A 126,792-nucleotide genomic window follows, 5' to 3' on the forward strand; every position below is an offset into this window, starting at 1 on the left:
CTAATGTAAGATTTAAATAGAGGCCCAAAGTTCATCTGCTTCCTTATTGTATTTACTTATCTATCTTTATACCTATATATAATTTTTAAATTTTTCTGTTCTTTCCCCTTTCCTCCTGCTCCACTATCATGTTTGCCCATTGTTCACCTTTCAGTAATTCCTCTCAGATACATTTCAATTTATCAGAAACCTCCAGGAACACTACACCCTACTTACCGGCAATTTTCAATCCCTTGATATTCACTGCCCCTGTCATTATTGGCTCATCACTCCCCTCCCCCTGCCTCCTCCTCTCCTATACTTCCCCATAACGGTCTGTCTTGCTGCTCTCTCCTTGGGATTGCTTATCCTGACTATCTTATATAGATAGACACCAAAAGAAAAAGAAGAGAAAAGAGAGAGAGAGAGAGACCATACAAACAATTCCAAGTCTAATTGTCCTGACCCAGAGTAGATGAGTATCCCTCTGTTACATAGCAAGCAGGTCCTGTTATCATTCATTGGTACAACCCCCTTTTCTTTCATGGATCCATATCCCAGGACCCACTTATGTAATGCACTTATTCCCATTTAGTCATCACCGTTCATGTCCTAGGGCTGTGCTTCTACAAGACTCCATTGCTCTTCCTGCAGTCAAGGATGGAGCGGTCTAGTTTCCCACCCTCCACCCTGTTATACCTTTAGACCTTCAGTGTGGCGCCCTTGTGGATAACCCTCAACCAGTTCAAATGAGGTGCAAAGCGCTGCCTCGTGAGTCAGTAGTCTACAATTGAGATTCCTCAGGGACTTCATGGCTTCCACTCCTGGTCTGCTGCACTCCCCTCTTGGATTGCCCCCATGTGGGCAGGGTAGATTGGCTACACTCCCAGAACTGTGTCTTTGGTGCTGTCCTCTGTAGTGCTGTCATCTAAGGAGGCGAATTCATGTCTTCAGCTGAGGCCGGGCCCGCAGTCCTCTCTGTGAATGAGCTGCTCTGAGCAGGAACGTCACCATCAAGGCTTGGTGCACTGGAATGAGGTCTACTGACTCTCCTTTTCCTGTGGAGACATAAACAATAGCCTCCCCTTGAGTGGACTAGTTCCCCGGTCCCCCATTGCCATCTTTTCTCTTCCCCTACCTCTCTGTGACCTATAAAGGCAGGAGGATGTCTTTCTGAAGGGCTTTCCTCTTTTTAATGACCTAACACCAACAGCCAGGAGGAAGAGAGTTGTAGCTTCCCCAGGAAGGTCCAAGCAGAAAGGGTTCAGGCACGTGGGGAGATTAAATATGGCCTCCAGGGTTAGATCAAGTTATATAGTTGGAAAGTTTTTGCTGTTAGGTGCTATCAAATCAGTTCCAATTCATAGCAGCCCTATGACTAACAAACAAAACAAAACACTGCCCAGTCCTGCACCATCCTGATAATTGTTGAATCAGAGCCCACTGTAGCCACTGTGCCAACCCATCTAATCAAATTTCTCTCTCTTGTTCACTGCCTTTCTACCTTACTAAGCTTGATGTCCTTTTCCAGGAACTGGTCTCTCCTGATAATATGTCCAAAGTACATGAGACAAAGTCTTGCCATTCATGCTTCTAAGAAGCATTTTGACTCTTCTTCTCCCAAGACATATCCATTTGTTCTTTAGCAGTCCCCAATACTTTTGATAGTCTTCATCAGCACCCCAAGTTCAACTGTATCAATTCTTCTTTCATCTTCCTCATTCAATGTCCAACTTTCACATGTGAGACAATTGAAAGTACCATGGTCTGAGGCAGGCATACCTTAAGCCTCCATATATGGAGGAGATACACCCCCCCTCCCAAAACCGGAATTTTTTTCAAAGCTATATATTTAAAATTTTAAACAAAGCAACCTTATCACATTCAAAGTACTCTCCATTACACTTAATATATTTGTCAATCTGCAATTCCATTCTTGGAAACATTTTTCAAACTCATTTCTTTGGATTGCTGACAGCACCTCCTTTGTGTTTTTCTTCACTTCTTATATGTCAAATCACTGTCCTTTCGTGTCCCTCTTCATTCACAGAAACAAAAAGAAGTCACACGGAGCAAGGTCAGGTGAGTAAGGTGCATGGGGTAAGAGAGGCATGCTGTTTTTTGCCCAAAACTGGTGCACCAAGATGGCTGCGTGAGCAGATGCATTGTTGTGGTGGCAAAACCAGTCCCCATCTGCCACAAATCAGGCCTTTATTGTCTTAAACTGTTACACTACCTCTTCAGAACTTCTAAATAGAAAGCTTGATTAACAGTCTGACCTGGTGGAATGAACTCCAAATACTCTACAAGTCAACATTTTTGTCTGTGTGGGACGTTGAAGGACATCCAGAACGAGGTTTGCATCAATCGACATTTCACCTTTTGCGAAATGAGAAAACCATTCATACACTTGAGTTTTTCCCACAGCGCTGTCCTTGTGAGCTGTGTTCAACATCACAACCATTTCTGTGGCATTTTTCCTGAGCAAGAAACAAAATCACACAGTCACACGCTATTCTCTTAAATTGGCCTTCACAAAAAACGAGGTTTGCGCGAAACTGCTTTTACAAACAAATTCACTGTGATCAGAAAGAACTTTCCTAGCCGACGCCACTGGGTGCACTAACTCAGCAAGTTGCTCGATGCTCGCCTAATGGGAAAAATTTGTACCATTAAAGTTCCACCCAACAGAGCCTTTTCTGGTTTTGAAGGGCACCTCAGATATAATTGGAATAGAAGAGGGGGAAATGTGTCTTTAGTTTTTGCCCCTACAAAGGATCCAATTATGTATTTCACTAAAGTGTGAAGACGGGGGCTATAACTACCAAGCATCACATCACTCTCGCATGCCAGCCCTGCCCCTTCCAGTCCCAATAGGTGGGGTAGGTTCTAGGTTCTGGGACACGACATTTACACCTAATGGCCATATGTGCACAGGCAGAGGGGAAACATGCATCCTTCATAAGCCCACAAGCCCTACACAACTCCCAGGTCAGTTAGTAGGAGCCTGACCTTGGGGAGCAGCTGACAGTACCACCTACACAATAGCAATGTAATCTCTCAACAGACCTAGAATGGAATTTGGTATATGAAAGCTAATTGGGGTGGGGTAGTCAATGTAGAGTGCACTGCTGTGTAGGTTGGATATTACCAAATGCTCGCATTACAGAAGAATATCATTCATATCACATGCATGTGAAAGTTTGCTGAGGATCATCCAATCATGGCTGCAGCAGTACACTGACAGCGAGTTGCCAGGGGTTCAGGCTGGATTCAGAAAAGGTTATGGAACAAGAGATACAATTGCTGATACCAGATGGATCTTGAAGAGAAAGCCAGGAAGATATTTACTTGTGCTTTATTGACTTTGCTCAAGAATGTGACTGTGTGGACCATGACAAACTATGGATCACTTTGAGAAGAAGAGGACGCCCAGAACACTACATGGTGCTATGTGAAACCTCTACATGGATCAAGGGGCAGATGTGCAAACAGAAAAAGGGCATGCGGCGTGGTCTAAAATCAGGAGAGGTTGCCTCCTCTCACCATGCTTACTCAACCGGTGTGCCATGCAAATCATCGAAGAGCTAGACAATCTGAAGGGGACTGCGGTATCGGGATCGGAGGAGGGCTTATTAACCCCCTGCAACATGCAGATATCACCGCCCTGCTTGCTGAAAGGGAGGAGGACTTGACGCACTTGTTACTGAAGATCAAAGATTGCACCTTCAGTATGGATACAGCTCCATGTAAATATGACCAACATTCTCACAACTGGACCAACAGGTAACCTCATGGCAAACAGAGAAAAGATCGAAGTTGTCAGGGGTTTCCTCTTGGATCCTCAATCAATGGTCATGGAAGCAGCAGTCATGAGAATAGGGAATTGCACTGGGCAAGTGTGCTGCCCAAGACCTCTTGAAAGTGTGGAAAGCAAGGATGGTACCTGGAGCATTAAAGTCAACCTGACCCAAGCCATGGCATTTTCAATGGCCTTATATGCACGTGAAAGTTGGGCATTGAATAAGGAAAACCAAAAACCGAGGAAGAATAGATACATTTGAATTATGGTGCTAGCAAATAATATTTAAAGTCGTTTGGACTAGCAAAGAACAAACAAATCTGTCTCAGAAGGACAGCCAGAATGCTGCTTAGAGCAGCGGTTCTCAACTTTCCTAATGCCTCCACCCTTTCAGACAGTCCCTCGTGTTGCGGTGACCCCCCCAACCATAAAATTATTTTTGTTGCTACTTCATCACTGTCATTTTGCTACTGGTATGAATTGGGTGACCCCTGTGAAAGGGTTGTTGCATCCCCAAAGGGGTCTTGACCCACAGGTTGAGAACCGCTGGCTTAGAGGCAAAGCTGCCCAGACTTTGTCTCACATATTTTGGGCATGTTCTCAGGAGAGACCAGTCCCTGGAGAAGTAAAGGGCAGCAAAACAAGAGAAAGACTTTGGACAAGAAGGATGGACGCAGTGGCTGCATCTACGCGGCTCAAACATAAGAGCCACTGTGAGGCTGGCCCAGCTCCGGGCAGGATTCCTGTCTGTTGTACACAGACAGGGTCGCTTTGAGTCAGAACCGACGTGAACACAACCCAACAGCACAGCCAAAATACTCCTGTGTTTGAGAGTTAAGGACTGCTGGGTAAACTAATGAAATTGGCAAGTGAGGTTAAGTATGTAAGACAGGAAAGCCACACTCTCAGTCCGGACCTGGGGAATGAGTTTGTTTTAAGGGTCATGCTTAAAAACCTCACCTCCTTTGCAAGTCCTTTAAGAAGTTACCAGTCATGTTTCCCCCGTCTTGCTCTATTCTTCAGCTTGCCATATCTAGATCAGATAGTTAATTTACTCCACTGCAGAGCGTCTAACAGCATAGACTAACAAGGGCGGACTCTGGAACCATCTCGCCTGAATAAACATACTTGTGTTAGCTATTGCTTCTTTTATTAGATTGACAGTTTACCCCTTCCTCTGAACTTCTGGGGGAAAAAAAAATCACCTATTCCTTGAAAGTTCATGTATTCTCCCCTCTCTCACTTCCTTTATTGACTTTATTTTTGAAAGTTCACTTCCTGAATGCTTCCCTGCACCAAGGAGAGGCAGTGAACTTGCCTTCCTTGTCAAAGCAGGCAGCCTCCCATCCCCCTGCGCCCCACCCCCCACCCAAACACAGCATCCTGAAAACACTGGGTACACGAGGGACAGTGAAGACTTGGATGCAGATTTCGTTTTCTTTTTCATGTGAACACAATGTTTGTTTTCTTTAATTATTTTTTGTGGCCTCCAACACTTATCACAATCCATCCATTGTATCAAGCACATTTTTACATTTGTTGCCATCATCATTCTCAAAACACTTTCTTTCTACTTGAGCCCTTGATGCCAGCTCCTCATTTTCCCCCTTCCAATGGTTTTGTGTGTACGTGTGTTTAATTTTCCAGTTTATTTTTAAAAATCATTTCATTGAGAGCTCTTACAATGCTTATTACAACCCATACATCAATTAAATTAGGCATATTTGTACATGTTGCCATCATTCTTTTCCAGACAATTACTTTCTATTGAGTCCTTGGTATCAGCTCATCTTCCTTCCCCCCCCACTCCTACTCCTCCACCCTCATGACCCCTTGATAGATGATAAATTATGATTTTCATGTTTCACACCGACCACTGTCTTCCCTCCCCCATGGTTTCCATTGGTCTTTCCCCTGGAGGGGTATGTGGTTGGAACACAATGTTTTAAAATACAGCTTAGATTTCACAATTTAATTAGAAGAACCTTTGAAGTTTTTCCATGTGTCTGAGAAGCAGGAAAGGGACAAGATGCCCTTGGTTCCCCATTCCCTATGCCCGTCTTCCTCTGCCTTCCCCTCTTCCCGTCTCCCACTTCCATTGGCCAACAGTGACCTAAAGCAGGATATACAGTGAGAAAAAGACCCCTTTGACAGAATGTCTTTTTTCCAAGAGCCATTTCTACTAAAGGCTGGGACTTCCTGAACCACCCACCACCTCCAAATGCAGACATTTCACGAATTCCTTTTTTGAATAGATTATTTCAACAAATATCCTATCAAGCCACTCGAGACTGTGGTTGTGGGTTTAAGCTTTATATTTGGTTCTCCTGTAAACAAAAATAACCACTGGAATTGGATATCTCTGTTCACCTACTTAGTAAGGATGGATGCCTTCGTGTATTTTTGGTAGGTGTTTTTTAATTTTTATTTGCTTTTTCCAAAGGTCGAGAAAAAGAGGGCCGGGGAAGCCAAGGTTTAGGATCCAGGCAAGTCTTCAAATTCTAGCTATGATACCACTGTGGACAACAAGGTTATTTCTGAGTTTTTCTACAGCGAAGAGAGGTGGGGATTGGCTGAGAAAAGGTCTCTAAAATGCTTTTCTCACAAGGTGAGTTGCTTTCATGATTACTGTCTTCGATTACAAGTCCTTTGGGAGCAGATTATAAATCTATTAATCTGAATTGCGGTGGTATTAGTAATCGATAGAGAGAGTAAACACGTGGAGCTGGCAAAGCCAGCAAAGGTGTCACCTGGACCCATTCAAGTGAAGCCCTTGATGGGTAGTTCACGTGCAGGGGGTGTGGTTTCAAGGGCAACTCTTCTTCATTGGCTGCTGAGCAGAGCTGGGGAAATTCTTCAGGGGAAATTCAGAAATAAGCATCTCTGGGGCACTTTTTGTCCCCCACCCCCACCTCGCCCCCCCATGGGGATTTTCTTCTTTCACATCTTGCCTGAACAATATGTTATAGTACTATATTTACATATTCATGTTCTTTTGTGAGGTGGACTTGTAGAAAACCAGGACCATGTGGCAGAGTTGGGTTCTGTGGGACCAGGAAGCAGGTGCCACGACTTCTCTGAGTCTTGGCATCCTGGCGTGTAAAATGGGCATGATCGCTGGCACTAGGTTGAGCACGAATGAAATGCGGCAAGGATGTATGTAAGAATGTAGTGCAATAAGTAAGTATGAAACGCAGTAAGAAAACACCTGGCCCATACATGACAGGAGTTATTTTCTTCTCTCCAAGGTGCACCTGACTGGCGACGGGCCAATCGTCACCATAAGCAACACCTGTTGAGCCAGACGAGCACGTTCTAGGAGCTGCACACTGTTGGGGGCCAGTAAAGGCCCTCTGGGTGGGAAAGGCCCCTTCCAAGACCTTGAACCTAAATGTGTAGCTCCCCAACCACCCCGCCGACCCCCGTTTAAGTTTTAGGCCTCACAAACTCTGGATTCCCCCGGAGTGGGAACTTGGATCTCCCTCTCCTGACAGAGCCACGAAAGTGAAGCAGCCGTCGCGGAGCGCGGTGGGCAGCCCAGTCGCTGGGCCCCGCGTCCGGGGTCCCGGCAGGTGACGGCCGGCCGGCGTCTGGCTCGGGGCGAGAACAAAGCGCGCCCGCCCGCCCGCCGGGGAGGGTGCGCTCGGCGCAGAAATCCCCGGCGCGGCGAACGTGCGCAGGCTGGGGTCGGAGCCGCTCTCGCGCCCGGGCTCCCCGCCCCTTCCTCCCTTCTGCTTTTCCGCGCCGCCGCCTCGGAGCCGCGCAGCACGCCGGCGGCGGCCCACACGGGCTCGCTTCCTCCGAGCCGCGGGCGCCGGGCCGGGGCTCGGCAACTTTGCAAGTGGGACAAACTTGGCGGCGAGGCGCGCAGACGGACGGTGAGGCGCCGGGGGGAGCCGGGCTGCTGCGGGCGGCGGGGATGCGCGGGCCCGGCGCTCAGGTGCAGCCGGCGGCCCGACCTCCGGCCCGTCTCCCCGCGCTGGGCGCCGGCGGGGCTGCAGGTGCGCCGGGCCGGGGCGCGGCCGCCGGAGCCCGGGGGCGCGGGTCAGGGGGCGCGCGCGGGCGCGGGCGCGCGTGGCGTGGCGTGGGGGGCGGCGGGCGGCGCGCGGGACCCGGCGCCGCCTTTGTGCACCGGGGCGCGCCTCCCTCCCTGAGCAGCGCCCGCGGCACGTCGGTGCGCCGCGCGCGGGCGGGGGCGGTAGGAAGCGGTTTCGCGGGCGGGGGGCGCGCTCGCCTTCTCCCAAGTTCGCCGCCCTGGGGGCCGGGCCGGGGCGGGGGATGGCCGCGCCGACCGCAGCCGACTGATTTCTGAACTGCCCCAAACGTGAGAAGATCAAGTTGCAGCGCAGCCCGGGCCGTGAGAAACGGAGTGGATGGGAAGAGGACGACCTGGTGGCGGCGGGGGGAAGTCCCAGCAGACTTCTGGGGAAAAGGCGGGAGGCGGCCGGGCGGGGGGTCCTCCCAGCGACGCTCGCGGACGCGTTAGGGAGAGGGGGTGCCCTCGTTCAGGGTCGCGGGGCGCGCGGGGGGGGACCGGGGGGGGGCCTTTGCGGGTGTCCCGCCGACTTGTTTTTCCGCCGCGGCGGCGCCCGGGCTGCAGGGGAGGAGCGCGGGCGCCGCCTCGGGAAAGCGATCCCCTGGGTGCTAGTTTCGTTTACTGGGTGTGAAGAGGGCTGGCTTGGCCGGCGCCCGCGCGCCCCATGGAGAAACCCAAGTGCAGTGACAAGTCGGGCCGTTGGCCCCCCGCGGTGGTGTTGAGCGCCTGCCTGGCCACACTGGGTCAGAGAAGGTAGAAACTAGGACGCGTAAGAGGGCATCAATAATGGACGATCGTTCGCGTGGCCTCGTGCCGAGCCGCCTAAACAGAGACAGCTCCTAGAAGCGCCTGCAGCGGTTTCCCCAGGACACGTGTTGGGCCCACCACCTGGCATCCTCCGTGGGGGCGTGTGTGTGTGTGTGTGTGTGTGTGTGTGTGTGTGTGTGTGTGTGTGTGTGTGTGTGTGTGAAGTCCGGTGACTGGGACTTGAGAAAAGCGTTCCCACGGGAGTGGACGGTCGCACGTGATTGGCAAAGAGACGGAAGCACTGGCCGCATGCAAAACTGAACGGATTGCAAGCCCAGGGCGTCCTCGTGTGTAAGGCGGCCCCCGAGAATGTAGAGGCAAGACAGTGTCGACGGGCTGGGAGACAGGCCTCACGACACCCAATTGTGAGGCAGTGACCAGAGAAGGACACGCTACCCCCGCACCCCGCAAGTGATGTCCGGACCCAGTGAGAAGGGGTGAAAGGAGAACCCTTCCGGAGAAGGAAGGAGAGTTGGTTTTCAGGTGGTTAGATTACTGACAGTGTCGGTGTAACGTTCACGCGACAAAACAAGTATAGTCGGGATGGAAAAAGGAAACAAGCGCTCTCCTTCCTTTTCTAGGGGAGATGCTAGGGACAGACAGACAGACAAAAAGGCACCAAGGTAGATTTCCTTTTCTGGAGCACCAGATGCTACAGGTGATTTTCATTTAAGCAAATCTGGAGCCAGCAATCACCAAGGTGCCCAGTGTCACCTTCCCGGCGACCACCTGCCCATATGACAGCTGCATGTTTTACTGCGAAATGGAAATGTTGGCGCCATCGTTCAAAAAATACGCGTTGAGGATCTTTAGGTACCAGACAACCGTGAAGTACAGGATGAATGAAATGCTGCGTGTTTTTGTTGGTTTGCCTATTGCCCCAGTGGCCTGTCTCTTGGAGGGGGTGGGCGGGGCCGAGGTACAAACTGGCCACAATGTAACCTGGCGGTATGTGTGGTCCAAGGAGAAGCAGGTGGCATGGCGGGGAGATGAGAAGGGCTCCCCATAGCAGGTGACACGGGTTGAATAAATAGCTCCCGAGTGTAAAAGGTCGAGGGATAAAAAGGAGGCTTTCTACTCCCACCGAGAGTTACAATATGGGGCACATGGGCAGTTCTGCCTGCCTTACAGTCGCTGAGAATCAGCATCGACTCTGGCAGAGCACTGGCTAGAAACAGCTTTGAGAATTCTACTTGTAGGCATCTGTGCTCAGTTTTTAAAAGCCTGGTAGCATTGTAGTGATCGTATGGAAATGATTTCTTGTTTCATGATAACTTTATAAAATAAGCTTTCTGTCATTTTGTCTTTGTCAGAGTCTTCTTTCTGTTAGAAACAGAACAGAAAATTTCACAGTGTGTCCTGCCTTCTTAATGACTTAGTTGCCTGGGAAGATAATCTTCCAGGTAGATAACAATTTACTGATTTTCACTCTCAAAAGTCGTGCTTTTATTTATTAATCGTTATCTTAATGATGAAAGTGTAAAATAGCAGCTCTTGGAAGCAGTTGGTCAACCGAACTTGGCTTCTTCCTTGTAGATTTGTGGTCTTTGCGTTTGCATCAAACATGTGTACATTGTTGCCACCTCACTGCCACTGCTTGGATCCCCACTCCTGGCAACTCTAGGACAGAGCAGAACTGTCCCTGAGACTGTAACTCTTTACAGGAGTAGAAAGCCTCATCTCATCAGAGGGGCTGGTAGGTTTGAACTTCTGACCTTGTGGTTCCCAATCTAACTTGTAATCACTTCATCACCAGGGCTCTAAGGCTATTATTTTTATGGGAGAATACTGACAGGTCTTTTTACTTGAGGAGCTAATGGTGGCTTTGAACTGCTAACTTTTTTTATTCGCATTCAAGTACGTAACCTTTGTGCCATTGGGGCGCTTAAACTTTTGTATAGATGACCGATCTGTGGTGAGCAGCCCAATACTAAGGTGACCAGACGTCCCGCTTTTGAACAATTTTTCCCGCGTCCCGCGGCATTTTAAAAAAAGGTCCTGGTTTTTTTAAAGAATGCAGGACAAGCTAGGGTATAAGGTTTTTGGCTTCCATGTGGCTATTTAGCCAGGATATGAGTTTTATCAATGGTGTCCTGCTAGTGTCCCGCTTTGCCAATGTTAAAATCTGGTCACCTTACCCAATACGTATTCCACAGTGCCACCGGAACTTGTATACAAACAAACAAACAAAAGGCCTACTGCTGTTGAGTCATCTCTGACTCATGGTGAACCTATAGGATGCCCTGTGGATTTCCAAGACTAGAAATCTTTGCTGGAGCAGAAAAAGTCACATCTTTCGCCTTCGGAGCAGCTGGTAGGTTTGAACTTGTCACCTTGTGTGTTAGCAGCCTGATACTTAATTAACCACTACACACATTACCAGTGTTCTAAGCGTTAGAACATTAGAATCCCTTAGACTCCCTAAGGGGTTGTGTACATGTCGATTTGAACTATTCCTAAGTGTTGAGGAGGGCAGTATCATGTGGCTGGCGAAGCTTGGCTTCACTAGCCAAGTCTGCTCGCTTGCACAATGGGCTGAGTAACACCATCCCCACAAGACTTGGGAGCGTTCACAGCTGTGGTGCTTCAGAGGCACCTGACTTTGTAAAGGCTCAATCAAGAGGGACCGTTGCAGCTTCGATCACCTTATCTGATCCCCAGGGAGCACTGGTAGGCCGGGCAGGTAGACCTGTCCTCCACCTCCACTTGAGGAAACCCGAGTATGGAGAGGCTGGCTTGCTCAAGTCATATGCTAATGCGTGTGAGAACCAGGCTGAGACACTGTGGTGCTCGGAGTTCAGCCCTGTGGACTGCCGCCCCTGCTCCTGCTCTGGCTGTTCTGGACGCACTCTCTGGAGTTTGAAGAAGGCAAGGCTGGGGCCATGGTGTCGGTACTATTCACTCAGACTATCTCCTAGTCACTCCCATTGATTTTTGAAAATTAATGTTTTCTTTTCCGAGCCTTCTGTGTACAGGACAGTTCTGGTTTGGAGGGAGGGAAGTGGAAAAGGCATAAGGAAGTTAACATAGTCACTCATCACTTAATGTCCTTGATAACCCATGGCCTTCAAGTCGACTTTGACTCCTAGGACCCTGCATAGGCGACATCGTTACCGGAGGAGACCGCCGCCTGGCCTCTTGAGCGGCTGGTGGGTGTGAGGTGCTGGCCATGCGGGTAGCAGTCTGATGCTTACACGGCAGCACCACCAGGGCAGCGCCCGAGTAATGCTCATGATACCTTTTGTGAACTAGGATGTTATTTGATTTGGGTGTTGTGCAAGCACCTTGTGATCATAACCTGGTTCCGCCTTTGACTTTCCTTCATGCATTCTATTGACATATCATTCACATCCCACAATTCGGAGATTCAAATGTAGCAGAGTTGTGCAGTCGCCCCACGGTCAGTTTTGGCGCATTTTCTTGATTCTTGCGTTCGTTGCCATCCTCATCTCCTGTCCCTTTAACCTCCCCTGCAATCAGCCCAAGAAACTAAGTGGTGACAGAGCTTCATGCCTTAGCAGTGATCATGAATGTGCCAAGAGGGGATTTGTTTTGGGGTTTGGTTCTCAAACCACCTCATTTGCAATTTCTATATACCTGGCCGTGAAGCTTTTTGTTTGCTTTCAGTTTTGACATATCTGATATAGATCCCGCTATGATTTTCCTTTGCCTCATAGCTTTCAATGGATCTCCTGTAACAGCTTGGGAAAATTATTTTTCAATCACTAAGCAATAGCATTCATTGATCCCCACCCCATTTTGTGTTGTTTAATAACTGTTTGTTTCACTTCCAAATCGGAACTTCTCCTTTGCCTTTTTCTTCTGCTCTCACTTGCTCTCCTGTGTGTGGGAGATCTGATGCACTTCCGGGTCAGATTTGTAAAGAAATTTAAAGAGGACACTTCAACCCTCAAGAGGTGAGCCCTATATGCGAGTGGGGGCATACACTGCCCCACGACAGACTTTTAGTGTGAAAGTCCAGTCTACACATGGGCTAGGAACATTGGCATTTGTTGTCACTGGTCCAGACATGAATTTTGTCAGCTACATACATACTGTACTGTTATGTTTGGCTATATCAACGCTTTGCATATAAGCCTCATGAGTTACACCTGTTGCATGCAGGAAGCTACTGTGTTCACTCTGATCTGTATTTCTAAACTTTTCATAACCTGGGGTTCCCTCCTCCTTGGATGCACACTCAGTTCTCATGGGGAGAGCAGTCAAGAGATCAAAGTACACATTGCCTTGGGTAGATGCACAGGACCTCTTGAAAGTGTTACAGTGTGACTTTGAGGACTAAGGTGCATCTGCCCCAAGTCATAGTATTTTTAGTTGCCTCCGATGCATGTGAAAGTTGGACATTGAATAAGGAAGACCAAAGAAGAATTGGTGTATTTGAATTATGGTGTTGGCAAAGAGTATTGGAAGTACCGTGAACTGCCAAAAGAAGGAACAGATAGGCACATCCAGAATACTACTTAGAGGCAAGGATGGTGAAACTTCTATCTCATGTGCTTTGGACAAGTCAGCCTGAGAGACAAAGAAAGCAACCAAATTCACTGCCATCGAATTTATGCCAACGGATAACAACCCTGTAAGACAGGGTAGAACTGTCTTTGTGAGTTTTTGAGACTGTAACTCTTTACGAGGGTAGATAGCTCCATCTTTCTCTCATGGAGTGACTGGTGGTGTGTTAGTCTGGGTCGACTAGAGAAACAAAGTCATAGACACCTGTATGTTTATAAGAAAGATTTTTATATACAAGAGCAATTGAATATTGAGAAAACATTCCAGCCAAGTCCAGATCAAGTCCTTAAGTCCGATACCAATCTATAAATTCCTCTTCAGATTCACACAATACTTGCAATGATGCCGAATGCAGGAAAATCACAGGCCAGTGGGTGGGAAGTCTTGTGGATTCAGGGGCAGTATCAGCATCTCCGCGCTGACAGGGGTCGCATGACTTCTCCAGCTCAGGACACTAGCATAGCTCCATGTGTCTTGTCAGCTGTATTGTCTCCAAGGGGGTGAGTGTGTATCCCTCCTCCAGTGAGCTATTTATCTCCTTAGCACCTCCAAATGAGGTCATCAAGCTGCGACCAGACCGACAGGCTAAACTCCACCCCTTTAAGTCTCAAATTGATAAAAGTTTATGTTTTCAAAAATGCTGACCTGGCAGTTAACGACCCAATGAGTAACCACAGTGCCATCAGGAGAGATTAGTCCCCGGAAAAGGACATCATGTTTGGTGAAGTAGAGGGGCTACGTTAAAGAGGAAGACCCTCGCCGAGATGGATTGACCAAGTGGCTGCGTGACAGTTGTGAGGATGGCGCAGGCCTGGGTGGGGTTGTGTTCAGTTGTACATCAGGTTGCTTTGAGTTGGAGCTGACTCAAGGGCAGCCCAAAACACGTCATAGCTTTGAGCAGCCCTGGTGGTATAATGGGCTAAGCACTGGGCTGCTAACCTGAAGATTAGCGGTTCAAAGTCAGCAACCTCTCCACCGGAGCAAGGTGAGGCTGTGAAGACTTGCTGCCTTGGCAACCTGCAGAGCCGCTTGCCCCCTGTCCTACAGGGAAGCTGGGAGTCAAAATAAACCCCGCTGCAGCGAGCTTGGTTTGGGTTTGTCATAACCTTATGGGACTGTGTCTGTGGCCAAACATTGCCCCAACAGAGACACATAGCACATGACTGTATATGGAAGTGTTTTAAAAAAGGGGGAACCCCTCTCCAACTTCCAGTAAAGTGTTGTAATAGTGCTAAAAAAAATGGTGACTTTATTGCTTTCATCTGCAGCTGGTGAGACGTGTGAGCAATCTTACTTCCTTGCCCCTCCCCTTTCTTGTAGGCCTGATCCTCAGGAAGGTGGGGGAAGGGGGCCGGGATCTATACAGAGAGCTCATAGATGTGGGTCAGTTTTTAATTAGAATGTTAATTGGCAATTTGGAGTGGAAATACATGACCAGGAATCTCTTCACTGTTAAACAAGGGCACAGGAAACTGGGGAGGAAGAATGGTTTGAAAGCAGCCCTGAGTGTTAGATTGGGTTTCCTGGTGAAGGTGCATCCTTACTTTTTACACATGTCCTTTGAGTTTTGTAGATGCCGGGGGCTTCCCACTTCAGATCTTTCAGGTCAGCACTTTGAACATCTTACACAATCAGAAAACACGCTGCACACACATCTTGCACACAGGATGGTATTGGGCCCATCAGGAGATATGCAGACAGACAGACAACCAACACTTACCCAAGGGCCCGATGAAGGCTCAGACTGGGTGAGATAAGTGCGATCGCTGCCTGGCGTTCTCCAGAAAGACAGAGGCCAAAGGGCACTCATAGGATTTCAGAAGGCCTTAGTGGTTACAAGATGGACTGCTAACTGCAAGGTGAGCAGTTTGAAACCTCCTCAGGAGAAAGACCAGGCTTTCCACTTCCATACAGAGTTAGTCTTGAAAACCTACGGCAGCTCCTCCCTGCCCTATAGGGTCACTTTGAAATGGAATCAACTCAGTGGCAGTGAGTTTGGTTGTGGAAGTGGGGGGACAGGACACACTACTGGTTGAAAATGGCCTTGCAAACCCCAGATCACCTGGGGATAAGGCAGCAGCAGGTGGCATTAGAGAGAGGGGCACGAAAGAGTCAAGGCACTGAACAGGGGCCCTCGGCCAGACTCCCGGAACTACCTCAACCCTGCATACCCCCGAGGGCTAAAGCATCTGTACTTGCTGCCAGCTGCTGGGATGGGAGACTGCTAGAAGCAACGCTTTGCAGAGGCAACTGATAGCCAGTTGATCCGCCGTCACCGTGACGACCGCGGGTGTCCGAGCAGACGGGGCTCCAGAGGGATTCTCCACAGCTACTCTTTCAGAAGTAGATCCGTGGGCCTTTCCTTTGAGGTCCTCTGGCCGAAACCGAGGGTCTGAGCTGTTTTCCCCACACAAGGGCTCCCAGCAAAGCTTTCTCTGCCAGCACGGGTTCTTTCAGATTCACAAGCCCACTGATTCCTTGCCATCCAGTTGATTCCCAGTCTCAGAGACTATAGGACACAGGAGAAGTGGCCCATAGAGTTCCCAAGGCTGTAACCCCCCCCCCCTTAAATGGATATGATTTTTATTATTCCCCTTAAATGGATATGATTTTTATTATTCCTAACTTTTAATATCATTTTATTAGGGGTCCTTAACAACTCTTACCACAGTACATACATATATACATTGTGTCAAGCACATTTATACATATGTTGCCATCATCATTTTCAAAACATTTTCTTTCTACTTGAGTTCTCATTTTCCCCATCATTAGCTCATTTCCCCCTCTCCTGTACCCTGCCTCCCTCATGAACCCTTGATAAAATTATAAATTGGTGTTTTTCATGTGTTACACCAACTGCTGTCTCCCTTCACCCACTTTTCTGTTGTCCATCCCCCTGGGAAGGATTTATATATAGATCATTGTGATTGTTTACCCCTTTCTCCCCTCACCTTACCCTTACCCTCCTGGTATCTCTGTTTTCATTGGCCCTGAGGAGTTTTTTAAATTTAATTTAATTAATTTATTTTTAAAACATTTTATTAGGGGCTCATACAACTCTTATCACAATCCATACATATACATACATTAATTGTATAAAGCACATCTGTACATTCTTTGCCCTAATCTTTTTTTCTCCTCTTTTCTTTTTTCACATTTTATTAGGAGCTCATACAACTCTTATCACAATCCATACATATACATACATCAATTGTATAAAGTACATCTGCACATTCCCTGCCCCAATCATTCTCAAAGCATTTGCTCTCCACTTAAGCCCTCTGCATCAGGTCCTCTTTTTTTTCCCCCTCCCTCCCCGTTCCCCCCTCCCTCATGTGCCCTTGGTAATTTATACATTGTTATTTTGTCATAGATCTTGCCCTATCCGGAGTCTCCCTTCTCCCCCCTTCTCTGCTGTCCATCTCCCAGGGAGGAGGTCACATGTGGATCCTTGTAATCAGTTCCCCCTTTCCAACCCACTCACCCTCCACTCTCCCAGCATCGCCCCTCACACCCTTGGTCCTGAAGGTATCATCCACCCTGGATTCCCAGGGCCCTGAGGAGTTTTATCTGACCTGGATTCCCTCTTATCTGTACCTGTGTACAAACTCTGGTTTAGCTGGATTTGTAAGGTAGAATTGAGGTCATGGTAGTGGGTGGGGACTAGGAAGCAATAAAGAACTAGAGGAAAGTTGTGTGTCTCATGGGTGAGATACTACACCCTGACTGGCTGGTCTCTTCTGTGTGACCCTTCTGTAAGGGGATGTCCAATTGTCTACAGATGGGCTTTTGGTCTCCACTCCATGCTTCCCCTCATTCACATTGTTATGATTTTTTTTTGTTCTGGGTCTTTGATGCCTGATACCTGATCCATCAACACCTCATGATCACATAGGCTGGTGTGCCTCTTCCATGTGGGCTTTGGGGCTGCTTGTTTATTTTCAAGCCTTTAAGACCACAGACACTATATCTTTTGATAGCCGGGCACCATCAGCTTTCTTCAACACATTTGCTTATGCACGTGCTTTGTCTTCAGTGATCGCATTGGGAAGGTGAACATCACAGAATGCCGCATTATTAGAACAAAGTATTGTTGCATTGAGGGAGTACTTGAGTAGAGGCTCAATGTCTCTTCTACCTTAATACTTAACATATAAATATATGTACATCTTGTTCCCTACCATGATATATAACCATATTTACATATGTACATGCCTGTAGTTAGACCTCTATAAGTGCCCTTTGCCTCCTAGTTCTTTCTACTTTTTTTTCCTTTCTCCTTGTCCCACTATCATGTTCAGTCTTCATTTGGGTTTCTGTAATTCCTGTAAGCTACATTGCCCTTGATTAAACTGACCAAGCATCCTACGCCCTCCTCACCATTGATTTTAGATCACTTGTTCCCCTATCCCTGGGTTGGTTGATACCCCCTGTTCTTTCCCCTGTCTTCCCCTCTTCTGGATTCCCCTGGAACCGTTGGTCCCGTTGTTTTCTCCTCTGGATTGTTTATCCTCCCTGTGTTAGTCCAGGTAGACTAGAGAAACAAATCTATAGACATTCATATGGGTATAAGAAAGAGCTTTATATACAAGAACAATTGAATAGTGAGAAAATGTCCCAGCCTAGTCCAGATCAAGTCCTTAAGTCCAATATTAGCCTATATGTCCAATATCAATCTATAAAGTCCTCTTCAGACTCATGAAACACATGCAATGATGCAGAATGCAGGAAGATCACAGGCCAGTGGTTTGGAAGTCTTGTGGATCCAGTGGCAATATAAGCATCTCCCGTCTGGCAGAGGTCTTGACATGGCTTCTCCAGCTCAGGGGACTAGCATAGTTCCTTGTGTCTTGTCAGTTGCAGTGTCTCTCAAGGAGTGAGCAGAGAGAGAGTGTCTCTCCCCCTTCCAAAGAGGAAATACAGGATTTCCCATAATCCTCAGGAGAAGGCCATGCCCACACAGAGGCATGGAGAGGTGCTTCCAAAGGCCGCACTTTGCACACTTGGGATGCCATGAGTAGGAATCTGTTTCAAGGCGGTCAACCGCAAACACCATGCAGCAATTCTGGCAACTATGAGAATTTTAGCTTCTACTAAGAAAAAGAAACACCCTCCAAAGCTCACTGCCATTAAAGTCATTTCTGACTGAGCAACTGGAGAGGACAAGGTAGAACTGCCCTTGTGGGTTTCCAGAACTGTAACTCTTTACAGGTATAGAAAGCCTCATCTTCCTCCCATGGAGTATCTGGTAGTTCCAAACTACATACGTTTCAGTTAGCAACCCAACTAGTAACCACAAACTCACCAGTCTCTCTGCTCAGAGAGCATCTGTGTTAACTTAGGTAGGCCTACGGTAACAACGATAGGCTCCTTTGGCCATTCATTTGCATGACTCTGAAGCCTTTGGGCTACTGGAAGAGAGAGGCAACTTCCGGAGAAAAGAAATGGAAGGAGTGGGAGGGAGGGCTGGGGTGGGATGATTTTGGTACTTCCATTTTGCCCTTCTGCCCCAACTCAGTCATCTAGTCTGGGCCAGTCTGCTTTTTGTGCATTTGTGAGGGGACTAGAAAGGCTTCTAGAGTCTTCCAACACCTAGAAGGTCTGTAACCCTTGGAGGAGGGTGTGCACTGGGAGATAGAGCACAGGTAGGAAAGGGGCCAGTCCCTGAAGGACCATAGCAGTGTACCTCAGTGCAGCTACTGCCTGTGTTCTTCCTGCCCCGGATGTAGGGATCTAGGTGGCATGTCTCCTAGAACAGAAAGAAAACATTTTAAGATGCATGTTATTTAATACAGTGCAAGATGCTTATAATAACTTGTCAGTGTTTGGGAAGAAATAGGATCGTGAACATTTTACCACTCAAAAGATTAGGGAATCCTCTTTGTTGGGAATTTACAATGTGTACAATGTCATTCACTCGGTCTGGATCTGATTTCATAAAGTCGAATGTGTCAAATGTCTGAAGGAGTGGTTTTCCAGCTGGTTCTCTGGAGACCCACGCCTTGTCTGAGGAACATGGTGGTGGGTGTGGGGAGGTGGCTGCATTAGTTGCTGGTGAATTTGTTCCCTAGCCCTGGGGTCCTCATACTCCGTGGAACAGAGTGCGGCCAGGCCTCTGCTCTCCCCAAAGTGGTTCTGGATTGGGCTGTTGTTGTCATGGGCTTTCATTGATGTTCAAAAGTAGATTTGTTGGTGGGCTTTCAGAAGCAGATTGCCAGGCTTGGTTGTAGTGTAAAAGCTCCTCTGAAACCTGGTGAGCACCACCAAAGCTAAACTCACTGCCATGAGTCGATGCTGACCATTAGTGGCCCCATAAGACAAGGTAGAACGGCCCCTGTGAGCTTCAGAGACTGTAACTCTTTACGGGAGTAGAATGTCTGGTCTTTCTCCCATGGAGGGGCTGATGGTTTCGAACTGCTGACCTTAATAGTTAGCAGCCCAATGTGTAACCACTCTGCCAACAGGGATCTCTTGAGTCTGAAGGGCAGGGATTAGCAGAAAGGAGATGGACGGGCCTGGGGAACCTTGCCTGTGGAAGGGCAAGCCAGAGTGCTCAGGATATTTAGGGTCACCTCCGGCAATTTAGCATGGATCAAAACTGAGTTTCAAACCAGAGAAAGGAAGCTTTTAGCGGTGTGACAACAGTCCAAATGCTGCAGAACGCCAGAAGGGCACGTGGTTTTGCCGAGCCGGCACAGAGAGACCCAGGTTATGGTGCTGGGGCGCTGTTCTTGGCTTTCTGACCTTTGAGTCTACTTCCTTATATGTAAAATGAAAGTGTTAGGCTATGTTCGTTGAGCTGTCTTCTTTTTTGAACACTCTGCTTCAGGGCGTGTTTTCCAAGAACATCTATTGGCTGCGTGGCTCGGGGTGTTCATTCACTGTTTCTGTTTCGATAGAGCTGGGACCACTGCTACATGGAAGGGATGGTTTTCAATGCAAAGTTCGGTTTGTTTACCCTTCCCAGAGAGCTGGGGCGCTGCATTTTCCTCCTGTTTCAGCCCTGAGCTGTACTAGTATAACGTTGGTATCAAATTTCTTCTTTGTCATCCAGTTATTAAATACTGCATTTAATTAGAAAAATAGCCTAGAAATGATTTCACTAAAACAAAGACAACTAGTAGAGCTCACACATGAACACCTATACACACACGTACTGATTTCTTCTTCCCTCCCTGGTAGAAGGACGTTGGGAAGGGCATGCGCCCCACTTTCAACAATGGCTACCTCTGAGGAGTGGATAATTAAAAGAGCTGATAAACTTCCATTTTTTTCATGAGTATTCTTGTATTGATTTTTACAATCAGGATATATTATAATTTTATGTTCTTAATTTGCAACAGCATGGGCCTTCATAATTACCTTTGTTTGATTTATAGATGCAATTACCACAGCTGCTACTAAATGGTATCAGTGTGTTAGATTACACCGAACAAGGAATGCCCCTACTTTAATGGGTTTGGGAATTGTGAGGTATTCTTTTTGGTGTGTGCTGGGTAGGAGTCCTGCCATGCTTAACATAAGCCAAGACCGCTCCAACTACCTTTAAAGCTTTGGACCCAAAGATGACAAATACGTTTCTTAATATTAGCCATTCAATTTGGGATGCGTAGAGAAGGATTCTGAGGTCATTTCTATACTCAATAGACAACAGTGCCAGGATTAGGACCTTTCCTGACATGTGCTAGATGTCTGGCCATTCAGCGGACATACACCATCCCTGAAACCAAGGATTCTACCTAACAGATTGTTTTTTTAAAGGTCAGTATTCCTCTTTTTATCTACCTTAAGGACTTATTTTCTGTACTGTTTACTGTCAGTACCTGGGTAACTAAGATGGTCTGGATGTAGCAAAATGTAAGGAAATGCTATTTTATACAGTTATCAAACCGTTTCATGGTCAATCCTGGTAAGATTACAAGATCTAGCATCTTTTGTGTCCCTTTTAGAAACTTGCATGACACTACACCTGAAAGTCTTACTCAATAAATGATTAATTAAATTTAAAACTGAGTTATTTATTTTTGGTCATGTGCAGTGTGGATGATTCAGTGTGATTGAGCATCAATAAAAATAAATCATTTCAACCTGATTCCCCAAAGGACTTAGCAGTATTGTTATTTTGCTAGGCTGAAGAACTAGGTATTATGATTTGTAATTTTCTCCTGTGACCCCCTTCAAGTCTCAGTTCATGATAGTGAAAAAAAAAAGTTAAATGGATTAAATACATGAAAAAGAGCAAAATTGTTACATTATTTTTGTCTAAGGGGACATCTGTACAGTGGGTGTGGAGTATCCTGGTGTGGTACTCCCTACTACAAGGACTGCTGTTGTTACCCGCTGTAGAGACATCTCTGCCTACAGCATAATGGAGCGAAACACGGCCCGATCCTGCACTCCTCCGTCACTGCATCATTGTGATCCATGTTGTTTTCATTGACTGACTTTCAGAAGAAGATCACTAGGCCTTAAGGACAAGCTGTTAGAAAAGAAGAAAAATGAAAAACAGAACAAAAGTCCTTCCCCCACAACCTATTTTTGGTGTTGGAGTTGGTGAAAGGGGAAGCATTTCGTCAGACACAGCGCAGGGTCTCCAGTTATTTCAGACTGAATCAAAAAGTAAAACCGTGTAGTTGTGTGCATCATACCTGGATCCATTTGAGCAGCGCACACGTTCATCTCATTCAACCATATTTATGAACATTTACTGCATGCTACATGCCGAGGTGAGTTCTAAACTCAAGGCCAAGAGTAGTGGACAAGAGACAGGGTCCCTGCCCCATGCTATTCTTTGTAGGTGAGAAAATCAATTTTCTACAAAGTGACTTGCCAAAAGTGATAGAAATGGGACTGGACTGAAGCATCCAGATTCCACATTCATTCCCTATCCGCTCTGTCTCACAGAATGTAGGAGAACTCTGCTGTACGTCAGCCAGTACTGTTCTCCGCCTTTGCTTTCCCTGATCTTGGTGGCAGTTCATTCTTTTCCACACTGCAGTCAATGGTGTGGGTGTGCATACAGCAGGGATACAGAGACGCTTCATAACCTTGGAAAAACAGATTGAAAAGGTATCGAAATTTTATGTAAGTTTTGAACCTACCTATAACTTTTCCTTGATTTTTCTCAGTGGCTTTATTGATATGAAAGTCATATATCATACACTTCCACAGTTAAGCCACTTTTTAAAAGAGTTGTGTATGCATCATCAAAATTAGGTGCATTGCATCCTCCCTCCCATACTCATTATTTGCTCCCCAATTCACCTTAAGCCACCCCATCCCCCGTTTCCCCTCACTTCTCCATAAGCTATTACACCAGTTACTGTCACTATATGTCCACCACTTCTGTGCTTCATGGGTGTGTTAGTCTGGGTAGACAAGTGAAACAAATTCATAGATACTTAAATGTGTATAAGAGTTTTCACTTTCTCATCCGCCATCTGCGGTTGGGCCACCGCCAGGATGCAGATCTTCGGGAAGACCCTTACGGGGAAGGTCATCCCTCTCGAGGTCGAACCCTTGGATGCAATAGAGAATGTGAAGGCCAAGGTCCAGGACAAGGACAGAATTCCTCCCGATCAGCAGCGGCTTATCTTTGCTGGCAAGCAGCTGGAAGATGGACGCACCTTGTCTGATGACAACATTCAGAAGGAGTCCACTCTTCATCTTGTGCTGAGAAGTCTTACACCACTCCCAAGAAGAACAAGCATATGAGAAAGAAGGTTAAGCTGGCCGTCTTAAAATACTATAAGGTGGATGAAAATCAGGCCAAATCAGCCGCCTTCGGCGTGAGTGCCCTTCAGACCGAGTGTGGTGCTGGGGTTTTCATGGCCAGCCAAACTGCGGCCAGTGCTGTCTGACCCACTGCCTCCGTGAACCAGAAGACAAGTAACTCCTGGCTAATGAAGGACATGAACATTAAAAAAAACCAAAAACACAACTCTTTTTCTTTTTTAAGAAAGAGCCTTATATACTGCAGCAATTGAATATTGAGAAAACATCCCAGCTCAGATCAAGTCCACAAGTCCAATATTAGCCCAAATGTCTAATACCAATCTATAAAGTCCTCTTCAGACTTACAAAACACATGCAATGGTGCCGAATGCAGGACAGGAACAGGCCAAAGGTTGGAAAGTCTTGTGGATCCATTGGCTGTATAAGCATCTCAGCTCTGGCAGGTGTCTCCACGTGGCTTCTCCAGCTCCAAGGCTCTGGCTGCTATCAGCCTGTCTCCATGTGGCTTGTCAACAAGAATGTCTCCCAGGGACTGAGCCTGTGTTCTGCCTCCAGGGAGCTATTTATCTCCTTTGTGCCTCTAAATGAGGTCCTCAAGCTGGGACCTGATTGACAGGCTAAACTCCACCCCTTCACTCTGAATCCTCAAACTGACACCAGATTGTGTAACTACCGCACCGGGAAACAATAAGAAACAAAGACAAAGTGAACAGGGTATAAAAGGGGAGTAAAGAATAGATCACCAGCAATATTAAAATATGCCAGAGAGAAACCTTTGGTTAAGGAACAAGCGAGAAATATGTGAGGCTAGAGCAAATTCAGAATGGGTCAAGAGGGAGGTCAACTGATCAGAGATGATATTACACTGTTGTTCCATCAACCGTAATCAAGTTTACAATATTCTCTGTGATAGTAAGGCTGTTTGAGTCCCTTGACTGTGACCAGAGGGGACCTGCCAGAGGCTTAATCCAAATAGGCATTCTGCAGATGGATTCTGGGCTCCCCCTGTCCTGTATAGACTTCTACAATTTGAGTGTTCACAATTTAAACTCAGACAGAACCCCCTTGGGTTTTGTCCATGGGGATCATTTGTACCTTTTTCTGGTCCTTGGATCAATATATTCCATTTCTGATTATCAACCTAGGATCATGCCATTAAAAATAATGTGTGAATAAAGTAAAATATTTGGTATAACATTTTTCAAACACTGGAATTTTTCGACCCAGTAGTGGATTGTGGCATTCATTTGGTAGAATAAGACCAGTGTTTTAAAAATAACAACAAAAATACTTTGAAGTGATCATGCCTGGGAAGCTAGGTACCCTTATGTAAAGCGTGTGTTTGATAAGTACAGTGATTATGTGTTGCGTTGCGATCCGCAAGGTCAGGCGTTTGGAACCAGCGGCTGCTCCATGGGAGGAGTGTGAGACCTTCTGCTCCGATCTAGAGTTGCCGTCTTAGAAACCCACAGGGGCAGTTCGCCCCTGTCCAGCAGGGGTGCCAAGAGTCAGGGTCGATTTTGTGGCAGTGAGTTTGGTTCTGGTTTGAGGTCCTTACTAAGTTATAAAATGAAAAATCTCCCTGTTGTTTTTGGTCAAAAACATTTGGAACAGTTGACTCAAAGGGCGTCAGGAAATATTTTTTTTTTTTTGCAAAAGAAAGAGAGGCATGGTTATCACTAGCTTTCGAGTGGTTGAGTGAGTGAGCGAGCAAGCATGTGTGCATGCATGCGGGGCTTGCCTAAGGGGTTCATTGCAATAAAGGCGAGCTTGTATGGTGAAAGTGTTAAGAGAAGTTATTTGGCATCTGAATATGTCCCTGAATTTTTTTTTTTTCACAAAACACACACATTTTGCAGTTACTGGTTTCCCTGTGTCCCTTACTCTTGCTTATTGTGGTTTCCTGTGTTGAGTGGTTTCGTTACTTTTTGAAATTTATTTATTTTGTAATTTAATTGCGTTTGGGGAAATAAAGTACCCAATTGAGGCAATTTCCTACACATATCTGATTATGGCAAAGTCTGTTAGAATTTAAGGTAGATATACATTACAGACTCATTTCCTTGGATTCTTGACAAGGATGCCACTTTGAGGACTAAAGTGCGTCTGACCCAAGACATGGGATTTTCAATAGCTTCCTATGCATGCATTGGTGCTTCAAATCGCAAGGTCAGCAGTTCATATCCACCCGCTGCTCCTCAGGAGAAAGATGAAACTTTCTATTCCTGTAAATAATCACTTGTCTCAGAAACCCACAGGGTCAGTTCTACTCTGTCCTACAGGATTGCCAGAAGAGCAAACACCTGTCTCATAAAAAAATGCAGCCCAAATGCTCTGCAGAAGCAAGGGTGGTGCCAAGCTTTGTCTCGTGTGCTTTGGACACATTACCAGGAGAGAGCAGTCTTCGGGAAAGGACATCATGCTTGGTAAAGTAGGAGGTCAGTTAAGGAAGAAGACTGAGTGAGATGGAGTGACCCAGTGACTGCCACAGTGGGCTCGAGGATAACCATTGTGGGGATGGCAGAGGGGCAGGCTGTGTTTTGCTCTGTTGTACGTAGGATTGCCGTGAGTCAGGTCTCATTTAATGCCACCTACCAGTAATGACAAGACAACTACTTTAAAATGGATAAAGGTTTTATTTTTTCACTTAAGCTTTATTTTTATTTATTAAAAAAGACATGTATAGAGATATAAACATAGGCATGTACCTAGGTAAATATATTAATATATAATGCTAGGGATATAAGTCTTTGTGCATATATTTCTAGGCTAAGCATTAAGATAACAGATGGACATTGGGTCTCTACTCGAGTCCTCCCTCAGTGCAAGAACACTTTGTTCTTATAACCTGGAATTCTGTGATGCTCACCTTTCTGACACGATTGCTGAATGCACAATGGGTGCATAAGCTAATGTGGTGAAGAAAGCTGATGGTGCCCAGCTATTACAAGGTACAGCATCTGGGGTCTCAACGGCTTGAAGTTAAATAACTGGCTGTCTAGCTGGGAAGCCACAAGCCCACACGGAAGAAGCATAGCAACCCGTGTGATCACAAGGTGTCGATGGGATCAGCTATTAGGCATCAGAAGACTTAAAACATACAACCATTTCCAGGCAAATGAGGGGGTTCAGAATGGAGACCAAAGCCCATCTGTAGACAACTGGACATCCCCTCACAGAAGGGTAACAAGGAAGGGAGAAGCCAGCCAGGGTGCAGTATAGCACCGACGAAACATGGCTTCCTCCCATCACTGTCATGACCCCGGTTCTGTCTTACAAATCTGGCTAGACTAGAGCATGTACACTGGCATTGATAAGAGCTCTCAACACACAGAATCCAGGACAGACAAACCCCTCAGGACCAATTAATAATGAGAGTAGTGTTGCCATGAGGGCAGGGGGAAAGTGGGAAGAGGAGGGGGAGAACGGGGAACCGATCACAATGATCGACATAGTCCATGCCCCTCTCCACCCCCGGGGGACGAACAACAGAAACATGGGTGATGGGGGGACGAACAACAGAAACGTGGGTGGTGGGAGATGGCGGATGGTGTAAAATATTAAAATAAAAATAATTTATAAATTATTGAGGGTCAGAGGGTGGGGGAGGGAGGGGGAAAAGGAGGAACTGATACCAAGGACTCAAGTAGAAAGAAAAAGTTTTGGAAATGATGATGGCAACATATGTACCAATGTGCTTGATACAATTGATATATGGATTGTTATAAGAGATGTAAGATCCCCAATAAAATAAGTTATAAAAATAAACAAAAAATAAATTGCCATATATACTCGAGTATAAGCCGACCTGAATATCAGTAGAGGCTTATGATAAAAACTGCATTAAAAATGTGCTGGAAAAACTTGGATTATACATGAGTATATATGGTAAAAAAATTAAAATGTTTATTATTGGGTTTTCTTTGGGGATATCCTTTGCAATAAAATAACCAAATCAAACTAAAAATCAGTGCTATCGAGTCAATTCAGACTCAGGGCAACACTATAAGCCTGGGTAGAACTGCCCTTGTGAGTTTCCAAGACAGTAAGTCTTATGGGAATAGAAAGCCTCATCTTTCTCCTGAAGGACTGCTAGTAGTTTCAAACTGCTGACTTTGTGGTTAGCAGCCCAACTTGTAACCCATTATGCCACTAGGGCTCTTTACTGTAGAAACCAATTATAAACCTTCTACTTCAAGAGATTTTCCTGTTACAGATATTTCATATTAATGGGTTTGTACTTTATGTGGTTCTTTGTGGCTGCTGTTTCCACATAGAACAATATTTTTAAGGTTCTTCCATGTTATAACAAGTAACAGTACTTCATTTCTTTTTGTGGCAAGATGATGTTCCATTGTATGAACATATAGATTACGATTCATTTATCAGTTGATAGATATTTGAGTTATTTCTCCGTTTGGCTATGTGTTGTGGTTGTGCATCATTTGCATAGGTATATGTGCCCTCGTTCTTAAGGTACATGGAGTGAGGGACATCATTACTGTTGTCAGATGGATTTTAGCAGAAAGCAGTGACTTCCAGAAAGATCTTGTGTTTAATTGACTATCCAAAGTCATTTGCCAATGTGGATCATAACAAATCATGGATTACAGTGCAAAGAATGGGAATTGCAGAATACTTCATTGTGTTTATGCAGAACCTATGCATGGACCAAGAGGCAGTTGTTTGAACCCAAGAAGGGGATACTGGGTGTTTTAAAATCATAAAGGTATATGCATTGGTGTTGTAATCTTCCCCCATACTTGTTCAGTCTGGATGCTGAGCACATAATCTGAGAAGCCAGATTATGTGAAGAATTCAGCATCAGGAATGGAAGAAGGCTGATGAACAATCTTTGTTATACAAGGGGGTAGCTACACCATCAAATCGCTGTCCTTTCATGTTGTTCTTCATTCGTGAAAACAAAAAGCCGCACAGAGCGAGGTTGGGTGAGTAAGGTGCATGGGGCAAGAGGCGTGCTGTTTTTGTCCAAAACTGGCATGCTGAGATGGCGGCGCGAGCAGGTGCATTGTCGTGGTGGCAAAACTAGTCCCTGTCTGCCACAAAGAAGGCCTTTTTTGTCAAACACTTACCCAATCTTTTCAGAACCTCTCAAAGAAAGCTGACCTGGTAGAATGAACTCCATATGCACTATCCCCCTCACATCAAAAAAACAAAAACAAATGAGCATTGTCTTGATTTTTTATTTCGCCTGAGTTGTTTTTGGGCGAGGCGATGTAGGGTCTTCCTCTGATTTGATTGATGTTTGCTTCTGGGGTTGTAAGAATTGCACCACATCTCGTCTGGGTCTCTACGGAGCTGTTCCTTCCGAGCCTGGCATGTGTCCAGTCGATGCTATGTTTCCTGGTCAGTCAGAACCCGGGGCCCAGATTTCACAGCACCCCGTCTCATTCCTGAATCTTTCTATTAAAATTCGCTGAGCCGAGCTCCAGGATCGTGTAGATAACTTCCCCAGCTCGTCAGTGGTCCATCACCGGTCTTCGAGCACAAGTGCATGATTTTGTCAACAGTATCGTCCATTTGGGAAGTTGATGGACATCCTGAACAAGGTTTGTCATCGATCAACATGTCACTGTTTTGAAACGAGAAAACCACTTAGACACTTGAGTTTTTCCCACAGTGTTGTTCTTGTAAGTTGTGTTCACCCTCACAACAGCTTTTTGAAGAATTTTCTTGAGCAGGAAACAATATCCCACAAAAAATGAGGTCTGAGTGAAAGTGCTTTTACTCCAAAATTTACTGTGACCAGAGAGAACTTCCCCAGGCGACGCCACTGGGTGCACTAAGAGCGAGTTGCTTGATATTCTTCTAGCAGGAAAAAGACATACTGTGAAAGCTCTACCAGGCGGAGCTTTTTTCTGTTTTTTGTTACCCCCTCGTATATAAGACATTACCCTGACCACTGAAAACAAAGGAGGACTTGAAGCATTTTGGTGAAGTGAAATTCATTACCTCTGGCTCTTCTATCCATTCCCCTATGGTTATTAGATGCCATCAGGTCATGTCTGATTCACGGTGACCCTATGCACAACGAAGGAAATGGTACTCGCGCCTGCGCAGTCCTCACCACTGATATTACCGCTGTGCCAATCTGTCTCATTGAGAATCTTCTTTTTCACTGACCACCTACGTTACCAAGTGTGATGTCCTTTCCCACAGACTGGTCTTCTCTGATCATATTTCTCTATAACCCCCACCACGTGAGTGAGTGGAACCAGACAAATAAGGTATAGAGGATTCGACCTTGAGGATCGCTAGGTTTTGGCATTTCCTTGGCTAGAACAATAAGACAGCTCAGAGGCAGGAAGAGAGAATTCGCAGGACCATCAAGGAAAAAGGGCCGCTAGTGGAGCACTTACAGAATTTTGGCTTAAAGTGGTGGAGGCAGCAGAGGCCAGGCCACATCAAGACCAGAGGTTGAGGCCGGGAGACCATGAGACAGACCACTGAGCAGAAGAACGTCGTAAGACTGATGAGGCTGCGAGGGAGAGCAGTGGGGGCCCTTCCTGGCCCATGGAGAGGAGACAGAGCCACCTGGATGAAAGCCGTGGGACCGGATAGCCAGGCTCGGCTGCTGGGTGAGGAGAGATATTGCTGGGGATCACTCTTCAGGTTTTCTGACCGTGTCTTGGGCCACTCGTAGATTTCCCTAATAAGCATCCATAATTGTGTTCTCTGTGAGCTCTCTGTAGGCATTGCAATGAATTTTCCAACCCAACAGAGAAGTAGAGTGTCGTGGGAGTAGTGCTTGGTGTCAAGAAAGCTAGAGAGTGGCGGCGTGTGTCTGACCTTTCTGGTGTGGAGAGGGATCCGCCTCCTCTCGTGTGTGTGACCAGAGGACGTGGCAGATGGCCGCCGTACCGTTTTCTTAGCACCTACTGATGATCAATGAGTCCAGCCTTCAGAATGGGGTATCCCTCAATATTCAAACCAAACCAAACCCTCACGATTGGACCAATAGACAGTATCATGATGAATAGAAAACAGATGGAAGCTGTTAAGGATTTCATTTTGCTTGGATCCACAGTCAGTGCTCATGGGCGAGGAATAAAAAAATCCGCTGACGCATTGGGAAAATCCGCTGCGCAAGATGTCTTTACAATGTTAAAAGAGCAAACGTGTTTTGAGGACTAAGGTGCACCTGACTCAAACCACGGTGCTTTCAGTTGCCCCGTGTGCCTGTGAGAGCTGTACGGGGAATAAGGAAGACGGGGGGGGGGGGGGGGGGGGAAGGAAAGATGCGTTTGAATTACGGCGTTGCTGAGGAAATGGAAAGTACCGTGGACTTCCAGAAGAATGGAGACATCTGTCTTGGAAAAACACAGTACAAGCTTTGAACATGCTTTTCGGGGGACTGCTCCCTGGAGAAGCACGTCAGGGTCGGTAAAGTGGAAAGTCAGTTAAAAAGAGGAAGGCACTCCAGTGGCTGGATTGGCACAGTGGCTGCAGCAATGAGCTCAAACGGCCCAGCAGTTGTGAGGAGAATGCAGGGCCAGATGGCGCTCACTCTCGTGCATTGGGTCACTCTGTGTTGGAATACACTCGGCAACACCGAGCAGCAGCAAGAACAACAGAACTGTTCAGCCATTTCAGGAACACCAGGCTGTTTTTCCAAAGTCACCGTATCTTTCATGTGCTCACCGCCAATGTCCGAGGGTCCCGATTCCTCCACATTATCACCTGCACTCGCTACTGCTTTTTAAAGCATTCTGGCCGGGCTGCTGTGTGTAAAGTGGTATCTCATTGTGGTTTTGACTAACATCTCCCTATGCGTCAGGATAAGTGTCCAGGTGGCACAGATGTTAGGCACTGGGCTGCCAACCAAAGGGTTGGTGATGGCGTGAACCCACAGGAGAAGAGGTGCCGTCTGCTTCAGGAAAGGGGAGAGCCTTGGAAACTACTGGGAGTCTTTCTTCTGTGACTCAGGACCCATTTGGTGACAACCGGTATGAGTCAGAGTCGACTCGGTGACAACAGGTATGGCTAATGTCGATTATTTTTACATGTGCTTATTGACCATTTGTACATCTTACTTGGATATATGTATACTCCGATCCCTTGCCTGTTTTAACGGAGGTGTTTGTCTTCTTAGCCCTTTGTTGTGGTTTTTTAAGTAATCTAGATGAAAGCCCCCTTAGCAGATACTATGTATATTCTTGAAGTTTTTTCTCTCATTCTAGATATTGTCTTTACAATTTCTTAATGGGATCCTCTGCAGCACAGACGTTAATATTAGGTTCCCCTTCCCCATTTCATGTTGCTGCATAAACAGCCTAGCTCAAATCCAGTCCCAGGACCTGTTTGTCTTCTCACAGCCCTGCAGCCACAGACGTTCGCTGGCCCTTCAGTAGCTCTTTAGCTTCATCTCATTTCTCGAGGACCAGGTTCTTGGGGCTCCTGATAGTCATTGTGTCATTCGCTTACCTGTGTGCTGCTTATGTTCTTTGTTCTTTCGGGGGTGTGGGCTTCAGTTTTATTGGGGCGACAGAAAATCAATCGGATATGTGGTTTATTATGGGTTGACAGTGTATGGCTTGGTGTACTAGGCTGAATGGTGCCCCCTCCCCACAAGACCTGTTTAGTTATTGTCTTGGGAACCTGTGAATGTGACCTCATTTGAAAATTGATCTTTGTCGATGTAGTTAAGGATCTTGAGATGAGCAGAGCATCCTCGATTATCTGGGCAGGCCCTAATTCCAATGACAAAAATCCAATGTTGTAAGAGACACACCAAAAAAACCTTTCAAACTCACTGCCGTGGAGTGTCAATTCTGATTGCTATTGACCCTATAGGACAAAACAGAGCTTCCCCCTGTGGGTTTCCAAGACTGTAATTCTTTGCAGGGATAGAGAGCCTCATCTTTTTTTCCAGAGTAGCTGGTGGTTCTGAACTGCTCACCTTGCAGTTAGCAGCCCACAGTATAACCCACTGTGCCACAAGAGGAGAGAAGCCGAGTGAGGAGGAGGAAGCAGTATGCCCGGGTAGCAGAGATTGGATTGATACAACCACAAGCCCAGGAATTCAAACAGCCTCACGAGCCAGAGAGGCCAGACGAGAAGCTCACTTGAGGGAGCCTCTCCAGCTCCGGAGGATATAGAGGGTACGCCAATTGACGAGCACCTTGACTTTGGACTTCTAGCCTCCAGAAGTGTGGGAGAATATGCGTCCTTTGTATTAAGCTGCCTGCTATGGTTCGGAAGCCTTTGAGTCAGTATTGATGCATCATCACCCAATGTGCCAGCGTAGAATTGCTCCATAAAGTTGTTGTTATTGTTGTTTTTTGGCTGCGATCTTCATGGAAGTGAATCTTCAGGTTTGCCTTTGGCAGAGTCATTGAGTGGGTTTGAACAGCCAACCTTTTGGTTAGCAGATGAGTGATTTTTAAATCACTTATTGAGCAACCAGGACTCTCTTCAAACCACCTGATGTTGCTGGATGCAGTGGAATCAGCTCTGACCCACAGCAAGCCCCTGTTCAACTGAATGAAACACTGCCTGGTCTCGTGCCATGCGTTGGAGCTCCTAGGTGCAGGCACTGGATGCATCTGGTTTGGTTTGGTTTTTTTAAATTTCTCTCTTTTTGTATTGACCTTTTACTTTACCAAAGAACTGCTGCCTCCTGATAAGGCATATCCAGGGGCTGGACCCTCCTGAAAACATGTCCAACCGCCCTCTCTTCTTAGGCTCCTTGTGAGTGGATTTCTTCTAAGGTGGTTTATTCTTCGGAGTCCATGGTTCGATATTCCTCACCAGCACCATAACGCAGAGGCGCCAGTTCTGGTCCAGTCTTCTGTACTCAGCGCCCAGCGTTTGTCTGCAAGGCAGTGGAAAGTGCCAGGGTTTGGGTCAGGTCCCCCTTAGTTCTGAAAGTGACATCTGCACCTTTAAAGAGGTCTCTGACAGCAGCTTTTCCCAATACCATATGTCATTTGATTTCTTCTTTTGTGATGAATTTTTTATTACTAATTTGGTGTGGGGGTTACATTCCAGACGATCAGTTCTGTATTCAACAGTTCAAACCTCTCATCTGCACCATCCTATCAAGAGCTGCCCCCCTGATTTCTCCATCTTAGGGACCTCCCCCCTCCTTCCCTTTTACTGGGACCCCCCGGTGCCTTGCTTTATCTTCCCATCTTTGCCATCCCTCCCTTGGGAGTTCCCAAAGCCTATTCTGTTTGATACAAGTCTTGGTTTTTATCCTTATAGTAGTGGTTTCATATGATACTTGTCTTTTTGTGATTCACTAACTTAGCTCACAATAAGATTCTCCAGGTCTCTCCATGTGTCTTCGTCTGGGTTGACTAGAGAAACAAATTCATAGACACTCACATGTGTATAAGAAAGAGCTTTATATACAAGAGCAATTGAATATTGAGAAGACATCCCAGCCCAGTCCAGATCAAGTCCATAAGTCTGACATTAGTCTATATGTCTGATACCAATCTATAAAGTCTTCTTCAGACTCACAAAACACATGCAGTGACACCGAATGCAGAAAGCTCACAGGCCAGTGTGTGGAAAGTCTTGTGGATCCAGTGAGGGTGTAAGCATCTTAGGGCTGGCGTGGGTCTCCACATGGCTCCTCCAGTTCAGGCCTCTAGCGTAGCTCCACGTGTCTTGTCATCAGGAAGACCAAGCAGAAAGTCCGTATCTGGCCTCCAGTGAGCTATTTATCTCCATCACACCCCCAAATGAGGTCATCAAGCTGTGACCTGATTGACAGGCTAGTCTCCATCCCTTCACAGGTTGACACCAGAGTATGTTGGATCACATGGAATTTCTAGTCTCAGGTGTTTGAGGTAGTGCCATATCCCTGACCACCAGGGTTGTGTGTCTTCTTCTTTATTTCACTGGTGGATTTTCTTCGCTTTTACAGATGTGAATTATAATCTTTTCTTGAAGCTTGGGTTTTACAGTTGAATTGAGCAAAGTGTTCCACCCTGTTTTCATAATGGAACATTTCCTTCACCTTCACTTACCATATTGTATTAGAATGACCTATTATATGAAGACGCCTCTGATAGCGTGCCCACCCACCTGACCCCCAACCTCTGAACTCTGCATGTGTCGTGATGGTCTGGCCTGTAGTAACAACAGCTAAAAATGAGCTACATAGAAGAAATTATGACTGTTGTAGAGTTGATTGGGGTGATGATTGTGCAGCTCTTCTTGATCTGATTGAATTATTAAATTTTGTGACATGTGGATGAAGTGCCAATAAAACTATTATTTCAAAAAAAACAAGAAATTATGACGTTTGACCACATAGCTGTTAAGATATGCAAGTCAAAATACCACTTTTTTTTCTAACCAAGTTATCAGTTAGCAGACCCCATACCACTTACAATGACTGTTAAAGATATATCCAACCAGAAGTACAATGTGATGTAAACTCTTCTGGAATGTCTTCCCATGCATCTCGAACCCACTTTGCTATAAACTCTATGTCAGGTTTCATGAGATTTCCTCCTTTTGTTAGTCGTGCTTGACCAGATGACATCCATTCATGCCACCTCCTTCACACATGGTCTTTAAAAGGCTTATCAAAGATACACATCATAGGACTCTGACAAACATTCAAAGCCCTGCAGTGCCAGCGGGGCTTTGAATGAACAGCAGAGAAACAGCAATAACCCGCGAGATAACGGGCGCCCAGTGAAATGTTACACCTCGCTGGGATACCACTGACCCGTGTATAAGCCGAGTATATACAGTAATTCTTTTTGTTACAGTGTATTCCTTTCCATCTTTTAAAGAAATTTATTTATTTTTAACAGTTTCCCCAACATAAAACTCACATCACTTTCATAAGAGCTGTGCAAAGACGTCATTTTGAGGACCAAGCCATGTATTTCCGATCTCCCCGCGTGCGTGTATTGCATATGGGGTGGCGGAAAAGGAGGAGAATCCGCAGGGAGATGGGTTGGCACGGTGGCTGCCAGTGGGCTCAGATGGCAACCACTGAGAAGCTGGGGCAGGAATGGCAGTGGTGTTGTTGTGCATAGGGCCCCTGTCAGCTGGGGCTCACACTTTGAGCATCTTGTGCTTATGGACCATTTAGAGATCCTGTTTGGTGAACTGTGTCTTGCAGGCCTTTCTTTTTCAGTAGTACTAGTTGATTGTGTTTCTCCATACTCTAGTGGAACGCCCGGTGCTTTCTTTTTGTATTACTGCGTATGGATTGGTACTTGATTTGCATCTCCCCAATGGCTAATGTTTTTGCATCTTTTCATGTTTATTGGACATTTGAATATCCTCTTCAGTGAAATGTCTGTTCCCGTGCTTTGCTGCCCTCTTATCTTCTGATTGAGTTGAGGCTGTTTTTGCTACGTTGTAAAAGTATTTTGTGTAAAGTTTTGATACTGGTATTAGACCCACACCAGACATACGACCGCTCTGCCTCCCCCGTCTTTCTCTCTCCTCTTTAGCTCAGTTCTGGGATTCATTGCAGTGGCCGCACAGAGCTCGGAAACAAGGCCAGCGATGACGGGGTTATTGCAGACGTCAGCACGTTGCAGTTCAGGTGGAGATGCTTAAGCTAGACTGGCTCAGTCTGAGCATGTAACAAAGTTCGTGTCAGGCTCCTAATAAGTGCCCAAAGGGCGTGCCAGTCTGCTATAAGCCTCCTCCTGAAGGCACGAAGCTCCAGGTCTGTGGGCCAGTGCCCCACTCCAGAAGCCAGCCTCCTGCCCCAAAGAACTCGGCTGTACTTGCGCTGCGGGCTGGGAAGTGCGGGCTCCTGGTTGTGCTGCTCCTCTGCCGGGATCAAGGAGGCTCCCTGAGCAGGGACCTGGGGCTCAGGGGACACGCTCCACTCCTGACTCTGGCTCACTGTGAGAACCCCCTCACGCGTCCTGACTTGGGATTGATTCCTAGTAGGAAGACAGGCACGAAGAATCCTGTGAACAAGCGCCCACCGCTGACCCCTCGCAGTGTCTCCCCACGCCTTCTCTCCCCAGACCCAGCAGGAAAAGCTCCTTTGGTAGAAAAGAGGTTCAGAGGTTGACCAGAAGAGCCCTGCAATGGCGCCTCTGAGTTTTACGACAATCTATAGGCTTTCCTACTATTTCTTACTGTGTTTCGGTGCACAGAGCATTTAGTTGTTGAGATGATGTTGCTCCGTTCTGCATCTTGCTGACTGTATCTGTGTGGTCGCACCCTGGAGCTCACCTTAGCCAGCTAGGCCCCACGGCTTCTGTTGCGTTTTCAGACCCTGCTTGTGGTGTGTTTTCTTATCCAGAAAATTTAATAATTTTTATATGGTTTATCAGTGCTTTCTTCTATGGTTCTTGGAAATTGCAGCTAACTTAGGACAACTCTCTTAGGAAAATAATTTTAAAATGGGTTACAGGATTTATATGTAACCAATTTTATTGCATTCTGTATACATTAAAGGGAAAAATGAGAAAAGACCGATAATACTTGTAGAATAGTTACCTTTGGCACGATCTAGTTAGAGAATGGGTTATTATGCAACCTGTGTGAATGGTATTTGGGGCCTTGGGGGCGCAGGGTTAAAGTGCTCAGCTGGTTGGTTGGAATCCACCAGTTCCTCTGTAGTAAGGAGCAGGGTGTTGCAGCTTCCATGAAGACTTACGTCCTGGAAACACTAGAGGGCGCGCCTGCCCTGTCTATGAAGTCACTGCGCGTCACCATCGACTCTCAGGCTTGGTTGTCTGGTAGAAATAGTGTTTGGAGAAAAAGCCTTATAGCCTATAGTAATACATATTTTTAAATGTGTGCGTGGGAAGATGTGTGTGGCTGGTTGAGACCAGAATAACAGATGTACCTGTTCAGGTTCATTTCAATTCTATTGAAAAAAAAGGGTTGGGGGGGGGCGGGGATGAAAGGCTTATTAATTGTTGTAAGCGGTTGGTAAGATTATTTATTAGTAAAAGTGTCTTCCTGTTCTCTGTGCACTTAAACATGGCTTTTTCCTACGGAACTAGAAGGAAAACAAGAGGGGTGGAATGGAAGTCCCAGCAGGGGGTGTGTGGTATGTGCTATGCAGGAACCATTGTCTGTGCATAGTTGACGTTCTCCACATCTGAGCAGCCCAGAGGTGGGGCAAAGAAAACCCGTGCTTGTTTGCCCAGAATTAAGCGAGTTTATCCTGATTTTCTTCTTTTCTTCTTCTGTAGGCCGGACCTCGGGCCCTGTTCTCCTCTGTGCATTTCCCTAGTAGAGATGGTGTCAAATTACAGTGGCACACTAAGTCTTCGTGTGTTAGTGAATTTTTCTTTCTTTTAAATCCTGCTTCCAGTGCTTTTGATCTCTTTAAAAATTATGCTTCAGTTTCTTTTCTGGGTTCCAGTTGCGGTGGTTTCTGGTTTTGTTTTTAGATTGATCTTATCAGGATGTAGTTTACAAAGGAAATGCGTTCTCTTTGTGTATTCGGTTTCCGTGTATACTTTGAGTTGTAACAAATGTGTACAGTCTTGAAACTGTCGCTTTTGAGGTAGGACATTTCCACCAGGAGACCACCGAGAAGCCCTTACTTTTCGTTTGGAAAAAACAAACCCCCCAAAAAGCATGCGTTTTCTGATAGCTTACTTGGAACCCTTATAACAGTTTATTTACAATAGAGCATTCAAAAGCATGTGTTTGAAAGTTAATGACTTATTCAGTAACTGCACAAGTAAGGAAGGAATTTCACAAAGAAATTACTTTGATTATAGAACAGTGTCAGAATGAAAAGTGGGAAGGAACCAGATGAACCATTCGCTGAATCCTTTGACAGTTGAGACGTCTAGCACGTGGTCCTTATATGTTTGTGGACTTTTTGATTTCCTTACATTTCCTGGTCCTCCTTCTGCCACCTCCCGCCATTCCTCCCCCCCCCCGACATTCCCCAATGCCGAAGGACACGTTTGTTTTCTTATCAAAACGTATGATACTCAGAGACAACTGGGGGATGTCCTTGTATATCAGCAAATGGTTTGTTTATTCCGTGGGAGTCGGAACACCTGCTTGCAAGGCTGGCGAAGTTGAGAAATCCGAATGTCCTTGGCATGTCAGCCACACGGGCAAGGCTTCCCCCCAGAGCAGCTTCAGACTGTTTAGTGTCTGACCTCGTTTCCCAAGAGCACTTTCATCACTGGAGGCAAGAGGTTATGTTCAAGTCACGCCACTGGCCCGGCTTGCAGTGGGCCGATTCGGTGCGGAGTGGAGCGCTTGCGGTCTCCGGGAGGCCCCTGGGCTGCGTTCTGTTCGCTCACATTGTGGGAACGAGGGCCCTGCTTGACTGGTGGTGTGAGCTCCAGGTTCCCCATCCTTCCTTCTCATCCTCCCCAATCTCTTACTCTGGAATTTGAGGGGAAAGGGGGAAGATGATGCTCAAACGAATTTCCCTTGCCTTCTTCTTTGTTTTTTAAGCATTCCTCCCTACTGTTGTTGTTCCCTCACAGACCCCGGTGCTTGGTTGACAATTGAGCCGCAGGGGCGAGTTCCTTTCCAGTAGGGTGACAGCCTCGGACCATCGCCTCAGGGTTCCACTCATTGCGCCCGACCCAGCCAGCCTGGTGTTTTATGCCCGGGAGTCTCCTGTGGTTCCTGCCAGAGTGGTTGTCTGTCTGTCGTGATTGTCTGTGAGGGTTTGCACCCAGCTGCATGTTCACTTCTAGCGATTTTGTACTTCAGAAGCCAAGTGAGTCCTGAGCCACCTCAGTGCGCTGAATTTGCACGTGATAGACCTAAGTGACTTTAGCTGAAGTGGAAAGCCTACGGTTGTGACAGGTTACCTGCGTCTCTGTGGAGGAAGGAAGGAAGCCCACGTGCTGTGGAAGAAGTCATGCAGTGTGCAGTCTAACTCTGTCTCCTTTCACCCCAAAAGTAAATAAAACAAAAAAACCTACCCCCCACTGCCACTGAGTAGATTTCAATACATAGCTACCCTATAGGATAGAGACCTAGCGTGTTAGTCTGGGTAGACTAGAGAAACAAATTCATTGACACTCATGTATATGAGAAAGAGGTTTATATAGAAGAGCAGTTGAATATTGAGAAAACAGCCCAGCCCAGTCCAGATCAAGTCTATAAGTCCAATATTAGCCCCTATAGCTGATGCCAATCTAGAAAGTCCTCTTCAGACTCGTGAATCACATGTAGTGCTGCTGAGTACAGGATGATCCCAGGCCAGTGGGGAGGAAGTCTTTGGCTCCAGTGGTGGTGGCAGCCTCTCAGCACTGGCAGCGGTCTCCATGAGGCTCCTCCAGCTCCCGGGGCGCGAAGTCTATCAGTGTAGCACCTGTGTCTTGTCAGTAGAGAGTCGCTCAGGGGAGTCTCCAAGAGAGTGAGCTGAGAGAGAGTGTGTCTTCTACTTCCAAGGAGGAAAAAACACGAGTTCCTAGAATTCTCAGGAGAAGGCCATGCCCAATCAGGCCTCGTTGGTTCTATCTTGATTGATAGGCCAGACTGCATCAATTGACACCAGATGATGGAACTTCCCTACTGACCCCAGCAGGTTTCCAAGGGTAAGATCCTTTTTAGGGAGAGGCTCACGGTGGCCTCGTTCCCTGCTTCTTTCACCGCGCTAGCAATATGCCCTGCTGGGGCAGTGCTAACCCGGGGGCTGCTGGACAGCAGTGAGTTTGGGGGTTTTGGTGGCACTGGGGGTTCTATGTCAGGCTGCTAACCTCCAAGTTAGCTACAGTTCAACTCCATCATCCCCTCCAAGGGAGCAATATGAGGCCTTCCACCCGGTGAACAGTTAAGAGCTTTGGAAACTCACAAGGGCAGTTCTACCCTGCCCTATAGAGGGAAAATGTCAAAGACAATTGAATTTGGTGGTTGTTCAGTGGTGTTGCTCTTTCACCCCTAGGTGGCGCAAATGGATCACGTTTGACGGTTCATGTGGCCTGTGGCGCACAGCTTGGTGGTCCGCTTGCACAAGGATGGCCACCATGAAAGCCCTGTGAGCGGCTGTGGAATTGCCCTGAGATTAAACTGGTACAGCGGCAATGAGTTTGTTTGCTTGGTTGGTTTCTTCTGCTGCATGGATTAATAGCTCATTCTTACTGATTGCTGGAAAACAGCCCCAAGTAAGGATGCATGCCAGTTCCTTTCTCCATTCACCTCCTGATGGACAGCTGATTTACGTCGGGTCTGTGGGAAATACGTGTAAGATGCTCTGTGTATGTGCGGATTTTTGTGTAGATGCCGGTTTCACATCAGGTGGGCGACAGCAGTGACCCGGAATGGGCTGTTGGGCAGTCTGGTGAGTCTGTTTCATGTCGAAGGAAGCTGTGACACCCTCTTCCATTGTCCCTAGGCCATTTCACACAGCCACTAACAAATGACAAGTCCTGCCCCATCCTTGTCAGCATTTGGTGTTGTACGCTGTTTGGAGGTTAGCCGGTCCCACAGTTCTGTGGTGCTCTCTTGTTGTAATGTGCATCTCACCGATGACAAATAGTGTTCGGCATCTTTTCATATGTCTATTTCCATCTGCCTGTCTTTTTCCAGAGAGTCGTCTGTTCAGATCTTTTTACCCATCCAACATCTCTGTGCATGTGTGTGTGGTTTGGTTTTAAGACCGTTCTGCATATGTCAATGGAAGCCCTTTGTCAGATAAGGGATATGCTAACATTTTCTCCTCGCCTCTGGCTTGTCTTTGGTTTTTCCAGAAAGTCTTCTGGATGGTTCTCAACCTCGGATCAAGAACCAGCGCCTGACTAAGGAGAATCAGGTGGCCTCCTCTGTGACTACCTTCTCTCCCCTTCTTCCACTTTTCACCCGTCAGTCTTCCTGGGCCTTGGTTGCCTCTTCTGTGAAACCGGAGTATGAAGTTGCCTGCAAACCATTGGGTGTCTTTTATTTTTAGCTTTAAGTCTCCTGAAAGGCTACTAGCACACAGTCAGAACTTACCTTTCTGTGTGACCCACACATTGAGCCTGCCACCCCTTTTTGGGGTTTTATTGCTCATGCTTCCTCAAAGAGCAGCTGCGCCGATGCCATGCCAGAGGGAAACGGACCTGCACATCTACTGCCTTCAAAGTGGTTCTGATCCAGTGACCTCGGAATAGAATGGCGCCTTAGGGTTTCTGAGGCTGGGAATCTTGACGAGAGCAAACAACTTCATCTTTCTTCCTGGGAGAGGCTGGGGTGGGGCGTGGGGAGGGCGGAACCACTGACCTTGCAGCTGACAGCACTTACCCACCGACACCCTTGGCTTCTGGAGGGAAATAAGCCCACCAGTGATGTTCAGGTTACAACTGGACTCCCAACTGGAGAGCTCCGGCTCAGAAGGAACGGCAGCCATGCTTACCACGTGTTCAGTGGGCTGTCCATTTATGGGACGCTCAGAAAACCATGAGGCAGTTTGGCATTCCTCTGTGCCTTTCTTCTCTATCCCATCATAGAGAAGCAAAATCTTTTTCCCAATACAAGTTGTTATCCCTCCCACCTGCAAAAATGTCCTGGAAGGACACAGCAGGAAAACTGCCGCAGGGAACTAGAAAGGGTCCCAAGGAGCTAGGATCCAGGCCCCTGAAGTGTATCTACAGATGAATAAGTTTAGAAATCAATAAACCCTTGGTGTAACAACACAGAGATGTACAGTGCCAACATTGCCTCGCTAACACTGAATTTGTGTCGACCCTAGCCTCACCCAGTGGGGTGTGAACTGAAATCAGACAAGAAGGCCTATGTCCCCGCTCCCCAACTTCAATGAGTGTAAAGCATTCTAGACCCACTCAGTCCGTCCAGTCAGATGTCCTGTTACCCACTCTGAGTCTGGGCCTCTTTCTCCCACCCTGCTCTTCTTGTTTGCTCTAGGATTTTCTAGGAGTCAACCAGCACTGACTCCCGAATCAGAGGTCCGCTTTTCTCCATCACTCTCGGAGAAATTCTCAGCAACATCCTTAAACACCACCCTCCTCCCTGCCTGCCTCCACCATAAAGTTTTGTAGAAGATGGATAATAGTTTCTGCTTCGGGTTGCTGTTAGTATTGCAGAAACGAACCAGCCACAAAGGTGCGCCGCACAGTGCAGTGCGGAGCGTCCCCTTGCTCCCTTTCCTCCTGCTGGTTTGCACTCTGCCGGCTGCCTGGGTGCTGTGTTTCAAGTGAGAGGGACACAGGGCTCAGAACATTTCAGGGGCCTGTGAAAGTGGGTGGTTGAAATCCTGGGAGCTCAGCACCCCCAGCGGAGGTGCTCACCTTTGCCCAGGAGGCTCGGAGAGGCTGGTCAGAAGCGGCGAGAGGGAAGCTGGGAGAGAAAGGTGTCCTGGAAACCGAGGAGGGGAGCCCTTCCAAGATGGGGAAGAGCACCAGCTGCTGCCCAGATCCGTGAAGACCTTTGAAGTACAAAGGAGATCCGTGGAATGGGTCCTGAGGACAGCCTGGGAATTGGGGGCCCAGAACTGAGGCGTGAATGGATGCCGAAGTTTGAGGAGAGACAAGGTGTTGATTGATGGAACATGTTTTCTGAAGAGGGTGGGAGTGAGGAGGACTCAAAGGAATTAGCTCTGGACAAAAGGGGGGTAGGATGGGTGATAGAGATAAGGGTGTGGGGAGTGGGAAAGGGAAGAAATTCAGAGTTTGGGGAGGTGTTTTTTTTTTTTCCTTCCAAGAAGCTGGAACGTGGTGAGAACATTTTAAATAGTTTGGGAAGAGGATTGAGGGCTTAGGAGGGTTACCCGGAACAGAGAGGGCAGCTGACTAGGCGATGGTGGGATTCCTGCAGCTTTAAGCACGGCTCAGTGGAAAGCCCTGCATGTTTATGTTTCTGGGACTTTTCCCAGCAATTCCCCAAAGCCCAAATACATAGGAACATTCTAATCAGATGGTTAAATCCCAGCTGCCATTTTTTCCCTTAACTCTATTTTTGTAGTTCTGAACTTTCTCAAAATAAAAAGTTGGGAGAGTACGAGCAGGAGCTAGCTCCCTAGTGCCTTGCACTTGCGTTCACCACTGTGGACATTTTCCACACTTGTTATCAGAATGCCTATTTATTTTGCTGACACACTTGAGAATATGCTAAGTGATCATTTAGCACTAGATAGTCTGGTGTTCCATCGCCGGGAACAGTGACCTTCTCCACGATCTGGGTGTAAACTGTCATACTCTGTCATCCGAAGAGTAGAGGCCACATTTGAGTTCCTCCAGTTGTCTCAATGTCTCTTACAATTAAAAAAAAAAAAGATTAGGTAGGAGTCATTTCAGGACCAGGCCTTCTTTTCTGTTAGTCTTCTGAATCTCATTGAATCTGGAACCATTTCTCAGCCCTTTCTGCTCTTTCCTGGTGGTGAAAATACACATAACAAAACAGATCTACCATCTCAACAGCTTCTGCCTGTTCATTCTTTCTCCAGCTTTTGTAACGCCCTGTTTTTGAAGTGTACAGGGTAGTGATTCTTTAAAGAAGTTCCCTTAATTTTCTTTCATCTAATTGTGTCTTCATTTTACAGCTTGTTTTGAGCGGGAGTGCACACAGGTGGTGCGTCCTTATCAGTGTGTCACACCAGAAGACACGGCCAGTCTGTCTCATCCTTCGTGATGCTGACTTCAAAGCAAGACTTTGTCATTGTGAAAAATATATAAAAACATTTCACCCATTTTTATATGTACAACACCGTCGCCTTGACTGTGTTCCCCAGAATGTGAGAGCATGGACATTGCCCATTTTTAAGGTGTTTTTTTTAGTCCCATTACAGAAACTCCACTGCGAAAGTCATAGCCCCATATTTTCCTCTCCCACTGGCCCCAACGCTGTCGAAACTCAACCCTCCCTAACTCACTGCCCTCCCACTGATTCCAACGCATGGTGAGCCTACATAAGGCTGATGTGTTCTTCCATGTAGGCTTTGTTGCTTCTCAGCTAGATGGCCGCTTGTTTACCTTCAAGCCTTTAAGACCCCAGACGCTATATCTTTTGATAACTGGGCACCAACAACTTTCTTCACCACATTTGCTTATGCACCCGCTTTGTCTTCAGTGATTATGTTGGGAGGGTGAGCATCATGGAAGCCAGGTTAATAGAATAAAATGTTCTTGCATTGAGGGAGTACTGCAGTGGAGGCCCAATGTCCATCTGCTACCTTAATACTAAACCTACAAATATATGCACATAGATCTATTTCCCCATCGTCATATAAATATATTTACATATGCACATGCCTGTATTTAGACCTCTATAAATGCCCTTTGCCTCCTAGTTCTTTCCTCTATTTCCTTTCACTCTCCTCTTGTCCCACTCTCAAGCTTAGTCTTCATTTGGGGTTCAGTAATTCACTACCACCCCCATTGTGAATACGTGGTTGGTATTCCAAAATTCTGAAAACTCTCCACCACCTCTCCTTATTTATCCTCTTGCTGTTGAATTTGTGATGAAATTTTAATTGTAAGGGGTCAAAATTAATAGAAGAAATATCACTAGTTGGCATTTGTAATTCCAACCCAAAAGCCAACATCAGGCCAATTCTTTTTAACTTGCTTTTTAATTTTTCATGGCATGGGAATCGAAATCGATGCCCTTGCTTGTATTTTACATCACTTCTTACTGGTTCCGGTTGCTTATGAGTGAAAGGTGAAAGTTGCATTTGCCTCTGGGTTCTGTCTCATCCAACATTCTCCCCCGTCCACTTAGGTCCTAATGTTCATTGCCACGGCCCCACAGAACTCACAGACAAGGTCCATGATGCAGAAATGCTCAGGATACAGGACATGTTTCAGACGTCTGCCAGGGCTGCTAAAAAAATGCCCAGAGAGCATGCCACTCCGCTGCATGTGTCGGCTCGGGGGCATTCAGCTCAAACTAGGTGGGTCATGGACCCAGCTACCTGAGTTAGGTTCCCACGGGCATCCCGCTCCAGTGAGCCTCAACCTGAAGGCACTCAGCTCTCCTCACCGGGTCACAAGCCTCCTGCTCCAATCTCCTGAGCTTCCCTCAGTAGAGACACCATGCTGTCTCTTACTGCTGCTCCTGCTTCCACCGCTGCTCCAATGTCACAGCTGTCTTCCAGATCGAGGAGGGTCACCGCACAGGGACCTTGGGGTCCAGAGAACACACTCCCCTCCTGGCTCTTGCTAGCAGTGAGATCCACTCTCCTGCTTCTCAGCAAGATGGCAACCTCCAGGAAGTGTGTTAACAATTACAAGCAAACCCATCAATGCTTCCTCTTGTCTTCTTACCCAGATCCATGCAGCAAGAGGTCCTTTTTGAGTCGTCGGCTAGAAGCACCGTATTAAATAAGACCCTCTCCCTGCAGCTTGCTTTTCATTTTGGTGTGCTACCTAGTTACAAACTAGACACTGGATTCTCCCTTTTTGCCCCAGATATTGGACTTTCATAATCTGCACCTTGAATCGTTATTGAAGGAAGTTGTCCAAGCAGGAATTACCCAGCCACTCATTTCAACCTGCCACCTTCACGATGGCTTACGTGGAACCACCTTGGGCTGGTCCTCTGTCTCACGGCCCTCCTGATCCTTGGTATGGTTAAGGGCACAGGATCATCTCATTATCCTACCTCCCACCATTCATGACACATGGAACCACTGCATATACACACTCAGCAGAGGAACTTCATGGACCACACAGCTGCTTGGGAGCCAGCTGGGTTCCCTACATGTCATTACTTTGAAGATAAGGCTGGGTGCGTGCACATTAGCCAGTTTTCCTTGGGGGAAAAATGAACTGTCAGGGGAGGTCTGTTTGAGGAAGTGAAGTCCAGATGGAGAAGTTATCACATATGAGGGGGGACACCCCCCAAAAAAAACCAATCTGGAATTTTCCCCCCAAAGCTATGTGTTTAATTTTATTTTTTAAAAAACAAACCTTATCACCTTCAAAGTACTCTCCGTTATACTTCCTCCATTTGTAGGTCTCTGATTCCATTCTTGGAAACGTTTTTCAAGCTCATCTGTTTGGATGGCTGACAGCACCTCCCTCATTTTCTTTCTTCACCTCTTCTACGTAGTTGTTAAACTGCTGCCCTTCCAGGTCCCTCTTCATTTGCAGAATCAAAAAGAAGTCACACGGAGTGGGGTCAGTTACACAGGGCAAGAGAGCTATGCTGTTTGTTTGTTTTGGGGGATTTTTTTTTCTTTTTGCCAAAAACTGACACACTTAGATGGCTGCGAGAACAGGTGCATTGTCGTGGCGGCAAAACCAGTGCCCTGTCTGCCCCAAATCAGGCCTTTTTTGTCACGTACTGTTACACAGTCTTTTCAGAACCTCTAAATAGAAAGCTTGATTTAGTATGACATCGTGGAACAAACTCCAAATGCGCTGTGAGTTGACGTCTTCATCCAGTCGGGAAGTTGACAGAAAGAATGAGGTTCGAAGCCAAATGACCTTTCACCTTTTGTGAAATGAGAAGTCTACTCATACACTTGAGTTTTTCCCAAACGCTGCCCTTGGAAGCTGTGTTCAACATCACAACAGTTTCTGTAGCATTTTTCCAAAGCAGGAAACAAAATTTCATAGCCACACACCATTCTCTTAAAGTGGCCAGCTGATAGCAAGGGCTCAAATAGAAAATGTTTAGAAAATGATGATGGCAACATATGTACGAATGTGCTTGACACGATGGATGGGTGGATTGTTATAAGAGAGATGAGAGCCCCCAATAAAATGATTTTTTTTAATTGGCCCTCACAAAAAATGAGGTCCCAGCGAAGCTGCTTTTACGACAAAATTCACTGTGACCAGAAAGAACCTTCCCAGGTGACGCTACTGGGTGCACTAACTCAGAGTGGGTTGCTTGATGCTTCCTACTGGGAAATATGCGTACCATGAAAGCCCCACTCAGCCCAGCACAATTCCAGTTTTTTGGGAGTACTTCCTTGTATAGTGATTCAAAACTGCATATAAAATTATATGTAGTAGTACAGAATTACATGTAATACTATGGAGTACTATATCTAGTAGTAGCACAAAGATACATCTAATACTATAGATACTAGAACAAAAGTACATATAGCAGTAAAACAATTACATGTCCTCGCTGCCATCGAGTCAATGCTGATGCATAATGACCCCTGTTGATTTCCAAGACTTTAACTGTTTATAAGAATAGAAAACCCTCTCTTTTTCCCATGGAGCTGCGGGTGGTTTTCAACTGCCAACCATATGGATGGCCGCCCAACACATACCCACTACATTATCAGGGCTCCCTTTTACGTTACATACAGTGTACAGAATTGCATAGAGTAGTACAAAATCACATATCAAATTTCATGTCGTATTAGACATATAGTTGCAGATAAAACTGCACACCGTACATATTAAAGTCCATGCAGTAGTACAGGCATACATATAAAGTTACATGTAGTAACGATATAGCCCATATAGTACAAAGGTCTGTATTGTAGCACAGACATAAAGAAGGAAGCCGAGGACTCCCGAGAGCCAAGAACTACAGTCTCTGCAAAAGGAGAAGGGATGTGGAGTTGAACAAGGCCAGCATCAAGGCCAGTGAGAGAGAGCTTGGCTGGAAGCCATGAGCATCAAAGAACTATATATTTATGTAGGCTTTCTTTTTGATGAAAATATACACAGGAGATAACACCCAGGCTCAACGGTATGCACAGATGCAAGTCAAGGACAGTGGATAACATTACAAGCCATCATTCTGGAGACCTGCCCCCAGGTCACTTCATGAGAGTTGGCTTCAACTCACTGCCTCGTGAGCTCCTGCCACATCTGTGCTCTGATGGAGATAGAGCTGTGGAAAAGCGTCCAGGGCTCAACGTGTGCATCCTTGACTGATTTAACCCAACTTTTGCTTAGCTGGAAGATGACTTCAGGGGATTTATGCAGGGCCTTAAGTGCCAGATGTATTTTTCTTGTTAGAGAACATCCGCCTGAGCATGCACAGAATATTTGTTGAGTGGAATTCACTAAAAGGTTTTGCAAGTTATGGCTCAAATCTGATTAGCACGATGTAAACAGTGTAAAATGACTGCTCCTTACGAGGGTGTGAACGAACCCTGGATGAGCAGTCATGGAAAAAAATGTGGGTTTGCGTTTTATCTCTGACATGTTAAAACCCTCCCAGGTAAGGAAATGAGAGAGCGTGTGAGGGAAGAATTAGGCCTGGAGAAGCAGAAGGCGAATTCTTCATTCAGACTGCGGAGGGATGCAGATGAAAACCCAAATCTTCCATATTTTCTTTGTCCTTGTTTCTTCAAATAAGACCAGATGGGTTTTGATTCACTTTAGGAAGGTTTCATTTGCATACAGTTAAAGACACATACTTTAAGTGTAGATTTGGTGAAGGTAAACAGATCGATGTCATCCTGACAGTCGAGACAGAACATTTCCATCACCCAACAGTTCTCAAATCCTGCCTCGTCATCCACCCCCGAAAGCCTCTGATGTGCTTTTAATCACTATAGATTAGATTGGTCTTCGTAGGATTTCATGGGAATGCCATCAGATAGTATGTTCTCTTGTATGCCTGACTCTTTTTACTCAGCATGTTTAGATTCATCTGTGGTGTTGGGAATATCAGCAGTTTGCTCATTTTTATGTATTTCCACTTTAGAAGCTCACAGGAATATTTCGTCTATATATGGACATGTTAGTATGTTTCTTGGACTGGAATTGCTGGGTTGGTTGGAGACACAATGAGTTGACACCTTAATGGCCCCCGACAGCAACAACAAGTGATGAGTGTATGCTCAACGTTGTGAGGAAGGGGCGCACTGTTCTCTAAAGCACCAGTTTCTGTCCTTTCAGCTATGGGGGAGCCCTAGTTCCTTCTCGTTGCCCGCGCTGGGTATTGTCAGTCTTGTAAAACTTTTGGTCAGTCTCATGGTTACTGAGGGTGTCCTGGCAGGAGCAATCATTGACTGTTCAGTTCAAACCCATCCAGGGGCTGCGTGGGACAAAGACCTGGGATCTGCGCTGGTAAAGATTGTACCCTACAAAACCCCACGAGGGGCAGTTCTCTTCTCTCGGGGTTGCTCTGGGTCAAAGACCCACACATAGCAACAAGTTTGTCGTGGTGGTTTGAATTTATGAGTCGAGCTGTGTACTTGTTTAGAGGGCAGAGCCGTCTTTCAGCTCATTGGCAGTGTTGGCAGGATTCACTGCCATGCACGCACACTGGCATCCAGTCGTTGCGACTTAGAGCGACAGCCCCGTGGGTTTCCGAGGCTACTGCTGTGTACGGTAGTCGAACACCCAGTCTTTCAAAACACCCAGAATCTAGGGAGAAAACTAACAGCGCTAAGGGAAATTGCAGCCCGAACGATGTAGAATGGCACCCAGAGCTGCTAACCCCAAGGTCAGTGGTCTGAACCCACCAGCCTCTCTGCCAGAGCAAGATGAGGCTGGCTGTTCTTAAAAGGATTTCAAGTTTTGGAAGCCCAAAGGGGCAGTTTCGACCCTGCCCTACAGGATCGCTGTGAGTCAGAATCAACAAGATGGTAAAGGCAATTAAGGGAAAGCTAAAATAAATGGTGAGATCTAGAACACAGTCGTGGTCCCAAAGACCTGTACGGGTGGCTAGTCTTCTCAAAACGGATGTACAATTTTAGTACAACCTCCTTAGAAATTCTAGTCAGAGTTGTTTTTGAAATTGATGAGTTGGTTTTTTTCATTAACATGGAAATTAAAAGGGCCCTGTTGACTTCAGAGGCCGTCGAGTTGATTGAGACGCATCCTGTCGTGTTGGAGAGGCCACTGTGGCAGCCACGGTGTCAGCCCGCCCTGAGGAGACTTTCCCAAGCATGACGGCCTTTCTCAGACACTGGGCTCTCCTGATACGTGTCCGGAGTGTGTGAGTCGTCTCCCATCCTCGCCTCTACTTCGCCCCTCCGACCGCTGACAGCTCTGTCTGTGCTCATCACAGCGCCCTCGTTCAGCGGCATCAGTTCTGCTCTGGTCTTCCCTCGTCATTGTCCAACTGTCACACGCGCACGAGCCCACTGAAAATACCGTGGCTTGCCAACGGTGAACTCACTTGCCTTATTTTGCCGATCAGTTACTCTGAAATTTAAGTGTGTACCGCCGTCATGAATATTAAAATGACTATTAAGGACACAGGAAACAAAAGAAAAGACGGTGGCTTGGATGTGGCGCACTTGAGTTCTCTACATGACGTCCTTGCTCTCGATACTTCAAAGAGATCTTGTGCAGCAGATTTGCCCAGTGCAGTATGTCATAGGATTTTTGCCCGCTGCTTCCATGAGCATTGCTTGTGGATCCAAGTGAGACGAAACCCTGGACAACTTCAATCTCCTCTCCCTGTATTAGGATTGTTCCAGTTGTGAGGATTTTGTGTGTCATTTACATGAAGTTGTAATCCAGACTGATGGTTGCAACTCTTCATGAACATGTGCTTCAAGTCCTCCGCACGCTCAGCAAGCTAGGTTGTGCCATCTGCCTACTCCCGACTGTTAGTAAAACTCCCTCAGCTCCTGGTGCTGAGCCGTTCTTCATGTAGCCCCACTTCTCCGGTGAGTTTTGCTCCGCATACAGGTTGAATAAATATGATGTGCGGAAGCACCCCTGACGCACACCTCTCCTGACTAAACCACGCAGCAGGCCCGTGTTCTGTTCGCACAGCTGCCTCTTGCTCCACGTGAACATAATTAAGTGTCTTGGAATCCTCATTCTTCTCAATGCTATCCATAGTTATGGTCGGCAGACTTTTCCTAGTGGGGGAAACAAGTAAATATTTTCCTGGTGTTATCTGTATTCAGCTAAGATCCACCTGATACCAGCAATGATCTTCCCTTGTTCCATGCTCTCTTCTGCATGTGACCTTCATTTCTGACAGCTCCCTGTTGATACAGTGCTGCAACCATTTTTTGAAATATCTTCAGTAGAATTTTACTTGCCTGTGATATTAATGATATTTTTCATTAAGTTCTGCATTTCTTTGGAATGAGTACAAATATGGATCTCTTCCGATCCATTAGCCAGGTAGCTGACTTCCAGGTTTTTTGGTGCAGACGAGTGAATGCTTCCAGTGCTTCATGAGATCAACTTGTTGAAACATTTCAATCGATATTCCATCCATTCCTGGAGCTTGATTTTGGCTAACGCATCCAGTGCCGCTTGAACTTTTCCCTTCAACATCACTGGTTCTTGAGCATCTGCTATTTATTGAAATCATGGACTGTCGACTCGTTTTTGGTACTGTGACTGTATTCTTTCCATCTTTTGATGCTTCCTGCAGAGTTTAGTATTTTCCCCATCAATATTGGGACTCAAGGCGCGACATTTCTCTTGAGTTCTTCCAGTGTAAGATGTACTGAGAGTGTTGTTCCGTTTAGCTTGTCTAGCTCCAGGTCTTTGTACATTTCATCATAATACTTTGTCTCCTCAAGCTGCCCTTTGCAATTCTCTGGTCAGCACATTCACTTCATCCTTTCTTCCATTTGCTCCAGCTAGTCTACGATCAAGGACAACTTTCAGAGTCTCTTCTGACATCACTTTTATCTTTCTTTTTAATGTCCTTTGCTTTCTTCATGTACGATGTTCTCAATGCCTTCCCACAGTTCTGCAGGTCCACTCGTGTTCACGGAGGGCAACTCTGTTCCTCAGCTGCTTTTTAAACTCAGGTGGGATATATTTAAGGTTGTACTTTAGCTCTTAGAACTTGGTTTAATTTTCTTCAACTTCAACATACATCTATTTCACGGTTAGCCCCTAGACTTGTTTGGACTAATGATTCTCCGTCATCTCTTTCCACAGATGTTGTCAATTTGATTTCTTTGTATTCCATCTGGAGAAGTCATTTATATTGTTGGGAAAAGGTACTTGCTATGAAGAAGTTATGCAAAGTTCTATCACGCGATCTCCAGCCTCATTTTCCTCTAAGACTGGATTTTCTTTTTCTAGGAATAAATCACTTTATTGGGGGCCCTTAAAGCTCTTAAAACAATCCATACATCAATTGTGTCAGACACATTTGTACATATGCTGCCATCATCATTTTCAAAACATTTTCTTTCTACTTGAGCCCTTGGTATCAGCTCCTCTTTTTTCCCCTCCTGCCCCCACCCTTCCACCCTCATAGCCCCCTTTTAAATGATAAACTATTATTATTCTCTTATCTCACACCATCTGCTGTCTCCTTTAACCCACGTTTCTATTGTTCATCCCCGTGGGGGGTGGGGAGTTATACATCGATTATTGTAATTGGTTCCCCATCTCTCCCCCTTTCCCCTCCGCCTTTCAACTACCCTCATGATATCACTACTCCCATTTCTGTTCCCGAGGGGTTTATCTGTCCTGGATTCCATGTGTCGAGAGCTAAGACCATATTTTCCAACTGCTATTCTTTCCTCTTGGTTTCCAACTTTCAAATATTTTCTCCACTAATTATCAATGCATCTTGTTTGCATGTGTAGTCAGTTTCTCTCTTTTTAAAAAAATCATTTTATTGGGGGCTCGTACAACTCATTACAATCCATCCATCCATCCATTGTGTCAAGCACATTTGTACATTTGTTGCCCTCATCATTCTCAAAACATTTGCTTTCTACTTGAACCCTTGATATCAGCTCATTTTTCTCCCTCCCTCCACGCTCCCCCTTCCCTCATTAACCCTTGATAATTTATAAATTATTTTTATTTTGTCATATCTTACGCTGTCCAACGTCTCCCTTCACCCACTTTTCTGTTGTCCATCCCCCAGTGAGGAGGTTATATGTTGATCCTTGTAATCGGTTCTCCCTTTCTACCCCACCCTCCAGGTATCACCACCCTTATCACTGGTCCTGAAGGGATCATCTGTCCTGGATTCCCTGTGTTTCCAGTTCCTATCTGTACCCGTGTACATCCTCTGGTCTAGCCAGATTTGTAAAGTAGAATTGGGATCATGATGTGGGGGAGAGGAAGTATTTAAGAACTAGAGGAAAGTTGTATGTTTCATTGGTGTAATTAGTTTCAAACTGAAAAAGTTGTAGAATTCTTCAGTTTCTTCATCAGATAGCTTATATGGTTTGTGCATACATTTGAATAATAAATACATTAACTGGACTCCTCTTATATGCATATAGCTAGTCTATCACAGAAAGCATTGTACTTCAAGATAGCTCTTGAAATGCCCTTTTTGATGAGGAACGCAGCGCCATGCCTCTTGAATTTGTCATCCCCAGCATAGCAAACCACATGATTGTCTGCTTCAGAATGACCAATACCAGTCCATTTTAGTTCACCAATGCCCAGGGTATGAATCTTCATGCAAAAATAATCTTTGAAAAGGTAAAATAAGATTGGAGGGCTTACACGAACTGATTTTAAGACTAATTATAAAACTGTAATAATCAGTAAGGTACTAGCAGAAGGCTGTTGATCAGTGGAACAATATATTGAGTCCAGAAATAGACTCTATTGATCTATTGATTTTTTAAACAACATAGTCCAAGAGTATAGGTTGGTATTTTTTCAATAAATGGTATGAAAACTGGTTATCTATGTGGGGGTGGGGGTGGAGGGAAAGCTTCAGCCTGTACTTCATGCCATGTGCACAAAGGGGATAAAATTGAACCACACACCTACATATGAAGGCTTATGAAAATTTTAGATCTGCCCTGTGCAATTTAGTAATGTTATTAGCCATGTAGGGCTGTTAAGAACTTGAAATGTGGTTCGTCTACACTGAAATATGCTGTATGTGTGAAAGATACCCTAGCTTTCTAAGACAGGATAAAAAAATAACATCCTGATAATTGTTGTATCGCTTGTGTATTTTATATTGATTAAAATGTCAGACATATGAAGCTCATCCATTGCAATGCCTTGTTTATTTTTGTAATGTGGCCATTACAAAACTTAAGGTTTCCATTTGCAGGTCACATGCCCTTTCTCGTTGGCATGGAAGAAAGCCCGGGGATAGGTGAAGAGTTCTTCCAGCAGGACACAAAGAGCAGTGGCCATACAAGAAAATGTCGATGGGCAAACATTACTGGAAACAAAACCTCTACTCTTCAAAGGAAACCATTAAGGAATAGCTAAGCCAGAGGCTGGCAGAAAATAACTTGTAGCACATATATATGTATGACCTATAACTGGTATCAGAGTACTGTATTGAAATAACTCATACAACTCAGTCGCCCAGTAATGACCAGACCAAACCAAACTCACTGCCATCGAGATAATACTGACTCATAACAGAAGACTCTCAAAGAGATTTCCCCAGTGAAGATATTGAAATGGTCGATAAATATACAAGTCATGTACCTCTGACCTAATAGACCTGGGAAGAAGTGGGTGGTGGGTTAAAAAAAAAGATTGTTGCAGTATTTGTCTTAATTTGGTAAAAATGCCTATGACACTGTATTGAGCGCTTCAACAGTTTCACACGTACAACTCATGACCCTGATTACATTTATGCGGTTGGTGACTATCACAGTGCACACGGTCTTCAATCCCTAAGCACGAGGTTGCTTGTTCTGCAGGGATAACAGTGCTAAGACACCACTGCTTGCTAGTCTATAGAAATAGCCATCAGTTTTACAACCTGCTACCCAACTGAATTCATCTATTACTTTTAGTAGGTTTGGGGGACTTTCTGTTTGGTTTGTTAGATAACATAAGGTTTTCTTCTTAATAATGTTATATGTTTTAAAATGCAGTTTTACTTTTTTCCCCATTTCTATGCTTTTGATTTTATTATTGTATTAGTTAGGGACCTCTGGTGGCGCTGTGTGATAAGCGTTGGATTTCTAACTAAAAGTTTGATGGTTCAAAACCACCAGCTGCTCCAAAGGGGAAAAGCTGAGGCTCTCTGCTGCTGTAAAAGTTTATAGTCTTGGATATCTTTTATATGGTCTCTATGAGTCAGAGTCAATTGATGGCAGGAGGGTTTTTAATTTTCACTAGTTATAAATGGCCATCTTCACTCTGGATCACTGGGTAAAGTAAGCTTCCATTGTTCACTGTCAAGTGGATCTTAATTGTTGGTTTTTCACATATGCATATTGGAATAGAATGAATGGTGTGCCCCCCCCACCCCCACCACCAGTACACAACTATTTCATATGTATGGAAAGAGGTCTTTGATTAAAGGCAATCATCTTCGATGAGCTGGTGGGCCCGCCATCCAATGATGAGTATCCTTGTAAGATAGACACACAGAGGAGACGCTGATGTAAATAAAGATGGAGGCAGAGGTTGCAGTGGTGTGACCAGGAGCCAAGGAATACGCTCAGCACCAGAACCGGTGGAGAGTAAGGACGGTGTATTCATGTCTAGGGCTGCTGTCACACTGCCGCACACGCTGCCCAGTATGTCACATCCATTCCCTCCCGGTTCCAGAGGCAGGAACCGGCCAGGCCATGTAAGTGCTCCAAAGGCTTAGGGAGAATTTGTTCCATAGTTCTCTTCAAGCTTCTACTAGTGCTCAGCAGTCTTTAGCAATTCTTGGCTTTGCCATGCTTGATAGCTGCGTCCCTCTGATCTCTGTCTTCACATGGTGGTCTCTCTTTTTATAAAGACCCGAGTTACATGAGGTTAGGAGGAACACTGATGGTGCGCTGCGTAGCCGCTCAACTGCTAACAGAGCTCCATGGTTAAGACCGCCAGGCAAACCCACCAGCCCCTCTGCGGGAGGACGAGGGGGCAACCTGCTTCCATAGGATTTACAACCTTGGAAGTGTCAAGGAGCGGCGCTGCTCCGTCCTGTGGGACGGCTGTGAGTTGGAATTGACGTGACAGCACACAGCAACATATTGGTTAGGGCCCCCACCCCAGTATGACTTCATCTGAAGTCTATTTGTAAAGACCCTGTTTCCAAATAAGGTCACACGCTGAGGATCCAGGGAGAATATGACAGTTGGGAGGATACTTTTCAGCGCCGGACAGCAGGATCTGCCCCTTAAGGCTCCAAAGGGATTGTGGGCTTGCTGACAGCATGATTTCAGACTTCTGGCCTCCAGGACTGTGAGAGAATACACTTCTGTTCTTTCAGGCCACGCAGTTTGAGTTCATTTGGGGCAGAAGCCACAGGGGCCAAATACACTCCTTGTCCGCCTTCAGGAGTTCCGCCTCTTCCCGCGTCTTTTCAGATTGGGTGTTCGATTTTGTCAAATGCCTCTTCTGCATCACTTGAAATGACAACTTATAACCCTCTTCCCATCATTTTGTTAAGGGGTCATCCTCTAGAAGGGTTGTTCACTCGTGTGGTATCACAGCCATTCCACCCCTGCCCCCCACCCCCAAGTAACCTGGCCCTGAAAGCCTTGGAGTCCTTACATTTCCTATCAAATTATAAATATGTCAGAATAAACCTCCTTGCTATTATAGTAGCTAGAAGGTTACCCCATTTCTGAAGAATCTGTGGAAGATAGTGCTGTATCTCAGAACACTTTGAAGATAAGCAAGCGATTATAGACTTTGTACTGAGTCCATCTGTGCGGAACAGGGATTTTGGAACTAGTAAGCCTGGGCTTCAGTTTGGCCTTGAGAGAGATTTCTTTTGTACTCTTCCTCCCAAACCAGGCCCCTTCCAGTAAGGAGATCTCAACTCATAGCGGCCCCGATAGGCCCTCAAGGTTTCGGAGATTGTAAAGGTTTACGAGCGCAGATAACCTCCTGTTCCTCCCCAGAGCAGCTGCTCCCTTGAAGCTGCTGATCTTGCAGTTAGCAGCCCCGCGTTTAACCCACTGGTCGACCAGAGCGCTCTTTGCAGGCCATCTTGTGTTCCGAATGAGAAAAAACTGAGTGCACCAAAAACCTTGGGTATCGGGTCTCCTCTTGAAAACTCAGTCGATTTGGTGAGATGGCCCTGAACCCAGCCTCCATGAGCATGAGCTCTGCAGCCCACTCCTCGCTCTTTGTTCTACGTCGTCGACGCTAGTGTAGAGATTCGAGTTTGCAGCCTTTGCTCAGGGCCTCTTCGTGCCAAGGCCGGTGCCATCAGGAAAGACTTTGCAGGGAGGAGGGTGTCACCGCCACCAGGCCAACATATTCATGTTCAAAGAGAGCTTTGTGGAAAAAAAAAAAAAAAAGACAGAAAAACAAAAGTGGCTTTCCTATAAATAATCATCTCAGAAGAAAAGAGAGACAGAAAGAGCACTTCTGGGTATGGATGAGGCAAGGAAACAGGGAAAACAAAATGCCACACCATCCAAAAGAAAGGACGGACAGAGAAAAAAGCACAACCTTAGGACACCGCATGTGAGATGAGAGGCACTTGAAAATAACCTACGGGTCTGTGGACTGGTATGTCTCCAAAATAGGCCTGTGCTATGCCAACCCTCCACAGACTCGCCCGTGAAATGTTCTGGGGGAGGAGGGGGCAGGTGGTCAAATAAAATCTTGAGACATCTCACAAGTGTCCAGCAATTTGGAACGACGTGCGTGTCCCCCATGTGAGAAGTCAAGGAATCCATTACACTACCGCTGTTGGTTCTTGTCAGAGGCAGGCAAACGTTCACACAGCTCCGGCCCAGGGTGTTGTGTTTAGTTGGACAAAGGAACTGCACTTCATGGGCACGGGATTTGCTCTCTCAACTTGAAGGTAGGCTAGCGTAACTCAGAAAGGGATCTCAGAAGTTAAGTCCCCTGGCAAGCTCGGTCCTCAGTCTACAAGCTGATTCCCCCATCCTCTGTGTCCAAGCCCCTAGGCCCACAGAAAAGAAGTAACCCTGAACCCTAAAACTAAAGCTACCCAAAGAGAAATTAGGTCCCAGGAAAAGGGCAAAGTGCCAAGAATTCATCCTTGGGATGTTAGTTCGAATAAGAAGTTCGCTCTTCCATTGTATGGGTAAGCAAGATGAAACTATACGGCGTGGTTGTTGGGCAAACGCTCTGATAAGAGGCAGAAGTGGGGAGAACGGAAAATCACATGCAGAAGCGAGATAAAACACTGAGCCTGGAAGAAAACAAGCCAGAGCTGAAAATGCCTCCTGGGCTTTAGTGTCTAGAAGGAAAAATCCCGAGGAATTGCGTAAAACAGTTCCTGGACTATATCATCAGAATGCAAAGGAAAGGGGAGTTGCCCAGTTAAACTTAAAGATCGAGACACCATCTTAAAAATTGAATAACCAAAAAAAATTTTTGAATAACCTAGAAAGCTTTTGATTGGATTCAAAATGAGATGAATGTGGAAGATGGATCCAGTGTGAAAATGACCGGTGACTCTGAAGCAGAAATGCCCGCAAATGAACAACAAACCTATCATGGAATCTATGCACCGAGAGATCTTATAAAGCACAACTAACCGCCCGCAGCCATGTAATCAATTCCAACTCGGAGTGACCCTTGGGGACGGAGCAGAATCGCCCCTTTGGGTTTCTCAGGCTGTAAATCTTTACAGAAGCAAAAAGCCATCTCTTACGGCTGTGGAGTGGCTGTTGAGTTCGAACTGCTGACGTGGAAGTTGGTTAACAGGTCAACCCAAATCCCAGGGCTCCTTAGATGCTATTTACTGGTGGGGGCGGAGGAAGGGCCTAATGCAGAATAACTGACACTGGAAACAGCTCAGATAAGGACATTCAGGAGAACATTAATGATCAAGCATTTGACAGGAAAGCTAGCAGAAAAAGAAAAATAAACCCTTCCATGAGAAAAATCACACAGAATTTAGCTAATGCCACGGAAATCTTTGGTGTCTAGAGTCAGTGACTCAGTTGCCCTCTTGTCCTACTAAGTTATGAAAGAAGATGCTGACCCAAAATGTTCACTGAGCTCATTTTTATTTATGTATAAAAATAAAATTTTTTCTCAAAGGCAAGGTATCTGTAGGTCCTTCCTTAAAGACCCCACCCAGCCACCCCGCTGGCATTTGAAAAGTAAAGAGGTAAATGAACAATTTTAAATTCTGGACCATAGACGTGATGCTGAACCCTGAAGTCACATTTGAATACATTGAGTAAAGATTAAACTTCTGGAAGAATGGAGAGCACAGAGCAATCGCAAATGTTCTGGTTGCTCCTAAGCAATGCAAGCCGTTGAAACCCACAAGTTAGAAGTGAAGGCCGTGGACGTATAAAATGCTAGCAACGTTTATCTTTCAGAGCCGAGAGATGGCCTGAAACCAATGGTAGGGAATTACGTGTAGCTTTCTCACTTCGTCTTTGTGCTCGATGTTTACAACATCTTTTAAGAATGCGTTTCATGTAAAGAAGAACAATGTATCTCTAGGTTTATTTCCATTTATTCTTTCTAAGATCGGGTAACTGCGTAAAAAACTGGACTGAACGCACATCTTAATGTGTTAACTATACAAAACTATGTCTGTGGAGTCTGTGTGCCTCGACTGATTTCCTCACGGTCTCAGAGCCGTGGGGGCTCCCCGTCCCCGGCCCCCTGCGGGCTACACGAACGTGTCCATTCTGCACGGAAAGGAGGCGAGTTCGCTGGGCCTGTTGCGAGCGATCTCCCAGCATCTGTCGGTTTCTAATTTATGGTTTGGCTCCGGGCGGTGGGTCCTGGCCGTGCCTAAAGTGAACCGCTTCGGATCCGGGCTTCGGGCGGCCTCGGGTTTACCTGCGCCCGCTCCGCACCTGGGCGATCGATCGCGGGTTGGCGCCCCGCGGCGGACTTGCTCCGTGGGCCGCTCGGGCGCCTCGCCGCTCCCCCCACCCCCGCCCGCCGACCCCCGCGCTCCCCAGCGGGGCCTCCGGTTGCCACGTGACGCCCCCGCCGGGGCCCCAGCGCCCTCCTCGCGGGCGCGCCGCTCTGGCTCCCGGGCTCCGCCTGTGCGCGGCCTCCGTGCGTCGCCAAGCCCACGGCATCTGCCGTCTGTCATTCAGCCGCCGGGCACGCCCCGCGCCTTCATTTAGGCCCGCGCGGCGCCGCCTCGCACACTGCTCCTGGTGGACGGCGGGGGCACGGGACTGGACGGCTCGCAGCTGCCCGCCGACCGCACCGCGGGCCTGGGCGCGGGGCGCTTCCCGGCTCGCCGCCATGGCTGCGGCGGTGGTGCGCCCGAGCGGCCCGGCGTGAGCTCCAGGGGGCTGCGGACCGTGCAGGGTAGGTGGTCGGCGGGCGGGCAGCGGGCGGGGGGCGCGCGGCAGCCTGCGGCGGTTGCCGCGGGGTTTGCCGCGCTGCGTGGCGCGCCCCGGTGGCCGGGTCTCCGGGTGGCGGGTCCCTGCCGTGCGGGGAGGGTGTGCCGGTGCCACCGGGCGCGCCGCATCCGTGACGGCCGGTCCGCCGCCCTCGGGACCAAGTGTGAAACTCCGACAGATTGTCACCAGCCGAGCCAAGGACGCCTTCCAAAAAACATGCCCTGCCGCCTGGGAGTGCGCAGTGCCACTTACTGAATGAAGCATTCATGTGTTTTTGGTAAACGGCACTTCGACTCGGTGGTTAAAAAACGTGCTACTCGGAGCTCTCCACCAGGGGAAAAAACTCTGAAAAGTAACAATGTGAGTAAAAGAGAAATGCTGGAGTTTGTGCCCTTGTTGGACAACGATGACTGGGGCGGGCTGGGCTGTATTTTTAGGTGTGCTCTTGAAAATCGTTAGTCTTCAAGAACTCCCTGCATCGGGATAACTGTGAGGGGGGCTTTATTATTTTTTTTTTGGCTATCACGGTTGAACCCCGACATCAAACTTTTAAGGAGGGTGGTGGGGAATTTGACTTCGTATAAAAATAAACTCTTACAACTTTGAATTTTTACCCCCTCCAAAAAACATATTACTTTTATGTTTTAGGAAACCAGTAAAAATTAAAAATAGAAATGCCCCGCGGCTTAGGTCCTCCTTCTTCCAGGAATCCCTCCCTGGCCCCTCCCTCCACAGTCAGGATCGGAGGTCCCTCCTGTGAGCATTCTGGGGCCTCACCCAGGTCCCGCTCCCTTATGTTCCCCCCACCCACCCACCTTATTCCCTCTCTCCCCTGATCCCCCCCCCTACACACCCCACCTCCCAATGAACCCATCAGCGTTTTAGCGCATGGTAAGTGTTGTAATACTGTTTAATAACGAGAAGATACATTAGTTTGGCTTTTCACATTTTCAACTTCAAAATGATACTTTTGAATTGGTCATTGGTAATCAATTTGTAGATACTTAGATAAGAGCCTTCAATTAAAAGTTAGGCTTCTAGAACCGTGGACGATGCGCGCGGTCCATGACCTCGCGGGCAGTCCATTCCTCGGGACTCTGCGACGTGGACCGAAGTTTGAAGCCCGTTTCCGCGGGCCATAAAATCAGTTCAAGGGACAGCCACCAGCATTTGTGAGCGCAGACTAGCCAGGGAATTGAATGCGTGTTTCCTGTGAAGAAACCTATTTATTTGTTTCGCAGTTTTGCCTACACAGATCTGTTTCAGGGTGTAAAATACAATTTCTCACTGTGAGTAAAGAACCCACACTGCAACAACAACTTGGGAGCCAGTGCCCTAGATAAAAGTTGTAGGTACAATACGCAGACAACGTTCAAAAAGTGTGCTGCCGTGTTGTTTGTAAATCCCCCAAAAGCAGAGACTCAGCCTTTGCCCCATCACAAGGAAAAAGGTAAGTTACACTCCAGCCACATAATAGAAACACAGTACAGCAGGGAATGAAATAGTTTTGTGTTTCAACACAAGTGGATCTCAATAATGTTTAGCAAAAAAAAAAAAAAAAAAGGTGCAGAAGAATACTGTATGATGTCATTTATGTAAAATTCAGGACTGGCCAAACCAGGCTGTTGTTTAAGGATGGATACTTAGATGGTAAGAGTAGCAATGACGAGCATAGACGTTAATGCCCTGAAAGCTGCATTAGCGGTCATTGTGTAAGCTAGGACAGGGGCCGTTGGCGTGCAGGAGGAATACACAGGGGAGTGGGGAGGTGGGGGGTGTCCAGCGGAGAAGCTGGAAATACTTTATTTCCTGACCTGGAAGACGGTTACATGGGAATTCGGAAGGTTTATAACTCTGTTAAATGGTGCACACACGTTTGTATGCTAACTTTACAATAAAGTATATTAAAGTATGGTGTCCTAAACTGAAGCTGTGTGAAGCCAAGTCTTATTTATGTGTTTTAGCTTTCTTAAAAAATTAATAAACTCATGATCAGAGAGAAGTACCTGTGGGACGTTCCTTCAAGTGTATGAGTGAATTTTATTTCATAAATCGTGTGGGAGATAAATCAGTGTTTATTATGCCATTCCATTTTTAGACCTTAAGTAATATATAGTATCTTTAAAGTATTTAGAAGAAATTTAAATCATTCAGACAGAGCATTGTGAACATTCTGATGTGTTTTGTTTTCTTATTATAAAAACACTTGTACATATTTTGGAATCTGATTATACTTGTGTTAACAGGATCAAGCTAAAATCAAATTCTGTCATGAAAAGATACTAAAAAGTATCAAAAACGCTGACAAACCCTCATGGACTATCACTTGGGGCTTGAAAAATGCTAACTTTTTTTTAATGTCAACAATTTCAGTGCCTCGGTTGCTCTAGCCACATTGCAAATGCTCAATAGCCACGTGTGACTAATGGCTGTTATATATTATACGACAGATCGCTGCAGAAATATCTGTTAGAAAGCGCTGTCCTAGATACAAATTCTTTGTTGCTTTGGTAAAGTGAAGTCATTAATCTTTCGTGTGTGTGCGCGCGCGCACGCGAGTTTTGCCTTTAGACATTTTTTTCTACTGTTACAGGCATGTTTTCTGAACTTTTTCCCCCCCCAAAAGTTTATACCCTCTTCCTATGCATATATTTTGTTGATATTATGAGCTCAAGTTTAGTACATTTTATTTTTCCACTTTGGAAATCAAACTCTCCCTGTATAAGTGAGTTAACTGAAATGCCGTTTCTATCATATACAAATTCCTATATACGTGTCTGCTTGAGCTTACATTTCTGGCTCCACATTCTGCTGCATTAGGCGCTGGCCATTTAGCTTTTTCTCTGCAAATGCTACAGAATCGTAACTATTGGTGCTTTCTTTGTAATAGGTCATGACATTATAGGAATTTAAACCTTCTTCATTGTGGTATTCTTATCTTTGCCTATTAGCTTGTTAGGACTTTTTCATTCCAAATGTATCAGTTGGGGTGATTTGTCTTCTTGTTATCGATTATTAACTTAGGCTCTGGTCAGCAGTATATACTACTGTTTTTTTGTTTTTGAAATTTGAGAATTGCTTTATAGCTTCATGGTTAGTTTTTCAGACAGTCCTTGTGCAGTTGAGAAAAATATGTATTTGCCGATATTTGGGACAAGGTCCTATTTGTCTGTGTCCCTTGGACCACACCTAAGAATTGTGGTTTTTCAAACCTTTTTTAGTTTTATTAATTTGGGGCTTGTTTGGTCTATCAATTATTGATATATAGCAGAAATCTCACTTTCTTGCACTTCTGTCAAACTTCATAAAAGCTGAACGTACGTATACATAAGTTTGGCATTGCTCTATGTCCTCTGTGGATTGGGGCTTTTTGTCATTAGCTTATGGTGGGGCATACTTCCCTGCCAGCTGCCTGATGCCTTAAAACCTGTTTTTTTTTAATATCACACCTTCATTTTGGTTGATATTTGGCTAGAAAATGCTTCCTATTTTCTCATGTTTGAGATGCGTCTCTTGTAAAAAACTGATTTCCCCCCAACTCCCGTCTAACAATCTTTGTCCTTTTAATTGGAGTGTTCAGTCCAATTGGGTTTAATGTGATTACTGATAAGTTAAAATTCTTTTATGATGTTTTCACTAGGTCTTCTCTCAGTTTTTCGGCTTCCTTATTTCACCACCTTTTGGGTTATGTCTTACCCAAAATATTCTTCCCTCTCAATTAGTGTGAAAGTAGCTTCTCTCTCTGTTAGCAATTTCCTTTAAAATGTTACTGTATACGTTTAACCATGTAAAGTTTCTTATCTGTTTTTCAAGAATCCTAGCCTGCTGGGATCACAGTTCATCTTCTGATTTACAGGGTGTCTTCCTCTGGTGTTTTAGTTCCTTGTTGGTTTTAAATGTTTTCTCTGCTGCAGATTTAACATTCTCCCTTCTTATGGACCTTTTGCTCACCATATCTTCATGCATTTCAGAACTTTGTTTTGTTCTTTTTCTCCCTAAAGGACACACACTACACGTTGTTTATTAAACAACTGTTGATAGTGAGAAAAGGTCTCTGTTTTTCTTTCTTGAGTGATGGCTCTGTTGGGTATACAATTCCAGTTGGGCAGTTTTTTTGCTCAAGCTCTTTGGGGATCTTCTTTCTTCCAGTGTTCGTTTAAATAACTGGCATTTGTTGGTACTCTTGTCTTTGCTTTTGGGATGTTCTCCCTTCTCTGGTGTTCTGCAGTTTATGACTGTGTGTGTGTCTAGGCACAAGCATTTTGTTTATCCTGTTTCAGATTTATTGAGCTTTTCTGTCTTTCATCAATTCTGGAAAGTTTTATCCTTTATCTTTTTCAGTGTTTCCTCCCTCCTCCTCACTGTTTTTCTCATTTTTTCTTCCAAGAACTCTGACTGGACTTAGGTTAGACTTTCTTGCTTTATCATCCATATTATTTCATCTAGCTTTAATATATTTCACAGGTATATTGTTCATGTTGGAGTCTACGTCATTTCTTCAGATCCATATCTTTATCTGTCTAACAGGCTTTTTTATCTCCAAACTGACGAATAATTTTATGTACAACAGAAACAAAAATAAAATGTACACATTGACAAGGTTTAAATATATTTGCACCTGTGTAAACACCATCCAGATCAAGACGTAAAGCATTTTTATCCTTATAAAAGTTACCCCCACCACCCTTTCCTTTTAATAGAATCGCATCTCATCCCCAGGCAGCTATTGTACTGTCCAGAATTTTTCACCATGGATTATTTTAGGGTGTCATTTGACTTCGTAGAAGGGGGCCCAAGCTATTTTTATTCCTTTTCATCTTTGATTTCGTTCTCTCATGATGTTTTGGGGATCCAGTCATGGTGCGCAGGTAAGTCATTGTGCTTGTTTTGCATTGTTTGTTTCACTCTTTCTTTATCAGTATTTCCCAAAGTGGTGAGACTGCTCCCACGGGGAGAAGGGGAGAGAACGGGGCCAATCCAGGGGAGCTGCAAAAGCAGGTACCCACATTTTATCCTGAGTTAAGGGTTATAATACAAAAGTTTTAATTACTAGGAGAGGGCTGAATTAAAAAAAATTTTTTGAAAAGGGTGTGGTAAGTTATAGGTTTTAGAACCTATGTAACAATGATTGCTACACTGGACCTTTCCAACCCTCTGTAGTATCGGATAGACCACAATTTGGCCATTTGCTCTTTGATGAGCACTTGAGTTGCTTCCATTTTGCCGTTATTATAATTGTGAAAATGTTTTTGACCAGCCGTGGGTGGACCAATGCCCATATTTCTTGCGTATGAACGGAAGTCATGAGGTAAGTTGGTCACATTTCCAGGAATATTTATAATGTTGAACATCTTTTATTTGTTTCTTGCCCATTTACATTTCTTTTATGAAGTATCTGTGCAAATGATTTGACCATTGATTATTACGTTATTTATCTTTGGTTAATGATTTTTACTACCTTAAGTGTCCTAGATAGGAAACCTTTGTCAAGTGCATGTTTGCAAATGTTTTCTACTTCTCTGAAGTTGGGCTATTTGTGCTCTTATACGAGTGTCATTTGTGAACAGAATGTTATTTTTTTTAATCCTAGTTTATCAAGTTGGCGGGTGGGCACTTAGGCTTACCCACAAAATTTACCCTCACTTCATTTTTGCCTGTCCCCAAGGTTTCAAAGACATTGCCCATGGCTTTCTATAGTTTTAATCCTCATCATGTACTTTATTTCCAGGTCATTTTTGCATATGTGGTAGAGGTAGGTGTCAGGATCTAGTTTTTACATTGAAATCCAGCTGTTCTATAGCATTCATTTAAGATATTTTTCTTTTCCCACTGAATTTCAGTGGGGCCTTTGTTGAAGAATGAATTATTACATATATTTGGTTTGTTGCTAGGCTCAGTTATATTCCAGTGGGTATTTGTCAATTCCTGTATAGGTTCACATTCTTTAATGGTTATAAACTGAAAAAAAAAAACACCTCACTGCCATCAAGTCAATTCTGACTCATGGGCATCCTATAGGATAGGGCAGAACTGCCCCTGTGGGTTTTTGTGACTGCAACTGTATAGGAGTAGAAAGCCGAATCTTACCCACATAGAGCAGCTGATGGCTTCAAACTACTAACCTCATGGTTAGCAGCCCAACATGTAACCACTATACCAGCTCCTAGTATATAGCAAGTCTTGGCTTTTGGTAGTGTAGATATTCTATTTTTGTTCTTAAAGAATGTTGATGTTTTTGAGACTTTTTTTTTTCTTTCAGTTTGAGGTTAGGGGGAGACACAATTCGGTCCCTAGCAGTGAATTGTTAAAATGCATTTAATTGTAATTTTTGTATCCTATGACATTTACAAGAAAAACTACATTTATATTTTCCTCCCCGATATTGATGCCTTTTTCTGGATAGACCATGAAAACAATATTGAATCAAAGTAGTAAGAGCAGATATCCTTGCTTGCTCTTGATCTAGAGAGAGTAGTTAAATATCTTACTATTAAGGATGACGTTTACTGAATTTGAAAATTATTTCAATAAATTCTCTTTATAAAAAGAACATTCTAAAACAAGAGGCTTTTTGTTTTGTTTCCCATTTCTGTTTCATTGAAATTTGCTTTCCTGAAACTTTATTCTAGGATAAGCACCACGTTTTCTATAAAACTCAACCCAACTTCTGGGTGACTTAAAAAATTAACAGTGTCACAGTACTCTAAGCTACAAACAATTCCGATTTCCCTAGTTTATCCTTCAATGTCCTGTTTCTGTTCAAGGTACACTCAGTATCTGCCTAAGTATGTGACAGTTTTGTTAGTCCCTCATGTTTTCATGACCTTGATACTTCTGTAGGTAATAGGTCATGGGTTTTATAGACCTTTCCTTCATTTGAGTCTACCGGATGTTTTCTTACAATTTGACTTAGGATTTAGATTTTGGTGGCGGTGTGTGTCCCTAATGAGAGAAAGACTGGGATTTCTGCTCCCGTAAACAGTGGCAGTCTGGGAAGCCCGCAGGGGGATGCTGTGAGCCATCACCGACTCCATGGCAGTGAGCTTGGTGTTTTGAGGTGTCCTCCCCACCATCTCAAAGACACATCACACCCCCCATCACAGCTGGTGATTTTAATCTTGATCACATCGTTCAGATGGTGTCTTCGGAGTTTCTCCACTACGATTGTCCTGTCTGTGACTTCCTTGTTAGGAGGGGCTCCAAACTCTCGCAGACAAATGGAATGAAAAGATAATGGAAAATTTCCACAAACATTCTGAGGCCTCCTTTAAACTAACAAATGGCCACACTGGAGGAGAGGGGAGGAGGAGCTGCAAGTAGCTGTGGACATGGGTTAAAACCTCCACAGCAATTGATATTTTGAAGGCTGTGCAAATATCCTATTTCTCCTCCTCAAGGTTGACTCGCTAATTTTAGTATTTATCAATTGGTCTTGCCCAATGCATTATTAGAGTTGTATTGTTATACCCATTTTCTATTTACTTCGTTTTTTTCTACACTTATTAACTCAAGTTCTTAAAGTAAGACACGTTCCTTATTCATGTACTTATTAAAGATGTAACTACTGTCAGTATGCTTTTAAGGGTATTTATTTTAGTCTTTGGCTTATATTCCAACACTATTTTTATTTCACTTCAATTGTTCAAACTTCGTCATTTGGAACTTCTTCCTTTTGACATTGCCTCTTATTTTATTTTATTTTTTTAAAGAAAATTCTCCTTTGCCTTCGGTTTACACAAGTTGCTCCAAGTGTACTTCGTATTTTCCCTCTCCTACCTTTAAAAACAAACCAATGTACAACAAAGTTCACTGCTGTCAAATTCATAGTGACTCGGGGCAACCCTGTAGGATAGCGTCTACCTGTCCCTGTGGGTTATATATGACAGAGAAGAATGCCTCCTCTCTTTCCTGTGGAGCAGCTCGTGGTTTTGAGCTGCTGACTGTGTAGTTAGCAGCTCAAGGTATAATTCATCATGCCGCCCGGGCCCGTTGCCCCAGCCTTAGAACCAGCCATTTCTCTAAGAAGCATTCGTCCCTTTCAGTGGAGTGGGTACTTAGAGACCAACATCTAGGTGCTACGGATCCTTTTTGTCATTGGGTTGCTACTGTTTCTAGTCCTTCTTAGTGAATAGAAATATATATGATCAATATTAATTCCAATTTTTGTTACATCTATAGAGATTATTGCATGAGATTTCTTTTATAGTCTAGAAGCTGGTGAATTACAAATAGCTGTCATTTTAAAGAATGTTTATTCAGTGGTTCTAGGAGCTTTGCTATGAATACCTCACTCTATTACCAGAACAAATCTTAAAGGGAGCTCTAGACTGCATTTTTATATGTCTTAAGAACAAAATTTTGCCTCAGTTTTATGCTGCTGATTTGTCCTGGTTTGTTTGGACCTTTCTCTCACCCTGTGAATTTTAATGTGAGTTCATGAAGCTTCATGGTGAGGAATGGAGTAGTCACCAGTTACTTAGCTTCTCTTTATCTCAGTGTTTTTCCCACTGTAAAATGTAGACGAGAAACAAACTTTATAAAGTTGTTGAGATGGTTAAATGAACCAATACATAGAAAGAGTTAGCAGTTGTGCCACCTACTATCCATCCGTTCATTCTGAGTCATAGAAACCCTATAGGACAGAATAGAACTGCTCTATAGGATTCCTGAGACTATAAATCTTTAATAGAGCAGAGAGCCTCTTTTTGCTCCCAGAGTGTGGCCCCACTACCCAACACTTAATTCACTGTATGTGCTGAGCCTCTAGGAATACACATTTTCCCCATGCAGTAGACTATAATGATTTAAGTTACATTACTTGTTGAATTATCTTGTTTTCTTGGGTAAACCTTGCACATATGATCTAGATTTAATTTACTGTTTAGAGTTTTTTCCATGTAATATTCATGAGTTACCAACTGGCTGAGTTTAGAACATAATGGATAAGAGAGTACTAAAAAAAAAATTACACAAGAGCTTAGCAACTGATGTGGCAACATTCCCAACTTTCTAGAGTGATTTATGTGGGAATCTTTTGGTAGATAGAGAGATATAGGTATCTCTTGCATGAGCAAATAGAGAGCTTGGTTTATGTTGTGAAAAATAGCCACTTAACCAGAAGAGTATTCTGGTAAAGATACCAGCCTGGAAAAATTTGTAGGGCTACACTGCCCTGTAGGGTTCCTATGAATTAGACTCAACTCAGTGACCCACAATCATGTTTTTTTTTTTCTTATGTTGGTTTAGACCCTTTTCATTGTGCCCTCTTTTTGAGTCCCCATCTCTTCCTATCATGTGCAGTAGTGGTCACTGGGGTCAATTTTCTCATCAGAATCATTCAGTGCATCTTAGGGTTTGAGGAGAGAGGTCTTAGACTTCTTATCCAATGATGGCCCTTTTTTGTCTAGTCCCAGCCTGCTGTTGTTAGTTGGCCCCAATCACTATGAATGAAATGCTATCTGGTCCTGTACTAGCCCCATGACTGGTTGTGAAATGCACCGTTGTGATCCATCAGATTTTTCAGTGGCTGGTTTTCAGAAATAGATTGCTCAGCCTTTCTTCATAAAGGTGCACTCACTGGCCACGAATTAAACTCTTCCATGAGTTTCCAGGATGGAAGGCAAGGATTTTACCACTGACCCACCATTGCTGCAACCCCCCAGCTCTCTTCCCTCTGCGTGCCCTCCTGGCCTGTGTTCTGTTACTTCACTGAATTAGCCCAGCGGCACAGCCAGTCTTACCTCCTCATCAGTCCCTGAAGATCCAGGGCACTGTGTTTGTGGTCAGTATTTTATTCATGCCGTTCCTTCCACCTTGAACCCATTTCCCCCATTTATGAATAACAATTTTCAAGGCCTGTTCAGAGGCTACCCCATTCCATGATCTTCATAACTATATAACAGCCCTGTAGTTTGTAATCTGTGACTTTTTTTGAATTCTTACCTTTCACCACCAATCGTTATTATCAAAATATCAGCCCCACCTGGTAAGGTTCCTAGAGATAAGGCTGAAGAGCCTTGCATGATGCTTTGCATCTGAAATGCCATTGCGAGATAGCCCTGATTATGACTATTGTACTGCAGTTTTGCAAGGCAGGTATAATTATATCTGTTTTAGATGGTGAAGAAACTGAGTGTCAGAGAGTTTAAATAAACTTGCCCAATGTCATGTAGCTCGTAGGTAGCCAAACTGGTTTCTCTGATTTGAAAACTAGTGTTGTTTCTTTTATGCCACGACTGATTAGTAATGATTATGCCATTTCTAAAAATGGTGAACTAGCTGCTGCATTTATGCTAAAACACCGTTGGTATTGCGCTTTGCTGCTGTCGTCAGTATGCTACCTAGGGTCTTTGTTGACTCAAGTTCAACGCATTGAAGGTTGGGTGATGAGCCAGAGGCAGGTTGGTCGTGCAAGTTGCTATGGACTACCGTATATACTCGAGTATCAGCCAACCGAATATCAGCCGAGGCCCCTAATTTTACCACAAAAACGGCATGAAAAATGTGCTGAACAACTCGGCTTATACTCAAGTGTATACGGTAATTGGTTTGGTCTTCCTCCGGATTTCCCCCTTAGTTTCTTTCCTTTAAAAAGATAGTAGTGCATAAGGTTTAAACATTCTCATTTTAGCTTACTGACTTAGGTCAGTGAAACCTAAGCATAGTTGGTTGGTCTTTGTTTTCTTTTTAGTGAAAGCATTTCATATACCTGATGACATTTTCTAGACAAAATAGTCTATTAATCTCTCATAAAGAACGTTTCCTCTAGTATTGAGTGTACCAACCACCTACGCAAAATTGTATAAAGTGTACTTCCCATATATACTTGAGTATAAGCCGAGTTTTTCAGCACATTTTTAATGCAGTTTTTGGGTAAAATTAGGTGTCTCAGCTGATATTCGGGTCGACTTATACTTGAGTATATACAGTACATCTTTGAAACCACTACCTAGATCAAGAAAAACAATGTTATATCAATTCAGAAATAAATGCCCCAAACTTCCTCTATGCTTAGGCTGGGTTCTCTTGAGAAGGAAAACCAGTAAAGCTTACCTCTGTGTATATGTGTATAGAGGTTTATAGTCAAGGAAATTATGCACGCAGTATGGCAGTGGACACGTTCCAAGTGTGGGGTCAGATGTCAGGCTGGAGGCTTCTCAACTCTTGTAGGTGCAGCAGCTGATTAACCCAAAATTGGTAGGTCAGACAATAGGCTGCAATGAATTCAGCAGACACAAATGAATCCAAGCTCAACAGGTAAGATAGGCTACTGATGACTCCTAGGATTACCAGGCAATATGGAAGGCCGCTTGCTCAAGTCCAAAGAACTGCTGATTGCATGATGAGCCAGATGCAGGATGCACAGCCAGCCAAAAAGCAAGTAAGTTTTCCCCTTATATTGGAAGCAAAGTACACTTGGAGGAGAGTTCTTTTCAGTTAATTGCCTGCTTCTAGCAGACCACATTATGGAAGTGATTAAATTATGCTGCCGCTCACCATGGGGAATTACTGTGTCTTCACTGCCAGACCACTGAGAGTCCTGGCCCAGCCAAGCTGCCACAAAATTTTAAACTATGATACCCCAGAAGCAATACCTTATTGATTTCTATTACCATAAATGTGTTTAATGTTATTAAACTAAGATTAAGTAGACTCAATCAGGTTTTTAATGTATAGCCAAATCCTTTTATCCTTATTTTTGAGATTCACCCATGTCGGTACATTTATCAATAGTTCTTTTTTCCCCCTTTGGATAATATTTTAGCAGTATGCCTCAATCTATTCATTCTGTTTATTGATAGGTGGGTTCTAGTTTAGATTTGATTATTATAAATAAAGTTGCTAGGAGTGGTCATAAACCTATCATTTGATGTACATTTTTAGTATTTAACTTGGGAACTGGTTTGGTTATCTAATATTGCTAAAGTAAAATAAGATCACAAGTCGATTTCAAAGAACCAGGAGTATTTCTCAGTTTTGGAGGCTACCAGTGTAAATCAGCATCAACACAAGAAGAGATCTGACCTTATAAGTAGTCCAGTGTCCATTGACGTTCCTTGGATGTAGATTTATCTTCACGTGATATCTGCATCCCCTTGAAAATACCAAGCATCTTTCTAAGTAGTTCTTGAACAGTCTGTCTTTTGTGCAGTACCTGGTCAAGTCTTTCACACGTCTTTGTTAGACTGTCCTCCTTTTGGTGTCATGAATATTGTGAAACAGTCTTTTGAATATGAATACTGCAGATAGCATTTGTGTGTGAGCTTCCTGCTTACTCTTGTAAGGTGTCTTTTGAGGAACAAAATTCTTAATGAGATCCAATTGATCTTTACAGTTAGTGATTTGGGCATTGTTTTAAGAAATCGTTGCTTATTCCACAGTGATATGGAATAAAGATCTATTTTTCTCCCCACATTTTGGTCTGTGACCAATGATCGATTTCAAATTACTTTTTGTGTATGATGGGAGCTCAGGGTTGTTATGGATTAAATTAGTTCCTCCTACATGTGTATTGGACATCCTAGGTATTGGGAATGGTTTTCCTTGTTATGCTAACGAGGCAAGATAATACTCTTGCCTCGTTAACATAAATAAGTAAATAAAGTGTAGGGTTTATCTTTAGTCAATTCATTTAAGATATAAAAAGCAATTAAGTGAGCACAGAGAGATGTGGCAAGATAGATGCGAAGACACTTGGAACCCAAGAAGCAAAAGCTGAAGCGATAAGGCCCTTCTTCCAGAACCAACAGAAAGGCCTTCCTCTTGGGTCAGTGCTTTGAATGGAAAAATCTGGCGGCCTAAACTACCCAGAAAATAAATGATTTTGTTAAATACATCTATTTGTTATATTTCTGTTAAGGCAGGACTAGATAACTAAGAAATAAGTTTGTACTGGGAAAGTTGAAATCTAACAGACTAAAATATAGAAACCGTTTCAGAGCTGGGTAATGAGTAGAAATTGGAAGAGTGTCAAGATGCCTACGAGGAAAAGCCTAGCTTGCCCCGGAAGAGACTGCTGTAGTATTACAAAGTCAAAGACAACTCTGGTGCAGACTCAGATGAAGTGAAAACGGTCTATGGTTTTAGAGAATGCCTGTGACATTGGCAACAAAATGTTGCTAAAAATGGACTTCTGGTGAGGCTTTAAAAGGAAGTGAACATGTAAATGTGTTTGGGCAACGGAGGAAGGCGGTGCTTTTTTATACTGTGGCAAATAACTGGTCTGAAATGATTATGTTCAAGTATTTAGTGGGAGGTAGAACTTGTAGGTGATGAACTTGTATATCTGACTGCAGAGATTTCTAAGCAACCTCTTGGTTCTCGTTGCCATTCATAGTTAATAACATGGGAGGAGATGGACTTAAAAATAAAGTGTACATTATGAGCACACAATTTAAAGACTGGGAAATTCTTTTGTACAAACTAAGGACACGTGTTCTGGAATTCTAGTTCACCAAGGACATGGCTACACTATCTTTTGTTCAAGAGCTTAAGCCATTGGCTAATGGGGCTAAACAACTATCACAGCAGAAAATCCATCAGCTTAGACGGAAAGTGAGAAGAAAGAACACTGCCTCTTGGAATCCCACAGGCAGGAAGCAGGCAAAGGAGCTCCATCTGTTGTCCGCCCAAGAAAAGATAAGAGCTACCCCTGGAACAGCTCAGAGGAGCTTGGGAAACATAACTTGTAGACTTCAGAAGTCCACACATGATAAAGGCTCTCCCATAGTTGATGCAGATGAGTCAGAAGATGAGCGTGTGGACCCTGATTTAAGACTTTGGGGATAAAGTAATGACGGTGTTTTGCATATGTGACAAGGATGTCAGTATTTGGTGGCTAAGAATGTTATGAGTTGAATTATGCCCCGCCAAAAGTATGTGTTGTAAATCCTAACCTCTGCCCCACAGTCATGATCTCAGTGGGAATAGATTGTCTTTGGTATGTGAAAGAGGCAGCTTCAGTGTATCTTGGGTCAGTCTATTTTGAGATAGAAAAGGAGATTAAAGAAACAAGCAGAGAGAGGGAGAGAATGGGGTAAGAACAATGCCAAGACAATTGGGGGTCTCCAAGTGTACCCAGGGAGCAGAAGCTAAAGAGACGAGGACCTTCAACTAGCTCTGAATTTAGACATCTAGCTTCTCACGCTCTGCCTTTATTGAGATGTGCTAGTCAACATACAAATCATAGATGAACACGTCGATAACTTTGTCAACGTCTGAAGATTATTCTTGCCAACACTGAAAAAGAGTCCACTAAAAATTACTACAAAAAGAATATTATAATTGTATAAAATTTATATCAATTTATAGAATACGATAAGAAACCCACTTTAAAATACCAGTCTATTGTATTGCATTTCTGAGATTGCACACACTCCGACATGTACAGGGCTTACAGGAAGCCCACTTTAAAGCACATCAGACTTGCTTGCTTTCCTTCCCCAGCACAGCGCTCCAGTTGCTCTGCAATCTGTTTTTGAAGAGCCTTTTCTTCTCCCGCCCATTTACAGTAGTATTGCTACTTGAAGATCAAGTGTCCATTTATTCTGAACTGGGGTACTGTGCCGTTGTTCTGTTGGACGGTCTCTGGTCGCTGTTGACTAGTCAAGCTTCAGTTGTGTTATGCCTTCATTGCAGCCAGCAGGAAGGTGGAAGAAATAAGAGTGCACACCATCAAGGATTATTCCTAGTATTTGTATACAACACATCTGCCTAGGTTTCATTCATTGGTAACATGACGACTTCCATCTTTCAGGGGATTTGGGCAATGTCTTTATCTGGGGGGCTTGTATTAAATGGAGAGATTTATTATGAAAGAAGAAGGGATATGAGGGAAAATTGGCAGTCTTTGCCATACCTTCTTTTATGTAAGCACTTTGTCGCTGCACAGGAACATCTCATGAGTTCTCAGGTGTCTCTCATTGCGATCTCTTTGGCTAACGCTCCCTCAGATATCACAGCTCTGGGTTAGAAGTCTTTGTCAGATCCGTTTAAGAAGTCCCAAGTAGCAGGTCAGCTGTTTCCAAGTGAGAGAAGTGTCCAGCCTTGTTCTTTCTTTTTTTATGGGTGTCAATTCATCGATACATAAAATACATTAATAATGATTGTGCTACTTTTGCCATTGTCCTAAAAGACGGACAGTTAAGTAATCCTCAGTTAAATTACTTTATCACAGGATTTATTTGAAACTGTGTAAATGGAAGTCTTGTTTACTATTGGGAAACTTATCAAGTGAAGTGGGGGAGTTCCTTAAAGATAAGATTTTTTGGTTTGTTTGTTTACAAATCACCTGCAAACTCCTAAATTACAAAGCAGTGAGTGACACAACTATTATCTATAAGATTAGGATAACTTGTGGGTGAAAGTGACTGAGCTCAAAAGGACAGGCTGTTACCTGAGCCCTCCAAAGTACACGTAAGATCAGTTAGCTCTGCACACAAACTCGAGATAAGATGAATTGTTTAAAGGAATTCGGTCACCTTAGAACTGCTATTAAGAGTTTATTTATTCTGGCTGCACTTTACTATAGGATATGTTTTATTAAATAGAGGAGAGCCCCTTTTAATTTACTCTCAGGGGGCCCTTGTAAAATATATAATTTGTTACTTTGCTGTTAAAAATATATGCAAAAAAGCACACCCCAATTGAATAGTTTCGAGATGTAAAATCCAGGGGCATCGACTACAAAGCAGCCAGTCTTTACTTCCTTTCTTAAGTATTCCACAAGTATAAACTCACTGTCCCTAAATTTCCTATCCTTTCTAGTTGCTGTTAGAATTTGAATCCATATCGTTATTTCTAAAGAGAGCGCCAAGCTCAAAGAAGATGTGCTTAACTAGTCAAGCAGAACTATTGTATAGTAAGGAGACCTGGTAGTGTAGTTAGGTGCTGGGTTGCTAACCGCAAGGTCAGCCCCTCAAAACCACCAGGTGTTTTGCAGGAGGATAAAAAGAGGCTTTCTACTCCCATAAAGTTACAGTATTGGAAATCAACAAGGATAATTCTGCCTTGCCTTAGAGTTTCTCTGAGTCAGTGTTGACATGGCTTTGAGTTATTGTAATTATATTCCCTATATTATTTACAAGCAACTTTATAAGACGTTAATCAAAATGTTAATAAAGATAACAGAAATGTGTCATGATTGTATCTGTGGGGGGGGGGCACTGTAATGTATAATACCGATTTGAATCCGTGGTTGGGAATTCACCTCTATTCTTCCATTGTTCTCAAGGGAAATAAAATGGAGAGTTTTCACAAGTCCGCACAGTCGTGAGATGTTGGGATGGAGCGTAAGCTGCTGTGCTGTTCATGCTGTGGTCACTCCATCATTTTTTTTTTGCCATGTCATTTTATAAAGATAATAGTAGTGTTTATAATGTCATCAATTTAGTTCCTGCTGGAAATTGCTAGCGCTTCAGAGAAGTAGTTATGTTAAATTCGCTCTTCTGTGGAGCATAAAGGCAGTGTTACGCTTAATGGTAACTCTTTTTCATGTTCAAAAAGGTGTTTAACTGCAATCTAGAAAATTACTTTTAAACATTTGGCGGAAGATGTTCATGTTCTTGAGAGGACATGATAATAGAACACATGGACCTGTCAATCACTGTGACATTTTTAAATCTATAATATGTAGATCCTGACACCTGAGAGGGGGTGGGGGTGGTACTACTAAAATAACACGGATTCAAAGAGTTTGGGAAAACCATGGATCATAAATTTTACTAGCTTACTTTAATTAGGGATTTTATTTATTTATTGAAACGGACTTCCCTGTCTCTAGCTGTATCAGTTCCTCCCCCACAAGGTTGTAGTTGTTGATTTTGACTCAGACTGACCCCGTGTTTCTCAGCAGAAAGCCAGGCCCAGTTCTTCACATACTCACAATTGTTTTCATGTTTGAGGTCCTTGTTGCAACCGCTGTGGCAATCCATTGCCTTGTGAGTCATTTTTTGCCCCAGACCACCTACCTTATCAAGCAAGATCACCTCCAGGGTGATCCCTCTTGCTGACAGGTCCTGCCGTCTCCGCTTTTAAGGACCATTCTGACCATCCTTCTCCCAAGACAGATTCATTTGTTCTTTTGGCAGTCCACAGGCTTTGATTATTCTTCACCAGTGCCATATTTCAAGTGCATCAGTTCTCTTGTGGTCTTCCTTATTCGCTGTCCAATTTTCATATAGATATGAAATGACAGGAAGCACCAGGGCTTGGATCAGCCACGCTTTAGTGCTCCAGATCGCATCTTTGCTCTTTACAGAGGAGTTCTGCAGAAATTTGTCCAAGCAGCACATTGCGTTATTTCTTGAATGCTACTTCTCTGAGTATTAATTGTGGATCCGAGCAAGATGAAGCCCTTGGCAATTTCATTCTCAGTTTATCGTCACATAGTCTATTGGTCCAATCGTAAGGCTTTCTGGTTTTCCTTACATTGTTGTCATCTACATCGAAGGCAACAGTCTGAGTTTCATCCGCAAGGGTTTTGAGTCCTTGCTTTCAGCCAGCCAGTTGGTAGCACCTGCTCATTGCAGGTTGTTAAATATCCTTCTTCCAATCCTGATGCTGCCGCTTTCTTCATCAAGCCTAGCTCCTCAGATTGTTCGCTCAGCATACAAATTGAAGACGTGTAGTGAAAGAATACAGCCCTAAATCACACTTTCCCATTCTACACCACACAGTTTCCCTTTGTATTGTTCAAACAGCTGCCTCTCAGTCCATGTACAGGTTCCCAAGAGCACAATGAAAGTTCTAGAATTTCCATTCTTAATGTAATACATAGTTGTTATGATGATAACTTAGCCAAGATTCAGCTGATATCCGCAATGATAACTTTCATTCTAAGTCTGGCTTTATTTTCTGCTGCAACCATTTTTGAATTATCTTCAGCAAAATTTAACTTGCATATGAAATTGTACAGTAGCTTCCAAGTTCAGCTAGGTTACCTTTCTTTGGAATTGACACAAAAGAGGATCTCTTTCAGTTGGTTGGCCAGGTAGCTGTCTTCCAAGTTTCTTGTTAATAGATTACTGAGTGCTTCCAGTACTTCATCAGCTTGCTGAAACATTTCATTTAATATCTATCAATTCATGGAGACTTGCTTTTGGTTTTTTTTGCTGATGTGTTCGATGTCGCTTGGACTTCTTCCTTCAGTACCATTGGTTCTTTCATTGGGCAGAGTTGTGTATATTGAAGACTGTATTTATTCCATGGATCTTCATTTACAAACCAGCATTCCAAATCTGGTGGTTTGGGGCAAGCGGAGGAGAAAGAGATTTTTACATCTCTTAGCTGGGTGTTTTGTCTTAAATTCTCCATACTCGTTATTTTTAAATGGGAACTAGCAGACTCCGTGGAGCCAGTTGGAACCAAGATGACGGTAAAAAGGAGTTTGAGAGGAACCCACAGAAAGCTAATGCAGAGCTCATTAAAGTACAGGTGACATGACTTACATCTTTGGTGTGTAACAGTTCCTCCTCAAGTGATGCTTCCTGGTCTCCATTTGGTAGAGGAAAAAGTAAATGAAGTCAATGGAAAGAAGATCATAAATCTGCCAGATACAGGTGGCTGCAAAAAAAACAAACACGAATGCAGACAGTGCGTAGTGGCAACAGTGAGGCGCCCTCGAACTAGTATTTTAAAACCGCCTAATGAGAGAAATAAAAGTAAATATACTTTTTTAGAAAGCAGAATCTCTCTCTCTAGGTAAAAAAGGAATGATCGAATCTGACAGCTATGGTGTACTAACTTACGTCCGTTAAAAGATGTGCCAACTCGAATTATCTCCTCAATAAGAAATTGGGTGACAGTTTCAACATGTCGAGGAGAGAGCGAGCCGTCTGATGAGCAGTGGCCACGGCTGTGTTCCTTCTTTGCTCTGTGAGCTGAGGGGAGCACAATGGAGATGGAGATTCTAGACTCGATTCTAGGAAGCAATTCTGCCTCTAATGCCTCACCTGAGCCACAACCTCCTCTTGTCTGAGACCAAACTGAGGATGCGAAGTCCAGAATGGACAGGGAATCCCAAGGAATGTTGACAGGCCACTAGGGGTGGGGGTGGGGAGGGGAGAACTGGGAAATGTAATAGGGGGAAAAAATGTCATGGAGGTCATGGCTCATAGCTCACTTTACACAAGGTGGACTGGCATCTGCTCTCACCCAGCTTCACGTATTTAGACGTTATTAAGAGAGACAAGTCCTTGGAAAAGGACATCTTGCTTGTCTTCAGTAGAGGGCCGTTGAAAAGAGGAAGCCCTCAACATGTGGCCGGGCACAGTGGCTGCGACCGTGGGCTCAGACAGGTGTGTGTGTGCGCGTGCGCGCAGGACCCATCTGTCTCATTCTGCCGTGTAGAGGGTGTCTGTAAGTCGGAACCAACTCAACAGCTCAGAACAAGGACCCAGTCAGTGACTGGGAGTGACAAGGGCTCTGTGGCTAGAAGACCCCTTCCTTGCAGTGCGGACACCTTGGTGGGGTGTGTGTGTGTGTGTGTGTGTGTGTGTGTGTGTGTGTGTGTGTGTGTGTGTGCAGTCAGTGACTGACAGCATCTGTGTATGAGCTCTTGGTTAGAAAAGGTATTTGCTACATGAGCGCTCATTTAAAACTCACTCCAACACTCAAAAAAGTTACTGTTGGGGAAAGGAGATGGTACTTTTCTCTGTGCTTTGTCAAAATTACATACGAATCTAATAAAATTTCATTTCACAGATGAATGTGTCGCCGTTATATGGTAGGAATAAGGAATTTCTGTTTTTGTTTTTAGAGTGTTCCTGCCTGCTTCATAAACAGCCACTGGCCTTGGTAAGTTGATACCTTAATTTTCTTTCTTTCTGTGTTTTTGGTCTGTCACCTCAGATACCTCATCTTCTCCAGTTACATAAGAGTAATTTTCTAATATGCATCACGAAGGTGTCACAGATGGGGAACATTTTGTTTTGTTATACATGAGGTCACCCTCGGTCAGAAAGGACTTGAGGACAATTAATAATTTTTCATGAAAACCTGCAGCAAGAACTGCAGCAAAGCTGTATTACCTGTTGAATTATTTTAAGACCTGCTTTACTTTTTTGATTAGACCATGTACTCTGAAGAAGTTTGAATTGTACATCTACACATCTGCTTCTTGGGATTGAGCTCCTGTCAGTTTGTGAATAGTGATTGCCGAGGGCCAGCTGCAGAGCTGAGGTGGTACACCGTCCGGATGCACATCATGCTCCGCACCCATAACCTCTCTGTGGCACGTGGCGCGCGCACTCTCACCACCCTGGGAGTAAGCCACTAGCCCGAGCTGTTGGACTAGTTGGACTAGTGAGAGGAAATCTGATTTCATTTTCCTACAAAAACTGCGCAATTTGATAAAATAAGAGAAAGCCTCCAGATTGAGAGAACTCAGCGATATTCCCATTTTACCACCTGGCCCTGTGGTATTTCTGGTCCATAACTTTTTCTTTATATCATATTGAATAAAATTAAAACTCCCACATTAGTGATGGGCACCTACTTTTTAAAAAAATCCACTTAAAGGTTAACCACTTGAAATAGAACTTGAGCAAACATTTTTAACTCAAGGGCATGAGCTATTCCGTGTAGTACTGGCAACGTTTACTGTCTTGAGTAGGTTTTCCTTGGCCTCTTAGAATTTGGATTGCATTGCCAATGTGGGAAAATAAAGTTAGAAACCATAATGTAAAGCCGATAGTTTTAGTTATGTGTATGGTATCATTTTGATGTCGAAGAATTGAAATATGTTAAACCAAGTTTTAAAGACCCCTTTGAGAAAGATCACTCTGTGGAGATGGCTGTGTTCATTATCGTTTTGGCAACTGAGGAGAATGCTGACGCAAAGAACATAATGGGGTTTTTGTTTCATTTATTTTAGGACCGCCCGGAAGACAAACACCCATAGTCTAGTCTTCCCTAAAGCAAAGTCCTTGGAATAATTTCTAGGCGAGAATGTTACCTGATGTCATATGGCCATGTAATGAGGGAGAAGAATAAAACAGTTAGCAAGCCACGTCATTAACTCCTTAAAATTAAATCAGACTCATTTGTTTCTAACAAGTCTGGCTATCTAATGTAATTGTATGTCACGTAACTCCTAGTCATGGTTTGTAGTTCTCAAAGTTATTTTATCTTGGAACCCTTTTGCCATCAAATGCACCATGCCAGTGGTCCATGAGAACTTGGGGGGACATGTCTACCAATACCCAGGCACTTTTACTAATACGTTCCTACTTTCTCTTTTTTTATTGGATTTACTGTCCAAATCCAATCTAAAGTTCTCCACGTGTTCATAAAGTACATCTCCTCTTATCTACTCAACAGTTGTACCTTCGCCTCTTAATTATGTATCCACCACTAAACAGGAAACCAAACAAAAAAATTCCTATTCCTAACTGGTTACCACTGCTTTTCTGTTCTGAGTACCCTTTACACAGTTTCCCCGTCTTTCTCTGGATCCATTTCAGTCAACCTTTGGTTTGTACCATTCTGCCAAAACTGCTTGGAGGAGTGTCAGTGACCTCCATGTTGGAAATCCAGCAGTTCACATAGAACTTGATGGATTTGCAGCATTGATCTAGTTGATCAAACTCTCCCGTGAATATGTTTCCCCCTTATCTTTTAAGTCTCTATCCTTTTCCCATTTAAACTTCCTTCTCCCCGCCCCCCAGCCCCCCATGTACACTCCTGACCCCAGCCTCTCTTGCAGATCCCTTTTCATGGCCCTGACCGCTAAACATTGGGTGTCCTAGGACACATCCCTCATCCTTTCTCTCTGCCCACGTGGACTTTAGACTTAGTATCCAACTGCAGGATGTCTGGTTGGCATATCGAACCAAATAGGTCTAAAACTGACATTGTGAGCTCGCCCCACCTTCCAACCATACTCTATTCTTCCTTAGTCTTTACTTTAATAAATGACCATTCTATTCTTCCTGCTGCTCAGGCCAGAGCCATGCTCTTTTCTGCTTTCTCTGCATACTTCCAGCTGTCAGAAAATGCTATCGACTCTCAAATAAGATGAGAGCAGATGTGTCCTTCTCCATCCCTCTGCTGCTACCAGTGGGTGCGAGCCTTCACCATCTCTATTGCCTCCTAATGGTCTCTCTGTGCTGCTGCTTTCTGCCCTACAAATCATTGTCCAAACAACAGATACATTACTTAAAACTGGAAGTCCCGTTGTCTGACTTTTGCTTCGAAGTGTTTAGTTCTTTCCTCTGTCACTTACAGAGGCTTATCAGCCCCTACAAGATCCAGGCATCCTCATACCTCTGACTAATCTCTCTGTTCTTTCACTCACTGTAAGAGGGACTTTAGACCTTCATGGGAAATTCCAATTGTCCTTTAATTCCATTTCGCTGTGAACGTTTTGAAGCCCCCTCGTACTGATTATTCTAGTGTTCTTGTTTCCATGGTAGAGTTTTGCAGTAGTTTTCCTACAAAGAGCCACATGACCTACTTTCTTACCTCCTTGAGATGTTTGCAAAATTGTTATTTTCTCATCCAGGCCTTCCCTGATTAACGTATTTTAAATTGCCCCTTGTTTCACCCTTCCTATCACTTAATCCCTTTGTTTTTGTAATCACCAACAGATAGACTTGTGCTTTCGTTATGTGTCTCCCCTTTATTTTAAGACAAAGCTCCTCATGGACAGAACTGTTTGTATGTGTTGTGTTCACACTGGTGTGTCCTCAATAGTTAGAACACTGCCAGGGAAACAACTGCTCAAGAAATACTTGTTGCATGGAAAATCAGTGTTCTTTTAAAGTTCTATTATAAATTGGGATTGCATATCCCCCCCAAAAAATATATTTATTTATTTATTTATTTATTTATTTATTTATTTATTTGAACATGGGCAAGTGGGGTGGGAGAAAGAGGTCATGGGGCAATTACTTGACTTTGCCTAATATGTTACTGCATTATCCCTCCTACCCATAGAGATGGGCAAATTATCCCAGTAGCTTAACTGTGCCCTAGATCAAATCTCTTTGAATTTTAAAAAAATACAAAATAATCAACAGCCAGCAAGGCAAAAGTACACAAGCCTACCATCGAATTAAAATTCACCAGGTGTTCAAAGTAGCAGAAAAATACAACAGTAAAGATTAAAAGCAATCCAAACAGATGTAGAGATGACGCAGGTGGTAGAATGAAAAAAGCAGTGATATTGAAATAGTTATTACTACATTCCATATATTCAAGATGGTAGAAGAACACCTAAGCTCTTCAAAGAGAAAGTTATGAAAGACTCACATTGAACTTCTAGAAGCCATAAACATTTTAGATGAAAGCTACACAGGGTGGCATTAGTGGCAGATTGGATACCACAGAAGGAAAGATTCAGTTAAACATGAAGGCATAGCAATATAATTTATACCGAAATATGCACAGAAGTGAAAAACAACAGAGCATAAGTGTTTTGTGGGACAATGTCAAGTGGCCAAATAGACGTATAATTGGGTTACTCAATAGGGTAGACGCAGTTATGTTTGAAGAAATAATGGCTGAATTTTTCTAAAGTGGGTCAGAGCAATTCTACCCATCTTACTAAAGTCAACAAACAGAGAACACACTACTCAAGAACAGCCGAATGGCTACACGTTCTTTGTAAGTGCTCACAGAATATCACGATAGACCATGTTCTAGGTTACTAAACAAATTATATAAAACATTTTCTCTGACCATTAGTAGAATTAAATTAGACATCAGTTACCCAAAAAAGCATCTGGAAAATAATTTTTAACCATGTCAAATAACCGAGAGATACATTTTGGGCAAAATACACGTTTTAGTAAACGTAAAAAGAATACAGATCAGGCAGAGTACACTCTTAGACCACAGTAAAATTCAACTAGAAATGGCAGAAAGGTAGCTGGAAAGTTCTCAAATGTTTTGAAACTAAACAACTCACTTCTGAGTAACCTATATGGATCAAAGAAGTTTCGTGGAGAGAATTAAAAACTATTTTAGATTAAAAAAAATTAGGGGGGCGGGGGAATGCTTCCAGAAAGTTAATGGGAAAATGGGAATTTTCCCAGAAACTTTTTGAAGCCCTCTTTTTTCATTTAACAGAATATGGATTCATCTAAAATAGTGTTTACAGGAAAATTATAGCACTAAATGCAGACTCTGAAAGACTTGTTACAATAATAAAAGTAATTTCTGCTTTAACTAAAAGGGCAACAAGTTAAACCCAAAGGAAGGAGAAGGAAGTCATAAGAACCAGTTAATCTGACTAGACCTGTACCAAAGAAATTAAGTTCATGGTTACAAAGTTTCTCCAAAACGAAACACCAAACCTACATGGATGGTTTCAGTGGTGAATTCTGCCAAATAACTCATGGGGTAGGAAAGCAAAACCAAAATTGGAAAGTATTTTGAATTGAATGGGAAGGAAATAAAGTATGGCCAAAGGACTATGGTGCAAGTAAAACAGTGCTTGGAGGGACATGTATGTCACTGCAGGCCCAAAGGAGGAAGTGTGGGCGCCGATGGACCCCGCGCTGTGAGGGTGTGTTACAGTCGTCTTTGTCGATTTCGTTGCCTTGCACTCAAAAGCACATTGGCTTTCGTTGTTGTTGTTGTTTTTCTTTAACGCCTTGGAGAAGACAGAGTCAGCTTGTTTAAGTGGACAAGCCTGTGAAGGATAACTAAATCCTTATATGACATTTATGATTCAGAGAAACACCTCATCAGCTCAAGACCAGTCAGGAATGTTCTGTGAACAGGTTTCAAAGTGTGTGTGGAAAAGGGGAACTGTGTGGTAATGGGATTTTTCCCATGGTCTTTTTGAAGCCCCGCGTGAAAGTTCTTCTGCACGAGGCAACACGCGCCATCACTGTCGCTTCCTCTCCGAATGCCCTTCTGGCTCTCCCAGAGTTTCTCAGCACTCCGTACTCTCCCGTAATACCTGTCACACTGCCACTCACGGACAGGATGTTGATGACAACCGAGACAAGACCTAAATAATAAGGGTTGGCGTTGACCACTGGCAGGCTTATCTCGTGGTAGAAAGTTATCTCCGCGCTGCCCAGTGAGCGGTCCCAGGGTCCTGTGAAGATAAGCGCGGAGAAGGTGCAGCAACAACGCAGATCTCTGTACGTCTTTTTCTCTTCGTGGGAATGTGCTCCTAGCAGACCAGCACATTTCAGCTTAAGTAGCTGGGTGTCAGGAGGTAAAGCCGAGTCCCCCACAAAGATTGAACTGGAAAACAGGAATTTGACTCAGTTAGCTTTTTAAAAGACATTGAGTGTTTCCTTTTGTGTGTGTGTATGTGGTAGATTTTATCTTTTACCCTTTATGCCAGTTTGATTTTTTTTTTAGACAGTTTGATCTTGGTTCATTTGTTAGTCCCCATAAAATGCTACACTTGAGTGCTAAAACTTTTAACATTGAGAGTGATCCTGTAACCTAGGGTCTAAAAATCAAAGTTCATGACTTTATTGGAAAAGAAGTGGGTTTTGCTCCTTCTAACAAGGGCAGTATTGGTTTGATTTTCATCATCAATGGTAATCACTACCGCTTATTGTATACCAACACCAGTCAATGCACTTTATATTATTCCTGCTGTACCCATGAGGAAACTGAGGGTGGCGGTTCATAGGGCACTGCTGCTAATTCCAAAAAAATAACACCATATTTGACTCCGGTGTTTATACTTTCAAACACTACGTCTCCTTCGATGAAAAGAAAGCAATGAATTGGGTTTTAACACTGATGTTGAATGTTTACTTGATCAGCATCCATGTCTACGCTTCCCTTTACCGTGTGAGAGCTAGCATGAATAACCCAGCCAGTCTGTAGCGGCTCAAATATAATGGGAACCGCATGGCCTTTGGAGGCAGAATTGTTGAACTTAAAGTTTTTGCTTTTTCGTGTGGGGACTTGAGCAAGTCAGTTCACTCTGTTCGTAGTTGTTATGGTCATTCAGAGCTACAAATTACTGAAACCATGTATCCGCTCTGGTGCAGAGCACATTGACCAGGTCTATTAGGTCTCTTGGAAATGCTTTTGAAAGTGAATTAATACTTGTATTTGACCACTTACGGTACATTTTCTTTAAGTAATAAATTTTCCAAGTGCTTTTTAAAAATTATTTGACTTATACAGACTTGGCTTCCAGGGACCCACTATTGAATTACAGAGTGGTCTCTAAAGAGGGTCTACTTCCAAGACCAGCTTTTTTCCTTGAGATGCATGGTCATTGAGGGATGATTCCTTCACCACGATTTGTAATGCAATTTGTGGCCCGTATTTCTGCTTCCATTTTAGAAACTTCTGAAGATGGCTTAAAGGTGCCTCTGTAGGCCCCACGTGAGCCAGGGCCAGAGTCCAATGTAAAGTGTCCCATTTCCCTCCCATTCATGTCTTCCAACAGGTTAGCGTCCTATATTTTCTAGGTTCATTTCTGGTCCCACCTGAAAATAAGTCGAAGACTTTTCTCCTTGAGGGCCAGTCCACCCCGTTAACCATAAGGCGCAGCAGATGCTTGACTGCGCGAGGCCTCTGCTGATCCCTCGGTTGTTAGTTCCCGACGCTCCTGAAGTGGGCGCTGTAAGAAGGCCGTGCTCCAGTCTCTCAACTCTGCTGCTCTGTGTCTAGGAATGAGCTCTCCATGCTTTTTATTCCAGGAGTGTTTATTTTCCCTTTGGTTTAGGAATTTGGAAACGTAACCCACCTAGTCCCATGTTTGCTCAGGATTAGTGACAGAAATGGATCTGACTACAATAAGATTAGTACCTTTCCTGCTAGGTGTTCACGGAGGTGTGGCAAAGAAGCCGTTTTGGAAAATTCGATGGAGAGTTTTTTGTTTTGTGCTTTTGCCTTTTCCAACCTGTCGACTCTGTTGACCAGTGTTGGTAACCAATCGTTTTCTTCCCTCCCCTTTCTCGCCCTCCCCTCCACTCCCACAGACACATGCAGGATTTGTTCGCACACAGATTTGTCACTTAGGACCTTGGATTGCCCAGGTTGAGTGATCATTTGGGTCAGACCGCAAAGTGGCTCGTCATGTCTTGGCTCTTGTTTTTGCAGACAGAGTTCATGCCAACGGACTTGCTCTTTAGGTCCGGCGGCCTCCTGGAGGGCTCAGCCTTTAGGGAGGCCCCAGACATGACAGCTCTGAGTTGATCTGGCTCCTCGGGTCCCACAGTGACCGAATGAGCTCTGGGTAGATAGCCTGCTCCCATCATCCCTAGAACTGGGGTGGGGGTGGGGTGAATCAAGTTTCCAAATAGTTTGAGTTCCTTGACATGAAAGAAATCTCAAATTCTGACGGAGATCCTCTGGGGTGGGCCCACAGGATGGAGAAAGAAAGGGAGAGTGAGCGGGGGTGAAGTTTATTTATGGAATGTCAGGGGGGCATTGAGGCTCAGCAGGCCCTCGAAGCCCAGGCCTTCCCTCCAAGCTTGTTTTCTCCCTCTGACCTTGGATGAACTAGTGCGCAGTGTATTATGCCGGGTGATTGTGCTGGTTTGTCATGGTTAGCATTCTGGACTGTCACTGGAATGTAGGAAACGGATGAATTTGAATTGAACCATGAGGTGGTCTGCTGGGCCCTCTCCTTGTCTCAAGGAAACCTGCCGCTGTTTGTCTGGGCCGGGCCTAATGAAAGCAATGGAGGGAAAGAGAGGTGGGCCTTTGATCTCTTTGTTGCAGCTGCTCCCTGGGAACTCGCTGAAATCAATGCCCTGTTTTCCTGAAGGAATGAATGGCTCTGCCTAACTAGCTTTGTGAAGCCTTGGGGGAATTCACTGCCTCTGTTTATTGACAGCTGAAAAGGAGCACATGGGGTGGAATGGACCTTCTTGTGAAAACCAGGCACAGGGAAAATTAGACCTCAATTTAACACAGAGGAATTTGGAAGTTCACCCCAAAGGAGCGGTGGTTTCTCAGGCTTACATTAGAAGTACTCAGGTTTGGGGCTGGTGTGGGGCGAACAATGGCGGGTTTGTCACGACCATGCTATACGCTGGAATAAGGTATGCATAATAAATGATGCTAAGTGGAAGTTGACTCAACACCCTCCTTCTTTTTTAAACACCGAAGAAAGAAAAGACAAATATCAGCCATGATATAATCAGGTGACTCTGGGTTCTGAAGAAGAAAAAAAGTTAAAAGGCAAAACAAGGCTGCAAAGGAAGAGATTGCTGCAGATCAGTGTTAAGAATATGCCAGTTCTCCACCTGGCGTCTTTCAGCCCACTGGGTTTCAAACCGTCTCTGAGCCGTGGTCTACGTTCATGCTAGAGCTGCGCATGCCTATCTTGATTGTGTGGGTTGCCTGGGAACATTATAATACTATACTTATTTTTAAAACAACATTCTTGGAATATTGTAACTGGAAGTCGCTGTCAAACCTCAGTGAAGTTAGTTGATTGGCCAAGACAGCGCCCAAAGTTTGAACAGTTGGTAAGCCTTAAAATTAGCACCGCACTTGTTCGATGGCGCGGTACTTCTTACGAGTGACGGCAGAGAGGTCCCGCTGTTTATCACAAGGAAACTTCTCTCGCCCTACCTTCTTTCACAGCTCCCCCACTTGCAGGGGTTCTTAGGAAGAATTTATGGCTTCTTCCTTTGGCCCCCAGCCCTTTGTACACACCTCGATTGTAGCACTTAACACATTTGCCCTGTAGCCCTTTGTTGAGGTGTACTCTTTTAACTGGAAGCGAAGCAGACGCAGCTGTGTCTTCTTTTTTAATCTTCAAGCCCAGCAAAACTCTTGTCCTGTCAATGTGTGGTGAAAGAGCCGGGAATGCTGCCTTCCAGGATGCTACTTGGAGCGGAAGGACTTTTCTTGGGTTTAAGAAATACGACATTTCAGAAACACCTGATGGCACCACTGCTTTCTAAAATCTCTCCTTTATAGAGAGTTTTTCAGGCTTTTCCCCCCCCTCTTTTTCTTTTTTTTGTAATTTGTGGAGCATTCCTTTGCCCTCAAAAGAGGGCCCTTCAAAGACTGTCTGCCACTGCCTTTTCAGAGGCAAGCTCTCCTTTTTTATATTTCTTCCTACAAATAAATCTTAGTGCGGTAGTTCTGTTCTTGTTTGTTTGTTAAGTAAGAAAATGGAAAAGATTGTAATGTAGGCTTCATAGGCTTCCACTGACCAGATAGCGTTCAGTGAACCCAGTGGATAGAACTTCAGCCTTGCTTGATTGAATACAATAATGTACTGTCAAATACTGCAAACGAAAATGTCCGTAGGTGGTTTTTTGAGCCAGATTTACTACCTCTGAATGCTAGGAATCCCGTATCAAAGGAGGCAAAAACCAAAACACCTTCACGTCACTTACCAGTGGAAAGGAAAGGTGGAGTTGGAAAAGACTGTCTTCTCTAGTTGCAGGGATCGTAGGGCAAACCCACAGTCTAAGGGAGTCTCAGGTTGCACCCAATTTTTTTTTTAAACCAGAGCTGCACATGGGAAATGGTTGCCAACATTCTTAGAGAAAATCTTGTCATAAAGATCACGGTGGACACTTTTAGAAAGTGCCTATGGTGGCCCGTAGGGGTGCTGGAGGTGAGCACCCAAGAGAAGAAACTAGCTAATATTTCCCTCTTGTTTTCATTTCATTTTCACCACCAAAGTTATTTTTAAAGCCATCTATTTGGATCTCTGTCTTGATGCAGGTTAGGGCTGACGTGTAAAATACAGGTGTACACATCTGTGAGTTGTTGGAATCTTGTAGAGGAATGGGCTGTTGGGTGGGTTGTACCAATGAAGGTTCAGCGGGTTACGATTCTGCTTGTATTTCAGATTTCTTGTGAAACAGGAAAATTACCCAGGTTTCATCATTGGCCATCTACCCACACCCCCATAACTATTCACTTGTAGATAAGAGAGCATTAAGCATAGCATTTAACTTTTATAACTTGGCTGCTCAATCCTCCCAGTTTCTGGAATTCATTTGATGTGACATCTCACCAAGGAAGGGTTGGAGGGGTAGACAGGGAAACAAGGAATCCAACTGCGCTGTTCGATCTGATGTTGGCTTTCCGTGGTGAGACTCATCTTTCTCCCTCTGGATAAAAAGAACCACACACAGGCCAAGGATGTGCCCGCAGTTAGAAACTGCGTTGCTGCTATGCTTACAGAATAAGATAACTGCAAATGTGTGGCTTCCATAAAAGAACTGAAGACTTTTCTTTTTCTCTGGACTAAAGACTGCTGTAGACGCCACACCAAAAATAATAATACTAATACAAGTCATTTAAATGTCAAACCCCCATGAGGAGCTGATACCAAGGGCTCAAGTAGAAAGCAAATGTTTTGAGAATGATGAGGGCAATGAATGTACAAATGCGCTTGACACGATGGATGGATGGATGGATGGATGGATGGATGGATGGATGGATGGATGGATGGATGGATGGAGTTGTACGAGCCCCAGTGATTTTTTTAAAAAAATCAAACCCTCCAAGCAGATTTGGGGGTTCCACATAGCTGTATGTGTCCTTATCTATAGAAGCAAATCTAGAGCAGCGGTTCTCAACCTGTGGGTCATGGGTCGAACGATTCATCACAGTAGCAAAATGACAGTGATGAAGTAGCAACCAAAATCATTTTATGGTTGGGGTCACCACCACAGGAGCAACGGTATTGAAGGGCAGCGGCATTGGGAAGGTTGAGAACCCCTGTCCTAGAAGAAGACCAGACACTTTCCTCTAAGGCAGATTACCACCCATCCAAACACTAAATCAGCACAGCCACCCACAGCAACAGTGAATGCAGGGTTTCCTGGTGGTCGACAGTAGACATCTTACCCATTCAATCGAATGGCAAGAAGGGCTATATTCCCAAATAAACTTATTTAAAATTAAGTTACCCGTAAGGACCTGTGAGACCAGATGTTACTCATTTAAAAGCTCTTTAATAACTTCATAGCGTTTCATTTGTAATTAACCACTGGTAGTGCTGGTGGCATTGTGTGTCCTGGGGCAGCTACCCACAAGGTCAGCAGTTTGAACTCACCAGCCGCTTCACAGGAGAGAGTAGACTGTCATTCCGTCACTGAAACTCACAGGGTATCCTGCCCCGTCGGCAAAGATTCGATGGCAGTGCATTTGGCTGTCATAGGAACCTGTTAACACTGGAAGACTCAAGTTATTGTTCAGTAGTTATGTTACTTACTGTTTCCTGTGGTGAGATCTTTCACAGCCCAAGGCAGGACCTCAGCTTAGCTCATCCTGAAATCATTCCACCTCCTACATGAGTAGGATTCAAATGAATAAGGTTTTGTTAATTTCGAAAAATAGCTTTTATGGTCAGTGCATAAATATGGATCCTTGTGACGATAAAACTAGCCCAATTTACATCTGTGAAGGTGAGGGCTTGATGGGGATGATGAGCTCATCTGTTTTCGGTCTTCATGTAAGTCATTTGCAGTCTTCGATGACTGGTCCCTGTTTTTTCCTCTCCCTCACCATTGCCGCCACCCCCAGCTCAGACTGTGTTCTGAGTTACTTAGTTGGCAGGTTCTGATTATCATTTAATCTCTGTTAAAGGCGTGAGGCTGCGTGGAAACAATTGCAGGGGCTCCCTGCCCATGAGGCACAGTATTAAGCACTTTACTTGAATTAGCTCATTTAATCCTCAAAAGGTTTCTATGAGCTAGGGATCATTAGCTCTCTATTACAGCTGAGAGGTGAAGGGAGAGGGAGATTAAATCATTTGCATGCGATTTCTAAGTGGCTTCAGGTGGCACTAAGTGACCAATGGTAAGTGGCACCAGGAGTCCAGTGGAGGCATCCCGGCCCCAAAGTGCACGTACGTGCCGTGTCGCTGCGCTGCCTCGAAAGCTGGGCACCCTTGATAGAGATAGAGGCATGCCTCTGCTACGCTGGCTCTGGGCTCTGTGGCATGCTGATGGGGGGCGCTTTCCATGGGGGCCTCTCAGAACTCATAGGCTACATCAGTGTTGGATTACCCAATAAACAAGATGCACGTGGGTCTAACTTGTGCCTATTTACTTACCTCTGGTAAGCAATGTCACATTTTCTCACCACATCAAAGATCTGCTTCTGGGGGTAGCTGGCATCGGCCTTGCTCCCAAACCCACACAGCCTCTTCCTACAGAATCAAAACCTCTTTTCAAATGTCTAATCCCTGACAGGAATGGAGGACCCAGTAAGCAAGCAGACACAGGCCTATTTGTGCTTACTCACCTTTAGCGAACAGGTGCACGTGCGTTTCTTCACATGTAGCTCATTTTAGATGAGTGAGGAAGCACAAGTAGGCTTTTACTGACCTTGCTTACTCGGGGAGCTGTGCCTGCTCAGTGTAGCTAAGTGTCTAGTGCACATACGACCAGCCTTGTCTTTTCTCAATGCCTTGTTCACTCCTCTAGGATTCCTCTCTCGTTGGCTGTGCGTTTTGTTTCCCAGGACACCCTAAACCCATCTGTGCCTCAACCTGAGAAGGGTAAGTACGTCTCCAGATTAAGATGTGTTTTAACCACTTAGTTCAAGATAATGATTCTCAGTTCTAGTCTTCCAAAAAGCCAACAAAAAACAACCAAACCAAACCCACTGCCATCATGTCGACTTCAATAAACCGGGACCCTGTATAGGATTTTCAAGGCTCCCCCTTCTTATGGGAACAGACGGCCTCTGAGGGGCCTGAACTGCTGACCTTGAGGGTGGCAACCCCACGAGGAACCCACCTTACTACCAGAGCCCTTTAAATCCCACACCTACGAGTCTTGTTGCTTTCTCACCACATTTGTGGTTTCTCCTAAGCAACGCTGCCTCCTTCACTCCCCTCACCTTGCCGCTACAGGGCGGACATTGTGTTTGACCCTGACTCTTGGACCCTCGCCCCACACTTTTTATAAAATGTCCTGGAGTGTAATCTGCCATAATTTTTAGTCTGCTTTCCTTTGTACGTTTCTTATCTAAGAGATTTATTTTCTCTAACCCCCTGGATAAACTGCCAGATGGATTGTTACAGGCACATGTTAGGAATTGGAATTGTGCCATGGTGATCCAGAGTAAGGAAAGACTCTTGCAATGAATCAATCATCTGTATGCTTTGATATATGCGCCTGTGTATATGTATATACACGATATATATAGAATTCTGAAACAAATTCTTAATGTTTCCAAATCATGAGTTGACCCAGTGTGTGAAATCTTTCCTGACACCTAGGATTAATAGGCGATATCCATTTCACACCCCTACTCTGTACTCTGTACCAACCATCGTGCCTCTCTGTATGGGGAGGGGTCGCACAGTTAATGGTAGAGTTCCATTATCTTTTCATTCCATTTCCCACAGTTTTTTGAATCCCCCTCATTTAATACGTAATCTTAAAATAGAGATGCTGTTCGCTACCTCCAAGGTGTCCCCCTACCACCACTCATGGCAACTCCCCAGACCTGACAGAAAGAAACTCTGCCTGATTCTGTACCCTTCCCCATGACTAGATGTGGATCAGATCTCTCTCTCTCTCTCTCTCTCTCTCTCTCTCTCTCTCTCTCTCTCTCTCTCTCTCTCTCTCACACACACACACACACACACACACACACACACACACAGCCTCTCTGCATGTAAATTGAAAATGCATTAAGACCATAGTTACCTTGGGTTGTTTCCCTAAAGTGGCTCTCATTTGTCTCTGATTCATCCCAATTACTTATCAGTATTGTTAGTTCTGATTCTGGGAAAATTTAGAACACTTTAGAAAATATTTTTCTGAGGAACCATCAATGTCCATTTATAGTACTTTTGGGTACACAGGCATTTCGCTATGAGAATTACCACTTGCCCATTCTATTGTATATAACCAATCATCCCAGGAGCATACACTAATAGGCCCACTGTCTGAGGTCTCTCTCTAGAACAGCCATTGCACTGGAGTTGATTCTGATTCAGAGCTGCTCCATAAGGCAGAGGAGAACTTCCTCTATGTGGTTTCCATTGACTGTCATCTCTCAGGAAGCAGAAGGCGGCTTTCTCCCTTGGATTAGCTGGTGTGTTTGAACTCCCAAGCTTTCAGTTAGCAATGGGAATGTTCTGCTTCCCAAACAGGGCGCTTGCTGGCCAGGCAGCTCCTCGACTCTCAAGTTATCTTCCTCTGGATGTGCCTTGTGCCCCACATGCCTGTCAGACTAGGCCTGTGCCTCTTTGACAGGAAAAATTGGGTCCCCAACTGCTGTTTCTTACGCATTTGGTTCTTCTAAGCAGAGCTCTTGGCATGAAAAGCTCTGATCTCCGTCCGAAGACTAACAAAACTTGACTTATCTAGAATCCTCTCCGGTTTGTAGCACCTTTAGACCTTCTGAAAGTCTCCCATGTTCAGCCACGGAAGGGGAGTGACAGTCATTTCCGCTGATCGGACCTCGTGTTCGGAACTCCTATAGACATTCCATGTGGGTCGTGTATCTTTACCCTTACTGCACCATCTTTGAATGAAGGCAGTTGTCACATGATTGATATCCCTTCTTCTAGAGAAGGATTCTCCCCTCCTCCCAAGCACCTCAGTGCCTAACATGCACCATCATTTCCATCTTAGGGAACTCCACAGCCCTATCCCCATCCCAGCAGATTGCCCTTGGAGGCATGTCTAGGCTTGGAAATGGGAACCTCACGACTAGCTGCACTGGTTTCTCTCTTTCCTTTCCATTTTTTCTTTTTAAGTAATTCAGAGTTTAAGATAAAGGTCTTAAGTTAGCTTTCAATGCCTCTCCCTTTCTAAGTATTTGCCTAGGATTCAGAGGAGTGAATCTTGTGACTAAACACATGCGAACCCCTGTCCTTGGTTCCTCCCTTCCTTCTCAGTCTGCCGGGGAGAGTTGGAACCACAGGGCTGTCTCCAGGTCAGCGGTGCCAGCTCCACATCCACTGCAGTAGGGTTTCTGTAGACGTTTTAAAGTAGCTAGTGCCAGCGGCCGCAGCTGATCCATAGCTCAGATAGGAACTTGTCCACAGTTCCTAGCCCCTTACTGAGGGCCCCACAAGTCTGAATCTCCTAAGTTCACTATGGAGGCATTCTTGCTTTTTAAAATTTCACATATCTGTCTTAATTGAGACTCCGACCTGATTCTGTCAATCTAGAGGGAAATTGCATCTCAGGCATTTCTAGGTGCCTCCTACTCCCAATTAGGAATCGCTGGGTAGTGCAAATGCTTATGAGCTAGGCTACCAACCAGAAGGTTAATGGTTAGAATCCACCCAAAGGAGCCTTGGGAGAAATGCTTGGTGATCTGCTTCCCCAGAAAGCAGCCATTGGAGACCCTGTGGAATGCAGTTCCCCTTGAACCATCTACCATTACCGTGAGTCTGAATCAGCTTGACAGCAGCTGATTGAGTTGGGGGTTTGGTAGTCCCTCTTGGGGACTAGAACCTGGCTTTCGAGTGCGAGGATTTCCTTGGCATCTGGGGAGAGGGCTCAGCCCGAAATCTTCAGGCTATCAGGATAGTGGTAGTTTGAAATCCTGCAGCTCTCTGCCTGCCATTGGCTGAAGTGTAAGTTGGAAACCTTGCCTGAGGTTCCTGCAAAGATTCTCCCACTGCCAAGGGGAGCAGAGCCTGGTTCTCCTTGTTCTCCTCCTCCTCCTCCCTTCCTCCCCTCCTGAATGCCCAACAGAACCTCCTGGTTGGATTTAGAAGTTAGCAAAGACAGACTTATTGAGGCTGCCCCTGCCTGCAGGTGGGCCAGGATAACAGCATTTCAACGCTGGCCTCCGGTGGCAAATGGGCTAGAAAGAAACGCTGTCAGGAATCACAGAGCTAAACTGAAATTCCCGAGTTGCTGGTCACAGTCACGTGGAGGCCAATAGTAAAGGCAGAAGCCACCCGAACAGCAGGTGACTGAGAATTCAGGGAAGGAAACAGGTGAGAGATAATAGGCTCATGGAATCTGTACAGCTTAGTGAGGAAGATCTGGTGTCATCCTAGGTTTCAGACCTGGGAGAGGCTGGGCAGCCACACAGTGAAAGGGATGATCTATTAATAACATAAACTTTCAGATCACACACGCGCCTCTCAACTCCCAGCTCAACGGCTTCCTGCTTCTATGGCTGTGGGCAAGTTAGCACAGTTCCGACGCCTCAGTTTCCTCACAAGGAAAATGGATTCATTTATCAGCTCTTGCCATTGTTGAGAGTGTCCTGTGCCTAGAGCAGTGATTGTCAGCAGGCCAGCGTCCGATTTGCATGTGAGGTGTGAGGCGGTAGTGGTGCCACGAGCTAAGTAAGATAGGCCTTCTGGAGAAAGAGCAGGGTTGGATAGGAAAGTTGAGTTTCAGGAGAGGAGGCCTTGATAGACAGACACTCTGGTGATAGGTGAGTTGATAGGTGAAAGACCACAGTTGGACATATTAGTTGGGAATTTAAAGGAAAGTTCAGGATTGAAGGTAGAGATTTGGGAGGCCTCTAGCCCCAGCTTGTAGTTTAAGGTCACCATTGTCGCCTATAAATGTTGCTATTAGGTGCCTTTGGGATGGTGTCAACTCAGTATTTTTTGCACAACAAAACAAAAACACTGAGCTATGCTCACGATTGTTGTTATGTTTCCTGTCGTTGCCCCCACTGTGTCCCTTCATCTCCTTGAGGATCTTCTTCTTTTATTGATGCTCCACTTTTCCGACATGACACGCTTCTCCAGGAACCAGTCCTTTATGCTCCCGCAACAGGAGACAGATTCTCACTGTCCTAAAGAGCGTTCTGGCTGCGCTCCTTACAAGACAGGTTTGTTTGTTCTTCCGACATCTGTAGCATATTTAGGATTCTTCACCAAGACCATCATTCAAATGCATCCATTCTTCTCCAGCCTTCCCTCCTCTTTGTCCAGGTGTTGCATGCAGCTGAGCCAATGCAGAACACGGTTCTCCATCTGTTCTCCTGTGTCGTAGATGGGCTTACTGAGGGTCAGAATCAGCTCAGTGGCACACCACAGCAGCGAGGCACGTAGAAGACCAGGCCAGGCCCACAAATCTCTTCAAACTGCAGTGACTGTGAGGGCCTCACGTAGGGACCCCTCTCAGAGGTGTAATCTCGTCAGTCGCCGTGATGAATGATGAGCTCCCTTGAACTGCGACTTAGTGGATGACCTCTACCAAATCTGCCCCAAATGTGTCCACTGTAGATGAAAAAAACAACCCCGAAAGCCTTTTTGAGAGGCTTTTGCAAAAACAAGCCCTGCGTGCTCCATGCTAGAGAAGTCTTCCCTGCAAGCCCAGGCAGGCTCCCCCTGGTATTTGGAGGGGCCATTTCCCTAATTCTTGTCCACTCGCATCATGAGAAGTAAAAGTCAGTTTGAAGGGTCTGCTTAAGGGGGAGCAGAAGCTAGAGGAAGAGCCCTTTGTTCATCGGGGTTCAGTGATCGCCCAGCAGGCGGCTAGCCCTGTTCATTAACAGAGAGAAAGGCATGTTCTTAAATGCTGTTCTCGGAAGCAAACAACTAGGAAAACATTGTAACAGCGAGAGCGCATTCTGGGGAAATGATGCACTCTGGATGCATGAGATGTGAGTTTCTGTTGTCAGTGAACAAATCCTTTCTGCAGAAACATTTGCCCATTCATGTAAAATGGCTTTCTCTAATGTGTTCAGTGTGTGGCAATCTCCGTTCCTAGAAAATGCCACTTGTTTCTGGCTACGCTGGAACTCGTAAACATCTATATTTAGGAATGCTTTATTTTAGTGAGTCATTTTAAAAAAAAGAAAGCACGTACTTGTCTCGTTGACGCATTGAAACCGTTTCTCCCCCTTCCTGGTTCTGAATGCTAAATTCTGACCTGGGAGGCGGTATGCAAGTACCATCCTGTCAGCTTGTAGGCTTTATTGTTCCTCGGTGTCTCTCCTCGGCTTTCTGCTGCTTTTTAAAAATTGTCCTAAGATGCACGTGACTTTCCCCCTAGGCCCTGCTGCTCTGTGAACTGTTAAGCCCCGCAGAGCTGGCAGGTGGGAAGGGCAGAGGGGCTGTATCCTCTGGCTGCCCGAGGTCTCCTCTTTCAGGAGCTCAGCTGAAGAAGGAGTATTGTTGAATTCAGAAAGGAGTCGCTTTCTCTGGGTGAAAATTTGAATATTTTCACAAGGAAGTGAAGCTGACTGCCCGGCCTGGTTTGCTTGCCCCACAGTTGGCTCCCTTTCCTGTGAAGAGCAGGGGAGCTCCCCGCCCACTCTCACCCTGAACATACGTATACATGACTATTACCCATTTGTGAGCTGGGCGTGTGCAAAGGAAGACTTCTACTCTCCTTAATGTTTCTAAAAGCTCTTTAAAAAAAAGAAATGAAAGAAACGCCGACCTTCAGAGGCCCCCCAATTAAGCCACCGCCGCCAAGGCTGCGCAGTTTAGGAGGCCATGAGGATGACCTGTGACGTGTTCATCCATGCAAAGCAGAGGGACAGAGAGAAAAGTGAAGCAAATTATCCGGTTGATTCAGGCAAATGACCTCCCCACCTTCAGCTTTCCTCTGAGTTGTACAGATAGCTTTCCAAACCTTAGTCAGCCGGGAAATGGCCATAATGAATCAGTTGCTAATTGAAAAAGATGCTCCCATATAAAATAAATGGACATAGGTGTTTTGATCAGATAGGTGAAAACAGGCGAGGAAGAGCATAAATCACTTAACCCAGGCACAGACGTACCAGGCAGAGAGATTGCAGGCTCTGTTCCAGACCGCAGCCATAAAGCAAGACACATGAGTTTTGGGGTTTCCCAAAGAACACAGGCATGCATCCCCTGCGCGAAGTGTGCGAGAGCGTTATGCAAAAGCCTGCAGGACTGTGAGCCTCGAAGTGAGCACATGCCGGTGGGAAAGTAGCAGGGTAGACTTGCTTGATGGCAGGGTGGCCACAAACCGTTCCACTTGTTTAAAACAAAACAAACAAACCAACCCAGGGCTGTGAAGCGCAATAAATCGAAGTGCAGTAAAACGAGCTATGCCTCCCCCATTGGCTTTTGTTTCCTAAGAGATTTATCTCCATACTGTTAAGAAAATCCTGAAACACCCCTCCCCGCCCCCCACTTCTAAGAGGATCAATTTGTTGGAGTTGCCTTAGTTGGAATAAGCCAAAGTGGTAATTGAATTGGTGACCGGAGTTGAGTTTGTAACTTCACCAGGCGAGAGGCCAGCTGCAGACTGGGCTCCTAAGGACGCCCTCCAAAGAGCTCTCGGGGCTCTGGGTGGTAGTGTCGAGTCAGTCTGCACCATGGCCTTGGGATCTATGTTTAAAAACGCTTCCTCTGTTGCTGCTAAGACATAGCCAGGTGTGCTCACCCCTGAGTCGCATATTCCATGTAGGTACTTCGGCCATTTTGCCATGAAACTTGGATAAATCTATACATGTATTGGAGCCTTGGTAGTGTAACCGGTTACTTGTGCTGCAAATCACAAGGTTAGCAGTTCATAACTACAGGCCTCCCTGTGGGCAAAAGATGGCCTTTCTACTTCTGTGAAGAGTTAATATAGTCTGGGACACACACACACCCCCCACCCCTGCCCCGGAAGAGGCAGGTCTAGTCTGCCCTGTAGGGACCACTCCCAGGCAGGATTGACTTGATGGCAGTGAATTTGGTTTTTGAGTGCACATTTGTTGAAGCTTTTGATGAAAACAAGTGTCTGCTGGTTATTTCTGACTTGCTATTCATAATTTGTTTTAAGTTCAGTTTCATATATTTGCATATCTGCTATATGGTATTTTAACATGGTTGGTTTTTAAAAAAAACAAACAAAAAAACTCTGCCATTTCCTCTGAATGCTGTTTTGAATATTTTATGTAAGATATTTCATGTGTTCCTTTTTGTGGAAAGCAGAGAAAAACTATTGAATTTTTCTAATCCAGTTGCTGGAAGGACAAAGGACATACATACATAAATGATTTAGGGTCTTCAGTGGACAAGGTTATATGAGGTATTGGGAATCTTTTCAACTATAATTTAGGGCCTTGAATAGAGCTATTGAATACTCATACATCACATCACCTAAATGTTTACGACTTTGACCATCTGGTATGTGTGAGACATTTTAAAATTCAAGAGTAGTGGGCCAGTGGAGCTAATCCTCCCAGATTTTAATGTTTACAAATGATCGTTGCCCCCTATTAAAATTAGTGATGCAGAACTAACTGCTCCCTCACCTCAGTTCTTTGTTGTACTACAGCCCCCATGCCCTCACTTCCTCGCCCCTGCCCCCCACCCACCCTCCTTCTCCTAAATGCCAGCCAGCACCAATCTCCTCTCCATGTCTATAATTTTGTTAATCTAAAAATGTTGTATACATGGAATCGGGATCTTGGAGGTTGGTGTCTTCCTTTTTCCCATTCAGCATAGTTCACCGATGTCCATCCAAGTTGATCCATGTGCCAATCACCCATTGCTTTTTTTATCGCTGAATAGTATTTCAGGGACGGGATAAGCTGTGGTTTACGTAACCATTTGCCCACTGAAGAAAATTTGGATTGCTTGCAATTTTTTCCACTACAAAGCATTCTGCTGTGAATATGGATGTACCAAGAACGTGCGAAGAAACGCCCTAGCACACATCCATCGTTGGGAGTGTGTTCCCTCTGGAAGTGGAGCTTGGGCGACAGCATTTTGGGGAGGTGGGGGTGGCAGGAATGGTTTTCCAGCTTCATTTACTGAAGATAGGGAAAAGCTCTCCTTACAGGTTTGAATCCTCAGACAAAATCCCGAGAGGACTCCTTGGCCACCTTGCAGTGGAAGCTCCCTGTCCCCGAGCAGGTACGTAATCGGTATATTTCAGACTCATTTCTAGCTGGGCACCCTACTGCTAACTGATTGTAAAGACACAATGGGCCTAGGAAAGGCTGCGTGGTTCTGGGTCATTCCGAAGGGTTCCTGTGGAAGATAAAGACCCTTCCCCCTCAAATACCAAGTTCCAATGAGCAGGATTCTTCCTCTTCTTTTTTTTTTAACATTCATATTTTAATCCCATACTCAGCTCACCGCCATTGCATCAGTGCCTGCTCATGGCGACCATGTAGGACAGAGTAGAGCTGCCCCTGTGAGTTCCTGAGACTCACTCATCCTACTGACTCAACAGCTTTATTGGCATATCATTCACATAGCATACAATTCGGTAGTTCAGTCACATCAAGGAGGGTTGTACAGTGATCACCACCATCCGTTGTAGAACATGTTCTTCATTCTTGTCCTCGTCATTAGCTCCCCATCACTCCCCAAGCTCCCCTGCCACACCCCCAAGGAACCAATAATGCAGTTCCTGAGAAGGATTCCTTCAGCTTTTTCTTGTTTGTGAAAGCATCAGTGCATTCTCTGATAAGGCATCCTTCTAGAAGAAAAGGCACCTGGGGGGCATGGCCGAAAACCCTACATTTCAGGGACTCAGCTGATACAATTAAGCAGTGTTTTATCCTCTCCTGTCCCCCAGCCACAAGTCCAGGATAGCTGCAGAAGTCTGGAAAGTTTGGTTGACAGCCCTGTTGGTTAAAAAGCTTAAAGCTGCCCATGCCTGCGCTCTGAATTTATGTCCTTAAGAAGACAGCCAGGACATTGCTGCTCCCTTTGTGGACATGGTGACTAGTAAGCCCGGGAAAGATGCTAATCATGTGCAGCTGTGCTAAGGATCTCAGCCATGCGGGGTTTATTTGGCAATACTGTCTGTCGCCAGAGCTGTTGCTGAAGTCCACTGCCCTTACAGACAGTTGGCTGGGAGCATGGCATGATGTCAGAGGGGAAGACACTTGCCTTAGTTAACTCAGAACTCCGGGATGCAGTCACTCTTCATTGTGATCCATCAGCAATACATATTTTTTAACACTTTTATTGGCATGTAATTCATGGACCGTATAATTCCCTGGTTTAACTGTTTAAAAGAGTTGTGCAATCATCACCAAAATCAATTTTAGAACCTTCTCTGCATTTCTTACTCCCATCGTTATTGGGGTACTTTCCCCGCCACAACCCTAAGGAACTGCTAATCTGGTCACTGTCTGGATGGACAGCAATGGCGTTATTGGACGCTACGAGTAGGTGCACGATGGACTTGAGAGCAATTGTGAGGGTGCACAGGGCCGGGCAGCGTCTTGTCCTGTTGTGCAGGGGTCGCCCGCCATGAGTCGGAAATGACTGCGCGCTGACGTGACAGCAGCCGCGGCATTGTTGGGGTCGTCCTGTAGGTCGGGTATGTTGTTGACAAGAGTACGTGTCTCCTTCCTTGGTGCCTATTGGCAGAATAAAGCCCTCCGGGTCTCAGTGTCATTATATATTAGATGGGTATAACGAAGTCTTCTAATCTATTTTTTGCACTGGTTTGGTATTTGGGTTTGGCGAACAAGAAGCTGAAAGTCGTTCCAACCAGGCCAACCTATCTACCAGAAAGGGGAAAGGGCACTGGCCATTGCTAGTTAGGCCGAGAAGGTGGGGGCAGGCGACGTTGTCATTGTGTCGTCCATTGGCAGTGTGATTGGCATTGGAGGATCCTGGAATGTGTGCGCCCGGTGGTCAGTGTGTGGGCTGGAGACAGGTAGGGGGCGGCTAACGTACCAGGCGGTGTCTGGTTCAGGAGCGGGCAGGACAAGCCCAAGCAGGATGGGCAGAGGGGGAGATATTGCTATAGGCTACTGGGAAGGAGCAGCAAGCATGCGGTGCGGTGGGGGGCGGTGGGGGATGGAGGCTCATTGTGAGCAAGGTGCCCCCCCTCCAGGGCGATGGGGAACATAGAGGGGCACATTGAAGCCGCCCTGCGCCCCGCGGATGGGCTGTGTCGCAGACCACACATGCGGTCTGCTCGGACAGCTACTCAGCGCATTCCTCGCCCACTGGACTGGGTGTGCGCGCCGTGGCTGCTTAAACAAACAAAGGGCTGGAAGCCCTGAATGCCGGCGAGAAAACCCCAAGGTGAAAAGGAGGCGTCCCTGGCCACCAGTGAGCCCTCAGTCTCAGCCCGTTTCCTTCTGAGACCCGGGTGGAGAAGCTTTCAGAAGCTGCCTCTTCTCTTTGGGGCCATTTCCCTTTAAAAATGGGAACCCGATGAAATGGTTATCAGTTTGGGGAAAGAGAGAGGAAGAAAGGGGGCCGGGAGGAAGCCAACCCAGCAGTCCTAAAGAAGCGGTGATGAGAGTTTATATTTCCAATTAAGTATTTCTAAGTGAACAATTTGCTCTGCATTATTTGAATTTATTGGAAGTGACGTGGAGAGCTAGAGAGAACATTCCCAGGCTTTGGGCAGTAACTGTGTCTGATAAAATAAGGCATGCCGGCCTCGGACCCGGGCAGCCGTGCTCCCGGGAGGAGGGGCTGAGCTTTAAGAACAGGCCTGGAACTGCATTCTTCCCCCTCAGAGCTGGGCACCGGCCCGCCGGACGCTCTGAACACTCCGCCCTGGAGAAAGTGGAGGGAAACCGTGCAGTCTCAAACTTCCCATCACGTCGGTATCCCTGGTAATCCGATTTGGCCCCAGGCTCCTGGTGTGTTAAAAGACACGGAGAGCGTTTCAGTACAGCACGTTTAACATTTCCTACGACCCCGGGGCCACTACGTTCTGGGGGAAGGGTTGTGCAAATGATAACTTAGAAGGTTTTCTCCCCTTGTCAGGTAACCTGTTGATAAATGCCCTCACTTTCCCTGGCTCCCAGCTCCCTACAGCATAAGCCCGGATTCCTCTGTCTGGGGCAGAAGACCCCCTCCCGCCCCTTCTTGGCGCCTGCTCTGCACAGTTGTGTACCTCCTAGACCAGGCCACGCAGTCCACAGAGCCCCTGTCGTTCTCAGCTCTCTTCTTGTCCGCCGATGGGCTTCTCCTACATATCTGGAGAGGACAGACCTTCCAAAAGGAAAGGCCAAGGTCACCTGTACGTCTAGCATCCTGCGATCGATCCCCTACTAACGTACTGTTCTCTGTAAACCCATCCTTTCTTCCGATTTACTGGGCGAGATGGCCGTTGGAGGATCAGAGCGCTCCCACCCGAGTACAGAGCATCCTTTGCTGGATCTCAGAGACAAATGACCTGAACTCGGGGATCTGGCTTCCCACCCTCGGCGGGACTGGATGCTTGCCTCCTGTCTTTACTCAGCCCCAGCCTTTTGCCCCCGGAGGCTTCCCTCTCTCCTGGAATGGTAACTTTATCGGGACAATGGGCCCCGCTGCTAATGAGTTACGTTCTGGTTCCTACATGCCCTGTGCTTAGTCACAGGAGAGAGGCGCTCAGGGCTGTCAGCTATAGATGCATGCCCTAAAAGGGCCGAAAGGCAAACGGCAGAGGATTTGCTGGGAGGGAGGGAGGAGGGGCGCGCATTGCCAGCTGTCACAAAGGAAAAGCCCTCATGACTGACGTTGACGACCAGAAAATCTTACCCAGGGCTCTTGTCTGAGTTTCAGGCATGGCTCCCCACCCCTTTCCCCCATGGCGCTGCTTTGAGTCGCCATTAGAACCAGTTACTGTCACGTCGATTTTTCTCTTAAGTCACAGTGACCCCAGGCGTGGCAGCACAGAACTCTGCTCCTTAGGGTTCTCAGTGGCTGAATTTTCTGGAAGTAGATTACCAGTCTTTTCTCCAAGGTACTACTTCTGGCCGGTCGAGAAATATTTAAAAATACAAATGGGGAAAGGAGAAGGGTGGAGGATTCCAACTGACTCCTTCCTCCCTTTCTCATTTTGAGAAGTCCCTGTCACATAGTAGGTTGGCAGGTGGGCTGCTGACTTCCACCAGCCGCTCCTCAGAGAAAGATCGGCCTCCGCCTCCCATCAGGCTTTCCAGCCCCAGAAAGCTCCAGCAGCAGTTCAGTGCCGCCCCAGGGGGTTGCTCGGAGCCCCATTCCTCTCGATGGTGGTGGGGAGACTAGAGGGAAGGGCCAAGGGTCGCCGCGAGGAGACCTGAGGTTTTTATAGCAAACGAGGGGAGAGAGATTCTGGAGACACGTGACGACAGTGGAGGAGGTGAGAAGTTGTCCGGGAACTGAACGCCTCCTTTCCTGGAAAGAAGGCCAACAGCAATATGGGGGTTTGAGCAGGGCTGGAGCCTGTGGTCAAGGTTGCTGGCGTGGGAACCAGGAGGTTGAGGTGCCTTTTGCTTGGATGGAGGGCAGGGGTCTGGCTGAAGGAAAGATCGGGAGTTTCATCTGAAATATTAAGCATCCACATGGAAATGTAAGGCCGTCGGTATAGAGCTGGAGTTCAGAGCTGAGGTCCCGGCTTTCGATGGAAAAATGTCAGGAATTTTGCTGCGAAGATAAACAAAATGGAATAGCAACTGGATGGGGCCTGTGGGGGCAAGAGTGCCGTCGTGGTCGTTCGGAGATGGGAAGAATTATAGTCTGTCTTGATAATGGGCGCTGGGAAATGGCTGAGGCGGCGACGGGAGGAGACTGCCTAGAGTAATGTCTTCGGAGTAGGCGAGAGGAGATGGGACCTGATTGGCGACCCTGGGTTTACTTAGGCAGGAGGATCGGTCATCCATCTGTCTCCCCCGGCGGGGAGGGGAGGCAGGTCAGAGGGTCACGTGAAGGTGGAGACACAGGGCAGTGGCACATGAAATCTTTCCCTCGGTGGAACACGAAGGCCCCTCAGCGGAGAGTGAAGCTGGGTGGGAACGTGGTGGAGATTTAAGGAAGAAGGAAACATGAATCATCGTCGGGAGAGTGGGGACAGTGAGTGAAGTTAGACAGGAGGAGGATTGGGGGCCTCCTTGAAATTGTTGGTCTTGTCATAAAGGGAGACCAGCCGGCGGGATGGTGTGTTTTTCTTCGGCCTCGTTCATGGGACGTGAGGCAGTAGAGAGTTGGACTGAACCAGACATGAGGCTTTGCCAGCCAAGTACACTGAAGAGGGGAGGCCGACAGAGTTGAAAGTGCGAGGAAGTGATTGTTGTGATGGATTGAGGCATCTAAACTAGATAAAATGGTGGAATATTTTCATTTGTTTATTGACTCGTTGAGTTTCTCTTTCTGCAAAATTCTCCCCCTCTCCTTGGGTTTTCTTGTCTGCCTTACTAGGAGATGTGTTCTCGATGTATGGTCTAGAAACAGCTTCTCTACAAAGGTCAGCTTCAGTGGTCTTTTAACAGAAGTTTTTCATTGGAATGTGGCCAACTTTATTGATATTGTCCTTGATGGTGAGTGGCTTGGGGGCTAACCTAGCCTGCTCCAAGGGACAAAGATGGCTCCTTTAAAGATTTACAGCCAAAGAAACCCGAAGAGTCAATCCTACTCCACCCACCCGCCCTCCACGGTCAGTCTGAGTTGGAACCAACTCAGTGGCAGTGAGGTTGGTTGGTTGGTTGGTTGGTTGGTTGGTTGGTTGGTTGGTTGGTTGGTTTGTTGGTTTCGAGTCTTTGATCTTCCCCAGTAAGGGCCGTAGCTCCTCTTCACTGGCAGCAGGCAGTGCTGGGTCCTCTGCATATCACAGGAGTCTTCCTCCAACCCTGATGCCTCCTTCTCCTGCGTGTGGTCCAGCTCCTGGATTCTTCACTCGGCACACCGATCGAGGGGGTATGGTGAAAGGGTTCAACGCTTTCACACACGCCTTGATTTCAGGCCACACCGTGCTCTTTTGAAGATCTCTGACCTTACTCGATGATCTCATTTTTAAACCAACGGACACACTCAAGGTCACCCAGTCAATTGCAGCAGAGTTAAGGCCTTGACCTAAGTCGTTGACTTGTTTTTTCCTTCTTGTTTTGACTTGTGCTCCTCCATCCTTCCTTTTCTTTGCTTTCCTTCTGTGTTCAAGCCTAGTAGTATATGTGCCCAGGGGGTGTGGTTGGGTAAGCATTGGACTGTTGACTCCACAAGGTTAGTGGTTCAACCCAACCCTACGTCATGGGGCAATCTGCTCCCATGAAGACTTCCAGCCTCAGAAACCCTGTCTAGTGGGTTGGGCTCGATGATCCTTCACTCTCTGCCATTAAGCCGATGTTAACTCATAGCAACCCGATAGGACAGGGTGGAACTGCTTCTGTGGGTTTCGGAGACAATACATCTTTATGGGAGTAGAAAGTCTCATCTTTCCCCCGGGAGTGGCTGGTGGCTTTGACCTGCTGACTGTAGAGTTAACAGCCTAATGTTCAACCACTGTGCCACGTGGGCTCTTTAAGCACTTTGATTTTTGGTGATGTGGGTGACTTGAGGATACTGGCTATTTTTACTTTTCACCTGAGCTCATACTAATGCTCATTAACACAAAACAGCCTTTTAGAACCCAGCTCATTGCAACCCTGAGCCAAGCAGTAAAATCACTCAAAACGTTAACAGTTGAACAAAAAAAAAGAGAGAGAGAGAGGAAAGGGAAGATAATTTCTAAGTTAGCAAAACAGCTTACTTACCTTTATCCTATCTCAATTCCTCATCGAAGTAACACATCAGCCGTAGTGGATTTCCACTCCTGCCTAACTCTCGGGTTTGTCTCATCTTCTGAGGCCTGTGATTCTACCTCCGGTGTTACTCTCCCATCTCTCCTCTCCATGTGGCGCCTCTCACCTGGTCGTTGGCCTCTCACCTGGTCGTTGGCCTTGGCTGCCTGGTTAGTTTTCCCATCTGCTGCTCTGACTCAAAGCAGTTAGAGTCCCAACTTGGCTGCCAGTGTTCTCAGAAATCCCAAAGATGGTCATGCCACTTCTTGATTTCTTGACCCTCATCTGTTCCTTAGGGGAAGTTCTACTGCCTACGTGGAAATATGGGGCTATTTTTTTGTTTCTTAAGTCATATTTCTTTTCTGTCAGTAAAACTTTATCTTAAACAATGCAGGTGGACTCATTCAAAGTGGGCATTATTTCCAAGCAATAGCAATAACGTGCTCTGGTGAAAGGGTCAGTCTGTCAAGTGGAGTCCACTTGATAGTCCTGAAGTCCCCTGTCGTTCTAAGCTTCTGTAGTTTTCATGTGAGCACTGTCCCGTACACTAGTGTTGTGAAGGGACTCTGGAGAAATGTGGGACAGGTACTGAGTAACTCATTGTTCTTGAACCTTGCATCTGAAGGCTTCTTAGGATTAGAGATACTTCACAGCTCAGGTAAAATATACAGGATTCCCGCCCACGCCCATTGGGCGGGCCTACTCCTGCCTCCCTCATCCTTTGCCTCAGAATCACAACAGTCAAAACAAGTAGGTTTGTAATGTATAGTTCAGGGCCGTTGAAAGGATGCACTGTTAGACTGTAGGTTTTGAAGAATCTGGCCAAGAAGGTTCATTGTGACATGGTCGTTTTTTCAGTCGATTGGACCAGAGGCAGCCGTAACAGGCTCCTGGGTCTTTACTGCTTTCCTAACGAACTTAGTTTGGAGCACATGGTTCTGAGGAACGTACACAAGATGCATCCAGGTAGGTATTTTAAGTTAGCGTCTCCAAAGAATAAACCTAACGGAGTTGTTAGGGTTCATTTTCCCAGAGCACCTCCATATCATGTCTTGCAGCCTGTGTGCCCATGCTCACCCACAGAAGAACGCAGTTTCTACGTGTACCACCTAATGATGTTGGTGACAGGCTTGGCTTCCAGTTGTATCAACATTCTCACTCTCTCTTTCTGAGTTGTTTCTCACCCTTTAACATAAATTCACTGCCTCCTAAGGTTCCTATCTAATCTTTCGAGTTGCTCTTATAAACATAATCCTATAGAGATAGTTCTTAAAAGCGCATAATGTTTAAGGCAGACATTTTTTAGTAGTTAAGCTAAACTCTTGTTTGGTTTTCGGGAAGCTTCAAGGAATATTTTGGTTTAAGACTTAAGGATTATCTCAGGGCCATAGATTCAGGGTTCATCCAGCCGCCATGGCTCCGGGAAGTCTGAAGTTTAATCCCTGTGCTGTTAGCAAGAAAACAGACCAGAAAATGTTGAGCAAATTTAAAATCTGAGTTTATTTTTCTAATATATGCAAAAAGTGTTTTAGAAAAATAGGTCTGTATTTAACACTGCTTTGATTTTAACTTTCATTTGTATTTGTTTAATGTCCAATCATTTTTTATAAGGCTTATTCCAAAAGAAGTAGCCACTCCCTCCATCCCACCTCCACCAACCCACAGTTGTACACCTTCTCAGAAAGGTGATAGGCTAGAACACCCCATGGAGCGATTCTGCTCGTCCTATAGGGGTGCTCTGTCTCTCTTCATATGGACAACCGTTTGTGTGTTTTACCTTTGTATTTCTAAATGCCAGGTTTAAGTACCTACTGGTTTTAAATTTTAGACTGTATCTGCTGACTTCCCATAGAAATGCAAATGTAAATTTCGTGTGCGTGTGTGCGTGCGTGTGTGTGTGTGTGTGTGTGTGTGTGTGTGTGTGTAGGATAGTGTAGGTGAATCCTTGGGGACTCCCACTTGTCCTTTTCTCTAGGGCAGGTCACTTCCCCACGGAAGATACCTCCAGTCTCTTGCCCCAGAGGGGACACACCTAATTACCTGGGTTCTCAAGCCAACGTTGAACTTATTGTGCCCTGTTTGCATGTAATGTCCCCACCCAGGCCTCTATAGAAAGCAAGGGTCCAGGCTTGTATTCGGCAGGGGGCAGGGGCGGCTCCCCCCATGCAGAAAGCCAGAAGGGCTCAGGAATGCTTCTGAAACAGACTTTGAGCCGCTCGCCTTGGTTTCAGACACTTTCGCCCCCTCCCTTTCCAGTAGAGCCCACTGACAGCCGCGTGCAGCTTTCAGGAAGTCTGGGGGCTTTGCTGGGGAACTAGGTTGCTTCGTAGCTTCTCTCATACTGACGTCGAATTCAGCTTTCATAGGGCTGTGGTGTGTGCTCTGCGTCCAATATTTGTTGTCTTAGCCTGTGGTTTTGAAAACTCTCGATAACTAATTTTGTCGAGTGTCAGAGAAACTGGGACTACCTGCTTTCCAATTGGGCACCTCTCACTCATCTCCCGCCCCCAGTGTCAACACAAGGCTAGACAGCACCCAAGTTTTTCTCAAACACCTAAGTCTAGGCTTTCCCTGCGATGCTCTCAGACTGTGGGACAGTCCACAAGGACAGCTTTCTGTTTCACAGTCTCCCCGAATAGCGGGTCAGGAATTCACTTTGGTTTTTCTTGTTTATTTTCGGTCCTGCTTCTAAGAATACAGGAGCAGGGGGCCCGAGTTCATACAATCAAGCGTCTCAAGAGGTTGCTGTAAGGCCGCACACCTAGCTTCGGAGCAGAGGCTGCGGGGAGGCCCTCCCCACTGGCAGGGCTCCTCGGGGAGCAGAGGCTGCAGCAGCGGGGGGGATTGTTGCTGACTCACTGAGGTGGCCACGGTGGGTGGGCTGTGAATAGACCGTTTGGGAGGGAACACAGAAGAACCTCTGTGGCCGTGGGCCCTGCCACATTTTTCTATTTCCCAATATAGCCATGGCTTTTCGTCATCTCCCTTTATCTCCACCACAGCCACCAAAGCCAAAAACACTGGTGTCTCCCACCTGCACGCAGATGATCCCTTTTCAGTGCTGCACTAGATTCGCCGCCTCACCACAGAGAGGAGCCATCCCTTTGTCTGAAGCGTCAGCTAGGAGTAAGGGTTTGCCAGGCGAGCGGAGGGTGGGTGGGATGTCGAAGGACATTCCAGGAAACGGACCATAAAAACATGAGCGGCCATGGCACATGGAGGAAATAGCAAACGAATTGATTTGTGGCATTGGCCGTCTGTGGGCCCGGCAGGAGAGGAACCTTCAGAGACTAGCAAGGGACAAGGCTGTGGCCTTCATCTCAGACAAGCCTCGTCCTCGTGCGGCAGAGCAGCTCAGGAATTCGCGGGTTTCACTGATAAGGGTGTGACAGTTTATTGAGGATATACACGTTTTAATAGAAGATTGGCTTGGTTTTTCTTTTTATTTATTTTTTAACCTGAGAAACGACCCCTTAGATTATGAGGACAGGCAGCTCGCTAGTTACAGGCTGGTCTGTATTATCTAACAGGAACTTTCAAGGATCATTTTCACCAATATCTGAAATGCATTCGCTACTTCTGCCTTGAATTTTCGAAGGATATGTTTATAGACCCCTCTTTGTTTTCACTTTAATCTGGTAAGATACAGTAATCGGGGTGGGGGTGGGATGAGAGGACTTCAGAAAGCTCTTGGGAAAATGACATTATTTTCTAGTTCCATCTCGCCATGAACAGTTTGAAGACCCCTCATTTATGGTTCACAGATTAAGACATATCCCTGACTTTGTAAAACATCAAACTGAATTGATAGCACTAGAAAGATTTTTTTGGTCTCATTTCCCATCAGTCAATGCCCTTAGCCTGTTTAAATTTTGAGCCCACAAAACGAAACCAGAAAAACCCTATGGTCCCTCTCTCTATAGGAGATCGCCCCACCAGCGCACCACACACACACACACACACACACACACACACACATTTTTGCACAGATTTTAGAGACTCACATCTACAATCTTCAACTGTTAGCCCAATCCCCTGGGTATCTTTTTCTTTGATCGGGCATGTGATGAGAGCGAAGTCGTCTTGCATTGTGCTCCACGCAGTTTACTCTGTATGTGTGTAGGAAGAAAACAGACAACAAACTAAGCTTCTGGGCGTCCTTTTTCACTTGCCACTAGAGCTATATAGTTCTCTAATTGGATGAGTCTTGCTACCCAAGTCGTTTAAAGACTTGTTACTGAGAAAAACACTGTTTCTTAGAGCCAGATAAGAATGTCTACCCAGTCTGTTCTTCTACGGTAGGCTAGTCCTTATTTTGTGAGTACAAGAAAAAACAGAACCTTGCTAGAAGGCCCTTTTAAAAGTCTTAGCACACGTATAGAAACACAACCCCAGGGCTCAGAGTACGGGAGAAAGGTGTTCAGAGTCGAAGCGTCTTCTCCACAAGTTGACCGTGGAAAGTGATGAATGAATCTGAACAAAGGGCTAGAGTTACTCATATTGGAAGACTAAAAATGGAAATTCAATTTCCTCTCAGAAACTGGCTTTTGCATTGTGTCACTGGGGACAATGGAAATAGAAGTCAGAAGTCATGGTTTATTTCAGGAATGTCGTAGAGTATGTGTCCTGCATCGGATGATTATATTACACGGCGTCGGGGAAATCCTGGAGTGAGACTTGTGCTCCGACCTTTCCTTTCACAATCCTATCCCACCAACCCCACGGGAGGACAGCCCTTCCCGGCCTGTTGTCGAGTGTGTGCGTGCGTGCGTGTGTGTGTGTGCATGTTCATATTTCAATCTGATCCTCGCCCATTCCCAAAATAATCATCAGGAACAGAACGAAGCAGATGGCGCAAGCCTTCCTTGGCATACTGGCAGATCTATATCACTCACTCAGTATTTTTAGAATCAGGGGGATTGAAAATTATGTCCTGAGATGTTTGGGGGAAAGACGTACTATCTTTCCAACACAACAGGTGTTGAACTATTACCGTGTTTAAGACACAGATGCGAACTGTGTGTCAAGTTGCAGACCAGACTAGTGTCAAGACTACCCCCGTCGGTTTTCCGTTAGGATCTTGGTGGGCTGCCAGGTGATAGGAAGTAATCATACGTCCGTTTTCACATTGTGGGCTTTTCTTCCAAAAGCGCATCAGGTTTCAGCCAAAGACTGGCGTCGCCAGCAAGCAACCAGGCCACCACATTATTATCGATGTGAGATGCAGGTCTCTCATCTTTTTGAAATAGTTCAACGGTGGTCTTTTGCCACAAAGACTTTACAGTCTGCCGCAAATGCCAGTGTGATTTCTCTGGAAATTTGGGAGTATTGAATGAAAACAATTAAAATATTTCAGAGGCCTGTGCTCGTGCACTCCAAAGCACCCCCCACCCCCCCGCCTCCCAACCTCAGTGCTAGAAAGTCCATTCCGATTCATGGCCGCCTTGTCGTACGGAGCAGAACGATACCCTTGGGGTTCCAAGGCTAGCAACCTTTCCTGGAGCCCAAAGCTCAGGTCTCCCCTGCAGAGTGGTTGCTGGGTTCCAACTCCTGTCTTTGTGGTTGGCAGCTTAGTACACGTAACTCAGGCTCCTCGGCAGAAAGTTGCCGGGCAGGGCGTGCTGCAGCCATGGGTGATTCTTGAGTTCAACGTTCAAATAAACAAACAGGACAAATGACAGACCTCTCGCTATCATGTAGGTCCAACATTTGGGATTCAGCTCTGCGCTCAATACCGAGTTAGGTGACCTTAACCAAAGACCCAGAACGCCACAGGATGACATGTTGGGCGCTGACACCCACAAAATAAATAAGTACAAGAATGTTTGTGAGAACTGTACTTTGCTCTTCATTTGGTCTTTTTGAGAAAACTAGTTGGGGAGCAGAGTTGGTGTTGAAGGAGGTGGGCCTTGCTGTGAAACACACCTGGCCATCCCTAAAACGTTTATTCCGCACGTCATCAGAGACCCGAGAGAGATGTGTGATGATGCCCCAGGACTGTTAGAGTTTGGGATTTAGGGGATTGGTAGCTGGGAAGAGAGATCTATAGAAATGTGATTCAGTGCCAGACAGTCGGCAGTTGATTTTTAAATAAACCTTATTTTCCCTAATACTTCCTGGTGTGTTGGTAAAGCACCCAGTCACGGTTAACATATGTTGATTGCTGGCTCTTTTCTTGTCACTCCTGTGCCCTCTTGAGCATGTGTGTGCTTGTGTTCGGTTCGCATTTCTGGTTTTCCTTCTAGTATGATTGATGGCAGAATATACATAGGGAGAGACTCTGTGTCTTTGTCCATTACTTCCGTAACTAAATTGGTTCGAACCATGGGCTAAGTATACAGGCAAGAGTGTGTACTTTTAATCTCCATGACTAAAATATTTGCATGCTGGGTGTGTTTTGTGAAGTTGTGCGTGCATGTGTTTACATTGTGTGCTCCGCTGACCGCCATCAGCAGGTGGACCTCACAAATGAGGAGATGGAGACTCAGGACGTAGCTGGCAAGCGGGTACGCTGGAATTTGAATTGAGGAATCTTTCCATGCCATGAACTCTGAACCGACACCCGAAACATCTCAGGCAGGAGATGAGAAACACTAGAAGTCCCCACAAATGTTTGCCCGTTAGAAAAGGAATGTCTGTCTGTCTAGGTATATGCGTTATGCACTGGTGTATTTAAAGAAGCTGGAAGTATTACAGTGAAACTTCATCTAGCGAGAGGCCAGCTTTCTGGAATGGTGCTGATGTGGAAGTAACTGAAAAGGCAAGTCAAAATGAACTTTAACAAGAAGAAGTAACTGTCCCCTGACAGAAGGGCCCCAAGGAAGAGATGAGCCAGTCAGGGTGCAGTACAGCAACAATGAAACATACAACTTTCCTCTAATTCTTTAATGCTTCCTCCCCCCATTATTATGACCCAAGTTCTACCTTACAAATCCAGCTAGACCAGACCACGTACGTAGGCTGGGAACACAGGGAATCCAGGACAGATAAGCTCCTCAGGACCAATAACAAGAGTACCGATACCAGGATGGGAAAGGGAAGGTGGGAGGAGAAAGGGGGAACCGATCACAATGATCTACATATGACCCCCTCCCAGGGGGACAGTTAACAGAAAAGTGGGTGAAACGAGACATCAGTCAGTGTAAGACATGAAATACGAATAATAACTTATAAATTATCGAGGGTTCATTGGGGAGGGAGGGAAAAAACAAGGAGCCAATACCAAGGGCTCCAGTAGAAAGAAAATGTTTTGAAAATGACGATGGCAACAAATGTACAAATGTCTTTGACACAGTGGATGGATGCATGGATTGTGATAAGAGTTGTATGAGCCCCCAATAAAATGATTTTTAAAAAAAACAAAACCAGTAAGAAGCAACTCTAAGGGCCTGGCAATAAGTGATTGGCTGCAGAGATCAGGCGCCCGAAAGTTTGCTTGCCTGTGTGCCGGATGGCTCGACAGCGTTCAGCACGGGCTGGCCTGCGGACAGAGCTACCCGGCATGTGGTTATTGTACGCCCGAAACGCGCTTGCATCTTTAAAAGTCAGGGCACTTGAAAACCTAGCGTCCACCCACCTGAAAATAGCACAAAAAGAGCACTTTGGATGCTGCCCCAGACACTTAACGGCCCCTCAAACAATGGTAGAAAAAGAAAAGTCAGGTTTGGGGAGGGTCTGGTGGGGGGGGGTTGGGAGCGTGAGAATGACGTGGTCTCAGGAGCCGGCGGGCCTCTCTCCGGTTGTGCTGGGGGAATGCGCTGAGCCACAGCTGTTTGTGCCCATGGGGATCTCGGGTCTCCTCTCTCAGGGCACGAGCCCAGTGCCGCCAGGCTAGCTAAGCTGTAGCCGCTTTGGGTGTCCGTCAGCCTCCCCTTACAGACGAACACGGGTCCCTGCAGGGGTTGGTGGTGGTGGTGGCAGTTTGGACGGGGTGACGAGCTTTGAACTGCTAAAGGTGACTGCAGAGAAACCACCCGTGGTGTGCTTGAGAAGCCCCTCGCCTGCGAACCCATGGCGACGGGCAGCTGCCCACGAGCGCCCCAGCGGAACGGTGCTCCGTGGGGTCTTCAAAGCAGGACAGCACCCGAACACCCTACGAGAGGACTTGGCTCTGTTTTCAGTGTGGTCACCTTGAGCCTCACCCTACTCAGAAATGGTGGTGCGAAGTAGATCCTAGCTGGCGAGCCCGTCCCCACCAAGATCCTGTGTGCTTGGCTCCTCCCTGCTCAGGAACGCACAGACAGGCGGACTGATGGGCAGGAGCCCAGTGCCCGGAGAACCTCAGGGAAGTGGGGGGCGGGGGGGCTCAGAGCCGCTGTGGGTTCTGGCTTGTTGCTTCTGAACAGCCTGTGTTCAGATGGCTGACGCACGGTGTCCCTTTCCTCCACAGCCGGCCTGGTGTTCCTGGAGATCTCCCGCTCCCGTGATGCGAGTTTTCTTCCTGTTCCTGGGAGTTCACCTGGGCCTCAGCTTGACACTGCTGATCATCTGGGATGTGGACACCCAGGAAGCACAGCTAGTGGCGACTGCGAGGCCCCAGCCCATCATGCTGCCTCTGTCCTGGTCTGAGGTCCAGCTGCAGTGGCTCTGCTAACGCGCCCGGCACCCTGTTTCCGGCCGTCCTTAAATGGCACAGCCGCTGGCCAGCGAATCTGAAAAGGAAGGTGTGAAAGTCCAAGCCCATGGCCACCTACCCCTGCCGACTATGTGGCAAGACATTCCTCACCCTGGAGAAGTACACCATTCACACATATTCTCACTCCAGGGAACGGCCTTACAAGTGCCTGCAACCAGACTGTGGTAAAGCCTTCGTGTCCAGATATAAACTAATGAGGTGAGAGCCTCCCGCTAGCCCTGGGGACCCAGCTGTGGGTCACTTCTCAGCTCACTGGGCATTCCCGCGACAGCTAGCCCTCGAGCGTGCCAGGCAGACAGCCCCACGGTGGGAGAAGCACACAAGCCCCGCTAGAATGCTCCCCGGCTCGGCAGGTGGAGGACGGGGTTCTCGGTGGCTTTTCCGCAGGGGAGGGCCTTAGGTGTGACACGAAGCAAAGGGGGCAGAGAGGAAGTGTGGGCAGGAGACTGAGCTAGGTCTCGAGTAGCTATCTGGTTTCTGGACACGGCCCGAGCAAGGAAGATGCTCTCTGCCTTTCTAAAATGTCCAGCCAGGTAAGTAGGGGCTGCCCTGCAGGGACCGGGCCAGGAAAGCCAGGTCTACTCCTTGACCGGACCGAGCACACGCAATCACGGTGCCAGTGACGCCTGTTCACTGACATCCCCGTGATGAGAGCGCCCTGGGGCTTCTCTTTGCGGGGCTTCCGGCGGGAGGGTGGCACACATGCACGAGACGATGGTGGCCTTGTGCCAGGACCTCGTTGAGACCTTTCCTGGCGCCGCGTCTCTTCACACATATCCCCTCTGGTCAAGATAGGGCACTCTAAGCATTGGTAAGCATTTCTGAGTGAGTTCTACGAGACACTGGAAATGACTGACCCCGGCTGGCCAGAGGGCGCCTGTTAAGCAGTTGCCCCTGCAGGACGAAGCCCTGATTTGGGGAGACCCAGCTCTGGGTGGTTGGGGTCAGAGAGAAGATGCCACGTGGGTGGCTGGTGTCAGAATGATGAAGTAGAAAAGTGGGGATATGAGTTATCTTCATTCTGGAAATTAGCCGCCTGTTGGCTATTCGCAGAGGTGGTCCAGGGCAGCCTGAACATCAGCCCTGGCTCCCGAGAGAGGTCGTGTGGGGGAGGGCTCCCAGGAAGAAGCCGGGGTGGGACTGCAGCTGTAGGCCAAGTTGCAGCTCATTACCAGCCCTTATCTGGTGGCCTGAAGAGTTTGCTTGTTCTCATGTATCTCAGGAGATAGGTAACATGGTTTGGGTGAGATGTGTGTATGGTTGGAGGAGCAAGAGGAGACAAACAAATGTGAAATGTCATTAGCAGTTCAGCCATGGCAGGGAAGATAGAAAGGCGAGCACTCCTCCCAAGGGTGAATTTTTGGAGCCAGTTTGGACTCTCAGCGCCTTCATCGCTCCACGTAGGGCTGGTCCCTCGGGTTTCCCAGACGGTCACATGTTAAAAGGCACCCAGGATACCCCCGAGGATAAAAACCTCTAGTACCAGACGTGGCCTTTGGATGTGAATGCCTGCTAGGCACGTCCTCCGGCAGGGAAATGAGTATGTGACATGTAGCTCTTGCCTCCAAAGGGCTTTTACATCACACGACAAAGGATGTATGCAGCGGAGGCGTGGCCTACTGGTCGGACAGTACAGGCTGTGTGTGGACCGCTCCAACACCGCTGTGCAATCTATGACTCTCTTTAAGTGGGTCTAGGACTTGGTGGCACCACCGCAGTGGCTACAGAATGCTCCTTGAGCTGGTTATGCAGTTCTGAACATGCCAGCCGAGCAGGGGGAGACGCCCCCTTATCTCTGTGTCCCCAGCACATGGCAAATAGGGTTGTTTTAAGAGCGAAAGGAAGGCGCTAAAAGATGGGCTTTATTCGAAAGGAAGCAGAAGTTTGCTGCAGACTAGCCTTGGGGCTTTTGACCTGGCTTCCTTTCAGCGTGCCTCTTCGTGGGCAAGCACTATGCTCCCACAGATCCTGCCTCTAGGAACATAAACGGCCCTGGATGGGAGAAAGTTGCACGAACAGTACAATTCAGTACATGTTTGACATCAGCAGACCCTAGCTTTTAAATTTTTATTGCAAAAGACTGCGCTTTAGGTGACTGTTGACACAGTGATTGAGTTTCCTCTTCACGATGTCCACACAGATGGTTCCGTGCCAGGGAGGCCAGTGTTGCTGCGTCCGTTCTGCCCATCGTGTGCGGCGCAGTGCAGAGCTGCCGGCCCCGGCACTGGCGTTCTGGGTCTAACTGGAGACTTCCTGTGATAGGGAGGGTAGAGTTTTAAAAGTCTCCTGAGAGGGTGACCTGAACTTTGTCACGATTCACAGAGAGCAAGCCGCAACTCCACTAGGAATAATAACCTACAACTTGAGTCGATGAGGAAAATTGAATAGATACTTAAAGAGTGTCCATTCAATCTGTCCTAAAAAAAGTTATGATCGTTAAAAAATACATTCATGCAGATATTTATTTAGAAATCCCTTTGTACCCACGGGGAAGATGTGGTCTTCGTACAGTTTTTAGACCTGTAAAGACTTTACGTCTTCGGTAAGTGTGGTGGTTCTGTTCAGGTACAGATGTTTTTCAGCGATTAAAAGCACCTCTGGTCCCGCTGCTCCAGAGAACACCAGTGGCCTTTGATGGGGCCATCCTCTCTAGCGCCTCCACTAACTGGGTTCGCTCTTGTGTACCTTCTCCTTCCGTCCCCAGACACATGGCTACCCACTCGCCCCAGAAATCTCACCGGTGTGCTCACTGTGAGAAGACCTTCAACCGAAAAGATCACTTGAAGAACCACCTCCAGACCCATGACCCCAACAAAATGGCCTTTGGGTGTGAGGAGTGTGGGAAGAAGTACAACACGCTGTTGGGCTACAAGAGGCACCTGGCCCTCCATGCGGCCAGCAGTGGCGACCTCACCTGCGGGGTCTGCGCCTTGGAGCTAGGGAGCACGGAGGTGCTTCTCGACCACCTCAAAGCCCACGCCGAGGAGAAGCCCTCCACTGGAGCCAAGGAGAAGAAGCACCAGTGCGACCACTGCGAGCGGTGCTTCTACACCCGGAAAGATGTGCGGCGCCATCTGGTGGTCCACACAGGTTGCAAGGACTTCCTGTGCCAGTTCTGTGCCCAGCGATTCGGGCGCAAAGACCACCTCACCCGACACACCAAGAAGACGCACTCCCAAGAGCTGATGAAAGAGAGGCTGCAGAACGGAGACCTGGCCACCTTCCACACCATCTCGCCGCCGCCGCCGCCGCCGTTCCACCGGAAGGCTGCCCCGCTGTCTCCCTTCCCGATAGGGGTGCCCATGCAGAACGGGCTTGCAAGTAGCTTGCCAGCTGAGGTACACAGCCACACCCACAGTCCTCCTGAGGCCATCCCCCAACCTGTGCAACCCATGCCGGAGCCCCTCCCCCCTCTCCTCCCCTCAGCACCTCCCAGCTCCCCTCCCCCGGCCCTCCAGAATCACAAGTACAACACCACCACTTCTACCTCATACCCACTGCTTGCAAACCTGTCCATCAAAACCGAGCCGAAAGATTTTTGCAATATCAATCTGCTGGAGGACTTGCCTCTGCAAGAGCCTCAGTCACCTCACAAGCTCAACCCAGGTTTTGACCTGGCCAAGGCGAGTGCTGGTAAGATCAGCCTGCCCAAAGAGCTGTCTGCAGACGCTGTGAACCTAACCATACCTGCCTCTTTGGATATCTCCCCGATTTTGGGCTTCTGGCAGCTGCCCCCTCCTGCTACCCAAAATGCCTTTGGGACTAGCACTCTCACCCTGGGGCCTGGGGAAGCCCTGCCCCACAGATTAAGCTGCCTGGGGCAACAGCAGCAAGAGTCCCCACTAACCATGGGCACGATGAGCCTGGGTCAGCTCCCCCTGCCCGCCATCCCCCATGTGTTCTCTGCTGCCACTGGCCCTGCCATCCTGCCTCATTTCCACCATGCCTTTAGATAACGAGCTTTCCGCGCATCCGGAGGCTCGAAAATGTTTTAAGAAGCATTTTCAACATTGAAGCTTAGAAAACCCGACTGGGTATATATAGGGCTTTTTTTTTTCTTCAGTTATTGCTGGCTAGAAATGAGTTATAAGTTCTCATATTGCATGTATTGTGCCAATCTGTGCTGAGTGTTTATGCTTTGTACCAAATGTATCAAGCGCGTGTTCTGTATTATTGAAACCGCATATATATCGATCGTCATAAAGGAAATCCAAAACGAGGGCTGCTATCTTATAAATAGGTGTTTGTCGTATTGAATTTAACTGTAATCCATTATCATAATATGTTAACTACATTTATAACTCTTATGTGTAATTGCCTAGTAAACCAACTATGGGAAAGTCTGGCTTTCTTCACGCCAGGAGTACTTTTAAAAGTAAGAAAATAGCCTCTATCTGGTGTGTTATAACCAGGCTGTGTATTTCTGTTCAGGGATTCTTCTATCCTCAAGGCTGGATGTAGTTTAGTGTATTTCTGCCGTAGCCAACCTGTAGTTTTATGTAACCAATTCCTTGTGGAACAATAGATTTCTACATTTAAAGAAGCATTTTAAGTTGAGTTTGAGCGTTTTCCACAAGATGCTACTTATATGTAATCGCTGACTTCATTTATCTTTTAAGAATAAACTGGTTGTCAGTCATGTCTGACACAAACGAGAAAAAAATTTTAAAACTTAAAAAAAAAATCACTGTGTAACCAGGTTAAGTGGTAAAGTAATCGTAGGCGTCAGCCAAGAAAAGCATTTTGCTGACTTTAATATCAAGTATATTTTTAACAGGAATTTATGAAAATATTACTGGAATTTTCCATATGAAATAAGTTTTTTTCTTTGCTCTATATGGCTTATGTACTACTCTGCTTAAGCTCTTTAATATCGTTTTTAACCACAAATAAATAAAAGCATTTTTAACGCATCCATTTGTGTCGCCGCTGGTTTTTATGCAGTCTCCCTGTCGTCCAGCCCTGGAGTTTGGTATATGATGACTTTATTTGGGGTTTTGTTTCGTGTTTTTTCCCCGAGACTATTCCATGAAGCTACGAGAGGTCTGCAAGTAGTTTGTGGGAACTTTCCATTATCTTTTTGTTTTTCCACAGATGTTTGGGAGCCCCCTCGTGTAGCTTGTACGGTGATCCTATGGAGCCCAGGTGGCACTCGGGGGCTGCTAACCACAAGGTTGGTGGTTCAAGCCCACCACCCGCTCCATGGGAGAGAAATGAGGCTGCCTGCCTCCTTCTTCATGGATTCACTGTGGTTCTCAACCTTCCTCATGCTGCGACCCTTAATAGTTCCTCATGGTGTGGTGACCTCCCCCCAACCACATTATTTTCGTTGCTGCTGCTCAACTGTCATTTTGCTACTGTTATGAATTACAACCCCTGTGAAAGGGTCGTTCGACCCCCAAAGGGGTCGTGACCCACAGGTTGAGAGCCACTGCTATACCGGGGTCTCTGAGTCACATTCAACTTGATGGCAGGTTTGGTTTCCGTGTATCTTCCAGGTAGTGAAGTCTGTAATCTTGCATACATTTCAATGAATGTTATATGTCCCTATACCTGTCTAACAGATCTGAAACATTCCCAGCATACTCCTGCCCCTCCTGGTAAAATAACTACCCTTCTGACTTGCATTCAGCACATTATTATTTAAACGTCACCTATTTCCTTTAAGATTATCGCTTAAGCTCATGTGCTTCAAACTCACTGCTGTAAGAACTTAAAAAGTATAACAGTCCAGAATCCTATAATGGTACATAATTTCTTTCCAACGTCTTAAGTCCGATCACCCGCTATAAATTTGTAGTCTATCCTGGGCTATCCTTCGGTGCCGTTGAGTCGGTTTGACCCATGGCACCCCTCCTTACAGCAGAGTAAAACCCTGTCCAGTCCGCATCACTCTCCAGTGGTTCTGTTTGGGCTCGTTGTGGAAGCCATTGTTTCAATGGTATTTACTACGGATGTCTAGCACAAATTAGAATTTTCCTTACTGAGGTTCCTTCAGACGGTGTAAAACCCGTTAAACTTGGCAAGGCTCTCTCTCGCTTTTAAATGGGGAGGCACAGAAAGGGAAATCTTGAAGTGGGCTGTCCATCAAAGAAGCCCGGGTATCAAACATGAGGAGCGCTGACTCTCAGTGCGTAATGAGAATGGCCACCCCCAAGGGCACCAGGTCTGCAGGCCCAGCATTAACGACAGCCTGGGGAGCTGACATACTGAAGTTTACTGGGGTATCCAGCGCCGATAGCCAAGTTCCTAAAGCTACGTTTTGAGAAGAGATAAGACACAACAATACAGCTTTCTTCGCTCTAGGGCATCTCCATTGGTTCTCCTGCCCTCTCTGACCTTGCCAAGGGAAAGCAGTCTTCCAAAGGGGAAGTGTGGCAGTTACAGCTAACCCCGTCCCCAGGTTCACGGAGGAGAAGCTTCTACAAACCCTTCTACCCGGCTCGTCGCAGGCTCCGGGTGGCTCCAGAGCATGCAACCTGCTAGACTGGAGCACAACCCAGCATTTGGTCCTCAAAATACAGAAGAGTTTCAGATGTCCGTCATGTGGGAGTTGCTTGGGACGCTCCCGCTTTGACAACAAAATGCCCTCGAGCTTAAGAAAAATAAAGTTCTTGAATTAAAAAGGAGGAGTTAGGTACAAAAGACTATAGGAAGGGTTTATTGACTCTTAGGCCCCCGGAATGGAGGGCCAGTTGAGACACCACCCAGCAGAGCTGTCTATACCAATGAACAAGTGGGCGATTTCTGATGCGTTACGAGAAATGAGTGACAGAGTGATTTCCCCACAGAGAAGAAAACTGGCCATAACCTGTTTGTTCAGCCCCACCCCCAACACCAGTGTATGAGAGACAATGCTGTCTACATTTAAAATAGGCATAATTACCAAATAGAGTCTAATGTTATTGGAGTCGGGTGGGGGCAATCAAAGTTGCGCTAAAGCCTTTATTTACGAGGGGGAAATAATCAGCCTATTACATAATACTGGCACTCCATAGTCCTTTTTCAGTGGTCCCGAGATCAAAGCCACCTTTTAAAAGCCTGTTAAGAGAGAGACGAGTGAATCTGGAAATTAAGCGCCATCTTACAGATTGATGTACTGTTTAATGATTTTGTTTTGAAAAATCCAAAGGGCTTACATAAAATCTGAAGCCAGTTTTTACTTGTTCTAAGCGACGTCTCCAGAGGACGCAGGCATGGAAGCAGGCATCCTCTGCTCCTTCCCCTAAGGTGGCATTCCGGGGTCACAGCCATCTTCGGACTGAGCAGTGTCAGGGAGCCAGTCTGGGAGCAGAGAGGAAAAGTGTTTCCTTCAGAAGCCAATTTGTTTTCGCCTTCACAATGTGAAACACCAGTTTTGACATCTTTCATCACCGGTTCCCACTAGCAGAAGAGGCTTCAGAATGCTCCCGTTCTGTCACTCTTGGGGAATGATTTTGAAAAAGGGAATTAGGCAGTAGCCTTCCAGGTCAAAACGGAAGAACTCCGTCCCCCCTTTCTTGTTACAGCAGGGTACCAACCTGACTGTCCCCTTCAAACTGGATGTTTAACGACGAGTCAGTCTTAAAAGCATGCGCTCTTGTTAGCCCAAAAAGTCTTGTCTGGTCCACTGCAGATTCCCTCCCTTCAAGGGGTACTAACTATCTCGAACATTAGATGACGCGCAGCACCTGAGCGAGAAGTTGGCTCCCCTGCACCTCTTACCTGGCCTCTAGGAGTTAATCTTTTTAAGGAGATTTAATATGTCCTTGTCTGAACTTTGCTCCAGCAGCAGGATCTGTTGTTGCTCCTTTGTAAACATAAACAGATTTATTAGTATGTCAAAGCAAGCAGGAGCTGGGGAATTGGGGAGGTGAGTGTGAAATCCTTACATCGGATTCAAATCTCTCTCTGGTAGGTACAGACAATCTCTGGCTGGGGCTAAGTATTAATCACAAGGCCAACACGAGGGTCTTCTCTGCACCTCAAAAAAGCCTAACAACCATCACGTGGATGCGTACTCTAGTCTACCCTACAGAACTGGGTAGAACTCCCTCTGATCGTCAGAGATGACAACCCTTTAGGGGAGTAGAAAGCCCTGTCTTTCTCCAGCAGAGCTGTTGGTGGCTTTGAACTGCCGACCTTGTGGTTAGCAGCCAACTGCACAACCACTACCCGACCAGAGCTCCTTCTCTGTCCCTAGCATCCTTCGTTTACACTTTGCATTTCTCAGCCAGTGCTCAGCCCGGCCAGGGTTTCATCAGCCTATGGAAGACATCAAAGCCCTCTCCGCCAGGGTTCTCTCCTACTCACCAACGTAACGCACTCTCATGAAGTAGGGGCACGTCACACTAGAGCCTGGTTTGGGCAACACGGTAAGGGACTGGATTAGTAGAGACTTTTTTTTTAAAACATTTAAAAGTAAAACAGCCCCCTTTCTAATTCGTATTTTATGGGAAAGGGGAGTCACCCAGCCATGCACAGGAATTTTGAATTAAACTATCAGAGGGCAAAGGACTAGAAGGGGCTTCTAGTGGTACCTTGATCCACAGACAAGCATGCTTTGCTTCTGCGGACACAGCAGCAGCCCCCAGCCCTGGGCTGCTCCTTACCCCTGCGGCACAGTTACCTTAGGTACGGAGAGGGGCTGCTAATCCACACTAAGCCGCCTGACTCGGTCACCCCACAAGCTCCTGACATAAAAGCAGAACGCACCGTGGCAAAGGCGTGCACTGAGCGACCAGCACACCCGTTTTTCTCCCCTGGATTTCAACTCCCAGCGATTCCATTTGTGCCCAGTAGAATGCCCCTCCCTGCACACTGTAATTCAGCACGTCGAACCAAGGTACGTCTAGAGCCTAAGGCGACGTGCTCAGAAGTGATTACGTCCCTCAGTCTGAAGGTGCAGGGGAAGCTATTTCTCAGCTTTCCCGGCCCAGTAAATTAGTCCCTTGAAACAAAAAGGCCCAAGACAATGGGTGCATTATATATTTGCTGACTAGGTGAACTTTAGTCTTTATGGGGACCGAGAAAGAGCTACGTCTTTCTAAAATAACCTCCAAACATCTATCAATAGCCTTATGACCCCATTTCCCCAGATAAGACAGATACTTGGTTGGCTCTCCCTATTTAACTCAAATGGGCAAGCTGCTTAACTTGTCTGTACCTGTCTCCTCCCCTGGAAAAATGGAACCTTCGTGGTACCTGTTTACTGTGCCCTTGTGGAAAACAACCAGAAGAAACACGAGTGAGCCGCCTATGTGTGGCTATTGGTGATGAACAGGGGCCTTCTTTAGGATGCCCACATGTCCAACATCAGCCAAAGAGCTACGATATGGTGTGTTTTGCCGCAGGACACTGTGTTTCAAAGTCCCCCTGCCATGAGGGAATATTCTAATGAGGGAATATTCTAATGAGGGAATACTCTAAATGTGTTGGGTGGAACAAGTAGGATGTGTAACTGGACATGGACTCTGATCCTGAGAAAAGGAAAACAGAACAAGAGAACTATAAATAGAAAAGGAAATTGGGGGGAAATACATGTATCAATCAACATGAATAGCGGCCATGTCAGGGTAGTGGGATTATGGGTGCTTTTTATTATCTTCACATTTTTTCTCCATTAAAAAAAGATGTCTACAGTAAGCATGAATTCATATACCAAAAAAAACCACCTTCAAATGTTATTTTTCAAGAAGATATTTGTACAGGCCTGCTTAAAGTGCTTGGAAACTTAAAGCTCCTGGGCCCGAACAATTGCTCACTGACCCACACGATTGCCAGTGGGCAGGGCACCAGTGTCACAAAGTCAGATGCCAACGAGGCCTGGCACTTAGGTCCCTCCTTGCTCGAATGCCAGCCTTCCGCTCTGGCTTCTGTGCATATCCCAGCTGCTTTCTATGCTTTGGCCAAATGCACCAGTTGTTTCCAGAATCTGTCCTCTGCATTCTGATGGTTTATGTCTTGGGTCACGACTTTAGCTTTTCCCAGTTGCTTTTTGACACACAGCTCCTCCTGAAAGCTCACCACAAGTACCTTCCCCTCCAGGAAGCTTCCTCCCTCTCAAACCATCACCTCTCCCCTAAAGCCTCCTGGGCACCGAGGACTACCCTCGTCATCTCAGGGCTCTTTAATATCCAGCTGTTGAACATCACATGCAATTACTGTCCCATCTGTCCCCTGTGACTTTTGAGAGTCCACAGGCCCAAGAAGCATCAATTGCACGTTGAGCAAAAGAGCCTTTCTTCTTGGGCATCCATTGTTATCAGCATCATATAGGACCACATGCTCACAAGACTGCGGTTGGCAAGGATTGTGGCTATACACACACACCCTTCCCTAACGGTGACTCTATAATCATGTGGTATACATGGGAGGGGCTATTGGGTACTTAACTCAAAGAGAGCTGAAGAACAAAAGTTTTACAGGGCTGCCTACCAGCTAGATAAAAAGTTATTAATAAGATTTATGTGGAAGGAGAGTGACACCAAGTGGCCTGATCTACTGATTGTTAACCTAGAAAGAGCAAACCCAGAGCCACGACAACTTTTTAAGAGAGACTCCGTGTACAACTAGACTAAGGTGACCAGAATAAAGGTGATGGGTGCTACATGGATTTTCTTTCACTGATGGTTCTGTTTCCATTCTGCACAATCAGTACTTGTCTTCGAGCCTTAAACAAGTCCAGGAATTCAGCTTCCCTCAAGATGTTAGTCAGTCTCCCTCCTCAAATGGCAGGGAAGCAATTTTGCGTTGGGCTGCTAACCACAAGGGCAGCTATTCAAACCCACTTGGTGCCTGCCCCAGTCACGAGTTACGGTCTTGGGACCCTAAAGGGGCAGCCAGTCTGTTCTACAGGGTGATTACAGGTGGGAACCCACTCAATAGCAGTGGCCAACGCGGGCCACCTCATGAAAAGAAGCAAAACATTGTCAGACATAGTGGCCAAAGAGGAACCTTTCCCGGTGAGAACGTACTCAAAAGATGACTGAGGAAGAGCTGTCTTGGATGGATATGAATAGAGTCCAGCCGGTGGGAGTAAAGTTGCCAGGATCTTCATTTGCTGATGGGGCATAACTCCAAAGGGG

General features: G+C 45.7%; 1 protein-coding gene and 1 pseudogene across 2 annotated transcripts; both read left to right on the forward strand.

Annotated features, from left to right (window-relative positions):
• Window positions 1-22,619: 22,619 nt before the first annotated feature.
• On the forward strand, window positions 22,620-23,049 carry LOC142452667 (ubiquitin-ribosomal protein eS31 fusion protein-like; annotated as a pseudogene).
• Window positions 23,050-59,644: 36,595 nt separating this feature from the next.
• On the forward strand, window positions 59,645-120,615 carry PLAGL1 (PLAG1 like zinc finger 1). 2 transcript variants are annotated; one of them, XM_075554436.1, is made up of 6 exons: window positions 59,645-59,791; window positions 79,583-79,620; window positions 92,166-92,239; window positions 100,419-100,504; window positions 115,481-115,924; window positions 118,431-120,615. In XM_075554436.1, exons 5-6 carry the CDS (start codon window positions 115,773-115,775, stop codon window positions 119,680-119,682), a joined length of 1,404 nt encoding a protein of 467 aa, XP_075410551.1. In that variant the 5' UTR covers window positions 59,645-59,791; window positions 79,583-79,620; window positions 92,166-92,239; window positions 100,419-100,504; window positions 115,481-115,772; the 3' UTR covers window positions 119,683-120,615. The 2 variants fall into 2 exon arrangements, with proteins under 2 accessions (XP_075410551.1, XP_075410552.1); XM_075554437.1 differs by having other exon boundaries at window positions 100,431-100,504.
• Window positions 120,616-126,792: the final 6,177 nt, after the last annotated feature.

The sequence above is a fragment of the Tenrec ecaudatus genome, chromosome 7 (assembly GCF_050624435.1).
Source record: "Tenrec ecaudatus isolate mTenEca1 chromosome 7, mTenEca1.hap1, whole genome shotgun sequence".
NCBI classification, from domain to species: domain Eukaryota; kingdom Metazoa; phylum Chordata; class Mammalia; order Afrosoricida; family Tenrecidae; genus Tenrec; species Tenrec ecaudatus.

Excerpts from the sequence above, each read along its gene's own strand:
- PLAGL1 (XM_075554436.1), top strand. The coding sequence starts at position 115,773 with ATGGCCACCTACCCCTGCCGACTATGTGGCAAGACATTCCTCACCCTG. Across the intron at positions 115,925-118,430 it reads TCCAGATATAAACTAATGAG|ACACATGGCTACCCACTCGC; the intron begins GTGAGAGCCTCC and ends TTCCGTCCCCAG.